At 41.3% G+C, this 122,742-nt stretch overlaps 2 protein-coding genes across 4 annotated transcripts; one reads left to right on the top strand and one right to left on the bottom strand.

Annotated features, from left to right (window-relative positions):
• The first annotated feature begins 12,400 nt into the window (after window positions 1-12,400).
• plppr1 (phospholipid phosphatase related 1) lies at window positions 12,401-62,460 on the top strand. Of its 2 annotated transcripts, none has more exons than XM_056403949.1 (8): window positions 12,401-12,728; window positions 27,368-27,476; window positions 39,023-39,211; window positions 46,788-46,920; window positions 51,992-52,242; window positions 55,091-55,267; window positions 60,167-60,298; window positions 60,995-62,460. In XM_056403949.1, exons 2-8 carry the CDS (start codon window positions 27,417-27,419, stop codon window positions 61,025-61,027), a joined length of 975 nt encoding a protein of 324 aa, XP_056259924.1. In that variant the 5' UTR covers window positions 12,401-12,728; window positions 27,368-27,416; the 3' UTR covers window positions 61,028-62,460. The 2 variants fall into 2 exon arrangements, with proteins under 2 accessions (XP_056259924.1, XP_056259925.1); XM_056403950.1 differs by having other exon boundaries at window positions 60,754-62,460.
• Window positions 62,461-64,715: 2,255 nt separating this feature from the next.
• On the bottom strand, window positions 64,716-108,448 carry grin3a (glutamate receptor, ionotropic, N-methyl-D-aspartate 3A). Of its 2 annotated transcripts, none has more exons than XM_056404369.1 (10): window positions 106,941-108,447; window positions 98,696-99,429; window positions 85,538-86,207; window positions 84,110-84,493; window positions 83,014-83,159; window positions 80,826-80,941; window positions 79,901-80,052; window positions 76,359-76,520; window positions 75,945-76,015; window positions 64,716-66,711 (listed from the first exon to the last, which is right to left on the bottom strand). In XM_056404369.1, the coding sequence occupies exons 1-10, from the start codon at window positions 107,700-107,702 to the stop codon at window positions 66,135-66,137; spliced, it is 3,774 nt and encodes a 1,257-aa protein (XP_056260344.1). In that variant the 5' UTR covers window positions 107,703-108,447; the 3' UTR covers window positions 64,716-66,134. The 2 variants fall into 2 exon arrangements, with proteins under 2 accessions (XP_056260344.1, XP_056260345.1); XM_056404370.1 differs by lacking the exon at window positions 64,716-66,711 and adding an exon at window positions 71,143-71,275 and having other exon boundaries at window positions 106,941-108,448.
• Between the last annotated feature and the right edge of the window lie 14,294 nt (window positions 108,449-122,742).

The following is a 122,742-nucleotide window of genomic DNA, read 5'->3' as shown; positions in this document are numbered from 1 at the left end:
ATTGTTTATTGGTCCAAACCATACTTTACAGATGATGTTCCTTCTCGGAACTTTGGGATCTTTATGAATTTATCATCTGCAATGGTTTCCTTTGTTACCTTGGTCACACGACAAGCTACAGTGGCAAGTTGAAAAGCTCAACCATTGTGAACTTGGTGGCATCAGCCGTCTCTCTTCCTGCTACTGTCACTGTCATTCTGTTGTACTCTTACTGTTACTGTCTCCTGCTTTGGCTGCACCACTCATGGCATAGGTGGCGAAAAACTCACGGTATGAAAGCATGAAAAGTTGTCATTTCATTGCGAAGGTGCAGTGAGTGTTAGACATAATGATACTACAATCAAATGCCAGAATTACCAACTACATCTACTGGAATAAGTTTCAGAATAAGTTTGAATACTGTTGGCCATGCAAATGTTGAGTCATGTTTCATTTTTACATCTGAAAGACTTTGTTTAAATAGTTGCTCAAGCTGTTCACTGGGTTTTGAAAGACTCTGAGTCACAACACCATCTATAGTTTGTTGATTGCTCTTGTTTAACTTTTTATTATTTTTTTGGTCAATTCTTGGGGGGGGGGGGGGGGGGGGGGGGGGGGTTGGGAGTTCTCCAGATTTAATTTAGAGAAAAATGAGCTTACAAGATGTAATCTTTCTTATCAAGGCTAAAACGTCTCCCAGTAGATATGTTTTTCAGAGTCACTGCAGAGGTAGGAGTCATTTCAGTGGCATCAACAGAGCAGTGATGTCAAGCCATGCATATTATGTTACACCCCTCTCGTGTTCTGGTAATGTAATTACTTCAGCGTTGACATTTATGTCAGCAGCATCCTCTCAATGAGTGTCTGATCTTAAACAAATCATTTAGTATTGCAATCAAACATTATGTTCATATCAGTCCACGGCGTTTACGACGACAAAGTCATTTTGATGAGACAACACTGACCTTTTGCGGGGTGGATCAGCATCCCAGCTAATAAAAGTCTAAGCTCAAGAGACATTGTATTATGTTATATTATATTGTATTGCAATGCATTGTATGTTATTCTGCTCTATTCTGTGGCACATGGATCTTGCAACATGGAGGAATATATTTATGCACAGACGGGTGGCTGTGAGATTTGCATCACATTTGTACTTGTGCTGTGTTCACTGACCTGTGAGACACTGTGAGGGGAGGAGAGGTGACAAAACACAAGAGGAGAGGAGGGGAAGTAAAGGTTGTAGATGCTTGAAGAGGGACGAGAGGAGGAAACAAAAGCTTGTATATTGTATTATTTATCTCCTGCAGATGTAAGTCTACATTATTTATCCTCAAGGGCAGCGCATTTCTGCTCTGGCCGGCAATAAATTACATCTTTGGTGTGGAGGATAGTTTGTATCACACTTCAGGTCCTCTGTGTGGGATGCCAAATGTGCAAATTTACAAAGCAGAATTGACTCAAACAAACATATAAACATATAAAGTATTTGGATAGTTTCACATTTTCATATTTCTGTGTTGGACACTTCAGTGCCCTGAGCAAACTCCATTACTAATGTGTTTGTTTCTTTGTGTCCCCAGTGTGTGAGTGTGTGTGTGTGTGTTGAGTCACAGTGCGTCCATGAGCTTTCAGCCCTCTGAGTCTCTTAATGGAGATGAATGCCGCCTCCTCCACCTTACAACACTGATTTAATCACACAAATAGGCAGCACAACTCACCTTTGTGTGTTTGTACCATGTATATGTGTGTGTGCAGCTTGTGTACATGTGTGTGTGTGTTTAATCCTCTGACATTGTTTAGGTCAGACCACACGGTACAGAGTTTGTGAGAGAGCACCCTAAGGCGTATGTGTGAAAATGCACCAAAGTGTGTGATAGTGTGTGTTTTGCATGTTTGTGTATGACAGAATGTGCGAGTACATTTCAATACTTATTAGGACAATGTCCTCACAAGACCAGAAAACCTGAGAGGAATCTGTGTTTTGAGGACATCCTGCTGCTGCTCCTCGCATTTTTAGAGAGTTATTTTTGGGCCAGACTCTGGGTTTACGGATTACAGATTAGAATAATGATTAATTTGCCTGAGGTTTGGTTAATCATAGGATGAGCGTTTTATTAAGAGGAGAAGGTAACTGCAGATTTAGGATTTGGCTTTTAAATTAAGACATAAATAATGGAGGCTAAGATGAAATTTCAGCCTCGAGTGAAGTACAGAATTAATTCAGTCAGAGAAAGTCCTCAAACAGTTTTCGTTTGTGCGTGTCAATTAGTGTCTTAAAGTGTATAGCTTAATCGACATTGCCATAGCAACCATTTAAATCCATCCTCCGGTGACATCACAGCCCCCCATTCATGCTTCTCTGAGAAACATCTGTTCCCATTCAGTTGAAAGTGTTCACCTCAAGAGGTGTCATCTGATCATCATCACCGCTCACAGACCCAGCACACAGCTGAGTGGAACATTTCTATTGCGATCAGCTTTTACCTTTACTTTCGAACTGTAGTAACTTTCTCGTGAAAAAAAGTGTATTATTGGCTTTTAATTTGCAGCAAACTTCATTTTGATAAACATGAAAACTGGGCCGCTGTGTTTTGTCAAGCTTCACACTCCATTGTACTGAAATCGTGTAAGACCCGAGGATGAATAGGACTGGGCTCATGTTTCTGTTTCTTTTCAGTGTGAATTATTTATTTTTTCTAAATCTGTAATTGAATGTGTTTAGTAAATGTGGCATCAGCACTAAAAAGCTGGCATTCTCGGGCTGTTTTTCTTTCGTTCAGATGTATTGAGTATTGAAAGCACCGAACACCACAAGAGCTGTAATAAAAGAAGCTATAATCTAGACTGCTTGTTCTCCTGCAGCAAATCCTCCCATATTTTGTACATAGTTCAAGCACTGCAGCCAGAGGACAGTTTAAGGGAGACATTTGAAATGTCAGATTTAATAGCAGTCTGCCCCCATACTCCCATGCTTTGTTTGAAAAGTTGGATGTAGTGTATACCAACATGGCTCTGAAGCAAAACTTTTAGTTTGATTTTTTTTTCTTTTTTCTTTTTTGTGTCTTGTGTTGCAAGAAATGAGTAACACTCTGGAGGCCCTCAGTCTTGTGGGATTTCTCTGGGGAAATCCTCCGTCACTGCCTTCAAATGGATGTACACAGACGGGGAGAGATGAAGATGTAGAACGCGAGAGATACACGGGGCGAAGCTGAGAAATGGGAAGACACGGAAGGAGTCTGAGAAATGGAAAGAAACTGACAAATGAGGAGATGTGTAGGAACGGACGCAAACAACAACAGAGAGGATTTTCCACCAGCTGTGTTTGTGATCAAACAGATAAACACAGAATGAAGCAGGACAGAAAAAAAAGAAGATGCCACAGAATGGGTGTGATGATTTATGGTGGATGTAGATGAAAAGCTTCAGCTCCCATTGCAGCACTGGGCTTTTGTCTTGCCTCACTAATCCTCCCTGCACCCCCTTCTCTCGCTTCCTTAAGCCCACATTTTCCCTGATCGTCCCCAGTCTGTGCTTTCCCGTCATCCCTCTCACTCTCCTTGCACGTCTCCCGGCATCTTTTTTTTTTTCCCCTTCAAATACACTTCAGCTGCCCCACACTTCTGCCCTTCAACCCCCTTTTGACCCCATCCTCTCTGATTTTTACCACTTATTTAAACATCTCCTTCTTCTCTATCGCCCCCTCTCGCACATTAATCCTGCCCTCGGCACCCTTTCCTTTCCCAGCTGTGACCCCCACCCCCCCACTCCCCACTCCCTGTGATCCTGTTAAAGCTTCATGTCAGCATTAGTGTCTGTTCACACAGACGTACACCACATATTAGGCCAGACAGCTGTTGTATGAGTCTGGGAGTTGCAGGCAGTCTGAGTCTAGGTCAGCACCAGCATCTGTCCGGCATGGCCAATAAAGGGGAGGAGGTTGGGGGGCAATAATGTGGGATAGAGCCTGGCATTGCTATGCTGCCGTAACTGCCTCCACTCTTTTGGAAAAAGTCACAAAGGCATCAGTAAGGTCGACACTGATGTTGGCTTAGGGTTAGGGTTAGGTCAGGTTAGTCAAGTTCTTCCACACCAAGCTCAGAGAAACATTTCTTTTATAGTCCTCACTTTCCGGACAGGGGGCATTGTCATGCTGGAACAAGATAAGAGCCTTCCCCAAACCTGCCATACATTTAGAATACGATCCCAGTATTGTATGTGATTTAAGATTTCCCATGACAACCAGCATAGTCACTTTATTTTATTAATCAAACAAATTGGACAATATCATGTTAATAAGTGTGGTTTAGAGATGCTGGTAAGTGGGCTTTGTTACCTTTGGACACATTTTTAACGGCTATAGGTACGAGAGCGGTGTTGATCCTCTCAGCTAACTCTTGGCAGTTTAATTTTCCAAAAATGCCAAACTATTCCTTTAACTGGAACAGAGGCCTTGCCTAAACCAACAGCAGCATGAGACCATACAGTGTGTGTATGGTGAGGATATGCACAATATGACGATTGTGTCCAGCTTTTAGCTCTGAAGCTCCTGACTAAATTGGAGGCTGTCTATGAATTAATGTCTCTAATAACTTAACAGACTAACGTTTCCTTTCTTCCCCCACCCTCAATTCCCCTCTATTTTATCCCCTTCTCCCTTCTTATTTCTTCTACTTATTCACGGCCCATCCTCTCCTCTTTGGTCATCTCCTCATCCCATGGTCTTCTTCTCATTCCTCCTTGATCTTCTTCCAATCCTTCTTCCTCACCCTCTTCCCCTCTTGTCTTTTGTCTTTTTGCTGTCTCAATTCTTTGTACTTTCATTTCATCACCACTGTTTATGTTCTCTACGTCTTCCTTCTTCTCAGCCTTCTCTCCCCACTCTATCTTATCATTTACATCTTTCCCTCTCCTCTCATCCCTCTCCTCCTCTTCTGCATCACCTCTCTCCTCTCTCTCTACTGTATATTGCTCTTTTATATCTTCAGGAATCTTTCCCGACCTCCCTCTCTGTTCCCATGGCTCTCCTCTTCTTTACATCTTTCCTTTTTCTCTGCTTGTCCCTCCAGTGAATGTGCTTTCTCTTCAAGGGGCTGAGCGTTCCCGCCCTGGCATCAGTTTGTTGGTTGCCACGACAACCTCCTGAGCCAAGTTATTTATAGCAGCAGATCAGCATGACTCCTGCACAATACAGACTGTGTGTGGATGCATGCTTTTTTTTTGTTTTGTTTTTTTTACATATTTGTGTGTGAACTTTGATTCTGAACAAACATAATGACTAATACCTCAGCTGAGCTATATGCATGGAAATGCATATCAATTTGAATGATTGTGCATGCAACATGTTTGATGCATTTCCATTGAGACAAAGAAACATAACTGCTGTGCTGTTGGTGTTTTGGTTCAAATGTTCAGTGTTAGAAGTGCAGTAAAAATGCTACAGTCAATATTTGTACATTAACAGTGAATCATGTGACTGCATGTGTGCGAGACGGGTCACTCTGCGTTTCCCCCCCATCCAGCCCTTATGGGGAAATTTACTGTCTTTCAGCTAGTGTTGGATTTATGGCCCACAACTTTTTGGTTCGGTCAGAGGAAAAACAGCTCTGATGTCCAGCACCAGACAGCAGACAGATAAAGCATTTAGTAGCTAGAGAGACAGATATTTCCTTCGGGAGAACAAACCCAAACAGTGGCTTAAAGGAGAGTGAATATTGGCCAAGTTTGACACGAGCGTGACCTCAAATAAATGCTAATGCTGTTGCTGCTCTGAGTCTTCTGGATGTGTATATAAGCTGTTTGCGAACATGTGTCAACTTTTAAAGGTTTCCGCTGACCCTAAGTGGCCGAAACACTCAGTAAATATTAGTTTCTGAATGTTTTGGTGAAGTTTAACATTTGCCATTTTAGTCTGAGTTTTATTTAGGTTGGTGTCACATTCCACTGGTCAGGAGTAGATTCTGTTTCCCCATCTTAACCTTAACCTGAACCTAACCAACCCCAACCTGTGCTGCCTAATGATACTTACCCTGACCTCCACCTTACCCCAACCATAACCAGTTATCTGTGCCTACTCCTGAGACCTGGAATCAAAGGTTTGAACTCTTTTGTTTACTTCTATGTAAAGATGTGTCATGTTTGAGGCGGCTTACTCCCCAATTATAACTATGTCAAACACTGCATTATAATAATAATGAATAATACATCATGTCATCATGTTGTATTCATCAAGAAAATGTTCTCTAACAAGGTTAATATCACAGTTGAACTTGCAGAGTAGATTTGCTCATTATAAAAATGTATAGTAGTGAAAAGGGTTTGGACACATCCTCTGTGGAATTATTGTTCCTGTTCCAGTCATTTAAGTCACATCTACTCTCACAACATCAGCAAGTTTAGGCTGCAGCTGATGCTGTGACAAAGGAAATGACATAGTGAAACCATTGTGCTCATTTCAGCTGTGTGGTAGCCTTCAGTTTACAAATCTGCATGGAAACTTTCACTTGTTTGGACAACAAATGGTCTCACAAGTGGGATCAAAATCAATCCAGTTGGTTTGTACTGGCTGCAAACTGGCAATCCTGCATGTGTGCACATGCCAGTATCAATTTCATGTATTTCCTGTTTCAACACAGAATGCTAACACGCTGTTGTTGTAAACGCTGCAAGCTCTCCCAGAGTTTTCTCATCTTCCCAGAGAGTTAAAAGATGGCAGCGATGCAGATGGACGTGAAAATGACAGAGGACTGGTGTCTTGGCAGACAAATAAAAAAAAAAAAAAAAAAAAAAAAAACATGAGCAGAAAGTTGTAGCATCCCTTTGAAACCCGTGACTGCTGGTAATTAACATAAAGTAACACTTCATCACGAGCAGCCTTCAGGGGATACATTTCCTCCAATGCAAGCTACAGTTTTTAATGTACAGTACTTTCTGTCAACTTACTGTAAAGTGATAATGCTTTTTCTACGTTATATATACATATTATTTTCCAACTGTGAAAATAAAAGAGAGAAACTCTGGGTAGCACTGGAAATACATGGTGGTACATTTAAAACCTCTCCATTGTCTGCTGTTTAGTGTGTACGTGTGTGTGTGTGTGTGTGTGTGTTTGTGTGTGTGTGTGTGTGTGTGTGTTTATGTGTGTGTGAGAGAGAGAGAGTGACTGGCTGTTTGCAAGTCTCTCCAGCAACACTAATCACAGCCAAGGCCGGTGCTTCGCGGCCAGCCTGTCACGTTACCATGGAAACGAGCCCACCGCTTTAGGAGCCGCCGAGAAACCAAACACCCTCCGATCAATAAGCTTCTTGAATAAAGGGTCTCACACACACACACACACACACACACACACACACACACACACACACACACACTGAAAACACAGACACATACAGGCTCAAACAGCAGTCTCAGTGCAGCTCTGAAGCTCCATCAATAAGTAGATAGTTGCACAAATTCAGCCACTCATTCAAATAGAGTAGAGTGAGAGGAGAAAGAGTGAGAAAGAGTCTTTTGAAACCCACTGAGACACTTAACTGAGTGCCAGAGAGAGGAGTCATGGCAGCTGGCAAACTGCTGAAGAGGGAGATCTGGAGTGTGACTATTATTCATCTCCCAAAATGTAGAGCAATGAGCAGAGGCTCTGAAAGACCGAATACACACTGTGGGCAATTATGATACAAAGATTAATTTCTTCCTCCATGGATATAGGTTATGTGGCAATAATATGAAAATGACATAACCCTTTCACCTCTTTTTGGGACAATTACAACCAGAAAACTGAGCACAGTGTCATTGAATTTGAAGGTACTACTGTAGGTGGTACATTTAAGGCTGGGTATACTGTAACCCCATCATAATAAATATTTCAGTTTAGCTTTAATTGATTTTGGTATATCATTATGCATCAGTTGCGGTTATTAATAAAACACTGTCTTGTTATTGTGTGCCCCTCCAACGTGCTTTTCCCCGTTATCGTATTGGTGAAACCCGACACGATGATATCCAGTAAGTGTGGAGCTTCTCTGGGAGATGGAGAGAATAATGCCGGGCATACTGTATATGAGACGACAAGTGTATACCCTCGGTGATGTAGTGAAAGCTGATATTCCTTTGCTCTTTGTGTGTGTGTGCATGTGTGTAGTCCCTGGAGCAAGCATATGGATGTAGAACACAGGCCTGATAATGAAATGACTCCTTTTGTTTATACATGTATTAGATATAAAAATGCTGATACAGGTGTTGAAAATTCGGCGAAGTTTTAAATGGTTCCAACGGCAATGATAGATCCACAGATTCATTCCATTATCATGGATCATGGATGGATTAAGGAACGGGCCCACTGGGCACAGAGAATCTGTTTGAAGTGACTGTTTACATTTCATGTTGCAAAGTCAATCAAATCACCACAAAGAGACTCAAAGCAGCTACAGAGAGATTCAAAATGACCACAAGAAGATGCTGAGTGACCACAAAGAGGCAGAAAACTACCACAGACACATAAAATGACCCCAAGAGACTCAAAACAACTACAAAGAGATACAAAACGACCACAAACTGACCAAAAAGAGACAAAAAATATATGCACCAAAACCAAAAAGACATGCACAATCACTACAAAGAGACGAAATGAGCAAAACACTTCTCTCTGGATCTACGGCTCTTGAGTTGGGTGGACACCTGCATGGGCCCATTGTCTCATAATCTGTCCATGTCTGCTGCTATCATGTAACAACAGGGAGGGACAAAAATGTATTGGTGCAGGAAACAGTTTTTACCTGTCCATCCGTGTACTCCAAGGTCTGATGAGTGAAGATGCGCAGGAATGGCCCTCTGCGTGCCGCCATTATACTGAGAAGTCTGTGTACTTATGGCTGAACTGTTTGTTTGAGTAACTCTCATCTGACCTCTCTTTTGTCAACAAGACTTTTTCAACCCTCCCAGGACTGTAGCTGACTGGATGAGTTCTTGCCTCGTCCTTTTATATTCAAAGCTCTTTTAGTGCACTAGACGCTGGAACACCTGGCACAAGAAATTATACTTGGTCCCAGGATTTCTTACTTCTTCACATTTTTCTATCGCATTGAATTCTCTGGTGGAAGAACCGACTGTATATCACATTTATAAACAGGATGCATTCCATAAATCAACCTACAGGAGCAACACATTCATTTCAGGGTGTAAACAGTTTTTTCCGAGAGTGCCATCAAAATATTAGTAAACACAAACAACTCTGTGAATCTTTCCCACAGCAGACATTCCAGTGGGAGAACCTTGGGAACCAGAGTTTTCCAAAATCCTTTTTTTTTTTTTTCCTTAATGAGACGGAGACATTAATAGACTGAATTTGGCTTCTTGCACTATAGTTGTTCCGACACTGCTCCTTCTCTCGGAGCAGCTAAAGAGTGCTGAGAAGATGAAAAAGATTACATAAAGAGTTACCTTACATTATGAAATTCAGATGAAAAGAAGTAGAAGAAGCAAAAGGCAGATTTGGAGCGAGGTTGTCACGACTAAGGAAATGTAACATCTCCATTTCCTCCCTGATTACTTCCATCAGATCAAATTCTACAAATGTTGCTGTGCTATATATTTCTTCACAGGTCCACCAGCCTGGCCCCAAATTACGATCATTCTCTGCATCAGTATGTCCAACCCTGTCTCCTCGAAGTTACATATAAATATTTGGAAGAAACCAAGTTACAAAATGTTATATACATTCCTAAAAGATCAACTCGCAGTAACTAAAGCACACACTGCTCTTTGTTAAAGTTAGGGAAAGGTAATGTTTCGTTTTGTTTTGTTAGTTTTTAGTCAAAGGGATGAGGGCACGGTGTTTTAATAGAAGCGTGATCCAAAGTGCTTCTATCGGATGTGACACCTGGTCTCTGGTGCTCAAGTCCTGCATTTTGTATACCAACAATTCACCACCTCCTTACAACTTGTGTACAGTACATAAATGATAGACTACAGTAGAAAACAATGTTGCCAAAGATTATACTCCATGATTAGGGTTTCCCGACAACAAGTTCAGAATATGTGAATGTAATTTATAGAACACCTGGTTGATGCATCTAATACCTGAGTGGACTGGAGCAGACTCTGCTGTGCATCAGCTCTGATTACATAATCATCACATGCGAAAAAATGAGGCAGATGGAGAGTGTGAACTGTGAGCTTCAGAGAAAAATTACACAGTGCTACTCATTAATTGTTGGAGCATCAGGCTGCTGTCAGTGTCTGTTGGGTCTGTTTGGGCCGACCACAGTTTGGATAGGGTCTAATTATCCTTGGGTTTGTATGGATCAGAGCCAGCTGTGCTTTAAAAACAATGCATGCTCATCGCGTTTGGGTCGGTTTTTCACAGGTCAGGTCAGGATCAAGTTCAAAATCCTTTACCTGTGGATCTACTTCACATTATCCACATCCCTACGTGCATCAAACGCACCTCAGAACCGACCAACGCCTCCACAGTCTTTCACCTGAAGCATATTTTTACACGTCAAGTTTATTTTTCTGTGTTTTCGTGTGCGTGATTGTGTGTGAGGCTCTGAATGCTTCCGAAACACAGATGACCTACAACTCATTACTATGCCTGAATGCATCTTGTGCAGACACGCATGCAGTGCAACTAAGATGTAAAGAGCCTTGCTCAAAAACACTTTGGCAGCTATTTATAAGAGTTTTGCTACTCCATCACTTATCCTCATAATATTAATTTATACCCAGCGACCCCCCCCCCCCCCCCCCCCGTCCTGAGCCTGATTACCAATTTTAACCATCACATCTTCAGACCACTTCAACTCTATTGTTAATCATAACTTGTGCTGACAGCACATTTTATGATTTTACAGTAATATCCATTTTTCTGCTCAGTTTGGTTAATGTGACTGAAGGCCACAGATGAGGAATGAGGGGAGGAGTGAAAGAAGTGGGCTGAAAAAGCAGAGGATTGGAAGAGGGGGGAGCCTGAGCGCAGGGTGTAATGTACCGTGCTCTCTGAATCTAGATCACTGAACACACCAGTGTTTCTTCAGTAATTTCTTGTTGCAGAGATGGGCACCCTGGTTTCACTCGTCTGTCCCAGTTTTGGCAGCCGTGCGCTCGCAGTGCTAATGCTACAACTAACTAGAGTCACAGAGTTTGGACTGTAGATTTAGACACTCCTTTGAGACGGGATATATTATGCGATAAGGTAGTACCAACAACTGGAGGAAGAAAAGAGGGGAGACAGAGATGACAGTTGGCTTGTTCCAATGGGAATATGCCTTAAAGCCCTGTGTGGGTGTATTTAAAACCATTTGTATTGTGGCTTGATATGACAGCTGAAGAACACTCCTGTGATAATGGTATTGTTCACGTCTTGTTTAGTCTCATTCATTCTCTGTGGCTTTGGATCACAACAGTCCCATTTTACCAGCAGATGAGACCAAAGTAAGAAATTTTTCAAATCCTACACAGACAGTGGTGGCTTTAAAAAATAAAAACAGACTGGTGAGGTAAACACTCATACAGCATGGGTGATACTGACGATGGTCTTTTGAGCCTAGATTTGTCCAGATTTTTCCAATTCAATTTCGGTTACTGGGACAAGTGATAACCAGTAAAATCCTAATTAAAATAATTTCCAATGAATACACAAGCGAAGGTGACATTAGCAATTTTTGGAAAATTGCTGAGTTGAAAAGGAGATTTCTTTTGTGGTCTTTGTTTCTTGTTGACTAATTTCTATGCAGTCTTGAGTTGTCTTGTAGCTACAATCTAGTGGCTGTGAGAGGAACTGCATTTTCAGGCTCTTCCACATTAAAAACTTCCTGAACTTTGTGATGTCACAACAAAACCATCACTGCCCTCAGCCATGACCCAAGCTGACCTCACTGACCTGTTGTTACTGGAGCTCCAGAGAGAAGCCTTAGAGAGGAGAAACCACAAATATATCTTCTTATGGATATTAAAACTTAAAACACAGGGAAAGTGGAAAAAATAGGATCTTTAAACCAAAGATTGGGAGACAAAAAGTGAAACTACAATTTGTTATATTACTTTGCTCCATTGGGTTATTGTATGTCTCTTTTATTACTGCCATCTATTTATTTATTCTTTTATGGGTCCATAATTGTCTAACTGATGGAAGTTATCATGGATAACATGAGGAAATACATTTCTTGCAGATAAATTTTAAAACACCTTTAATTTTTATACATCTCATATAATTTATTCTTAATTAATGGTAGCCTACTATTAAGAATCGTCTATGCCACATAAACATTAGCATATACCACAACAGCCACAGCTCAGCAAACCATTCACCCTGTCTTCTCCTTGCACGTGACTAGCCCCATGAATATGAAGCAGCACTGAAAACACCTCACGCTGCCTCCCTGGTATAAGGAAAGGTAAAATAAAGGGCTATTCAAGCAGGACCTGGAGGTCTATAGGGCAGGCTGGCTGGGAATATGCGGACTAGACAGCCGACTTGCTTGTAACACAAGGTCCCTACACAGAATTAAGTACGCTCCACTGGACCCGAGTACGCGTCTTGTCCCCGCCCCCCGACAAGGCACAGCATCCATCCTCATGCGCTCACACGCTGCGTGATCCCCATCACAAACCGAGAGCGGTGGCTTCACTGAACCGATGGAGTAGTAGTACAAGTAGTAGTGGGAGTGCTCACGGCTTCCTTTCGCCCTTATCTCCTCATTTTTCTTCAATGGATTCGCCTTTCCTCCGGAATACTGCTTCATCCCATCGCGGTAAGTGTGTGTGATGCTCGCAGATGCCGTTGGGGGAGAACTAGAAGAAACGGGAGTGTGTAGCTATTGTCTGTTGCTGAAGCAAGTTCGGATCTTAATCAAGTCACAACGCTGGTTTCTCATTTGATAAAACGCAGCCTATCCAAGGAGCGTAAAACGTGATTTGTGAATGGGACAGATTTCATGGCGGATTGAGTGAGAATGTGTGGAGAATAGTGTCTTAATGATTTTAAAGAATCGATATCGGTATTTAGACAGACACCTGTCTCTAGCAGCAACAGTGACCGCCCTCCAGCGCTTATTTGCGCTCTCGCAAATGTGATTTTTGGGGAGAATATCCGCCACAGGGCTGCGCACCCCTCACTAGGAACAGAAAACGAACATTTGTGTAAATGTGTCGCCTCCGTTGCCGAGCAAAATGTGCCGTCAGTCCAGCAAAAAAAAAAAAAATCTGGCCCATCTCCCCGCCCCCCAACCTCAGAGGCTGGCTATTCCTCCCCAACCAGCCCCCCAGACATGCACCGCGCAGTTGATGCCTTTCAGATCACTCAAAAGACTGAAATCCCATGCTGATTATGATTCCTTGATGAGCGCAATAGGGTAACCTTGAAATATATTCAGTGCAGCGTCTCTCATCATCCTCCTCTGATTGCTTCTCCTATCATCATGTTCAGAAAACGCTGCTGTGCATGTGCAGCCTTGGCCTTGAATTGAATACAATACAGAGAGGAACCTCATCTAGTGCTCCTGAAGGAAGCACGATGAGAATAAATTGAGACAGGCAGGGTTTCTTTGCCATAAGTGTCTGTTTTGAACCTCTTTAACTTCATCATGCAGCAGCTTCCTGGCATCACATGAGGTTAAAATGCAGGGGAAATATATTTTACTGTAGAGCTTCAGCTTGTGTATAAGGCTGTGAAAGGGACCGGATGATGATGATGATGATGATAATAATAAGTTAAAAAACAGTGGTGAATAACGAAATACAGTGCTGCTCATGCTGAATTACCTGCTCTCTAATTAGTGAACAGTATTTCCTGTCTGTTTACACATAGAGAGGCAAATATTGTGTCTTCTTCAATTCTTCCTACCTGCTTCTGTGCATGTTGCCAGTTGTATTGAATCCTCTGTGTAGCCTTTGGCCCGAGCAGTGGAAATAAGATAGTATCGCCCACCCAGAGGCACATATTTCTACCAGCTGTGTGTAGCTGGAACCTGTGAATTTATGCATTTTGCTGTGTGTGTTTTATATTTGACAGGTGTATTCATGTTTGTCCCCGTAGTATAGCAGGCAAATGGTATTATTCAGCAGACAGATGGCAGGTGGCTGGGCATCAGGTGAGCCTTTCCCTGGCTGTCAGCAGTAAGACACCTCCTGGCATACACCCACCATGCTGTTCTACATAATGGCACAAGTGTGCATTTATACAGTGTGTGTGTGCGTTTGTGCAGATTTGAATATGCACATGCAAACAACTTGCAGTGGACACAGTGCCTTTTATACTGAGAAGCTTATTTTGCCATAGTGCGTTTGTGTGTGTGTGTGTGTGTGTATGTATTTGCCTTTTCTTGAACATTGATGTCACCAATCATATAACAAAACAGGCTGAGGTCACAATGACATCATCATGTTTGGCAAAGATATACCACCGTGACGTTCACCTGTGACATCAGCAGCAGCATTAGGTGACGTTATTTAACTAGTCATGATTGTTATTGTTGTCACCATCATTTATTTTCAATCACAGTTATACCCAACATCACATTTTCCTCAGAATCATCAATCATTGTTGTTGTGACACCTCATTTTGATTCAGTTTTTTTTCCTTCGTTCTTTGGCAGAAACTTGTGAGTTTTAATCCCATTGTAGTCATTTGATTATTGTTAGTTTTGATTTTGTTTAACAATGATAAAATATGGTTTGTTTCAGTCATAATTGAATCAATAGTTACATTGGATCATTGGATCCATGGGATCTTTAGTTGTTTAAAATTGCAGTAAAACCCTTTGTAGAGCTACCACAGTCACCACCACAGTTTGGCATGAACCAGCTCCATTTATCTGTTCTGTTTGATGAAGATATTGTTTCATTTTGATCCTGGAAAAGCATAAATTAGTATGTTTTGTCTCAGGTTTTGTTTTTGTAATTGACTATTTACAATATTTGTGCCTTCAGTGAGATTTAGTCCCTGCTAGATCTGGGTCATTATGAGCTGCAGGGATCTACAAGCACAGAGTTTGGAATAAAATTGCACTATGGGAGATTTAATAGCCAAAATATGCTTGTCTTATCATCCTAAATCTCCAAGCGAAGGACCACGAGAGGGTTGTTTGCAAGAGAGCAGAGCGTGAGATTTGTCAAAATGAATTTCAGCTCTAGTGTGTGATTACTTCTTCACATAGCAACTGATAAATCAAAACATCCATGTGAAATTCAACATGGCCATTTAGAATAAACTGCTGCCTTTTGAAGCCACAAACACATAAAGCTGTTATAATGCATTCAACATGTGGGAAAAACAATTATATTGGCGGCAAGGTGCTGTTCTGAAATGTGTAACAAATGACAATAATTAAAGGGGAAACACCAGCCGATGCATTAAAAAAAAAAAAAAAAACCCAGATGGATATAGAGCAGTGAAGATACAGGAAGCAATGACCCCTGAACTCTCGTCTGATATCGAATGCCTCTTCCACTCCCACACCAGAGACTGGCTATTGATCACATGCACACACACTCTCACATACACACACACACATCCATATCTGCTCAGACTGCCACATACACACACAAATCATTTCCATGGTCCATTGGTAGCAGGTATTTGATTACCACTAGATGTGGCGGCGGTGTTGTTAGTGCAGTGGGGGTGTCCTGATTGGGCAATAGATCTGTCACTGTGATGTCTCAGGGGGATGATTGGCCCTAAGGTGAGATAAGGCCTGCCTCTGGAGATGGAGTGGCCCTCCCTTTTATCTATAAGAAGGCTGATACACACAGGTGATAAGGTCTGAGAGGAACAGGAAGAACGATAACACTGGCAGCACTCCATGAATATTTTTGCCTGGTGTGCCAGAAGCCAGACAATAGAGTGGCATCTAATGTGGCTAAACATCCATATTTACAAGGACGCTTGATTAATTCGAGGCAGAAGTGGTATTTTGTTGGCTCAAATGGGTGTTTTTTATAGCGTGCCAGAATGCGGCGTGAGCTTCTCAGCCCAGACTTATGTATATAATTAGTCAGAATGTGAATGGGAGCGAATGGAGAAATACTTCAAGTGGCAGCCAAATATCCCTGCTGGCTGTACGCCCCAGTTTTTTTTTTTCTTTTTTTATGTAAGTGACCATATTTGAGACTGCTGAACTTATTTGGGTGTACTCTGAAGACAGATGAGGTGTGGAATTTAAAAATGTCAGCCACTACACCACCACACTTTTGTACAGAATTATTTTGATGCCGAATGAATGTGTTTCCTGTGTGTTTGAGTTGTCGGTTGAGGCGTGATTTTTCCATGTGGTCACATCCTTTTTAGCAAGCTATCTGTTCGGGGAAAGCTGCACTAACAAGAAGATTTTTTTGATTTCTTGGTGGCATAAAGTTATAAGAGCAGCTCTACCTTTCTACATATGATGCATGACCAGGAAAATCACAGACAGAGATTTTACTGCCCTTCCTCCTCCCATAAATCCTTTTGGAAGGTAATAAATGATTGCAAGGACAATGAGATGCAGCAGTAGCATGATATAGTAGCGCTCTTGAGAAATCTCATAAGGGAAAGATTTCTTTATCTCTGGCTGGGTAAAGAGGACGGTGCTGTGTTGGTTCTGATGGTTTGTTATCGGACTGAAAAATAGCTGAACACTCAGATCAAGAGTGTGTTTGATCTAAATATAGATGGAGATGTTACAAGGCAGCATAAGAAAAAAAAAAAAAAAAAAAACTTGCACAGCATCACTCAGCATTCAGCACACAAAGTGAAAACACACACACACACACACACACACACACACACACACACACACACATACATACAGAGCCTTGGAGCACTCATGGAAATACATTTTTCCCAACTTAAAAATTTACATTCATACATATGCAAATTTACCTGAGGCATTTGCAGTTGTTTACTAATGACTAATAATTAACTAAAATAACTAATCATTTGTTGGGATGAAAAGCAACAACTGCCACTCCTTGTTGGATTAGTTCCCTGCATATACTTAACCAGATCTGTTGATTTTGATTTTAGAGGAAATTCAATATTAGAAAATCGTATTTAGCCTTAAGCATCCCTAGGCACAACCAATAAGTCAATGAAAGTAGATTGTATTTAGAAGGAATCTCAAACCAAACGTAAAAAGAAAAGCAATGACTTCATGTAGATGTAGGTGTTTATTCAGTCTGAATTCAATAGGAAAATGTATAGTAGAAATAACGCTGGTAAAAAGATGTGTTTTTGTACGGTTGAGAAATGAGCAGACAGAGAAATGACATTGAGGATGAAACGATCAAGGCTCTGGCAACGAAATAAAATGAGGCTCAGACGCATATACCACTCTGCTTCATCAGGAAAAAAAGACATGAGGGTGAAAGTCAGGCCAGCAGCTGAGGCAAACCCTTGATATGTGGAAATACAGGAATGTGTTTGAAGACTTTGGAGACTGTACATGTTACTGGTTAGCAGCATCTGAAGAAGCAAACTTAATATTTCTTCAGCTCTTTCCTGCTGCTTTTTCATGTCTGGCTCTTCTTTCTCTCGTACTCTTAAGTCTTTCTCATGGGGAATGTTTTTTCTTTTTCTTTTTTGTGAAGTTCAGATTCTTTTCTGAAAGGATATTCCTAATCTTCTTTTACTTTCAACTTTGTTCTATTTCTGATTTCATCTTACTTGTCTCTGTGTTTGACATTCATACGTCCTCCGCTGTATTCCGTTGCCAGGGTGTTGTGCAGATTTTCCAGCTAAGCTGTCTGTCAGAGAGACAAAAACGTGACTCCCATTGTGATTCCTCACAATCAAGTGTTGATGCTAAATAGTTTTTTGTTTTTTTTAATCAAAGCTGGTACAGAGAATAATTTAGAAATGTACAGGGGTAGGGACTGAATTTGATACTAACCTTCATCATGTTTTGCATTGTTAACATTATTATCTGAGTAAATAACCACGACTTGACATCTATTACAGTAAGTTTTCATCATATATATATTCAAAAGGAAGGGTCTCTGGAAAGTTTAAAAGAGTATACCACAGATTTAGCAGTGCACTCCCATAACATTGTCAGACTCATGGTGGACATAATCAAAGAAGTATCAAAATCAATTCAGCCAAACCACAGATATCCTTTTATTCCATATTCTTTTTCTTCCTCGTCCAAACTTGTCACCCACGGTGCAACTCAATCGCTGATTACGCTAGTAGCGGCTAATGTAGCCTCAAGCCACTAGCCTCATGAGGAGCAGGCAGCAGAGGTCTGGTAAGCTCACATCTTTCTGACACACCCTCCAGATTTTATTCATTTTTTTACCCTCGTTTTCAGACCCAACGGACACTGACTCGAGTGACATCACTGGGGGCACTTTATCAGACTTAACACCGCGTCCCCTGGAGCCACAAAAGGCCTCAACGGGTCCTCCAACCAAACCGCCATGTGGGTCGCTTGTTCCTAACCTTGGCTGTGAGCCATGGGAGTTTACCGGCAGCAGGCATACTGAATCTTTGTTGTCATGGTAACAATAATATGACCTACAGGATTGTACAGGCAGCAGGTGTAGTTCACCTCAGTTTTCATGGTAACAATAATAAATACATGCTTGATGTTGTGGAATGGTCACAGTCTCTTAGGTTTAGGCACAAAAAGTACTTGGTTGTGTTTATGGAAAACCTGTGGTTTAAGTAAGGTTAGATGACTTTGTTGTGGTTACAATAAATGGCTATGGTTTCTTTTATCCATGACTGTTCCTCAACAATGTTGGCTATTGGTTTCAAATGGGAAATGAACAGTGTAGTTCTGTGTGAAAGACCTATGATATGTTGACTCCTTCATCCAACCCAACCTCCTCCTAATGCAGACTTTGTCTCTCTTCATACCACGTCACCTGAATACCTCCTTTCCTCCTGTCGTAAGTTCTACGGCCACTAAAGTTGCCTAACAATAAAATGTTAGGCAAATGGTCGGTTGGGTTAGTTTTTTTTACAGGAGGACAGTCTCAAAGGCTTTTTACACCTTTTGTCACAGAAAACCCTAACCCTTGTAAAACTGGTAGAGACAATGAAAGCTTGGACGTTTGTGACTATGCTTATCGCGTTGCTATAGAAACTTGATGTGACGATTTTATCAGTACCCATCATTTCAGGTCAAAAGACTTCAAGTCAGAAGAACTCATGTTCAATGTTCTGAAATGAACTCAAAATTAACAAACAAGTGAAAAGTCTTTTCAAATGTAAAAAGTAGTGCTTAAGGGGAAGTTTTGAGATGATCTTTGGGCAACTCCTGGTGAGATTTTGTTTTACTTTCACTAGTTACAATGGAGTGATCCCTCACCCAAACACAGGCAATTAATTGTGTTTTTTGGAACGCGTGACCAATCCAAGGGCCTGAACCTGATGGGGCTTTGTGGTGATGAAAGAATGTTTTGCTCCTGCACCATTTGTGTATCAATACAGTGAGTTTATGAGATTTGATTAAAAGCTCAGTATCACTCCTTAGAGGTGGGTTACAATGAGACTTTAGTACATATAGCATTTTCTCTACCGTAATGAATGTTTTTTGTCAACAATATGTCTCAGAACACTTTAATTATGCATCAGCTCTATTTTCTTTGCTCGCTGTTTATTCAAACTATTTTATGGCGAAGGGGAATTGCACTCGTTATTGATTCTTGTTTATTGTTTGCATTGTAGGTTTTGAAATTAAAATGCTGTGAGCATCTCCAGTTTGAAAATATAAGAAACAGCCTGGGTCTTAAAAATCCAAATGTTGTATGTTGAGCCCTAAATATAACTTTCCATATGTGCAGATGGTAGCTGTGATATGCGGAGGCACCAAGAACTGCGGCCGCCAGTAAAACTGAAACCATTTATAAAGACTTTGCTTGTAACATCTGCTTAAAATGACAGTAAAGCAGCGTCTCCCAGAAGATGTAGCAAAAGTTATTCTCCCACAAATGAACCATGACTTTTTCTCCTCTGCGTTCGTCCTTCACAAGTTGTTTCTGTCTCTTCCTGTTTCTCACTCTCCCGTCCCTTTCTGTCCGCTGTGAGTCCTTGTCCTGTCTGATGTTTTTTGCAGGGGAATAGGAGAGGAAAGATGACAATGTTATTTTATGTTAACACACAGTTGCATCTGTACGGAACTGTCAGCATATACTTTGTGAGAAAACGTATAATTTCTACAGTCGAGAAAAATAGATTGATTTCCGAAGAAACATTTTTAAGGAAGCCACAAGGGAAGTATGGAAACAGACTATTTATAGCAACAAAGATGCTCTGTTGGCAAGAGTAAAAGCCATGGGACGGCTGTGTGTCTGTGTGAGAGAGTGTGTGCAGTGTTGTGCAGTGAGCAGATGAGGAATTCAAAATGAGATTTATATACTTTGTTGGCCATGAACCTTTTTCCTAACTGGTATGATTTCCGGAAGAGAACGGATTTATATAAGAGTTGTATAATAAATGTGAAAACTTTGATGACAGTGGGGGCATTTTTAGCATCCAAAAATGCAGAGGATTTCTCTGTAGTCAAAGAAAAAAGGCACAAAAGTGTACTGTAGGATAGATCTGGACACAAAGTGCTGAGTTGGCCAGTTTCCCAGCAAACATGTTCCTCAGATTTGGTGCAAAAAAAAAAAAAAAAAAAACTCAACATAACTTAATTTAGGGCTGTAAAAGAAACAAAAGCAATTATTATTAGCAGTTCTACATCTGTCAATATAAAGTTGCTCAGATGATATTAGTATTAAATAGGCCTGTAAGTATTATTGTAGAAGTAAAAGCTGAAAGATTCAGTGTGAAAGTTAAGGGGATGTTAAAGTTGAATCTGCCAAGATTTTCGATTTCTTCTTTCTTGCTCGTCTCTCTGGTTTCCTCTCATTCTGCCGTTAAAGTGGCCGTAATCATGCTGATAATAACAATTTATTAAATGATAATGTGAGAACAATGTGACAATCTGAGAGGTCGCAGAAAATGATCACCCAAATTGGCTGCTATGCTTGGCTTTATGGAGCTTTAAGCAGCTCGGTGTTTACCTGTCCTGCTCTGCAGCTTTAATGTTTTGGTTCACTCTCCCCGCTCTCATGCTGTTTTTAGTGAACAGCTATAAAAAAAAAAATAAAAAAAAACACAAACGCACTCTAATGTGAAGTCGTCTAGGTTGGAAACTAAACTATGTTTTAACCCAGTCTGGAAGTTCAAACTGTTCAAAAGTGTAGCTTTAAAATTCTGTCATTTGTAAGAGTTTAGTCACTTATGCTCTAACATTCAAGTACAGAAGAAGAGGAGAGCACAGGGCTACACCAGCAACATGCTGGCAGTGATAACGGGAGGTAATATTTCATTTTTCCATGCTCAGCTTTTGACTCTCAGCTCTATCAGCAGCTCTGTCATTGTGACAGCTCAGTCACATTCTGGCAGTCATCACAGTCAGGCAGAACAGCTCAGCTGGAGACCAGGAGATGGTCAATCAGATGATATTTCTGGGCTCAATATTTCACAGTCAGCTCTCACCGGTTCTCTGAGAGACAAAGTCATCACAGCCTGGCTGAGTGGAGAGGAGATCCTGATGAATCCCGACAAGGCCTGTAGGCTGCTCGTTTGATGAGCTCGCCGCTGGGGAGGCAATCTGATCACCTTTCATGCGGCCGTAATTAACTGGCTCCTGGAATTGGGAGAAAAATGCTCCATGGTTATGATCTTTGAAACATCTTTTGAAACAGTGATGTCCCGAGGCTAGAGAAAAAAGAGAAATCACGTTAAGACTTTCCTGTGACTAGATCCAATTGTTCAGCACTGTGACTCCTTCAGAGCTGTGAGGCTGTTCTGGTGAGAAATAAATGAATGTAGTGTAAACTCTTTGACACTGAGTGCGGCCCCCTTAAATTTTCTGATTTGAATCATCTGTCACAGAGCCCCGAGTCAAATCATCAAGCTCGCAGTCCAACTGTTAAATTGCCAGTTTCTTTTTTGTCTATTCCTTCTGCATGATTGCACACAGAGCAGGACAAAAATAAAAGCTTAGACTGCACAGTTTTTCAGTCTCTCACAAAGATGGGCTACACGTGTCAAAAGGTTGAAGGTTTGGACCCACCTTGAGCATCGCAAAGACGATTCTTGCCAATCGTTTTGAGGGAATTACAAGTTCTGAGGTGCTTGTGTAGGAATGTCATAAATGGCAATAAGAAAAAGTGAAAAAATACTTTTTCTGATTAGTTTTAGATTATCTACTCACCTGTAGTTTGGGTCAGTTGGTCCCTTTTTAAAAAGATATATTATTGCCTTTTCTTCTGGTTCATTTCCTGTTCACTTGTATTTACAGAATTACAAACAAACCCAAGGGGAGTAAAAATGACGTTACATGAACTGACAGGTCATTCATTTATTCAAAAGTCATGGACCGACATGGACAAAGTAAATTACAGTGACTGACATCAAGTCAAGCCGCACTTTAACTGCACCTTCCATTTTTATTTGTGTCCCAAAGAGCTTATGGAGAATTAACTGATTATGAGCATTAATGGCCAGGACTTGCCAACATACATGAAGCAGGATACAATCACAACACACCTCCGTTTTACATCCACAAGCCCTTGTCATTGATCAGGGAAAATTCCAGTGCTCACTTATTGACATGCATACACGTTGCTATGGTTACCAAACAATCTTGCATAATCGTATTGTTTGCTGGGACATCTGGTGGCCAGGTGGTTTTGTAAGGCATGTCAGCTTGTCTTATTGTTTTTTGTGTGGGGATTTTTTTCTTCCCCTTTCAAATTTTCCCATCTCAGATATTTGTCTTGTGGTAGATTATGCATCATAGCCTCGCCTTCACAGCAATATTAACATTTGTTGTGGGAGAAATATTGTGGTTGCTTACTTGATAGAAGGCCATCGACAAGGGACCTTGAGAGTTCTCTGTCATTAGCTATCTTTTCTATCTGATACCAGGTGTATGCCAGTCTCTTGATGTCTGCCTAGAGATTCAGTCGCCAGGTGTTCTTTGGCCGGCCTCTTTCCCTCTTTCCCTCTTCCCCTGAGGATTCCACGTCAAAGCTTGTCGGGTGGTGTTTGACACTGGTTTCTCTGGCGTGTGCCCGATCCTCTTCTTCTGAATCCGTCTGCTGCTGGTGGTTGTTGTGTCGTCGTCCGCACATCTTTATTGCTGATCTTGTCCGGCCAGTGGATTTTAAGAATTCTTCTTCGAGGGTTGTTGATAAAAAGTTTGCACTTTATTGATTGTGGTCTTTGTCGTTCTCCAGGTGTCTGTGCCATGAAGCAGCACTGATTTTACATTGGAGATGAAGATTCTTATTTTCGTTCGCTGCTGTATCACTGCAGAGCGCCAGATGTTCTTTAGCTGTAAAAAAAACACTTCACTGCCCTTCACTTTCCTATTCTTGCTTTGACATCTGCATCTGTAACTCCCTGTTTGTCAGTGATACTCCCCCCCAGTAGGTAAAGTAGGACTCTACTGTGTGATTGATTCAATCTCAAAGCAAGTGTACTTTCCTGCATCTGATGGTTGGCTGTGTGACAGTAGAGCCAAGTCATCTGCAAAATGTAGATCATCCAGCTGTGTCCACAAAGCCCGCTGGAGTCTGTATTTTCTTTGGTCAGTTGTTTTTTCCCATAACCCAGTCAATGACAAATAGAAACAAGAAAACAGGAGGTAATAGGAGACCCTGTCTGACCTCAGTCTTGACCCTGAACTGGTTGGTAACCTGTCCTTCATGTTCTACAGGTTATTCCAGCATAGCTATTCTTCATAAAATCTAAGAATGGCTCAATGCTGTCTTGCACTGTTTTGCGAAGTTCCAACTTTTAGGCTATCCATTAATTATGCACCAGTTATAATATTTTTAGTACCAGTTGTAATCTGTTGAATATGGAGCAAAACTATATATTAAAAAAAAAAAAAATCTCAGTTGACTACAAGAGCTGTTTCCATTTGACTTGCTTGATAAAATCATGGCTCAGTGAAGCAAAATGAAGAAATTATGAATAATTGATTTCCTGTTGGTGATTGTAGAGAAATTTGGAGAAAAAAAATGCAGCATATTGTGGAGTATCAGAATATAACAGTGTAAATGTGATTAGTATGGTCATTTAATTTTGGGGGCTTTTTACCACATTACAGGGATGACAACTCAATTTCCTCTCTGTGGCTGATGCTACCCCACCTGCCATAATGTGTAAAGTCACTGAGTCACTGGAGACCGATTACACTGTTAATGTGCACCGTGACGGATAGCAGGGATGTCTAGCAGTAGCTTTTTTTTATGGATTTACTGAAAGCAATTAAATCTACATGGCATATAAGACTTTTCAGGCAGGTGCTTGTAGTATTAGTGAACAGGGAGACCATCCATCAATCTCACCTGACAGCTATCCACCCTACTGAAGTGTACTCCAACAGGAGAGTGAGCTCTGTAGTTGACACCGAGTTTGCACTGATCTTCCTGTAAGAGGAGAGAAAGGTAAATTACAACATTGTCTGCTTAAATTCTGCTGCTCCTGTCACCTGCAGTCACGCACGCCAGTGTTAAGATGTTCAAGTGTCACACAGCAGGGTGGCAGGTCTCCGTGCTGATTTGGAACTGTTGGTGTTTTATATACAGACACCAACAGACATTTGTTTTGCTGAAGCGCGGGTGAAGCGCTGTGAGAGAGCTGTGAGAGCGGCGGTCAGGCTGTTGCCATCTAATGTCGCTTTGATTAGCCCGGATTGAGTGTTAAATGAGATGGGACAGGCACTCGGGGACTGATTAGGCCTGCCAGCCTCACTGTCTGCATGCGTCTGATGACTCAGTGAGACTGAAGCGTTTGGATTCAAATTGAGATGAGAGTTGGGATCAGTAGATCTTCATGTAAGGTGTGCAGAGGAAACTTTGCAATCTGTACTTGCAACTACAAGCAACTGTGGTGACCGTGTTGCTTGTGCTGCTGTCACTATATATTGTGCCTAAACAATCACCAACGACTAGTGTCATGCACAGAGTTAACTACAATGGTATTCAGTAGAGCGGATATATCCGCCAAGGCCAAGCAATCCCACACGTCTCAGCTGCACCAAATTGTATGAAACAACAGCATTATTATGGCAGGTTTTTTACATCATGATCAATGCATTTTTTCCTTTTGAAAATGACGAAAATATCGAAAATTGCAGAGACTGTCTCCAGGTTCAGGTTGCAGGACTTGTTGAGAAAGCCCTATATCGCAGTGTTTAGGAAAGTGATAAAAAATTCCTACCAAAATTTCTTAACCCTATCGACACCAAAATTAAATGGGTTCTTCCATGGTCCATCCCTCCACCAAGTTTGGTGCAAATTGGTTCAGAACTGTTTGCGTGATTCTGCTGACAAACAGACAGACATGGGTGAAAACATAACCTCCTTGGTTGAGGCACTAAATGCTACAGTAAGTAGAGACACGTATGCAGTGAAAATGACACACCCACATGTTTCTAAAAGGGTAAGTGTGGACATTAGAGTACTAAATAGATTTTCCATGTGTACACAGGTATTGCCCCTCAGCCCTGTGAGATCCTGCTGTGATCCTTGTTATCACCCTGACTGTTCAGCCCTGGGTTCCTGTTGAATTTTTGTGCTGCTTTGTTCAGATAAGAGCCTTTTTATCACAAAAACTCCTCATGCACAAACCAATCTTTAGGTTGTTTCGCTGCTATTTCGTGCCATGTAGTTATGTAAGATACAACAATATACAGCAATATTCAATTATAACGTCTCTCCAGTGGTGATCAGTGAAAGATAGAAAGATAGAAAGAAAGAAAAAAAACATTTTTATAAATAGAGAATTTGAAACACTCCACTGGTCCTTTTTTTCTCCAACTTGGCTCTACAACAAACCACCTCCTCTCCACACTCGCTGCCTTTACTCAGAATTGCAGAGTGGGAAGAAAGAGATAGCTCAAATTGGGAACAATGTTCCTCTTAAATGGGGAATTAAGTACAATTACAGCCCCATAACACATTTATGAACATTACGTATCTGCAGGGGGTCCTAGCTTTGTTGATTAATACCAATAAATCAACAATTACTACAACAGATACTGACATTTCTGGCTCTCTAGGACATTTTTAAAACCCACCTAATCTACACCCACGGAAACAAGACACCTCTCGTACTATCCTGTGCTCAGCAATTAAAAACAATGTAACGAGTGACTGACAAGCTGTTTCAGCCTTGGCTGGAGCCAGAAAAGCAAATAAGGTTTTATTTTTCCAGTATTCATCTTTTCACTACACAAATCGACTTGACCCACACTCTTACTAATCAGCTCGCTATTCTTCATGGGGAAATGCTATTGTTTTATACTGCTGTTGTTTGTGACAATTCGACACCATTATAAAACGCAATAAAACAAGATGACAGGAGGAGAATGGAAGCAGTGCCAGTTTGAGTGCAGGAGATCATTTCTACCAATGTGGTTGTCGTCTCTGACCTGAACCCCTGAGCCTTCCCTTACAACCAGAGGGAGCATAAGTCACGTTAATAAAGCCGATATGGGTAGAAAAATATTATCTCTTTAGGGGAAATTTAGTCTTGGAGTCAGTGCCAATAAAAGTGCAACAAAAAAGGCTTTAACTGACAGAGAAATGTGATCGAATACAAACAGGACCAGAATATAATACCAACGTCAGAGTAACGCTAACAGAAATCACAGTATGGTGCTCTTTAGATTTAGATGAAGTGTTACCCAGGGTGTTTCAAAGTCTTGATAGATACTTGTATGATTTATATTTTGTAGAAAGCAGAGGTTTAGAAAACTTTCCAGTTTTCACCACTCTGGCTCAACCCTGCCTTTATCCACCCAGTCCCTGCTCTTTGCCTTGCAGGTGGTGAACCCACCAGGCCTTTAGTTGATAAAAGTGTAACCCCCAGACTCTGTAGCAACTGCTAAGGAATCCTCCGGTCCACCTTCCTTTGGAGGTTTTATGGGCACAGCTGACTGGGAGAAGACCCAAGGGTAGACTGAGGACATGGCAGGGGGCTTGAGTCTTATAGCTGCTCTGGGTGCTCTTGGGATCCACCAGAGGGAATTAGTGAAGGGAAAAGGTCATTTGAGCTGTTTCCACTGGGAGCCAGGATAAACAGCTCAAATACAGAGATGGGGTAGAGGTTAGAGCTGTTTTCCACAATGTGCTGTTTTTGTTGTTTTCCCTTTATTTTGTTGCAGATGTAAAGGCAGATGTTATAAAGTCCAATTAACTGTCATCAAGTCTTTGAAATGTAATAACAAAATTATACTCTCTAGCTGCAGGTGATCGGTTCCTCATCAAGAGTCCATATCAGCGAGGACCATCGATAACATACTGTACATCTACTGTAACAGTTAGAAATGGTATTGGTGCATTTGTGTCAGTATCAGATCATAAGCGCTGACACTCGATGTTCCCGTCTTTGCAGACTGAGCTGCCCTGAATCCTGAAGGAGAAGTCTCCCGACAGGAGGCAAGATGGCGTCCAACAACACCCTGCGCAGCTACTCCATCATCCCATGTTTCATCTTTGTAGAGGTGAGAGACTCTGCGTGTGTGTGTGTGTGTGTGTGTGTGTGTGTGTGGTGTGTGTGTGTGTGTGTGTGTGTGTGTGTGTGTGTGTGTGTGTGTGTGTGTGTGTGTGATAATCTGCCTTCTTCTGTACAAACTGTAAAATTCATGCATATGTGCATTTTAATCCTGGTTTAGGGATTGTATGTGTGAGTGTGTCTGTGTCTGTCTGTCTGTCTGTCTGTCTCTCTCTCTCTCTCTCTCTCTCTCTCTCTCTCTCTCTCTCTCTCTCTCTCTCTCTCTCTCTCTCTCTCTCTCTCTGTGTGTTTGAGTAACAATTTAATCATTAGCAAATGACCTCTTCTGCTAAATTATACACAGTTAACCAGAGCGTAAAGTGTTGGAATGAGTAGAAAGCCGTGTGTGTGTGTGTGTGTGTAAAAGAGTTGTACTGCTCCTCCATACTCCTCCATATTTAATTACCATGTCAGCTGAAAGTCCTTAATCAGAGAGATGTCTCAGGACGCCTTGCATTACTGTCCTCCGTCCCTCTATCTCTTTCACACTCTCCCACTCTCCCTCTCTCTCTTTGTCTCTCTCTCTTCCTCTTCCTCTCTCCCTCACATACGCACTTCTCCAAGGAAACATCCTGCATAGTGGTCTCAGATGAGTTTACTGTCACATTCCTCTCTTCCTGCCTCTGCCTTTATCTCATGCCACCCGTGTTGAGTATTACATGTTACCATGATGGTGTGACCTCCAGGATAAGTGAATCGGTAAATGAGATAAGTGAAATGTGACGTATGTGATCACTTCCCCTTTGATTGATGACGTTCCTCCTCGCTGCTTTTGGTGCAAGGCCCCATGGGATATTGTCTTATTTATTTGCCTCAATTCTTCTGCGGTAACAATAACATTATTGTTCTTTTCCCTTGTGAGACAACCTCCACACACACACACACACTTATTGATTAGTCAGATATCAGTCATTTCAATGGAGCTTTGTGTCGTTGAACAAGGAGAGATGGCAAAAATAATCTGCCACCCAGTTGATGTGATTATTTCTGTTTTAATTTTTCTGAAAAGTTTCTGTTTGCCATTGCTAGTCTTCACAGAGTTTAATGCTAGATATTAGCTATACTCTGTGACTAAAAGGTATTAACCTCCCGTATACCTTGATTCAGTTAAAAAATACCGGAGTTAAGAATGGTACATGGGAAAGGTGCAGAACAGACTAATCAGAGGTATATGGTTTATATATTACTGTGCACTGCCACCACATTAAATCACCTATAGTCAATTAAAACTCCAACGTAACTCCCACACAGCCAGACTTTAAGTTAGACCTTGCCCTGCACAGCAGTTATTACCATAAAAAAAACACATTGGATACACACACACACACACACACACGCACACACATACACACACACACACACACACACTGCAAGCACTGTCCTCTCAGTAAAATGCTCTTCTGAATTGTGACACATAATTAATCATCACAAAGACTGTAGAAAGTCCTTCTGTTAGACAGCCTGTCATCATTGTATAGCAATTTGCTCATTTACAGCTTTCAAGTCTTTTGGCTGGTACTCGGTGTGAAATGCTCAGCTGGACATTGCTGATCAGTAATGAGAGCTTCATGCTCAAACAACATGGTGTCAGGGGAAATTGAGGTTGGTTTGAATGTGACCTTGGACCTAAAACTTTAGCTTTCCTAACCATTCTTCTCATTTTTGGATTTATATTTTCTATAATTAGAAACAGTGTGACAGTCACAAACACTCCGACCGAAGAAATGTGAAATGTCTTTATCCGTCTATTTTAATGATCAGAAGTAAACTCAGTTTTACTCAAGAGATACAGTTGGAAGCTACATCATGTAGTTTAGCTTATTCCCATTAGTTGGAGACGCCACTGTTACCATAGAAACATTAATCTCTTCAATGTTTCTCATTGCTGGTAGCCCAACCACAATCAAGCAGACTAGCAAGCAACTGTTATTGGTTATTGATGAAGCTCCACCAGGATTTGTCTGTCTGATGTTTCGGGCATGAGGAAATTAAAACCATTACAGTTCCCAGTAATGGCTGTTATATTGCTTTATTACATCAGTTAGTATCACTGCTCAAGATAAAGAAAGAGAGGAAGTTGTTGACAGAGTTGTTCACAATGCTTTATTAGATTTGAAAATGGTCCCCTCTTAAAAACCATTATGTGCTCTGCCCTTGTCGCCCCTCTCATCTACTTGAATCTGTTGTCAGCTCCAACACTTTTATACATCAAATTCACTTAACTTGTGAGAGTAATACTCAGCCTGTGAAGACAGTTGTGTGATATGATGTCCTCAGAGTCTCTATAGGGAATGGATGATGTCATCAGGGTTATCACAGCTCAGGCTTGAAGACTACACATTTTTGTTTTGCAGAGAGTATGTGTTACAACCTGGCGGCATATTGTTTGAAAGACGTGAGCATTTACCTGGCAGGGAGGGACTAACTAAAGATGGGTTGCATTATGGGAAAGGTAGGACCCAGTGTTTTTGAGGGCCTGATTTAAACTTGAGATTAAAAGTCAGGATATACTGGCCTCTGTTGCTTCGGTTGTCCCAATTATTTTTTAAATCTGTCTCTCAACAACATTATGGAAGCACAATCCTAAATTGCTGGAGTGCAGCGTAAATAAGGTTAAAATAAAGACTGTCATGATGGTATTTTTATGAAATGACACTTTATATCCCAATATGTAGACCTGACCCATGTTTTTATCGGTCACATTTAGCTTGGGATCACTCATTTGCACACCAACTTTGTAAAATGATAACATATCATCATAACATCACAATATGATACCAATGAAAGTTGATGAATTAGAATATTGAATTGTCGCCCATCCCTATTATTTGGTGTAATCTTGCTGACGACCGTATGTATAGTACATTTTCTCCATATTGCAGCAGAGCACAGGAGGAAAGCTCCTAAGAGACACTGTAATAGGCCACTGAGTGTCAAGCTTTCTTTGATTTTCATTAGTCTTTTTTCACGTGCTCCCCTTCTTCCTCACTCAGGTCTCAGAGGCATCCTGTCCATCTCCCTGTCTCACTCTGCTCGTCCCTATTTTCTCCTTTTCTCACTCTTTGATGTCTCTGTGACATCCTCACTGCCTCATTCCTCTCTTGCCCCTCCTCTCTCTGTGGAACCTGCTTCCTCCCTCTGTCTCTCCCCTCATCTCCTCCTATGTCTCCCCTCCCACCTAGTTTATCCTCCTCTGTATCACTCCATCTCAGTGCCCCTCGCTCTTTTCCTGCTCCTTTTGTTTCTTCTTCTTCTTTCTCTCTCTCTCTTTTTTTTTCTTTCTCTTACTCACCCCGCCTGTCACGAACAGAACACGGCAGAGGGACAGTGCCGTCACATGACTGAAACCCAGCGTCCTGATTGGAGCAGCTGGGCTCTGTAGTTCAGTGCCAGAGGCAGTGTGACAGGGAGGATGTTTATTTATGATGATTTGTTTATTTAGTCATGTAACTTGTTGCGTTTCTTTCATCCGTTACTTAACCTCAAGAGCATCATTTGTTGTGGCTGTTTGCCATTACTGTGGGAGTAACTAAGAGATGGAAAACAGGGCTGTGAGATGAAAGGGGATAAAAATAAGAATAGGATGAGAGGGCTGGGAGAAAGTGCAACAGGAAGGTGGGACACATGGGAGGAGAGAAACAAAAAAGAGGAGAGAAGAGGAGGATGAGGAAGGTACAATAAAGCAGGAGGGGGAAAGGAGTGAAAGGTTTGCGAAAAGGGTGAGAGATTAATTAAAGGCAGAGCTGTAAAGGTGAGCAGTGAAGAATGAGGAGAGAACAGATATATCCTGTACCTCCCCTCCAGATGAGATTATGTAATGCACAGAGCCCCAGGCTTTTATTAATCTAACTAGGATCACCAAGTCTTTTCAGGTGTTTTGTACGAAAATGAAAACTTCCCTGTGTTCACATCACCTGCACCAGGCTGTAAAAGAAGCAATCTCCTGACTAACCTCTGTCAGCCTCAGAGATAATTTCTTTCTTTCATCTCGCTCAATCTCCTCCACCAGTATGGTGTAATAATGTTCCAGGCTGTCATTATTTCCCCTCAGGGACCGTTTGTTTTTGATGTGGCTCCGTCTCTCTCATGGTTGCACTGACGCAATACCGTCTTTTACATGGGGGATTCTAAAAAAAAAAGGGGGGGGGGGGCTTTTATCTGGGGAATCGCATGTTAAATTTAGTTTTGCAGCAGCACACGGCCCAATTAAACCTGCTAGTTTAGTTTATACAGATTAGACATGAAACATGTCATTTAAATCATCTGAACCGTTTCATCATCATTTCATTTTTTTTTGAAGTGGAAAAAATATCCAGCTGGTATGAAAATGTGAGTGGTGTTATGTCCCAAGGGGTGAAGAATATTAGCTAACTAATGATAAACAGCTGTCTGCCTGAAAATACTATTAGACCCACCCATTAGTTATTGTTGCTTTCTTTTTTTAAGATGCTGATTCAAATTATACCAAAAGAAGAATAAATGCTATGTAGCCTAACCTCCGCTGACCCAGGAGGTGGGCACATTAAATCCTGTTGTTCTCCGAGTCCCAGCAGTGAAGAGTCCTCGAACAGGCAGGAAAGGAAATGGAAAATACAGTCTGGTGGCAGCTAGTATGTAGATTAGCTCTGTTGAATAAGTGCTAAGTTGCAAATTTTGGCTGCTGTCTGGTAGTAATGTATGTAGCTTAGCTCTGTTAATGACCATCTAAGTTACAGTCAGGGCTGGTATAGTCTGGAACTTGATTACAAGCCAGGTTACATATTAGGAGGAGAGATAAAGAGCGACTAGGGCTGATTAATGAAAAAAAGCAATTAGGATACATCTGGCAATAAATGCAGTTACTGTTAGTGGGAACATTATGACAAAAATAAACCCAGTCATGCAGGACTATGAGGTAGTTTATGTTAGTGTTACGTATGCTTCCGCATACCGAGGACATGGCAGGGGGCTTGAGTCGGGATGAGTTGGGATCCACCAGAGGGAATTAGTGAAGGGAAAAGGTCATTCTAACTGTTTCCACTGGGACTCAGGATAAACAGCTCGAATACAGAGATGGTGCAGAAGTTAGAGCTGTTTTCCACAATGTACTGTTTTTGACAAATACAATCCTCATCATCTTTGTCTAGAGTAAATGACAGCAGATTGTCTTTTTGCACATACTTCTCTAATGTTAGTTTACTTTGTAGCACTCACCCTCCTGACATTCGGATTTTGAGTCATGGCCGATGCCAGAAAAATGTAATTCCCACATCAAAGTGCCATTTCAGTGCTGTTTCCAGCATGGAGTAGAAGCCAGTGTAAGAAGTTGTGTTACCGATCACTTTAAGGGCCAAAAATAATCTAAATAAAATCTGCTCTGTGGTTTTTATTGAATCTGTCGCACAATCTGTGTGTGTTTTAGTTCCTGATTTACTAAGGCAGCAGAAGGAGAGCTCTGACTGTAGGCACAGTTCAGCAGTGGGATTTCTATGAGTTTGCGAAGTTTAGAAAAAAGATAACGTGGTGATCTCAACTCCACCACTCTGACTCCCATCGCAGCTGAATTCTACATGAGATAGACTCTTGATTGTAACAATACAGCTGGGACTAGTTATATTATTTGTCTAATAGGAGAGAGGATTTATTTTTTGAGAAGTGAAAAAGACATAGAAAATACACAAAGGGTGGTGGTGGTGGTGGAGCAGCGCCTTTCAGCAGCTCATACTGCAGCAGGTGGAGGTGTTGATACAGCTGATGCTTCACTAGAATACTGAGGCAAATGCAGTCACATCCATAAGGAAAGAAAGACACGAGGCTATTACTACTGCAGCCTGGTGTGCCTGCTTGATTAATACACCTCATGTATTTGGGGCAGAATGCGTCACACATCCTTAGAAAATCTGGCCCTCAATTCTTAGACAGACCCCACAGAGATTGGATGACCCTTCATGAAACCATGAATGGCACAAGATGCTGTACTTAACATATTAATGAGCCTGGAGGAAGAGAGGAGCCGTCTATGCAGTGGTTTCTCATTTCTCTTTCAGGAAAGACTGTAAAAGACAAATTTTCTCTCTCGTTTTGGGGTCCATACTCACATCTAACAGCTGACTATTCATCATTGTCACATGTATTATCATAGTATTTTGAATACATGCTAGAAAAAACAGAAATCAGCTGTCTCTGAGGTCACTTCAGGACAAGTTTGATAGTGTAATATATGGTGTAAAACCAGGGGCGAGTCAGGCTAAGATGCCCATCTCTGTCGGTCTGTTTTTCTACTAACACAACATGACGGTGAAATGAAAATCTAGGACCCGGTGTTGGATTTATATAACATTTTCCTGGTTGTTTCCGTGGTGAGAGGGAGGAGATGTGCTGTGGGACTGACAGTAAAAAGATTTCGGAGTGAAGGAGACAAAGAGGAGAAGAGATTGGAAAGGTTGCAGAAGGGGAGTGATTGGGTAAAAAAAAAAAGTTAATTAGGTTTGGATTTTTATTATGATGAAACTGGCTGTGTAGAAGTCAATTACAAATACACAACAAAGTCATATTTCATCTGCCATAACAGCAAATATATACTGTATCTACCAGAGCTATCAGTCTTATGACTTAAACTATAGACGTTGTTTATAATGTGTAATGTTTATAACAGCACATACAGTGCAGTGTCAGGTGAAAATGTTCAGTGGGTTCATCACTACAAGCAGCCTCAGTCACATTATAATTACTTATGTGATCCAATGTTCATTTGAAAATATTGATTAGAAGGGAGTTTTGAGGTTGACGAAGAGGATTAGAAGAATATTACTTTGTTGGGGACCCATAAGTCATTGAATTCTAAACGGTAGCGGTGGGAAATTCTTGTCCTCCCCCTCTGAAATGATATTCTCCAGTGAAATGTAGCCTGTTAAAACCTAACAGAGGTAGGTGGCTGCACCAAAATGCCCCGCCACACTCTTGGGTAAAAGAGGTGAATTGTCCCCTCCAAGGGAGAAGGATAATGGCATGCTGCAGTAACTTTGTATTGCCCATTTTACGACAGCCACTCTTGTCAGTCTGCCCTTCACACAGCTAATGCAGCATGACGCTTGGCTGTGGAGTGAATATAATGGAGCCACAAGTTATGCCACACAGAGAAAGGGGACACTTGTCCAGGTGTGGAACTGTCACAGAAAAGCCAGCTCATGAAGAATTCACGGAAATGGCGAACGGCCTCCAGGGATGTGACTGCACCGCTATTTTCTTTTCAACGGAGTAGGCACACTTCGACATCTTTATCAGAAAGTAATTATAGGGCTGACTCACGACCAAGTCGGTGTCTGCTGCGGACTATACAGAACAGACCGGAGAGAGGAGTCAGATCATGCCCGACAAGCTGAAATTGCTTGTCTCTCACGGCCTGTTTTGGTCATTTGCCACAGCCCGATGACTCTCATGATGTCCCGACGGCTCGCTGGTTGTTTATGGCTCTCTATGATTTATGGTGTGGAGAAGGAGAAGGAGGTGGGGTGAGTGATAGAAGGGATGTTTGAGCTTTATAGATTTCTAGAAGAGAGGATGTGATTGCGAGGAATAAAGTCAGGAAGCAATGGTCCAGAACTCGCTCAAGGGCATCTTGATCCTCCAAACTATCGCTCAGTGCTTTCTACTGGCAGCCTAGACTTTTTAGGGCTACTGCTGAACCCGGGCTGGTGAATTACCAGAAACTGTGGCTGCTGCTGTAAATGAGCTTGAGGCAAGCTTTGGTCTTTTTTTTTTTTTTCCAAATGCAAATAAGGTGCAAGTCAAAGTAAATGAACCCACAGTAGTAATAGTAAAGTTCAACATGTGTACTCTGGTGTACACCCCCCTAGATAATATGCCCAATCCCTTTCCAGGTGTTTCCTTGTAAACCTGACATCCTTAGGTATGCGATCACACAAGGTATTACATGGCATTTCTACAAGCGAAGGAATTTACATATTTTCAGAGGAGACCTATGAATAATTTTGTAGCCGATTACACTGCTGGAACTTGTCTGTGGAACAACATAAAAACATGAAATTAACCCGTCTCCGTCTGTCTCCGTCATTTGGATGCTGTGTGTGGACAAGCTGCTTAAAGATAGAGGAGCAAGAAGATTTCTCTTTATTTGAGTGGCTTTACTTTGCTAGTTGCTGTTCGGTATGAATACAACCGTAATGTGGTGTGCAGACAATTATGATGGTTCCTCATAGCAGTAGCTGTTAATGCATGTGAACTGTGTTAAAAAAAATAAAATAAAAAATGCCAGGCCACTTTTGTAACAACAGGAGAAAGCAAAAGATATTGCTAACTAGTGTTATTCAGAGAGTTGGCCCAGAAACAAATATAGCACACACACTCAAACACAAACACGGGCACGCACACCTGGACATCTCAGCGTCGCCATCTGTCACTGCAACACATTCTGCCAGCATTTCTCTCCCGTTCTCTGTTGCTTTCGTGCCTTCGCTGTCTGAATCCCGCCGGCCATATTGTCCAGTCTGCTTCACACACACCCTCCATATTTATATATTTATTTATTTGTTTGGTTTTTTTTTGTTGTTGCACAAAACAACACATAGTTCAGGTCAGCTGACTTGATTGGACAGGATACATTGTTGATAATCAGTAATAGCACTCGCATGTTTTACTTTTGTTCTAGTGACTGATTCGGAAAATCCACAAGGAATCATATACAGCTCACTGTGAGCGGTAGCCCATGGCAACATAAAAAGCGCTATGCTGGTAGAACGAGGCCAACAACTGTGAGCTGTTGCTTTCAAAAGTGTGTCTTCTCTGACTGACAGCTGACTGACAGTTCTGTTTTGACAGTTCAGTACATGTAGACTGATATCTCTAAACCCACATAATGGCATCAGCTGAACTGAGGTACCTGACATTTCTGAGCCCAATAATACTCACTGCAGGCACACATGATATTTGTGGTGTTCCTAAGATCACACCACTGTATGATGGATGCTGATTTAACCATTTAACATATAAATAATGTGTTTCTCAACATTTCCCCCCAAAATAATTTGATTTACTTGATAAACAGACATCTGAAGAATGCCTGAGAGAAAAGAAAAAATTAGTCTGAGAGTTTGATGAGGATGATTTCTTGCAAATTTGCAATTTTTCTTTTTTTTTGATGGGGGAGATCACTTGTCGATTCCTCATCTGTCTCGCTTTCCCTTTAATTCTCCCTGGTGTTAACCAGCTATCCATTTTGATACTCCAGTTTTTGCCATGAATGTAATCTTTTAGCACGCAATCAGACTGAGATGGCAAACAAATATACCATGTGGTCTGGCGGCAAAGTGGTCTGGCTGGTGACAACATAAAAGTTCCTATCATTGGTTTACATTGGCCACAGTGATATGCCTTAAAATGAAAAAAAACAATGAAAAGTGTTTCTAAATATTTGAATGTTTTTGAAGATCATTTTGTTTTAAAACATTTTTTTTATAATTTCTTTCTATAATTACATTCTTTCACTAAAATTGTTCTGTTTTGCAAATGATTTGTTGACCCACTTACAATACGTTTGCGGCCCACAGGTTGAGAACCGCTGCCCTTCAGTGTAGGCCTATACCAAAACAGCCTGAGCTGTAGCTTGTGTTCTCTCAGTTAGTAGTCAGAGCGCTCATAAGAGATGTATGTGATGCTAATGTTAGCATGTAGCTTCTCATGTTGCTTCTTTTCTTTCCCTGAAGCTTAATATGACAAAGTATCAACAGAGGTTTTTGAAGTTCAGTGAATGAGTCAGATAAGAGAAGAGGTGATGGTTTTGTGGATCTAGAGTTTGAGAAGCCACACAACAAATCAGGTGAGGGTATGTTATTGGAAATGCAGTCCAGAAGCTCCGTTCTATTATGGGAAACCTGAATTTTTAGTCACTAGAAAACACATGAGGCTGTAATGGTTTACTTTGAAGTTGTTCTTACTTCACTTGCACTTAGTCAAACTAAAAACTTGGTTTGGTGGTCAGACTTGCAGACTGGAGATGTGGGCGTAACCACGGGTATGGGATTTGCTCGCATTAATGATAGCCACCTAGCGTGACGCGATGTGATCTTGTGGCTAATGTATTATCAGTGAAATGTGTACATTTATATAAACTATCTTACCTTATACATTACCCTTAAAACATAGTTTAGAGTGCTTTCTTGTTGATATTTTTTAAGTTTGCAGAAAGTGTTTAGATTGACATTGTTTATATCTGTTATTTTGACAGAAAATACAGTCATGTTGATATTAAAGAAAGTTTTTCTTAATAAAAGATGCACAGTCTTAATAGTCTGTGGAGCACAGTTCTTGTATGAACATCCATAGATTTGTGTTGTTTTCCTTTATATACTGATCCTTCTGCAGTGGCGTAGTGACACCTGGTGCTGGAATGAAGTATTACACAGAGCTGGGTTAACCCTGTTTCAGGAATCACAGGAGCCATTCATAATATTAAACATTAAGCAGGTTGCAGTTTTTCAGCAAACAAAGGTGAAAGACGATCACACATGACTGCTTGTGTCCTGTTTTTTCTAGTTAAAAAAATCTGATACTTTATTTATTCCTTTATTATGATAAATAGAGCTTCTTATTATTCCGTTCTCTATTCCTTTTTCTAAAGGGAAATTGTGACTAATATTTAAATTAATTGGCAACACGTTTGCCTGACTAAGATATCCTACGTCTTCCAGTCCCGGTGACGTCATGGGGCTTTTCTTTTCTTTGGCAGTGTCTCCCAAACATTAAAATATGAAAACATCTCATTACTTTTCTTTGATATAAAACCCTTGGATAGTGCCAGCAGGTTGGCTAGATTGGCAGCATTACAGGCACATCAGTGGCTGAGTGGCACAAATGCAGATGATTTTCAGAGAAACCACATTAAAAGCCCTTGCTATTTTTTTTACATTTTCTATTCCAGTGTTGCTTCGTTATCAGTGACTAAAGATACCATATATATATATAAAAAAAAAAAAAGAGAGAGAGAAGAATTGCCTGCAGCTGATTCTAGAAAGAGAGTGAAAGGAGGCCAGAGACAAAGGATGATGTTGGAGGGATAAAAGGATGAGGGGCTGAGGGTGGAGAGGAGGTGGTAAGTGATGGTGGTGCTGCTGCTGGTGGTGCCGGTGGTGGTGGGGGATGCTTGTACACGACAAGAGTTAGCTTGATAGAGAGAGAGAGAGAGAGAGAGAGTGGGGGGGAGGAAAAGAAGAGATGTGGTTTTAGAGGATTTATGCAGTTGTTCTGTATTAAAACCTGTCACAGCACGTCACAGCTGATAGGGGAGCGGAGTGATGTTCAGAGACCGGCCACAAAACAGCTCGTTTAAGAAAATCGACTTTTTAAAACTACTGAAACTGAATCGGCGAAGACAGCCTGCAGTGCACTGGATATACAACTAACAACTCTCCCTTTTTTCCCCTCCTTCCTCTTCTTCTCTTCTCCAACTTTCCCCTCGCTCTCTCTCGCTCTCGCTCTCGCTCCAACATGTTTTTCTTCCAGCTCGTCATCATGTCCGGCACGGTGTTGTTGGCCTACTACATGGAGTGCACGGACCTGTTCAGCGTGCATGTGCAGGGTTTCTTCTGTAATGACGCTGAGCTCATGAAGCCATACCCTGGCACGGAGGAGTCCGGCTTCATCCCCCCCCTCATCCTGTATTGCGTGGTGGCTGCTGCTCCCACCGCCATAGTGAGTAAAACCCATTATGTGTGGATTTCACAAGTGTGTAAAAAACCGGCGACTCCTCGGATTGTTACGCCCCATTCTGGAGTATGGATGGAAATAATGGTGTGTTTATTCAGGCTCTTTTCCATCTCAGCCTCGCTGCTTCTCTCTGGAACAGCAACCATTTGTTACAGTTTTTCACATCTGGAAACTATTCTTCTTCCTCTTTGATTCCTTTATAAACTAATATCACCAAAAATGTAGCTATGAAATAATCATCACTCCACTCAGTATCCTAACAGCCTTCATTTACAACTAACATATGCTCCTAACCAGAGTGAACATGACCTGCCTTTGTAACAGTAGAATAATAATAATGGTTGTCCCTCTATCCCTTTCAGTTTCTCTGCCAAAATATGGAAGAAAAAGTCATAACTAACTGTCTGATTGAAGACTGTTTCCATGTCCATTTATGGGTTAGCTGATATGTTTGGCACTGATTTCACAGACTCAACTATTGGCTCTGTATTTTGAACTTTATACAGTGTCTCTTTGACCTGTTATTTGCTGTCTGGCACCACAAAATGCAGTGCTGACTCTTCAGCATAAGTTGAAAGTCAAATTGTCTTTGATTCAGTTCCTGTAGATGAAAATGGAGCTAGAGCCTCTGTCCTTTCACAGCTGACAGAAGCTGTGTCCCTGATCCACACTACATACTAATTCTGAGCAGGTTTTGTTTATGTTGTATTCACCCTGGAAAAGGCACCAAACGCTCAAAACCAGACAGTGTGCATACAGTGGTTAATTTTGATTTCCAGAAAATAAAGACAAAAAAGTACAAAAAGTTCCTGTTAGTACAAAATAGTTAGGTGTGCTTATTTTTTTTCTCTTTTTGTTTTTGTTACTAAATGCTAAAACAGTATACTGTGACTATTACTATATAATAGCTACATACTAAATAGAATTGGTGTGTAGTACGGATTTGGGAAATGCTGAGAAACTTGGCGCTTTTTCATGGCAGACATGACATGACTTTCATTGATGACTTGTCATAGCAGGAAAAAGCACAGGTCTAATTAATACCGTTAACAATGGCTCTGTTCCATTTAAGTGTCAGCCAGCATACAGCACACACACACACAGTGGCAGGGCCTCCACACCAGTAAAGCTAAGTGGAGTGCAGCCCCCATTAATTGCACTTATGTTACCGGCAAAGACAAGTCAATATTTTCCACTGCGAAAAGGCTCTATTAGATATAATTTTTCTTGTCCAAGCTGTTCATTTGTAAAGCTGCGTGATGGTTTGAGATGAATACAAGCCAGTGGATACATAGTGTGTGCCTCATACAGAAGGAGCATCGTACAGCCACTAGGTGTCAGTTTTGCTCCATGCGTCTTGACTCCAGCTGCGCACACCAGACCAGGCGCCGTATGTCTCTGGGCCCCTGTGCCAGTTCATTTATTATTTTATTAAACCCACGTCAAATATTCTCTGAACACCTCCTGAAGAGTGTTGGCATGTGTCCGTTTAATATAATAATGCATTGTTTCACATTTGAAATCTATAGATCCACTGTAGTTCACCAAAATGCAAAGACTCTATAGTTGCCATCTAATTGTTGCCAAAGAGTGGAGTGTGAGTCCATGAGTCTATTATGTATTTTAACTAAAACATAAAGAATTGGGGATTTGGCTGGTGGTGTAGTGTTACAGTACCAGTATGCAGTGTAGCCTCCTCTTTTCTTTTATGTGGGGAAGTAAACACTGTATGCATGAATCATTTTCACTGACGTATATACCTGCTGCAACACCGAGTCACAAAGAGAGGAACCGTGCACAAAGGAGAGCCTTATTTTATGTGATCTGTGTCTTCTGAAGAAAGAGCCAACCAGAACCAATCAGCTGAATCTGTCCGATCCAATCAGCAGCAACCCCTTCCCAGTCTCTCCTCAGTGTGAATGCAGTGTATTGTTGCATTCAGCATATGAAATTTTGTTTCACAACAGTCTGTTTTTTTTTTCTTTATAACTAATTTGTTTTCATATACTGAGTCCCACTGCAAATAGATAAAACACATGTAAATGGATAAAACATAATCAAATGAAAAAACATCTTCACCAGTTGCTCTACAAATGTAAAAAACACAAGCAAATACAGAAACACATTGAGTTATTAAATGATATAGGCTATGTTATCCTGTACGCTATACTTATAGGTGTAGACACTAGCAGACGTCTGCAATAATATCTCAGCAATATCTCATGCTTAAGTCGTCAGCTCATTTTTCAGAATTTCATTTTTCATTTGTCAGCTGCAGTGCCTTTGTATTGGCTGTATTTGTGTGCGTTGTCTGAATGTGTTTGTGCAATGTGTGTGTGTGTTTGCAGTAGGTTTAGTTGTTCTGCGTGTTGCCCAATTGGTGAATGTGTTTATGGATTTTCCCATCTTTTATTTTCTGTGCAGCTTCTGTTTTCAGAGTGCTGCACATGCGTCTTTGAATTGGTGAAGATATTCTTCATTTGCTTGTGTCTTGTATTCACATGTGTTTTTCTTACTGCAGTGTGTAGAGCTCTGTAACTCGCTCAATACCCCCAGCATTTATTCATGACTTCAGCATGTCACAGTTACATGATGATGATCCTGACTTAGTCATCTAAAACAAACAGTTGAGAATGTTCGAGAAAAAAAAGAGTCAAAAAACACGTCTTTATGTTTTATGGAAAAGTGGTATTCCCATTATTTTCACAGTAGCTATACTCCTCACATCTTCAGTGGCCACTACACCAGTGGAGTTACTTATACTGTAATGTATGTATCTATCTGGACATGGTGATGTTTCAAACTTACTTCAGGGGGCTACTCGTCATCTTCTATTGAATGCTCTGCAGCAAATCCAAAATTTAGTCAGAATTTATAGACTGCAAAAGTGCCGTGAGAAGGCTTTTAGCAGTGTACTGTATGTGTTCCATTTCCATATCGCAGCTTTCACTTCCTTTCCAAACAGACAGCTTCCTTTTCTATTACGATTTCAAGAGGCACTTAATCACGGAGGTGATTGCTAAAGATGTGTCATTCCTGGACAGGCGCCACCCATTTATTTGTAATGAGATATCACTGTTCTGCTTCCTCCTGTTTCACTTGTTTATTATCTGGGACATTTTGTTCCTTTGCTCCCAGGCTCTAAACACTGAGTGCTGTTTCCGGTCTGTTATGGAGAAGTAAGACCTGAATTATTACCACTTTTATTGAACAAATAAAACACATCCTGTTGCTCGCATTTCCTCCCCGTTACTAATTGGTGTGGAGATGCATCAGCGGTCCACCTGTACACGCACACACACACTCACTCTGACACACACTCAGTGAAATAAAATAAATTGGTTTAAAATCTGGAAGAGCGCTCCGATTGGCTGGGAAATGTGACAGACGATATTATTTACAGCTGATTTGGCGAGAGTGCATCTGTGTGCGGTTGTGACAGAGTCTTCTGCACTGATTACTCCACAAAATACATGAAGAGAGAAATACAAAACAAAAGTAAAGATAAACTTAATAAAGTAACTTAAGATTAAGTCCTGATTCACAAAAATATGTAAATAAAACAAGTTTACTATCAGAAAATATTGGCTTTTTTCAAATTAAAGTTTAAATCTTGTTCCTGCCATTCTGCTTCTTCTTCTTCATCAATGTAGTCACATTCTTTTGTTTCTTATAGTTAAACTTTTTATGTGTAGTTTTACATAAAGTGCATTAAATCCTGATAAGATTAATATTTTCTTCCTTTATCTTGCTTTTCCCTGATCACACGCTCCTCCGTGGAGTGTGCTGTGTCAGCTGTTAAAGTTTGCTTCAACACTGCTGGTCACTTCCCATACCTCTCTGTCATTGGTATATATGTGGCCTTTGTATTTCATAGTCGCTTTATCCATCTGTATGCCATCCCTAACTTTTTAATTGTGCCCTTTGATAGTGCTGTGTCAGGTGCTTAGGTTGTGCTCGACACTGTATATCGCTCCATCTCCGCATGCGTCATAAACCAGAGAGGTGGCCAGTCAGAATTAATGACGACAAGGCTGGGATGTTGGCCAATTAGCAGGGAGGCAGTAATTTATGCAGATTGTTCCACATGGCCGGACCATTGGGAGGCTGTGGAGGTTAGATGGGTCGTACTCACGCGTCGGTCCATAAACCTGTTCAGCCACAGACAAGGCATCAGTCATCCTTCACTCTCAGAGCCAAGAGGATGAAAGCATGATGCTGTTCTCGTCAAGTGTGTGTCCAACAGAAACAACTGGCTGCCTAATGTTGGCGACTAAAGTTGCTGAAAAGATAAACTTCCTTTAAAAGCTGAGCAGGATTGTAGCTTAAATAGGAAATCTGCAACGCCAATGCTTTTTTTCTTTACCAATTTGGCTCCTTGATAGATAATTCCACTGCTTTTTATGGGTCTTGGTAGCGATACTGAAAATTATCGGCTCATTAAGAAGAAATTAAAGCAGCATTAATAGTTTTTTATTTGCCACACTTAGGGGCAGCACAATGAGCTGTAAACACAACAACTTTACATATGCCATTAGAAAGTTGATGAGTTAGCAAACAGCCAGTTTACACATCCAGCTGACACAAAGCAGAATTTGCGTCATTTGGTGATGAATGTAGGTCCAGTATTCACTGTTACACCTCTGTTTTTGGTCTCTGCACACACTTTTGGGAAGTACGTGTCTCATTACCTAATTGCTCCACCATGTTCTTGCTGGTAACTAAGTTTTTTCTTTTAGCTGTTTTATGCTATCAGAACTTTGCCTCCTGCAGCTGGAGACCTTAATGATTAAAGCAGAGAGAGTCAACGAGTAGAGAAACCAAAACAATGAGCTGAAAGATGCTAAAATGCTTCATGGGGGCCTGCAGAGTGTGGGGACATCTTTCACATTACACATGTTCATATCTATTGTTTATATAAAAACATTTTAGTAGTGCAACTTTAATACTGTTTAATTTATTGAATTATTAATCAAAACATTTTGATGATTGATTAATTGATATTAATCAAGAAAAAAAAAGTTGCTTTTTTTGTTTGGGTTTTGGACAAAGCAAGTGTTTTGAAGATGTCACATCAAGCTCTGGGAATATGTGATGAGCATTTATTACCACCACCGAGAGATAAATCAATAATGAAAATAATCATTAGTTGTGGTTCCTGTTGCCCAGCTTTGGATTTCCTGCTTCTACAGAGATGTGTGGCAGCAGTTCACCTGAATATAAGAAACAAAATGTTCGTTGGGAAACCTTTGGTGGACAGTTGTTATTCTTAACAATCTATGGGTGTGATTTGTATTACAACAGCTCCAATTGTGAATGGATTAATTATTAATTAATAATAATAATGAAATATGGGGAGCAGGGAAAGAAAGAAATTATTGCTTCCCAAGGGAAATGTTCTGATCTGAGTTATTTGGGATGTTTGGGTCCTTCTGAGGGCTGCTTTAGCTGGTTAATACACTTTTAGTTCATATTTCCCAATAAATACTCAACTCAAACCACAAAGATTTTTTTTATTAGAATTTGAGAAGCTCATCAAACAATATAAACAGTTTCTAAAGTACAAGAATCAACACAAGTTTCTTGCTGCCTCAGGCTGGGCACTTGATTGTTTTCTGATTGAAAATTCTCTACTTTTGGCCGTCAGTATGATGGAACGAACCGCACCATGAATCATTTATGGTCCTCCACAGTGTTCAACAGTCACATTTAATGTGCGAGTGTAAAAAAAAAAAAAAAAAGGGTGAAATGCATAAAGAATGCTTCTCCTAAATACTGTGGGCAGTTATGGTCAGAGGTAAAGTATTTTATGGACTTTCAAGGGTAATGCGGACCTGAGCTCCCGTAAATGTGTTACACTGGTGGATAGGTCAATGTTATTGAGATAGTACATGAACCATAAATCTGTTCTTTTTTCTACATGTCCAAAGTACTCCTACGAATTAGGCGCCCTGTGAGAGATATGCATGTTCTTTTTTGTGTCTGTTGTTTAACCTTTTCAATTTCTGCCCGGACATCTCCGTGTAAGTTGAATGCCAAGTTGTTTCTCACTTTTCCAGCATGGTACATTTGTTTCAAGTCACTTCTCATGACATTTGTAGGATAAGGAGGGTGGGTGTTAACATGAGTTGAAATGAGGCGATCAGTCAGCAGTAACTAACCTTTTCACCGTTGAAGCAGACTCTAGTGAGACAAATACCTCAAGGCGATCGTTATAGATGCTTGAAAATGTTCATAGAAAAAAAAAAAGTGTCAGGAAATGACTCACTGATTAGCAGCATTTCAAGGAGCTGGATTGAAAGGAACTGATTGCTAACAGCTTTGAATGTTGTTTATTCAAGTTTATTTACCAGATATGAAGTTAAACTTGAGCAAAACTGACCCACATTTCAGATGTATTACAGCATATGTGACTTGCAAATGTGTGCAATAAGAAAAAAATCTACCTAAATAATTTGTTGAGTGTGATTAAAATGAGACCTGAAGGAGACTAATGAATGATTTTGTTTACATTTAGGCTATGGATTTTCCTTTAAACAACCCAGGATTCACAGCCTGTAGTGCCGTTACATTTACACCGGCCCTTCTTTTTGGCCTTTATGAAATGCATTTTGGTTTGCCACCACCACTGCTCAGCCATAACAAACTACATGCTACAAGTTGCCTGCTTTTTAAAGCTAGTCTATCTGAAGATAAAGGCCTTTGCATTGGAAGACAGATGTTTCTGGGTCATTATACATCAAAAGGATGGATTTTCTGTCATAATGCATTTGATGATAGTTTGATTCAGTATTTGCATGCTTTATGTCACTCATCATCCAGAGGAAGAAAAAAAAAGTGTTTGAAAATATTAATTCAACTTCCTTCATGCTGACAAATCCAGACAGGACTGAATCCAGAGCAAAGCTTTTAAACATTCATACCCATTTTATGTGAGTGCTGTCAGTCCCACTCGCTTCTTAATTTTTTTCTGAGTCTCCTAACATCACAACATCGGTTGCTCTCGCTGCTCGTATCCACAAAGTAATAAATAGGGTAGAATTACATTCATGAGAACCACAAAAACAAACAAAAACACATTCAGAAGGGATGGAGGAATCACAGGAGTTTTGTTATCTGTCCTGGGGCTCAAAACAAATTCTTTTGTGACCACAAACAAACACACATACCAAAGGCCAGAACCAGATGTGTGCACACATATGCACACACTCGCTCTGTCATAAACACACACATGTTTTTGTGGCAGCCTGCATCACCCAAGGCGGCTTGCAACGAGTTTCATTTTGTGTGTCCAGCAGCAGTTTTTCCATTAGACCTGATGTAATGTCCACACTATAATGGAGCTGAAGAAAAGGCTGCATTAAGACACAGTGGTTTATGTACACAGGCCAGACGGGGGCAAAATGTTTCCTCTGCCCTATAATGGGGTGCCAGACTTTTTTTTCCTTCCTTGTCTGTATGTGTTTCTTTTGCTTTTTCTGTTTGGGTTTTTATTTTTATTTTTATTTTTTTGTGGCTGTTTCTCAATCTCTTTCTGTTTCTGTCTCTCTCTCGTGTGCAGATTTTCATCGGAGAGGTGTCCATGTATGTGATGAAATCGACGAGGGAAGCTCTCCTGGCCCAGGAGAAAACCATTGTGACAGGAGACTGTTGTTACCTCAACCCCCTTATACGCCGCATCATACGCTTCATAGGTAAGAAAGTTGTCATGTCAAATACTATAAACTGCCCAAAGACTGTTCATCTTGATCGTGTCCAGTAAAAACACACATCGAAGATGGAGCCTGCCATCCCCATAGGTCGTTAGTGCAGCAGGTTATTATGACCCATAGTTACGCTTTTTTGTTAGTAAGTGTGACAGTAGCAAAGGGAAAAGTGCGGGGACATTGTATAAAAATGTCAGGAGGAGGTTGAGTTGGATGTATGGGTCAACACAACACAGGGATATGACACAGGAGGGCGGTGTTCAATTCCCATGTGAGAGTAGCAGTCTATGTTCTATTATCCATGACTGTTTGACAAAGTTTACCATGTTGTTATTATTGTAACCATGACAACAAAGACCGTCTAATGTTGAGGAAGTACTTATTTTAAACCAAATCACTATCATTTCATGAACCTAACCAAGCCATTACCGTTATTATAGTAGCCGTGGCGACGGAGGAGGAGACCATCCTACGGGTCGTATCAGAGGGTTAGAAAAAAAGACCTATATGTTTGTTCAGGTTGGAGGACTTGTAATGATGTGTGTGTCCCATCACATATAACATGGGCGCAAAATTAGGACCTTTGTTTTCATTTTTGTGAAACGGGCAAGAAGAGAAAAACACAAAAATCATTTCTATCTCTTTCCAAAAACAACTGGAGTAAACAATTTAATAACCCTTCTAAAACTGAATGTTCAGTTTTACAGTCTGAATCTCATGGGATACACTGGCCATTTAAAGTGAAATATAACAATGACTGAATAAAGTTTGGAAGTGCTGCATGGGACAGCAGTTTTTAGGAGTTTTGTTGTAAACTTTCATTTCATAGACATAGTATTAAAACCTGCTCATAGAATATAGAAACAGTGAAACTAAACGGGCAAGAGTTTGATCTCCTCATACCTCACGTCATCCACAGGCTTTGCTCAATGAAACCTGCCTGTTAGTGTGTCCCATACATGAAGATTGTGACGACAATCTCACAGGAAGGGGCGAATCAATCCGATGCGATGAGTGCCTCGTTCTGCATTCCTGTAAAGTCTCACCAGCGTTTGCCTGGTGCGTCACCTCAGTGCAGCTGCACTGGACCAAAACACAGTAAATTGATGGATCATTTCACTCATTCAGATCATTTCACTCAGCTCAGTACAAAGACTCATACTCACCAACTGTGTAGTTTGTTTTGTTTTGTAGCTAAGAGATCACATCATTATTCAAATACACATCAGTATGCACCTCAGCGGTCACATCACCGCCACGTCAAGGTGCTGCTTTTGACTTTTCTCAGTTCAGCTTTGGATAATATTGAGTTTAGGTTCAATCTTCTGCTGTTTCTTTTAGTGGAAACCTCTTTAAGCAGTAGGTTAAGAGCGCAGGAACCCATGCATCTGTAGCATCAGAATTGTTTGTGTGACTTTCACAGTCTTTCAGTAAGCTCTTAATCAGGAAGCGGCATGCTGTATATCATGGCTGAGCTGACAGTTGAATGTGGGTGCTGTCAGTCACCTGTGAGGGGAGCTCCAATGCAAAAAGCTACTGATTCCAGCACTTACCCTGATGATTCAGAGCTTCAGGATTTGGTGTTTAAGATTAGTTTGTTCACATTCTCAACACTTCTAGCATAATGCGAAAAAGGAGAAGAGAGGGTGCGAGCGACATGGTCATCAAGCGAGCAAGGTTCCGGTGACCTCTGAGTGACATGCTATACAATGGGATCAGCCGTGTTTCTGTTGTGTCAGAGACAGGTGGATGCAGGTCAGTGAAGGATGAGATGACAGGGATGAAAGTGGGTCACTGTGAGGTTTTTAAAGACCATCACAGACATGTTTTCATTTTTATTCTTTTCTGTGTCAGAACAGCTGCGGCCTACCTACCCCCAACAAATACCCATGCATGTAAAACAGAGTGTCCAATATTTAAAGCTGTGTCTTTACTACTTACTACTACTACTACTACTATTTACTACTTACTTACTACTACTATTAGTTCAGAACAAGGTTCAGCACATACTGACTGTGTCACATCATTTGATGCATGTAGCACACACCTCACCTGACGAGCAGACAGAAAAAGTGAATGTAAGGGATCTGGGATCTGATCTGTAGAGCAAATGGGATGAATTTGCTGCTTTTCTGAGGCACTGATGCTCATTTAGACTGGGAAATGGGACGGTGGTGTATCCTGACGTGATGATGGGCTGCAGATCCTGCTGCTGTGTGAAAATCTATTTGCTCAGTCAGGTTCTTAGGATGATAGATTTGGTTTTAGAGAACAAGAACACAAAATGTTCTGCCAAAGGCAGTAAGAACTAAGCATCATTTGAATCACTATGTCATGACAGTTGTGCAGTTGTTTGCTTGTTCTTATATGGCAGGCTACGTTCAATCAAATCTGATGAAACCACACAGCCCTGACGAAGCAAATTTTCTTCAGTTTTTGACTGTTAAACCCCCAAACTTTAACTTTGATCATTCTTATATAATCATGAATAAAAAATTGAATCAAATAAATTTGAATCAAGCTTACCAGGGGCTTAATGTGTATTCACTAGGCATTATGATCCTAGGGCTGCTTTTAGTGACGTTTACTATATTGTGTATACGGTTGGGTAACAGGTGCAAACACCTTGCTGCGCAAGTGTGAATAAAATAACTTTATGGTATCAATCACACACATGAGTATTTATAATTTGTTCTGTATTCCTCTTGGGTTCACACATTGCCATGTGTGGCTTAATTGGCATCGGTTATATAGACTGTAAATAAAGATGGATGTAGGTTCCATGACATCATTCATAGGTTTTCTGAAGGCCGGTTTTGAAGCTCTGAGTGAGTTGCTCTGCCAACCCCATCTTGGCACTCCACCTAACTCCCGGCTAATCCAAAAATGGGCAAAGACGTTTGTGGCAAACATACGCTAACCCGCCTGTCACTCAAAGCAACACACCCTCAATTATGCAGAACTTTAAACCTTAATAAAATTCAGGCAGGTGAGTTATAATAAAACTCATCCCCTGTATATTTGCCACAAAAGGGGGAAATTAGCTATACAGACCAAAACCTTTTTTTGTACCAGGCTGTTAACGTGTTGATTTCTGCTGTTAAACTGGCCATTGGGGATTGGGGACTGGTCTATGGGGATTGAGTCGCTTTTGGAGCCAGCCTCAAGTGGACATTTCGAGAACTGCAGTTTTTGACAATTCCATGTTGTCTTCATTTTTTTTCACAGCTCCAGAGGTTGCCACTTGGTTATATCATTTAACTTTAATGAGGTAAACTTGCTGGTTTTGGCTTTCAGTTTAAACACTGAAACAAAATAGAATCTAAACATTTTCCTAAAACTTGTTGGATCATATACTGTATAGGTTATGTATATTCTCACAATAGGGCTGGTTTACAGCACGATTACAGGTTTTAACCGCACACACCTGTATCTCTTTTCTTGATGCACTAACCAGACCTCCAGGTACACTCTTTGAAGGGCAATTATTTTATAGCCACTTTTCCACAAAGCCTGAGTAGAACTGGGCAAACTGACAGACTCTTTAATGTTCCAGTAAAGGAGGTCGCCTTCTGGCATAATCAGAACTGTATTGTTCATTTTTAAATAATACCCCTGCAGTTTATAGAACACTCATCAGAAATTCATTAGGCAATTCAGATGATTTATATTTCCGTCTGTTCCCGAACAATCTCTCAAATTTGTAGGATCACTGAGGCTTTTCGTTTCCCGCTCTCTTGCTCCCCTCCAAGCTCCTCTCCTCTCACCCTAATTCCCCCTCTTCTCTATTTCCCTCAATGCCCTTCACACAATCATGTCCCTGTGCCCCTCACAGGCACCCGAACCCTCCCGCTCCCCACCTCCCCAGCCCTCTGCAGCCCCACCCCACCCCCCTTTTGGATGAGAGTACAAAGCAGAGTAATTTCATGGCTAAGAAGGCCAGATAATCAACAGTCATATTTCATAGCAAAAGGAATGCAGACGCAGACACTGGTCAGGGTTGGTGCACTCAAAGTGTCGGTGCAATCATTCACATTAGATGCTGCTGTTTTTCTGTGTTTATGTTTCTTTCTTTGCCTGTTGTCCACTCCTCTGTCCTTCCGGATTAACTTCATTTGATTCCAACATTACCAATGGTAGATTCGTACATACTGCAAATTGGACTAAAACCAAACAAGAAAAACCTATTTTGTGATGGAAAACATGCAGGTGCCGCTGTAACATTATTTGTGATTACAGAATCAATACAGTTTGCATCTAAAGTTCAGTTCCTTTGTTTGATCATACAAGAAATGTCTGCAGTGACTTTAAATAATACCCATTTCCTCAAAATAAATTTTTAAGGGAAGGAAATATTAGAGATTTAGATTTAGATTGTGGGTTTGGTTCAGGCTAATGACAGTTGGGAGCTTATGTGCCAACGTTGGGAGCCAGATAGTCACAGGCCAATTTAACCCCAGATAGAAGGCGATTGTATCAAAATGTAAGGTGGAAATGTGAGTGAAGCCTTTAAGTTCAATGTGTTTATGTGTCAGTTATGGGTGTTGCAATTTACCGGTATTGATGATACAGATCAACTGTGATATTTTAAAAATCAAATGTTGATATTGTGTTTATAATACACATATGGTAATATGGTGATGGTAAATGTGAGCCCTTGTGGATCTTTTGTTATCAGTCTATGTGGTTGCCTTTTCACTATCCATCAAGTGATATTGTTCTTTTTATATATTTTTGTACAGTCAGGGTTACAGACTCTCTCCACCTCCCTGCACTCGTATTTATGTCTAATTCATTTGCCAAAAAAAGAGACAAAACACACATTAAATAAAGTTAGAGATGAATTTGACCGATCGCATCATATTTCTTTTCAAATTTTGTAGATATCAAGATAACATCGTTATCATGAGTTCTTGTGGCCACAATAATCGTGTAGTGAAAATCTGATATCGTGACAGTGTCAGTGTGTCTTTACTGTCTTTCTTTCTTTCTTTCTACTTTACTGCTTTCGTGGTATAAGTTCTCACTGTGCTGTGTCTGTGTTTTCTGTGTGCCACAGGTGTGTTTGCTTTCGGTCTGTTTGCCACAGACATCTTCGTCAACGCGGGCCAGGTGGTGACGGGAGGTCTCTCGCCCTACTTCCTGTCTGTCTGCAAGCCCAACTACACTGGCACAGAGTGTCGCTTTAATCATCAGTTTATCGTCAATGGCAACATCTGCACCGGGAACCCTGTTGTGGTGGAGAACGCCCGCCGGTCGTTCCCATCCAAGGACGCTTCGCTGAGTGTTTATTCAGCTGTTTACCTGACGGTAAGAACAATGAACATGCACTATATGGGAGTTCAATGTGTTTTTATTTTTGTTGTTTTTTTTTTGTTAGTTTTTTTTTGCTACATAGCCAATGTTAGCATCAACAGCTGTTTACTCACCAGTCTTGTCAAGAGCTTTAGTCAGTTATAATACGCCCTCTGAACAGCGCTACTTCTTCAGGGCTGACTGGATGCTACAGTGACTCGGTATCGGAAAGTGACAAGACGAGCTGGGGCAAGCTGGTTAGTATGCTAACTTCAGTAGAAGAAAATACGTGATAGAAATAGATGCAAAACAAGAGTTAACATTGCCATTGCTTCTGGAGACAGCATTTCATCTAGGTTGGCAAGTAAACAGCTGTTAATGCTAACGTTGGCCGTGTAGCAATAGCAAAACTCTTTCTTCCTCTCTTTCTCTCTTTGCTAATTCATTTGTTTTTCCTTTAAGACTTTCAAACAACTCAGTGTTTTCTCACCTGTATATTGTTTTGTAATACAGTATACCGTCCATGTTCAGTACAGGCACTCCACTGATTTTACACTTCAAAGTCAGTTTACAGGTGTTGGGGAGCACTACTGCATATGTGAATAAAGTTTTAGGGAAGCCTTTTGTGGCTTCAGAGAGAGCTGCACTACATCTGACAAACTGTGTGGAAAAAATTTGCCACTTGAGTTAGCGTTGGCTGGATGTGAAGACTACAAATTTGACAACAAACAAAATCTGGGGGCTGTGGAGTCAGCAAGAAGTGAGCTTACCGGACCTCTGTAGCCTCCTCCTCGTCTCTGTTTGAGGCTAGTAGCTCGGGGCTACATTAGCTGCTACTTGCATAACACAGCCAAACCTAAATGTCAATGATCAAGTTGCATTGTGAGTAATGTTGGTGCTGGGTTTTGACAAGGAAGAAAAAAGACGATATATCTGGCTCTGCTGCATCCATTTTAATATCCTTATTTTTGTCCTCTGTGAGTCCAACAGTGGTGAAGAATGCAATGCTAAATTGGTGGAGTACTCTTTTAAATTCAAGGACCTGCATGTTGTCCCTAAAGCAATTTAACACATGACTTTGTGATGGTTTTATATCGGCTGCACAGGAATCTTTGTGAGGATCTTTTCTCCGTGCTGCTGTCCACATGTATTATTATAAGAATATAAATGAATGTAACAGTGTAAGGGTAGATATCGAAGATATTTAACCTAACCTTGATTCACTCATCAGTTAAACTGTTGAGAATTAAGAGCTTTTTAGCTGCTGCACTAAAAAATACAACTTAAATCATGTTGTTTGTAGTCCACACTCTGCTTTGCTGCAAATCTCAGTTTGTGCAATTGGTGAATAACTTTAATTTAAGAATTGCTGCAGTACAATTTGAAAAAAAATAATCTCATATATATATATATATATATATATATATATATATCCACTGCTGTGTTTTATTTATTTTTATTCAATTTCCATTCAGCTTCCCTTCGTAACGTAGCTACTTACTGAACTTACTGAACCAAAAATATCTTTCCCTGTGTTTGCATTTGTTGCTGTTTAAATTTATTGTTTGCTTAAATCACTGCTTCATAAAAGAGAATGGACAAAAACAAATGTTGCCGTTCTGCACCAGATTTTTCAGATAGAATTTCTTCAATACAACTGAAACACAGTTAATTAAAAATCAATGTCAAATGTACTTGTAGCAGTAGAGTTACTCATTTGGGACTGAATGTAATTAGTTTACATTTTGGTGGTAAAAAATAATGGAATGTTTAGAAAAACAAAACATGCCCAAACAATCAGATGAATAGATCCTTTTAGCCTGGGCTGATTCAAATTATACACTAGATCTGCAGTTTAACAAAGAGACTGGATAAAAAGGATTATTTGCTGTAAAGAGGTGCAACGTAGCACCTTTCATTCTTTGATGGAAGGAATGAATATTTCCTGAAATTCTGTCGAGGAATATTTCACACAAGTATGCAGTGCATTCAGAAGGTGTTTTTTCACATTTTGTTATGATGCAGCTTTATGCTAAAATAAAATAAAATAAAAACTCTTTATTTCCCTCATCAATCTACATTCAATACAACATAATGACAAAGTAAAAACTGAATTTTAGAAATGTTTGTACATTTATGAAAAAGAAACAACTGAAATATCATATTGAAGTATTTAGGCCCTTTGCTATGACACTTCAAATGGGGCTCAGGCAGTTTTAGAAAATTGTCTGGAGGAACAAAGAATGGCTTTTTGAAGAACTATTTGAAGAGCTGCTATTTGACGTAGGCATGTCGGAGGGGCTCAGCTTCAGAAAAGAGAAAGAGAGCAGAGGTGCGGATTTTATTAGCAGGAGCAAGAGGGATACAAGGACAGATTGCGCATGAAAAGAGTAGTTGATATGTACAGCTCCTCACTTGGCATGAGAGGAGGTAAAAGTTCAAGAAGTGAGAACATATACTATGTAGGATGACTGATTTTAAATGCTGAATTCTTCTTCTTCTCCAAACTTTCACTCACAGTAAGAGATTCCCTTATTAGGTTCATCTTTTATTCTCTATGAAAAAACTCTTTGTTTTGGAAAGTTATTTCACTGTTATGATGTAAGTTTTTGACATCTTTCCTGAACTCTTTTGCTATGCAATGGAGGCTTTGTGCTGTCATGAAATTGCAAAATATTTGACTTGTGTGGGAACGCCTCCAGTTGCTCTGCATGAGACTTGCTTCTGTTCTTGTCTACCTAAAGAGAGGAACAGGGGCTATTGTTCATCCTTTGGGACACAGAAAAGAAAGAAAACAAAACATAATATTTTGTATCTTCACATCTTTGCATTGATCTTATCTCCCTACTGTCTTCCCTTACAGATGTACATAACCAGCACCATCAAGACCAAGTCCAGCCGCCTGGCCAAGCCTGTGCTCTGTCTGGGCACGCTCTGCTCGGCCTTCCTCACCGGCCTCAACCGAGTCTCGGAGTACCGAAACCACTGTTCGGATGTAGTGGCTGGATTTATATTGGGATCAGCTGTCGCTCTGTTTCTGGTGAGGACAATGAGCAAATGAAAATTTTGGGGATGTCCAGAAAAAGGGATTAAAGGAGAGGATAGAGAAGAGAAGATGATTGTTCTGAGGTGGATTCCGGTCATGAGTTATTTTCAAATTATAATAATAATTCAGCTTCATTTTGGAACTGACCCAAACTAGTAATTAAATGATTAATTCAGGCTGCAGCCTGTAATGTGGGTTTGGTGCCATTTTGAAGCCAGACTTGATGCTTATTTATGCCCTAAAGTTCCTATGCACAGCAGATTTTTTGTAATTACTATATACAGACGGATGAAAAATTAAAGGAACAACATAAAGTGTCTTAGTAAGGTGTTGGAACGCTGCATGCTGCCAGAACAGCTTCAGTGCTCCTTGGCAACTCTTCTGGAGGGATGAACACTGTTCATCCAAAAGATATTCCCTCATTTCCCTCATTTGATGTTTTGATGATGGCAGGTAGAGCGCTGTTGCACATTGGTCCAAAATCTCCCACATGTGTTCAGTTGGATTGAGATCTGGTGACTTCGAAGGCCATAGCGTATGAGTCACATCATTTTCATACTCAGTGACCCCTCATGCCCTACGGATGGGGTTGTTGTCATCCTGTTTCTCCACTAATTTTTCAGGGGTTTCCTTTAATCTGTCACCCGTATGTAGATTTTTAATGATAACTGGAGAGGCCATACGGTGTATTCGAAAGGGTACAGTCAGGATTTCAGGCAGGAATAATGAGTTCCTAAACACTGTTTTGATAAAGACGCTTTAAGGAGTAGTTCATGAAGAGGTGATGGGCGAGTGGATGTGAAACAGAGTTTATAATGGGCTCGGAGGAGGTTCAGATACAGGTGAATTTGGATAGAGGGATGAAGTTGAGGACGCACTAGCTGATTGGGGGACAGAGGAGAAGAAAAGAAAGGAGAGAAAAATACTGAGGTGGCACCTGGATTTCCACTGAGTTCAGCAGACCCTCTAGTTTCATAAGAGCACGGTGAGGAGGAGGCGGAAGGACCAAAATAAGACTGCGAGACACATTAGTTTTAATTAGTGGTTGTGTGTAATTCAGAGATGATGGAGGGAACCAGTGATCTGATCCATTCTGGTTCTGTACACCAGAGGTAAGGATTCTAGTTATTCATCTTATTGAAACAAAATGTCATAATAATGAATAAATTGTACAGACTGGACTTGTTTTTCCACATGTCCAAGTTCAAAATCAAGATCAGCCTCCTGTGATGTGTTATCAGACGGCCCGACTTCCACTAAAAATCAAAAAGGCTTCGTCAACATCACATTTTATGCTGAGTGTTTAAATGCAGGGTAGTGATTACAGCTGAACCCCTCAAGTTGTTTTGGGGTTGAGACGGAAAGCCCACTGAGGAGGAAGGAAGGTGAAGGGGACCCCCCTCCCCCTCCCCCAAAATCAAAAAAAGATTTATTTAACAGTCTCAGAGGCTTCATTGCTTGTTATTGCCAATGGGCCCCAAGTGTCAAAGCAGGAAGGAGTGTGACAGAGAGGAGAGGGGGGAGGAGACATGGAGGGAAGACTGAGGAAAGAGGAAATCAGGGGTTGGTATTTGTGCTAGTTGCTGGTGGCTGATTTACAGAAAGAGGTTTGTGACATGTATTCACAGGAAAGCTCTTCAGGTTTTGTCTTTGTGAAGTTTGTGAATGACGTATGGGAATGTACATCGTAGCAGTCATGTTTACAACTTGGGAACCCACAAGTTAAATGGTAAAACTAGTGTAAGTAAGTCATTTTAATGTTTTCAGCCCTTTAAAGCAGCTGGAATTACTACAGCTAGTCATTGGTACAAAGAGTAAAAAGTTAAAAATAATTATAATTATAATAAACACTATCACACACTTTACCATATACTCAGATTTGTATCTGATATTTAAAAAAGGGAATGAACAGGCCCTAGACGACCACAGAGGAAAAGGCCAGGGGATCACTAAAATCCTTTGACTATATCCTCTGGGGATAGTGAATGTCACAAAAATTTGTGCTAATCTATTGACTGTTTCATTGGATAAGTGAAAAGTGTGACTTGCTGGCGGTGGCAGGAAAAGTCGACGAATTACCCAAGTCAATAGGTTTCATCATCTGAGGACCATGAATGTCTTTACCAAATTCCATGGCGATTCATCCAGTAGTTGCTGAAAAAATGAATATTTCCTAGATGCTGAAGATAATTTTGTATTGAAAAACCTCCCTGTTCATCTCTTTATCCAGGTACTACATGTATGTGCGGATATAGTGGTTGTGCAGGATGCTTGGTTTCAACCCTGTTGGATGTTAAGAGTGTGAAGGGTGATAAATAAGTGGCAACAGTAAGATTTACAGACAGCTCTTCAGGATGGTGAGGTGGGCTTCAACATAATGTGTGTGGTTTGCTAAGGGTGAGCATTAGGAGGGCAAATTCCTGTAGCTCCATAGCAGATGCTCAGATGATGGTAGAGTTTGGTGATTAGATGCTTCTAGTTAACCTTGGATGGTGGTCATTCCTGCTCTTGTCTTTGCTGTTGTGTTGTGTTGAAGGAAGCTAAAAGCCAGTGATCTTCGGTGAGGTCAACATGGAGCAGCTTTGTCCTTGGTGCACGAGGAGGAGGAGCCACTGCACTCCGCTCTTTAATGAAGGATCTAAGCTTTCAATGATTGACCTATAAAAATTGACATACATTGAGTCAGTGATCTCCAGGGAAAGATGAACACAAGAAAGTCAATCATCACCTCAGCAGTTTTGAACCTGCTCATTTCCACCTTTTTATAATCTGCAAACCATGAACCGAGGAGGGCCGCCTCTCCCCTACACGTGGGCCTAATGGTCCTGAAGAAGCTTATCAAGGTCTTGTCATCTGGGAACTCAGGCTGTTTGATGGACTGCCATCTTGAGGGAAATTAATTGGCACAAAGAGAAGTAGAAAGCAGGTATATCTTAAAATCCTTGCGCTACCTGCACTGCTTACAGAGAGGAGATCTGAACGGGCTCATCAAACAGCAACTGCTGTTAGTCCTACCAGAGGTTTGTCCTCTGGCAGCAGACTGAGGGATCAGTGTTAATCACTTGGTCGTGGAACTCCAGAATGATATTGGTAAAATCCCAAGATAGTAGACAGGTTTTTCTGCTTGATCCAAGACAAACTACAGGTCCAACCTGACACCTGCTGAGTCTGAAAGAGTCCAAATCCTGTCTCGTGTTATGCAGGTCAGGTGTTGTCAGTCTGAAAATCAAAAGCATGACATAAATGTGGTCAGTTTGATCTGGACCCGATATTGTGGTGCAAAATTGGATCCTGTGGCCAGACAACATGTACAGGACCTTTTTGTATTTGAAAGCTTCAAAATATAATTTTTTTTCAAGTATTTTCATGGAAATAAGCAAATGTCACTTTCCTCACCTGAGACAACAGATTGCAGCTTGGCTGAGACTTTCTTAGCATGGATGACAAGACACAAAAATGGACAGAAAGCACTCATCCACGACCTTAGGGGATGCAATTGAGTGAAAAAAAGGGAAAAAAATGAAAAGAAAAGCGGATGCCATACTGAAACGTGTTTGAAACAAGCTTAAAAAAAGGTTGCAAGAGTAGATAAGAAGTCATGTGAAAACCATGGAAATCAAGCGTCCGTGTAGAGCTGAGCACAAACGCCTGCACTTTCTCACTTGCCCATGAGTCAACCTAATCAACTTGGAGTTTAGATTCACTGACAGACATTGTTGTAAAGAATTTATCTGTTTTTGTGAAACGGTGATGCCAAGCCACTGTAATTCATTCATTTCCTTGGTGTGGGAATAGTACTAGAGAAGCACCGTCCAAGAAGTACCACAAACAGGGAAACTTTGAGCATCCTCCAGCAGTGAATCGCCCTGCTTCATTTTCTCCTTTGCCACTGCCTGAGGGCATGATTGGCCTGGGGGGTTGGGATCTCCCCCCTAGGCTGCCTTCTTTGATTAACTAGTCTATGAAGTAGTTCAGAGATGCTGCAGTGTCGGTTGTGTCTCTAATGTTAAAAGAACTTGACTGATGGGCAAAAACAAGAATTTACAAGCAGACTAGATGTAATTTACAAGAATTTTAACAGACATATAAATGAAGAAACAAGATATCAGTGCCTGCTGGGCACGGTGCCATGCCACAAAGATAAACATCGCGGAGCATCTCCTGACTGCATTAAATGATGACTGACTTTTGTGGACTCATGCAATGTTTCATTGCGTATTTACACCCATATAAACTTTATATTACAGCACTAGCAACTGCAAAAGTTATGAAGCAGAAAATATGGCTGCATCTCTCCAAAGAAAATTCATGGGTGCTCTTAACTCCCTCTAATTGGAGCTTAAGATCTCATTGGCGCAGGGGTCAGGAGGCAGTTTGATTTAAGTTTTGAGAAATCACATTTTGATTTGATTGGCATTCTTTTTTAAACTATAGTTTGAGTCTTTTTGACTAAATGTCTGCAGAATGAGTGACATACCAATCAGCTAAGTATAACAAATATTAGCATGGTAATATGTAAAACTAACATTGCATTGCGATGTTAGCACTGTCATTGGGAGCATGTTAGCATGGCACCACTTTCCTAAATACATCCTCACAAAATTGCTAGCATGGCTGTAGACTCTTAGTCTTATTATAACATTTGGATGATTTGGCCTATTAATTGGGGGATTTAGGTTACAAGAAATTATTATTCTTATTATTATTATTATTTCCTAATGTTAAATGAAAAAATGTTGTCATGGATTCACTAAATCTAATCTGTAAAAACCTAAATGTGGATGTAACCTGGGAGGGTGCATGACACCGGTCACGGTGTTTCAGTTCCATGTCGACCTCTGTCATTGTCAACCTGTCTTGCTATTAATGCTGAACTGTCCTCATACTTCACAGGGTATATGTGTCGTGAACAACTTCAAAGGCGTCCACAGCGCAGCAGCTAAACAGAAGACTGAAGACTACCGTGGTCTGCCTCTAATGACTTTCCCCCGTGTAGAGAGTCCTCTGGAGACCCTCAGCGCTCAGGTAGCTAAAAACACTTAACCTGGAGTAATCCCAAAAACTTTAATCTCTAGGATGTGCATTATCTTTCCCCATTAATTGGTAGAGCTCCCTCAAGGCCTTCAGATTAAAACAAAAATCCCCACTCCACATACTTTTAATTTAGTCTCCTGGAATTTGGTTTATACAGTAAATGTTACTGTAATTTGTTGGAATTTCCCTTTTCATGTCCTGCTCAGAATTCCTCAACTAAAGAGAGAGTTTCAATATCAGTCACATATTTGGTTCACAATGTCTTCTTTCTTTCTTTTTTTCTTTCTTTCTGTCTTTCTTTCTTTCTTTCTTTCTTTCTGTCTTTCTGTCTTTCTGTCTTTCTTTCTTTCTTTCTGTCTTTCTTTCTTTCTGTCTTTCTTTCTTTCTTTCTTTCCGTCTTTCTTTCTTTATTTCTTTCTTTCCGTCTTTCTTTCTTTCACACAAAGCAATGACACATGTTCAGAGGAACATACCGGCATGACATTTTGCACTATGCCCGTGTCCTCACAGACAAACATACAGAACCTCACACCGAGCACTCCTGACACTGCCTGACAATGATTTCCTCTACCTTTCCTCTTCACACCTTTTCCCTCTCCTGTCTCCTTCCATTTGCTTTTGTTTTTCCTCATCTGTCTCAACCCTTACACCTCTTTCTCCATCCCCTCCTCCCACGTCCATTTGCAGAACCACTCGGCATCGATGACGGAGGTCACATGACTAAGGGGGCAGCACCGGGTCACGTTTGCGTCTCCACAGCACTTCCAGACACAATGACGAGGACGCATGCCACGTGGCTCCGAATGCTTAACAAAAAAAAAAACAAACACTCCTGATATATCTGTTTCATTCACCTGGGGGACAAAAGACGCCATGTTTGCAATGGTTCTCATCTAGTTGGGCTATGCTCAATTCATCCTGCCGAGGGCACACAGATCACATCAGCGGCAAAAATATCACGAAGCAAACGTAAGCACAGATTGTTTTTCCGGATATTTGAAACCATTTGAAACATGGGACATTTTTTTTCCTCCAAGGTGTGCTGTTTGTAGTTAGAGGACGGTGTTTTGTACATTTTTGTATGAGCGAGTGCTGTAGCCTATCCTGACGGTGTTAAACCTGCACACTTCCTGTCAGCTGACTCACTCTGTCTTACATCGCATCCTGCCAGGTGAAAAGCCTCATCGATCACCACATCTACCCCCCCCCCCCCCCCCCCCCCCCCCCCCTTCAGTCTGAAAAATCTGCTATGGAAAAAACATATTGATGTTGTTGTTCTGTGATGTTTGTCATTTGTACAGAAAAAAAGACAGAATCCTTGTTTTTATTATCTCTTTCTGTACATTAATTGACCATGTCAGGTCATATTTTGTAAAGATTTTTGTTAATCTGTATGACAGTTATGATCCATTTGGACCTGTTTGCCTGCTGTAAACCTGGATATGTTTTGGTATCAGTTTAAGTGTTTTGGGGAACGACCCCTCTTCCCTTTGGAGGAAATGACAAGGAAGAGTCAGTGACATCCTCCGAGTCAGAAAATGGGGTTTGGCACCTGCTGTGCCAACTTATCAGCCACAATGTATTCTCACTATGAGTGTGTTTCACCCCAATTTCCTGATTCACTGTGATGTTAATAGATATTTCTCAACAGAGAGGTCCAGTGGGGCTAGCCTGTGCCAGATCTACCTGAAGATTTCACTGGTGCGGCTTTACAATTAAATTTAAACTGAAATCCCGATGGAAGAAGACCTTATAAAATATGCTGAAAAAAAGAAAAAAAAGAGAGACAGAAATGCTCTTTGGAGTAAAACTGACTGACTGACTTAAGGCCCGGCTAGCCCTTCTAATGGAAACCAGGCTAATGACTCCTGCTTCACTTTTCCTCCTTGAGGTACCCCTCCCCTTCCCCGAGCCACCAGTGGATTGTGATGCAATGTTGTGATTCCATTTCCTATTGGAAGATACGCCCAGCATGAAGAGAGAAGTCAAGATGTTTTATAAATATTCATGATTTGAATTATACTCATTATCATTGTGATCATAATCGTCTTTTACTTTGGGAACAAAAGAAAAGCATTTCATTCGAAATGCTGCATATATTTCTTTTTTTTTTTTCTTGGTTTGTCCACGAATTAAATAGTCAGTAGCAACAATGAGTTCTCTCGTGTTTTTCATTGTGTCAGAATGCTCCAATTAAAAGTGGGAAACTTTTTTTAATCTCTTAGTGTAAACTAAAAACAAGCAGAATAATAGGTTAGGATCATACAAAACAAGTGTAGCCTCATTCCTCTCCTATTTCACTTTCAAACTGACATAACCAAGAGGAGGAAATGGAGGCAGAAAGCAGTCAGTCTTTGCACCGTACTTTGCTGGAGGAAGCGGGAAATGCGTCTGTCCTTGTGTTTGTTTGAATATTAAGAAACTTTCAACATGAGCCTTTGAGCCTTGCAGTCAGACATACAGTACAGTCTTCTCTGCTGTATACAAACGCCTCCGTCTTGGCAGTGATTGGCCCTAACCTCAACCATGGCTCATCTTCAGCTTGAAGGTATGGTTGTTGGTTACATTGGGCTTTTGTTCAGAAAAATAAAATAAATAAATTTCCCTGCACTCAGCCCTGTGGGTAATAAATGAATATTGAGCTGAGTGACCAGAAACAGAACATCTGTGAGGACTGAAGCTGTGGTTTGAAGCCTGCTGGAACACACGGTGTGTCAGTGTTTGTATTGTGCACATTCGCATAGTCAAAACTTGAAGAAAAGGTGAACTCTGAACTGCGAATCCATCAGAGTCAAAGCCGGGGGGCGAAACAAACGAACACGTGCTTGAATCTGTCACTGGTACAGGCTTCAGTCGAAGTGAACGGGAGATGGAGTGAATACTTGCAGGATGGAGGTGTAATGAGATCCCGTCTTGATAGAGGGTGCAGTGGGCAGCACGCAGCCTGGGGGGACGTGCTTCTATGAAAGCTCAGTTCGGTGGAAGAAGAAGGAAAAAAAACCTTCTTAGTATAAGTTCTTCAGATATGTATTCAAGCAGTTAAAAGTAAATCTTTGGAGAGGACCATCGCAGAACAATTTCACTAAATAGATTTTCAGTTTGAAATTACAGAAAGTTCAGAGTTGGGTGGGTGGGGTGGGGTGGGGTGGGGTGGGGGGTTCCTGAACAAAACAACAAAAAAAAACCTATAAATGTATTTACGTCTAACAAATTCTGTATGAGTAAGTTCAAAGGAGAAGCCTGATTGTTGCCTCGGAGAACAAGTCAGGAGAAAAAAAAACATGATGTTTCCGGGAGCTTTATTTTTTCAAAAACTATTCTGTGTCACATCCTGTGAGGCGGCCTTCTCCTCCTTCACACCACACCCCTGTCCAACCGGCACAAGCCCTCCGGCCAGGGATTAGAATGAGCATAGATATGCTAAAACGGGGCTCTTATTTAGTTTTTCTGTTGATTCATCCTGTTACGACCGCTTCGACTTTGGTGATGTTTATGCCACCGCTAAGCAGGGCATACACACACACACACACACACACACACACACACACACACACACACACACACACACACACAAAGAAAGCTGACGGCTCAGCCAGTGCACTTGCTCTTTTGCTCTGTCAGGTATTCATTTCAGCTGTGACAGCCTGCGCTTACCCTGCAGACACACTGGCTAAATAGATAGTGTCTCTCTATCTCTCGCTCTCTCTCTCTTTCTTTGTATGTCTTGGGCAGTATTTGACCATGCCATGTGTTTATAAAATGTCATCCTTGGCTGTTCTGCGTTCGACTCTCCGTCCAAATCGCTGTCCTCTAGCAATATGACTGACTGAAGAATAGAGCAACCACCGAATATCGTTTGAAGGTAGGCAGCAAAGCTCTGAGTGGGTTGGTTATGAATCGCTGCAGGCTGTTTTTTTTTTTTTTTCTTTTAAACCATAATGGAATCTTTTTAGATGGGAGGAAATGAGCAACTGCAGGTGAATCTCAATGGCCAACTTGGACAAAAAAAAAAAAAAAAATTCAGGAAAAATAAATTTTCAACGCACGGTGTGATTGGTTTGCCCTGGATGTCAGCCATTGTTCCTCTAGTTTCACAGACTCATCTTTGTCTTACAAGAGCTCATTACCTATCAGTGAAGGCAAATCCCTTAAATCTTGGGGGAGAAAAAAAAATGCATGATAGTCTGTTGAAATCATCAAGACTCTGGTCCTCACTTGACGAAACGAACGACATGAAGGTCTTTTGAAAACACAGAGAGGAGAGTCACTTCATACCTGACAGGTTTGAGGTTGGGCAGATGCAATAATTAAAAGTGAACACAGGTGCAACTATGCCCCGTTCTGCTTTGTAATATGCACTGGAAATCGTGAATAGAAGTGTCGTAAGAAGAGAGGTAATTAAATTGAGTGCAAAGAAGAGAGGTAATTTTTAATAACAGAACACATCCAAACCCAAACAGAAAAGATGCAAGAAAACAGGTCTCATCACAGAGGGACTGTTTCAGTGTGTCCATTTGTGAATTGTTCATCATAATTAAATAACATGTCAGAGTTCAGCGAGTGGTCTACAGTATGTTCATGTTGATGTTTTTATACATTTGCCTCTTTAAAAAAAACAAAAAAAAACAAACTGCTCTGGTAATCCTGTGTTTGTTGTGTCACAATATTACAAGAGCACCGCTATGATCTAAAGAGGCTGGGCAAAAAAAGGGTTTTGTTTTGAGTCCCTGACTACAAAATGTTTATCGTATTACCTCTTATAACCATGAAGCCATTATGAAAAAGAAAAAAAAAAAAAGCTTCTAGACCGTAACTCAAACTCTGACAAGTTAAATGATGACTTGTATGTGCAGCTTTCCTTAAGAAACTAGAAGTGCATCAGTGAAGTGCAGGACAACATTATACAGTGATCCATAAATAAGATTTTGTATAGTCCTAGAATCCATCCTTGATGAATGTAGAGGTGTCTTGCCATAACTTTATATCTTTATATAACAACAGCCCCAACAACCCTGAAAAGACTAACCAGAGAAAAATGCCCCATAGATCAATTGAACGTGCTGTGAAAGGCCAGAAACATTTGGCATCAATGGCAAAATCAACCAGTCACAGTTGTGTTTCTTCTCTTACCCCATCAAAGATACAAGGTTTCAGCAAGACACGGGGACATAAAGAATTAACTGGCTGGGTTCAACCTCAGGTCATTTTACACTCTCAATGAATCTCAACGCAAGACTCAGGTGAATTAGCCCATTAAGCTTAAATACCAAAGAGTCGTCATATCTATGATCAAGCTTATCGTCATGGCAAGCAAATCTGTACCCTTGAAGAGACAAGGCTTAGGGGGAAGGGAGGAGAGGGACAAAAGTAGAGAGGAGACGGAATGGAAATAATAGGAAAAAAAATGGAGGGATCAGAAAAAGGTTGAAAAGGAGGTGAAGAAAAATAGGGGGGTGGGGGGGCGTTAAGAAGAAGAGGGGATTGCACAGCTCTTCAGTGACAGCAACAAGCTAGTGAGAACAGATTTGGTTCAGGATCCCTGGTTCGCCTTTGTCCAGTGCCTCTCGTCTAATCAAATCACACGTTCCAGAAGTCAGGAAATGTCCCTCTGAAGTTACAGAACAGGATCTGACCAGTGGAGAAAGTTTCAGTCTGGTGTTTAGGGGAACTCCTGAGCCTAAGGGAGGATTCAGCTTCCAGAAATGTGAAGGTTCCTGCTCCAGAACTCAGGAGAGGACCCTTTTCCAGAACCTGCAGGAGGTTTTGGAAACTCGTCCCTCCCGGGTCTCACCAGGTTTTCCTCTGGGCAAAACAGAGACGAAAAGCTTCAGAACTCTGGGAGTGTGTTTGTGTGTTGGTTAGTCTGCTGGTGGGTTTGGGTATACTGAGCAAACTGGTTAGACTGGAGAGTAGAGGGCTGACTGGGTGCAGTCTGGTTTGCTTGCTGGTTTTCTGATTGGTACTGTTCTAGCTCTCTCTTCCTCCTCATGGCTGACTGCAGCTGCTGCTTGATTACGAGGATTTGGCCCTCCAGTTCTGACAGCTCCTGGACCAGGGGGTTCCGGCCCACGCCAAGGCCGGGGCCGCAGTCGCCCACACCCAAACCCCGGGACTGTGTTAGGCCCTGTAGGGAGCCCCCCTGCCCTGGCCCCAGTCCGTGGCTCAATGCTCGCCCTAACAGGTCGGAGCGACCATTGGAGGTGGTCACTATGGGCAGGTGTTTCTCCAGGAGGGGAAGAGAGTGGGGGTGGGGCAGGGGAGAAGGGGGAGGTGGAGGAGGAAGATCCTGGGAGGATGGGCGTTCCAGGTCATTCTGCATGTCTTGTGGAAGGACCCTACGCCTGTTGCAGTGGGAGGACTCTGCTGGATTCCAAGATGCTGACTGGTTGTTTCCCTCATTGCACCTGGAGATGAGACGGATACAGAGAGACATGAGAGTGAGGAAACTGTTTTTCTACCCTAAGAATACCAATGAGGGGGAGTTGTTTGTCATCTGACTGGATCTTTACAGGCTGAATCCTATGTAAGACCAGTTCCTCAGAGGAATCTCTCTCCCTGACTGTTATAGAGACATACAGATGATGTCAACCCTGCGCTTACACTATGAGTATACAGTGCATATGGTACCGTGGTCTTGTCCTGTAATTAGGCAGGACCTGACCGTGAACAAGAAAGTAAAGTGGAGAGAAATGTCCCTAAACTCCTGTATTGGAAAGTTCCAGACGTTATTGTGAAGAGGCTCAAGTCGAGATTCTTCAAGGAACACAACAACCAGCATGAATGCTTGCCAAGAAATTGTACAAGTCTTCTCCCTGAATGTCCCATTAAATGAAAAATGCCTTTTTTGTGTGTGTCCGTGGGTGTATTGTTCTGCTATTAATGTTTACTATTTATATATATATATTTTTTATTTAGCAATGCAAGGTCCACCAGTCTGTGAAATTTTGTACAGACATTAACATTCCCCTCAGGATGAATTGTAATAACTTTGGTGTTTCCTTAGAATTTCATTTAACACCATCATCAGTCACAGTTTGAAATTGTCCACTACTTGGATTTATGACAAAATACCTGCTAAAGTAATGACATTACCATCAGCCTTAGCCGTGCTATACTAAACATGATGATATGCTCAAAATTGCACAACGGCAACTGTGAGATTGTCAGCATGATGACGTTAGCATTTAAATCAAAGTGTTGCTTAAGTACAGCTTCACATACCTGCTAGCGTGGCTGCGGACTTTTGTTTTAAACAGAATCCAACCCCCATTCTTGTGAAAATAGTGTAAATAGTTTTGATGATTTCTTCTCCACCTGGAATGTATACGATCATTTTGTAAAGTTTGTACAGATTTTGTGTGGGGGCGAGGCTCCCATATCAAGCCATATCAAGATCATCTATGTAAAAAAAATCCTCTCAAAGAAGCTGTGTTGTGGCTAGTCTTGCAGATTGGATGGCACACAGTGTAAAGTGTCCTCTTAGTTGGCAGGGTAGTTGGGGTTGGAAGTCTGCGTCATACTTCTCATGGCCTGACTAGCTGGCCTCATGGTCACACAACCTATTTTGTTAGAACATGGCCATTAAAAGGTACATCCAGTAAACATTGTGAAACTGCTGTCTGTAATGCCACAGATGCAACAGCCATTCACAATAAATGAATGGGCTGATGCCTAGATTCCTTCTTAAATTATTTCTTGTTGAAATATATTTAACATTCATTCATTTAGCTTTTTTTTTTTTTGTAATGAATAGGCATTCAAGACAAAAAAGGAAGAAGAAAAAAACTTAACTGTCAACTGGTAGAAATTAAATTTGTGCCTAATTTATTTTCTCCAGTGCCTGAACTGATCCCACCAACCTTGAGGTCTACCTTCATCTTCAAGCTAATGAGCACTTGCAGCAGTAACGTGGGTTGGAGGGGTAATGCGTCAGTTTGACACAACATCACGAATGTCATGTTCTATCCAGGCTGAGACACACATCGGCTGACACCTGGGATCAAAACATACCCTTTCTCTTCATGCTACTCCGGGGAGTGATGGAGGAGCTGAGTCATCCACAGTGAGCACACATTTTGCAGCATTTATCCTGCCTCCTCTTCATCTCAGTTATCCCGCATAAGCATGTTTCGTGTATTGTGGAAGCGTCCCAAAGCATGGAAGAGAAATATAATCGCGAAGCTACTTCACTGGATTTTTACAGCCACACAAACTTAATAAAAATAGCCAGCAATGGTTCTCCATGGTGATATAACAGTGCCTTTGATGGCACTGACCATGAAAAAAACGCAACATGAATTCACCCTGGACCTTTGCCCAAAGCTTCTCCCCTTTTTTTTTTTTTTTTTCCATACAGCATCAGCACATGGTAGGAAGAAGGCAGAAAGAAAGTGGCAGCTGCAATATTATTACATGAGGCTGGTGTCATCTTAGGTTTAGACCAAATAACCAGTGAGTGTCCTTGCTTCACCGAGCCATGGAATTGTAATGAGTATTTAGAAGATATGTTTATCTTCCGGTTAATACATTTAGCAACTCAATAGTTTTTCATAGCTTTATTAAATATCAATATTATTGTTTTGGTGCATTAGTGGATTAAAAAGTGATGTGAGGGCAAGATTTATAGTTTATATCCTGAGAAACATACAAACAAAAAAATAAATAAATAAAAACTGCATTTTATGAATTTATATTTAGAAGAATGGCAAGAGTGTCAAACAGATTACTATTAGATTTTAATGATTGTGTAATGGCATGATAGCGAAAAAAATTAATTTGCCTATCACAGAGAATGAGAACATAACCCAGTATATAAAATGGCAATACGATATAATGCGTACTGTCAACTCTAGTGGTTCCTGCAGTCATTTATAGGATAGCTCTGACTTGCCGGAGACTTGGAAAAGAACAAAATTTGGTTTCCTCTCTCAAACAGAAACTTTTTCATATCAATTGGACCAGATTTGCAAGCTGAAAAATAACCATGGTTTAATTAAAGGGGCAGAGAAGAGAAGAGAAGAGAAGAGAGAGAGATCCCCGAACATTTGAATTGCAGCCTAACTTAAGAAATCTCTGAATCAAAGGTATTTCTGCTGATGATAAAAAAAAAAAAGTGACAAGACGAATCTAATGAGATACTCCTGACATCAAAAGAGACCTTAAACTGAAAGATGAGACATCAGACTATATAAGAACATAAAAAGAATTTCATCTTAAAAAATGATATATGCACCTTTTGACAAGAAGGCAGCTGTGCTGACTTCACGGCTGCAGTGAAAGGGAGCTTATTTTGCCATGTGGTTAGCGTTATCAGTTCTCTTAAGCCTTAAATCTTAGGATAATCACCCACTATTTTAGCATCTTTAGAAGAAGTGCTTATTAGTGGTAAGACTGCCTTTGTAGCAGAGATGTTCTGTCACTAACTAAGCCATATCCCAGCAGCCAGAGGCTCTCAGGTAGGCCCCTGGTTTAACAATTAGTTTGAAAACAAACGCTGGCTTGAATGTGGAAAAGTCAGGCTTTTAAATTAAAACTCACCTTTATAGACTTGCTTTATTATGCTTTTATCATCCTTTGCATGCATTGCTGTGGGTTTTATTGATGAATTGAACTTTTGGTTTTCATGTACTCATTTTGAAAGCACTTTGAGATGATTCTTATCATTGGTAATAATACTAGTCCTACGCTTTGCTTCTCTATTGCGTTTTCATCCAGTCTCTAACTTCATTTCCTCAGGCTTTAGGAGTCCAGGTGTCGCCTCCACATGAAAGAGCTTTTTTTCAACTTCATGATATGAATGGGGGAAAATGATGGAGACAATGTTTACATGATTCCACTGGAAAAAATGTAATCACTAACTTTTCTGCCTGGTAGATATGAGCGCAGTGCAGTGTCCCACAAGAAATAATTACATCAAGGTCAGACAGGGAAACGTGCACCATGCAGTGCGGACAATTTTGTTTAGCAGATAAAAAGTATGCTGAAATATGATATAAGTTCAACCCCCCCCACCCAATATTTGGATGTTATTCATGTCTTCATTGTTTTATAACATGGTGCTGTGTTCAGAAGAGTTACTCCAGTCATTCACTCTATACAAAAGTTTTTGTGTGAAGGATTATGTGCATCTGAAAGAGAAATGAAACATTTAAGGTTTTGACTGTGAGAGCTGTTAAGCTCATTGTGTTCCTCTCATTAACATCAGAGGGCCTTTTCTTTTCTCACTCAAAAACAAATGTAGCTCAGTGTTTAGCATTCTGTATATGAAGAGGCCAGAGGCTTAAACACACGACTGCAAGTCACCCTTGAGAGACAATCCATTTAGTTTTCACAACTGCTGAGGGTTAGATACCCCTAGTCCCCCCTACATCCCTCCACAATTTGCAGCTCTCACATTCCTCCACATACATCTGGTCTCTCATACTCTCAATTTGCAGGGTTGCCAGATTCCTCTTATTAGGATATGCCCAATCCTTCATTTACATTTTCATAAATATTGATTTCCTCCATATGCAGTGACTTTATGCATGTCCTTGCAACCTACTGTGGATCCAAAGTTGTTAGATGCATGAACCAAATACAGAATCCAAGGTTATTAACTACTCGGAACTTCCAATAATCGTAGATACTTTGAAATCACACGCCAACCACCGCAGCTTATGAAAAGAGGACAGCTCAGTGTTGATTCACATTTACCTGCTGCAGATCTTTATGCTACAATATTTCACCACAGACACACTATTTCCTAACACATATGTCAGCACAGATGTTGCCACCACCAGTGACAACAAGAAATATAAGCACAGCTTGTAGCATTGTGAATGGGGGGGGGGGGCTGTCCTTCAACAAGCAGGACGCAGGTGCAGCACACAGATATGAACCCAGCTGAAGTGTCCTTGAGCAGGATACTGAATCCCTACCAGCTCCAGGCTGCGGTTCTGTACAGCTTTGAATGACCTCTTGATCACACTGTGGAGGGGGAAAACATTACTGTCAAATTTGGTCTTCTTCTGTTAGACTGTTACACACAGTAACTCTCATCTGTTGTGATTACACCTATTTGAAATTGAAGTGCACGACAAAAGAATCACTCATCAGGACTGAGACAGAGAAGCACAGTCTCTGCCCAGCCATTTGGACTCTGTAGAGCTGCTGTGGTTGCTCCAGAGGTGAGGAATAGAAAAGCAAAATGCAAATTGTGTCCTAAACTACATGGAGGTAGCAGAGTTTGCAATAAAAACAAAACAGAGACCAGAGTTAAAGGTCCCATATCTTATGCTATTCTGGTGTTTTATTTGAAGTGTTGATCCATAAGAAGATATATTTGTGGCTTCAAGTACCAAAATGGTATGAGGCATGGGTGAGGGATGTAACTGTAAAGTTGTGACATCACAAAGTTATGGAAGTGCTGATGGCTTGTTTTAAGGCACAGCTGCTGTGAATACAGGCTGTGTGCATTTCTTTGTGGACTGAGTGCTTTAATACTTTCACAGTATTAATACAGAACCTGCTTTATAACAAAAAAAGACATGGAAATTACTCTTTATATAATATGGACCTTTAAAGTATTTGAAAATAGCTGGCAAATTAAATAGGACATGAAACAGAAGTGAAACAAGATAAGTGACTACAGCAAAAATCAAAACTGCATAAGAAATTAAATGTAACAGTGAAAAAAATCGACTTTGAATGTGTCACTATAATAAATGCCAGTGTAACAGGTTTTAGTTATTATAGCTATAGTATAATACGCATAAACAGAAGAAGCAATGGTCCAATCCCCATCTAATTTCTCTATTAAAAAGAGCATAGCAGTCAACTCGTAACTGATATTATTGATCTAGTAGAAGTGAAAGGCCTTTTCTCCAGCTACATGACCTTAACACTGCGTTTGATACTAAATCACAGGATCTTAATTGGCCATCAGAAAGTGTTTCAGGCTATTACAGACACTGCTCCTAATTCGCTCAGTCGGACAGTTCTCTCATGCCTTCGGGTTTTTCTACATCCTTGTTAGCACAGTTAGGAAATGAAATATATTATGGTTCCATCTTAAATAGTTGTTTTAAAATCTTTAATTTTAACTCATATGCTCCATTTTGTTATATAATACTATGTTTTATTACACTGATAAAAAAAAAGAGGTGGACACACAGAAGAATACTTCTTTAAAATGTACTGCAGTAACAACATTGATACTCAGAGGGGGTTCTTTATGTATTTTCTTGTAACTGGCCCCAAGCTGGAACCATTTCAGTACAGAGCTTGCAAAATTGACACGCAAGGTTTTCTGCAGGACACGGACAATATCACAGTAATAAGTTCTGACTCTTCGACAACGTGCAGCCACGATGCAGAAGAGCTTGATTGAATGAGCGTAATTATGCAGGAGTAGGTAATCTATCCTCATTACCACAGGCATCCGTCACATGGCCTTAGCTCCACAATTATTACGTGTACTTAATCCCCACTTTGAGCGCTCCACCTGAGTGTCCCCTCTGAGTGCGTCGCTAAGTAGGGATAGATGTGAAATAGAGAGCAGCAGGGTGTAATAAAATCTTTTGCTCTGCAATAGGTTGAGGATTGTTTTGATCTCTCCTTAGAGGCTTAAAAGAGAGTCAATTTCCCTCTACGTCAAGATATGCTTGTGCGATCGCAAAGAATGAGCTCCAAAGTGATGTTAAAATGACAACATGAGCAGAAATCGAAAATGAATAAAACAACACAATGGTACAGCGGTGTCAAAATGACTGTGCTACTCATCTGAACAAAGTGCACACATGCAACATTTGAAGAGACACTGAAGCTGCTCAAAAAGAAGCTTTCATGATTTAGGCTACTAAAGCTCCCTCTCTGACCCGCTGTACCAAACAATACTCTGTGACGTCAGCGTGAGATTATTTCCTCAATATCCCTTACTGATAATTAACTTCCAACAGACTGACCGTTCTATTTAGCTTCTGATTAAAAACGAGTCCCCTAACTGCCACTTGGATGTTAATTGATGTCACTTATTCTCAGCCTGATAATGTGGCCAGTGGCTCGCTGAAAACGCCTCTGTGTATGTGTAGTGTGAATTAAGGTTACATCATATGGGCTCATGCAATGACACCCACTAATTCAGCATAACATTTTCCTTTAATCGTATACATTTTACGGCATTTTTAAACGTATAAAATGTATTACAAAATAAAAGTTTCTGTCGAAGGAAGTCACCTGTGTTGGCCATTGACGGAACCGGAAGTTTGCAGTATGCTGTACTCTGACTGGCTCATTCACTGCTTATGTGATTAGCAGCATCCAATCATATTCCTTCAGGTGTACACCGCGAACAATCTGACCTGTCACCTAGCGATGCCGCAGCTCACCTGTCCGCGTCTGTGCCTCTCATTTCGGATGATCTGGATTAAAAAGCAAACGTTCGCACCCTCCTCCGCCTCCACCAAGCTGCTGTCAGTCAGCCTTCATCCAGTTCACGACACCGAGGCCGAGTTTTCCCTCTGTTTGCTGTCAGTCCGCATCCACTCTGCCAGGGGCCTTCACCGGACTTCAACCCGCCGTCATACCCGGGGGGTAAGTTAAATATCTGCCGCTGTGCTGCTCGCGCTTTCATTCAGTGCCAGTGACATGTCATGTGTTGGCTCCGTGCAGCCTGTTGTTCTCTGGGCCGTGCCAGCAAGATAACCATGGCTGCATTGTTGTTGGCTATTTCCCCGCTGAGCTTCCCTGCTGTTCTGATTCAGCGTCATGATAAAGCGTGATGTTGTGCTTGCTGGCTGCTTTGCTTGCTGTTGTGCTGATAAATCTCTGTGTGTTTGTTTTGCATTGTTTGTGTGTTCATATGCAACCTGTGTGTGTTTATTTGCATTTGGTTTTGTTCAAACGAGGTTCCTGTAGCTGCTATTTGTTGCAAACGACGATTGGGATACTAGAGTATGAGTTTGGGTCTTGCGCACATTTTCACCTTGTGGTTTTCTTTTGCGTGCATTCATTTAGCAGATCATTCAAGTAATTCTTTACTCCAGACTTGTTTATGGTTATTCATTTTAGTTGCACTTCCCTTTGAGAGTGATCAATAATATTGACTTATAACTCGATATGAGAAGTGCTTGGTAGCGTTTAGGGGAAATTGCAACATTCTTGTTGCTTCTCATGGTTAGTTACATTTAGTTGAATATTTCCCTTGGATGAGGATCCTGTTAGTATCCTGCCACATACAGTATTTATCTGAGGGCAGCCAGGATGTTGTCTGAGCTACTTCTCACATATAAAGGGCTTTGTTGGCATTCAAGGGAAATTTAAATGTGCTTGTTGCATAGTCAGGATGGCAGATCACAGTGGCTTTTTCTTTTTTTTATGTGCCCCTGCTTATACTTATTAAGCAGTGAGCAATAATTTTGTTTTGGGGGGGGATTAGCTCTCTCAGCAGAATCCATATTACTGCTTGGATTCATCAAGAGCTCCCTCAAACAGCAGAGCCTTTCCCACCAAATCTAACTATAATCACCATTTGCTTTAAACAGTCGCTTCCTAGACATGCCTCTAAATGAAGTAAAGCACTCTGAATGAGAAGAAACACTGGCGTTTAAAGACTTGAAGTGGTGGGAAAATGGAGGGTGCAGTGGTTTGACACCACTCTGAGGAGTAAAATACACCCTGATAGAAAATAAACATGAAAATATTGTCATAACGCTGACAATATTGCAATTATTGTCAGCATTACATCTCTTCTCTACACCATTTGGTTAAAATGAGTGGCAGTCCTATTTTTGACAAATCTTTGCATGTCAAGAGTCAAAACTAAATGTACTAATGGGTCTTAAATGATTACAACACAACTGGGCTCAGATGACATTCAGTTCAATGCTTAAAGGTTCCATATTGTAGAAAGTGAGATTTCCATATCTTTTTTTTGTTTGTTTATTCAGCAGTTCAAGGTGTTACATAAATACTGTCAAAGTATTCAGAAACTACCTTGAAACAAGCCGTCAATTCTGTCATTTTGTGATGTCACTGAGGTCGGCCATACCCCCAGCGCCGGCCCACTCAGACCCGCTGTCTGAACTTTTTTAATTAACAACACGACACCAAGCTTTCATTCTGAGCTAAGAAGCTACAAGACTGAAAAATGTCAGGGAAACATTGAATCGTTGGATGTCAGGAAGCCATTATCTCATTGCACAGCTTTGCCAAGGATATTAGAGACCAGTGGCTAAAATGTATTTTTTTCTGAATCACAAGAGCATTTTAAGTCATTGCCATTTGCATTTACCACCGAGTTTAATTTTTACCAAGCTACAATAGTACACTACGATCTGTTACCTGTGGTTGGCCTGGCTGTGCGTCACTCAGAAAACAGTCACAACAACACACACAAGAGCTCCAGAGAGAGACGTGAGAGATTAGATGTAAAACCACAACTATCTCCTCTGAGATGGTTTTTGATACTTAAAACCACAAAGATATCTTCATAACTTCAACTAAAACACCAGAAAAGTGTAAAATATGGGACCTTTTAAATCAAATTCATGAAAAAAACATTACATTTAGTGTCAGTGTATTGCAGTACTTGTCTACTGGATTCATTGGATTGAGCTGAAACTGAACTGAGACCAGCCTTCAGTGACAGGGACAGTACCTCTTCTCTGGCTTGGTAACAGTTGGTAGTTTGTCATCGGTGAAGACCGAGTTGAGGGCCCGGTGTAATCTCTGGAAAACAAGCAACACATTGGCTGTCAAATGCGTAGTGGAAATGATTTGCCTGTTTTTCTGTGATTATTCTGGTGGTTACTGGCAATGCTAAAGTGTGTGTGTGTGTATGTGTGAGAAAGAGAGGGAGAGAGAGGAAAGTGAAAGAGAGCAGTAATCAAAACTGTGTCACTGTCTAAATGCATATGGACCATACATATTGCTGCTATCCCTGTGTACTTTGAAATTGTCTATGTTTATTTTGTGCTATGATGACTTAAAGTAGTGAGTAGTCCTCTTCTGGCTGCAGTGTAGCTGTGTTCCAACTTGTTTTGAAAGTGTGTGTGTGTGTGTGTGTTCACACCTGGCTCGTGTGCAGCCAGTATTTGAAGCGTGGCTCCTTGACCCTCGGGATCACCAGCTTGTACACAATGTGTTCCGCTATGGTGGTCAGTAGAGATAAGGCCACGCCCACACACAGCATCACAAACAGACCGGAGAAGTGCTTTATGCCCATCTGCAGCGTCTGGAGAGAGACACGAGTTTTAATGAGCGGCGGTGGGAGGCAGGGAAAGAAAGTGGAGAGATGGGAAGATTCATATCTACTGTCTCTAATGGAGGAGTAGTTGTCTGAAAAATTCTTTCCAGGAAGTACAACAATAAAACGTCCCTCAGGTTGTGCTGCATGGTGATAAAACAGTCACATAACAAGATAACACAAGATTCCACTTTTACAAATTTAACATTTATATTTAATTATTAATCAAACCCTTTATCTTGAAATCCCCGTGGTCCGTGTATATTGCTTTATGCAAGCCACGTCATACAATATATATACATGTCTTTTTGCACAAAGTACAGCAGTTTAAGGTCAATGGATCCACTATGTCAAAGACTTTTTTAGTCTTTTTTAGTGTGCACTGCGTTTTGTGTTTTGTACTGTAACAAAAATAAATAAATAATTGAGAACAATATGGAAACTGCATGCACGAGCAGCCTTATCTTATTGAAACAGATGTTTTCAGTAGGAAGTGTGGCCGTAGGTTTTTGTTGGTGTATACAGCCAACACTTTAATGATAACACGAGTGTAATTTTCTTATTATTTTGCCATTATAACCCATGAAAGGTGGGAACCCGCTGATGTATTCACCGCAGTCGTAAGTTCCCACCGTCTCAATTACAGCAAGTTTTCGCCGACCTCCTGAGAGTCATCGGCTCCCTTTTTGTTTTCCAAACTCCATTTAAAAACAGCTTGCATAGACAGTACGCTGCAATGACAAATGTAATGCATGGTATATTTTTTGTCCCCATAACTTAACACTGCCATCACTACAGCTGTAAAAGCTATTTATGGCTATTTCAGAGAAATGAGAAATGTGAAATAAAGTATCAGTTACTTCTCCTGGACATTTACATTGTTTCGTTTAAATCACTGAGATTTAAGCTTCTAAGAAAAACCCTCAGACTGTCTCGCTCTGGGATATCACACCTATTACTGAGATTATGATTTTTTTTTTTTCTTCAGATCTTAATTTGCTCTTATTCTCTCCTGGATGTATCGGTGTGGAGAAACCTCTCAGAAATGCTTTAGCAGTCTGCACGTGCAGCCAGCTCCAAATGTAATATCACACTTTTCTTAATTGAGCACTTGTTGCTGTTACTGCAGATGCACATTCTTATAAGGATGTTTTTTTTTACCGCAGAGTATGGAGCGATACAGCAGCAGCTGCGATGATTGCATTATAAAGTCATGTTGGAAAGGAATACATGATGGATTAAATTCGTCATTGCAGTATTGTGACTTGGCGAGCCGGCTGTAATGAAATTTTGGAGGGTGGGAGCCGATGATTCCTGGGAAGTCGCGCAGTAGAGACAGTAAGTGGCATCTGACTGCAGGGGAACACATTTCAAACTGTACTGTCATAGGGAAATAAAATTACAGTGGTGTTATCCTTTTTAACAGTAAGACACGCTTACTGAACATACATGACACTAATCTGTTATACTCAACTGCATAAAAAGCAGTGCAAGTTGGTGTGTATTAACCCTCTCCCAACATTCCTCGCAGATATAGATTTTGCACATGCTCTTGGCTACACACGCACTTCCTGTCAGTTGTAACCGTATAAAACAATCATTTATCACAGTGATCTTATAATTCACAACACCGTTATGTTTTCCCCGGTCATTGGTTCACTACTCTCGTTGATTAATTGCAAAAAATTTGCTGCAAAAGTCGACGAACAACTTCAATAAAGCGCCATAACGCTCATAATCTGCATCCCTTTGGTCACAATTTATTCATGGTAATGTTAAGCTTGGCCCTCTTAATGTTAGCTAATTGAATAATATGTCATTTATTAGTATTGATTTTATTACTTCAAATGGGATCAACTTCTTTGGGGTGACAGGGAGCTGGCGGGATGCCAGAGGGTTTGGCTTGACTCACTGAAGCCAATCCATCAGATTTTTCATCTTTTCAGGATCCCCGGCTCGCTGCTGCTGCTGCTGCTGCTGCTGCTGCTGGTGTAGCACTCATTCATCGGAATAAAAGATTGCTAAAAAAAAAATGCTGAGCCATGACTAAAGTGAGCCAGCCTTGTCAGTAATTCATACACTACTTATATCACGTGAATTTCCCGCTGATGTTGTCCAGTGTTTGTTGTGACTGCACACTGTAACCGTGCCAAAACATTCTACTTTTGTTACACTTGACGACGCTGTATTTGCAAGTGGATTTAAAAACATCGGTTAGGGTGGATATATGTTGTGCTGCATATTTTACGTATCATAGTCTACAGCGTTCAGTATACATAACATGAGAAAATGGAGCGTGCACATGATCATCACACCGCGATTTCTGATAGTCAACTGTCTGCTGTAGTTGTATGTAAAATTAAATGACACACAGATGAAACAGAATACTGGGTGAGCAGCTTCCTCTGCCGTCACTATAGGCAGGCGGAGGAAGGCATGATGCTGAGAAATGAAATGTACCTGGAGCAATTTAAATGTCTGCAACTGTAGATAGCATCTATAACAAGTCTAGCTGTTGCACAGTGGAAAATGGTTCATTCAGCGACACTGAATCTGTGCCACTGCAGTGTAGCACTTCTGCTGCTCGTACAAGCCTCATTAGACGATTAATCTACATTCGCGTGTTTGGTATTTCGGTGATGCTGTCATTCAAAGGCACGCACCAATGAATGCTGCTTAATTATGAACAACCAGCTGATTATTATATCGCCTGTCACACACACTATGCAAGACAAAATAAATAATGAAGAGCATAGTACAAATACAGGGAGAAGATGAGGCAGAGGAGGTGTACAGGGGAGTTAGTTTTTAATCCAGGCTTGGAAAATGGGGTGTGTGCGGTCCGGACTGAGCTGGGAGAAGCTTTTAGGGATTCCAGAGTCGCAGCTGGGAGGAGGGATGGCCAGGCTGCTAAGAGAGCTAAGTGCTTTGTAATAGCAGAACAACAACATGGACCATGGGGGCCCGGACTGCTTAGGCCTGAAGTTATGGGGACGATACAGCTTGGTTAGCAGCTGGAGGGTCAGGGGCCAGGGTCTGAATTAGAGGGGAGCAATTACTGTTCATGAAGGTTGTGGAGGGAGTGCAGGGAAAGTGTTCTGATGGCAGAGTCAGAGTCCTTGGTCAGGATTTGTTTGAGGGGCTTTGTAAAATAATCCCCCATGATAGAAGTAGACAGCAGATAGACAAAAGACTACTTCTATATAATTATGAAATATTTGAAATGACCTGAGGTGTAATTTATTAGCTTTTATATTTGGACCATATCCACTGGTTGTGATGAGGAGATGCTGCAAGTCACAACTCAGCATGTCTTCATCAACAGGAACAATAGTGTGCTGCTGTTGTATGTAGCAGGTGGTTTTTACCTCAGTCACAGCGAAGCTCCGCTTCCCGCAGGGCACAACCTTGTACCATTTGTCATGCAGCATGTCCATGAAGCCGTCTGACTTGTACTGACTAACAAGCTCAGAGAAGTTGGAGGTGAGAGGAGAGTTCTGAGGGAGGCCGATGCCGTAGCCTGCCAGTGGACACATAACAAACACACAGACACACGCACACACACACACACACACACAAACAAAAACACTCAGTACTGACTCTTGACTTCTCCGTCACAAGAAAATAATTGTCACTTCAAAACCATGTGCTGCCATTATATTATTTCACTGGTTTATAGCCGTTCGCAGGAATAGCAGCTGAGCAGAAAGAAGGCAGTGTTGGCAATTTTGCAGGTACTTGAAAATGTCAGTATATCTCTGAATTTCTCAGCATGCCAGGAAAGTGTGACAAATTCAGTGATAGCCAATTACAGAAGTAGCTCGTCTTGGTAGGAAGCACGCTGATTGATCTGTATTATATCCTGAAGGCTTAAGGGTGCATTAAGTAATTAACAACAACACTGGAATGTGGGACCGTGGTGTCCTGTAATGGAAGCAACCACCATGGGAACATTTTCACAGTGGGAGGAAGAGGCTTGCTAAATGGACCACAGATTAACAGTAGACAGTGAAGAATGTAAAGCTTTTGAAAGCCAGAAGATTAGCTGCTGTTCAAGCGTTGAGTGGCTGATATTGTTAAATTCAGGAGTGTCCTAAAAACGCTCATGGTCAGTTGGTCTGCAGTCACGCAGAAAGACCTCTTAAAATCAAGTGACAATTAAAAAAACCAACGCATGTTTGAGTGATTCTTAATCAACCAATAACCTTACTGCTTAGACAACAAACCCACTAAGGTGGAAAACATAATTTTATGAGCAAATGAATCGTCACATAAGAAGCTTCCATGTGTTACCTTCTATAGCGAAGGGTTTTCCAACTGTTAGTGTTTTACAGTCTGCATCTATGGAGACCTCGTAGTCCAGCAGAGCTTTGTCCATGATGAATGCGTCCAGTTTCTGAGGGTCAGCCCTGTAAACACACAACAAGAAGAAAATCCTCCGAGTGCAACGCAAATGCAGATGTAGCAGAAAGAGGTCGGACTCCGTCTGCTTCTGGAACTCTAGATAACAACAAACTGTTGCTCCAGACACAGAAACTGTCGGGATTTTCTGTTGAGCTATTTGCAAACTAACAAACTGTGTGTGTGTGTGTGTGTGTGTGTGTGTGTTTCTATGATCAGACAGTTACACACTGTAATGCTGGAACAGAAGCATTAGCCCGAATGACTGAGTTTTATGAGAATCTGATCATTTGAGATGTTATTGATGAGTGCCGGATGTTTCATTGTGGTAACAAATATGACAGTAGCACTAACTAAAATCTCATGGCTCTGAACCACAGAAGCTTCCAGAAAACCCTCTGAAATTCACATGAAAAATTAAACCCCCCCCCCCCGCCCCCGAGACGTGAACTGGAATGAACCTTTACTTAGTGTCATCTTCCCCCTCGTCTGCTTCTCCAAGACTAGACTAATTTTCTCTGCTTTTGTACCCACGTCACTCTTCTGTCTGTTTTTATAGGTTTTTTTTTTTTTTTTTTTAATGCTTTCACTTCATAAACACGTAACGCTACTTGACAGAAAAAAATAAGAAGTGAAGTAATGAATAATGATAGACAGATTTCTCTCAACCTTTTGCTTTGTCCGGGATTTCCCAATACTTCCTCTGATCATATGGCATTACAATTACTGCCTTTATTTGTCTTCCTCACTCCAAGCCTGTTATACAGGTGAAATATTGTGACAACACAGCAACGAGGCTTTTACAAATCAACTGTAAAACATCTTCACGGACAGCTAAAGCCTGCTGGGATACAAGTGATAAAGCTTCTTTTTTTTTTTTCCAAGACTTACTCTGTTTTTTGTTTGTTATCAAGGACAGTGTTTGAAATCCTCCGCTATCTTCCACCCACGAGCTGGCTGTTCATTATGACAGGCTGAGTTAGCTTGAAGCTTATGTCCTTGGTATTTCCACCAAAGTATGAAACTGATGTTGCGTATTTTATGACCCTAGCACGACCCCGGCATCAACCAATTAACTAACCAATATGATGCTACTGCTTCTTCTGCGTCATCGTCTTCGGTTAATGCCTCTAAAAGGAGTTGAATCGTGCAAAAGCATCTCAGTGCCATAAATGGAAAACAGCACTGGTGACAGGAAGCCATTTCTGTAATGTGGCTTTATTTTACGAGGCGACGTAAGACACAGCGGTTCTGTTAGTGTTGAATCTCTGAGGTTGATCAGGGAAAAGTCTTCATCATGAAGTAACACTTTAATAAGAAAGTAATTTAACAGAGTTTTAATAGCTGTTGAAACTAGATACAGCTATAACACGATTCACATAATACTCACAGTATGATAATGTCACTGATAAATAATGCCTGGCTCCTCGCGGAGTAAACCCTGAGCAGCGAGTATGCTTGTATGGCTGTCTTGTTCCCCTGGTTGTAATTTTCTAAAGATGACATTTTTCCTTGAACCCTCTAATCAGCATATTACAAGCTCAGTAAAAAAAAAAAAAAAAAAAAAAATTGTGTTTCATCCATTCAAATTCTGTCCTAACCAGCCTAGGCCTGCATTCCAGCTGCCTTCTCTCACTATATTCTTGCTTGGCTCCACGGGGATGCCAGTTGAATGTCGAAGCAGCTTAGGATGACAGCAATGGCAGGGTAAGGAGGAGGGTGAGACTTGAATGCGGGCAGGCAGGCTTGCAGTGGGAACAGCAGCAGCAGGGATGCAATTTTTTTCACCCCCACAGTCTTGGCTTTCCTTGGACATGCGACTAAGAGATTTCTTTTCTTCTTTTTTTTCTTTTCTTTTCTTTTTTTTTTTTTCAGAGATGATACAGTTTCTTTGTTTCCATTTGTGCAACCAGAGAGGAATTAGGTTTGAAAGGAATGATGACAGTAGATGACAGAGATATGGGAATAACCTGGTTCACTGGAGAGCACCATCTGTACACCTGAATATTTATGTGTATATGCGTGCGTGTGCGCGTGTGTGCTGTACTGTATGTGGGCTGTATGTATAACCTCGCCTTACTTGAGATTGTGTATTCCATCTGGTGTTGCCGGGACGTTGTATCTTCTCATATACTCGTGCATCTCAGGGAAACTCTTCTTGACGTAGTCCTCTGCGCTGCTTTCTCTCACTGTGGCGAAGCGGAATCCCTGAGAGGGATGGTGCAACTGCAGGAAAGCAAGAAGAAACTGAGGTGTTTCTTCTAAAAATTGACGTCAAAAAGTATTAATATTAACATTGGTATTTTCTATTTCGGTTTGTTGTTTCTCTCTCTCTTTTTTTTTTTTTTTGGTTGGAATTTTTCAATACCCAGATGTAAAAGAAATACTCTTACAAGAACTTTTCTTTTGTCCTGCACTCTTGTGATTCAAGGAGTTGGTGAGTCGGCTAAAAAGAATGAATTATCTTACCTCAATAGCCTTTTTTTTTCTAAAAGTGGTTTCATTTAAAGAATATATTTGCCAACTAAGGACCGTCAAGTGGCTCTTCTAAAATGTAGAATAGATAATTGATCTTCTGGTCTGCACTTTTATCGAGTGCACATCAAGGACATTTTCAAAGAGAAGTTCCACAACAGCTTGTTAATTATCATAAAGTCAGCCATGTTTGCAATGACAGACGGTGTACCAGAAAGACATGAAGAAAAAAACAAATTAAACCCAGTCAGTTTCATAACCACATTTTCTTTTTCAAATGGAAATGTTTTGCCCCATTTTAATCTGAACGGAAGTAAAGAAAAATAGAAAATAAAGAAATAAAATAAATATTCTGATGAAATGAATGCCCTGAAACTGTATGTCTCTATGACATCAAAAATTCTTCATCTCTATCAGGTGTTTGACCCAGATTTGACCCAGTGCCCTAACCAGCCACCGACTGTCATCAGATTCTGATTCAAATGGGGATAAATCGTGATTTGTGCATTTCATAGTTGCGTCCCACCCACTTCAAACCAGTGAGAAGAGCACAGAGAAATAATTAGTGCAGAAATCTCTGATGTAAAATAACTAAAACCGTTGGGCAGAGAATAGTATAATCAACTTTTTTTTTTTTTTTTTTTTTTTTTTTTAGGGAAAATGCAGTTATTAGTAGTGCTGCACCTTTCTGACTTTGGTACCTTTGGGTCATGTATCCCTGACAGTTGTTCGTAGGTCTTCTCCCCGACCATGACAGCAGCCAGGTTCGCTGTGTAGGTGGACAGACAGAACAGACAGAAGATGGCCCAGAGATTCATCAGCAGGCGTCCCGTCCAGCACTTTGGCGGCTTGATGGCCACCGTCCTCCCAAAGAGAATAGCGTAGCACACGTTGAGCGCAGAGGAGAAGGAGAACACCCGGTCTCGGTTGCGTCCACGCGGCGTCATACCAAACGGGCTGTGCCACTCGTACAGGGTGAGGAAGACGGCGGTGACATGGAGGGAGACGAAGATGCCGAGCCACATGGACCAGTGGAGAGGCCACATGAAGGCCCCGATGGGTGCAGCTGTGTCGCGAGTACGAACCTGCGCAGGGGGGGGGGGGGCAGGGTAGAAAACTAATAACTAAAATTTTTAAAGGCAATATGTCATCATCATTACTGTATTTTATTGCTGCTCTTAATTTTCACAGGTTGTTCACAATAACCTCAAAAAATAGGCGCACTGTGTTCTCTTATTCTGATCATCATTTTTGTCCGCTATTAACAGTGCTATCTTTTTTTTATTTATTTATTTTTTTTTACGACACAGTGTTGGGTTAAAGTGTGCGGTTATTTGTTCATCATAAATCCATTAAATAATTAGACATGGTCCTTTTTCACCAACTGAAACAGGAACAGGAGACTCAACAAGAGCAGGATGGGATGGGAAGAAATAAACTGTGAACAGGCAATATGGGAGGAAGGTTTCAACCCCCCCCAACCACGTACTATATATAAACACTATGTTTAATGAAATCAAATCACACATGGAATCTACACATTCATTAGCCATGTCTTCATTGGACATAAATTATCTTCACTGCACTGTTGTCAGGTGCAAAACTGATGGGGTATAAAGGTGCTGTGTGTGACATTGTTGTTCATTGAGAGGATTCCTGAGGTGAAATGGGGGGAAGAAAATAGAAATATTATGGACAATGGAAGAGACATCCACTGTAAATAAAGCAGAATGTCTCCCTCTGTAGTGGCGTGTTAGGAGGAGGAGAAGATAGAGTGATTACCACTGTCGCTATGCCTGTCAACTGGTGAGACTAGCTGTAGTAATTGCAGTAATAGGGTCACCTCACAAAGCTGTTCGCTCCTCACCGGTCTAGCCCCATATGGGGAATTGCATTAGATTCCAATAATGTAGGTCTTGCAGTAATAAAACTCTGCCATATTGATACTGACCACCAGCATACCAAGCGGAAAGAGTTGAGGTGAGTTCAATGACAGAGAGCAGAGAAGGGTGGGCCAAAGAGTAGCAGAAGAGAGTAATAGGAGGTGGAGCGAGGAGAAAAAAAAGAAAAAATCTATATATAATGAGGAGAAAAAGAAGTGAGGCAGCAAGAGAAAGAGCAGCACTGACCAGAATTCCAAGGCTGGTGGAGAAGAAGGGTGAGGTGAAGTCAATGACTTGGCTTCTGGCTGAATTAATGCTAAATGAAGTCACTGCCAGGTGGGCAGCGCCACTGAGCAGATCACCCACCAATCCCGTCCAGCGACCGTTCTTAAACCCGCCATACTTCCCATCGCCGACAATGTAGAGGTCGTAAGTGAAGCCCATGTCCTCGCCCAGCTTCTCCAGCAGGTCAATGCAGTATCCATAACAGCACTTCTTCAGGTCAGTGGAAACAGATCCGTTGGGTCCCGCGAGGTTTTGGAAAAGTCCTTCCAAAACCGAAGATTCGTTGGTGAGCGGGTCGAGGCACAGTTGGCCTGCGGGACACAGTCCGTCCCCGTCCACCTCGCGGGTAAACACAAACGGGTGCTCCACCAGCGTCACCACCCGCATGTGCAGCCTCGTGGGTCGGCGCCAATCACCTCCACCTCCCGAACCCGCATGGCTTGGCCAGGCCCTCTGGTCCATCAGAACTCTCCCCCTGCGCCAGCGTCCCAGGCGGGTCCAGGTTGGCTGGCCGAGGGGGTCCAGCTGGAGGGACCAGATGTAGTGATGGGCCTCTGAGATGACATTCTGGCTGTGACTGTCTCTGGATATAAAGCCGCTCTGGCCCTCGAATGACGTGTTGGATAGGAATCTGAGGGGAATGAAAGGAAAGAAATAACAGGAGAAAGGAGAGGAAGGGGGGGAGAAGAGTGGTGGAAGGAGAATGGGAGTGAAAGGATAGCAGAGGAGTTAGAGGAGGAAAGATCATTTTCAGGCTGGCCGTAATTTCAGTTATCTCTGGTGTTTCATTCCTTGCAGGTATGTCGCTATAAATTACTGAAAGAAAACTGTGGACAACATACAGATTAGTGGGTAAATAAATCTCCTTTGCTTTCTATATGTTAAGTTTCCAAAGTTGAAACTGGGGTCAAGATCTGAAAGCAACATTGCAGACTTGATGTGTGACAGTACGTATGACGGAAGTCTGTAAATCTTGACGGTGGGAATTTAGATTCGGTTTGGTTTGAATGCTTCAGTAACATGGAGCAAGGTGTTTGTCTCCATTTCCCACTAGCAGCCAAATATAGTAATTCATCGGGTTTATGATTATTAACCAATAATTAGTGTCATCCTTCTTGCCAAAAACATTCACTGTTAAGTGGTCAATTACCAGAGACTACGGTCAAAATTTTTTACAAATGTTGCTCTTCCATTTCCAATTGGATGCTTTTATTTTCTAAGTGTAAAAGACATCAGAAACTGAGTCAAATGTTTAAACGTTCAAATAAATATGTGGTGTGGTCTGTAGATACTGCAGTAGTTCAGTTTCAAACTTGTGTGAGAAATTAATCTGCCTATGCTTATAGTATAAAAAAAGTTTGTGACCTGGAACATTGTTTCAAACCCTCTGGCCACAATCGTCTATGGAAAGGAACTACGTTTGTATCGGTGCCATTAATACGAGCCACACATTTTTTACTGTGCTGCAGGTGTACGATAGTAGCAAACACTAGTACGAAGGTTGGTCATATTAGGCTGAATGCCACTTGATCTGCTGATGCCATCAAAACAGGGGCCGACACCAGATGCCGTGCTTAAAGTGATGGTTGAGATTATTTGATGTTTGTAAGGGTTGTAGTACTTATCTATAATCAGTGGATTACCTGCAGTAGATTGGGATCGGCGCCCTGCCAGTTTAGAGAAGCAGTTGGGAGAACCGGCGCAGAAGCTGAGTGATGTACTGTGGTGTCGACAGGGCCAGCCACAAAAGACGTGTTAGTCACCAAAAAAAAGCCAGTATCGGTTGAAATATATGCTTTATTTTTTTTGATACTTTCACCACTTTATTTTGTTGTCAAACAGCCTTTTCCTTTGGAACTACATTTTCTCAACCACTGAACTACCATATTGCACTTGAACTGAAATGAACTTTTTCAATGAACATTTTGCAAGTGGCAAAACACTATTTGCGACTGGCTCCATCCACAGCGGCACATCGCTCAGGTTCTGTGCTGGTACTTCTGCCTACTTCTCCAAACTGAGAATACTGCAGGTAATACGCTGACTATGTACGAGTACCTCACACAACCCCATGTCAAGTAACTCAAAGTATCACTTCAAGGAACTGTAGATGTTCACATAATTCGCTATTCTGACTGAGCATCTCGGTTTCTGGTGAGGGAACAATCATGGTCATGGTGGTTAAAACGAGAAGTTACAGAAAGATTGTGTTTATGATTTAAATAAAGGAGAAAAAAAAAGAAGATTGATCCGCCCCAGACTGCTTCTTAAAATGTTTGTGGAGCTGTAACAGAATCGTGCTACACATCTGACTTTTGTTGAGGAAAACATTGTTTTCAGCATTTCAACAACAAATGACCAATGACTCTGTTTTTCTGGTGAAGACAGAAACAGAAACTAATCACAATTCAAAACCACCCAACACATATCTGCCTGAATTCAAGGTATTTTAAACAGACGCTGCAACCCAATGATCCACCTTACTTCAGAGTCCTTTTTTAATAAAGTTTCTTATTCAGTCTTCTTTCCACTCATCCATCTTGTTTATGCTCAGAGAAAGCTGAAACTCTAACTTTGTCTCTCTAATGAGACACGCAGAGTGAGAGTGCACGAAGCACAGTTCAACTCAAACAATCACGTTAACTGCAAGATGCACAGCAGCGGAAGAAGTTTTCTGCTTGCTTTGGGTTTTTTTGTTTGTTTGTTCATTTGCCAGTGAGGATATCACCTTTTCCAGACACCTTGTTGGTTTTTCTTTTTTCTTTTTTTTTTTTGTTGCTGGGATTTACAGGCTTAAAAGTACGATTTATGCTTTACCCTTGGTTAGTTTATACAAAAATTCCAATTTATTGGTGTAACACCAGCACCGGAGAGGTGTATTATCTTGGTGGCCCCAGTGGCTGTCTGGAGCCTGTGTGTGTGTGTGTGTGTGTGTGTGTGTGTGTGTGTGTGTGTGTGTGTGTATGTGTATGTGTATGTGTGTGACAGGATAAGACAGACTACGGTCCAGTGATCACGCCATCTCTCTCACTGAGCCATGCTACTGGCTGTCTGAGAGTGTCAGATACCAGAGCAGACGCACAAAAATCACATCCACACCCACACACACATACACACTTGTCTATTGGAATGGATATGTTTGGATGTAAGAATGAACGGAGGCATCCATTCTGTGCAGGGAGATGAACACTTCTTCAATACGCCTTCAGGAGGTAATGATGTAAATGATGTGACCTTTTCCAAAATGTTCCTTTTGTGTCACCTTGCTCACTGGAAAATGTCCCTTTCCACCACCTTGTCTACTTTCCTCCATCTTTTAACAGGCGTTAAACCAAGCTGACAGCTCAACTAGTCTGTCTGAAGGTCACTGTCTTCACTGCTGCTTGTAAATATGAAGCTACCTGGGGAGTGCGTCTCTCTCCTCGGTGTGCGCACTGGAAGTGACACGCTCGTGCACACTTCTGACAGCGCAGAGGGCGTTGCGTGTTAAAAGCGAAATGTCACATTTTAAGGAAAGGGCCACATATTACAACAGTTTCTACTTTATGTTTTAGTCAAGACCTTGATAACGTCTTTGGAGTGTTTTCATCTCTGGAATCTGAAGTTGCAGCCAGTTTCAGACGAACGCTGGCAGGGGATGTCAGGAGAGCCGAGTTGTATAAGTGGAGCTGAGTGTTTCACAGTTTTGCCTGCAGCGGGAAGTCGCTCCTTAGAAAGTCAGAGATGCTCTCTTTCACTCAAAGGCTGTGCCATCACTGCTCTTTCCCACTAGCATAACAAACATTACACGCTGCGACGAACATGGATACGAATGTCCAAGTCGAACACATAAGTGCTTAGGAGTGCACATGTGGATTTTTTGGCATGTAAGGGACCATTTCGACCGTTTTCCTCTCATGCATGAGCAAGGAGCAGCCAGGGAGCAATAAGCTGAAAACCCAGAGTGAAGTTAAAGTGCTGCTACTCCACTCACATATAATCAGATTTCAAGGTTTCTCATTACATTTGGGCTTGATCCTGATCGGATCCCCTCATTAATGAACTATTGAATTCCTCTAATCAGACCAGTTTGCAGTAGTTTAAGTAGTTGAACTGATGCACTTATAGGACTCCTCTTTTTGTGATGACCTAGGATGTTGGTCAGCTCAGTCATGGTCTAAAGTGGGTTTTCGTTACATTCAGTCTGGAAGAAGCAGCGATAGGTGATGTCATTTCTTGTTCTGTGTTTATTTATTTCTGTGGATAGAATTTGAGGTACTTGTACTTGACACGAGTACTTCCAGTTTACGCTTCACTACAGGGAAATGTTGTACTTCTTTCTCCACTACATCAATTTGATTGTTATAGTTACTAATTGTTTAACAAATTAAGATTGTCATACAGATTGACATACAGTATGATGAGCTTAGTAACTGTTGTGCATTTACAGATTCAACGCAAAGGTTTGTAAAATAGTTCAAATAAGCTCGGTCTCCACCAACTAAAAAGTAAAATGTTACTTGCACATCAATGCATCAGAAATAATCACCTAATAATATAATTGCATAACACTCAGGAAGATTTCCTGCATTGGTTACTTGTACTTTACATACTGTGTTATGAGTATTTTTGCAGTGCGGTGATGCTACTTGTACTGAAGTAAAAAACTTGTTGTGTCTGTTCCTCTGGCTCTCTGTATTATGGCAGTTCAGCTTTCACATATAATGAATCAATACTTTTGCTTGAGCTCATTTTCATTTGTTATAAATATTTTCCATGCGTGTGAAAGCAAAACTTCAAACATGAAAATATTCCCCCAAATAATTTCAGGTGTGGAGCAGTTAAAAGCCTAAAGGTTTGTTTTTTGTTTTTTCCAGTTGAATTGGTTAAATTTTTAAATTTTAATGTCTGATACTACCAGATGCGTCTTCTTTAGAATAAACTTTTAACCAATTAAGACTCTTTTTGAGAAACTAATCGCATAAAGCGTAACTCTCACAGAAGTTTGCTTTGCTTTCAGTGAATAATCAAAGGTTTGTTTGGAGAAGCTTGAATGACAAAAACCCACTGACGCACGCTAATGACTAGAGCCAGGACACGCTTGGTGCTTGGCGGAGACACAAAGTCTTTTTATGGTCTCTCAGTGTCAAACAAAGGCCAAGACATCCTCTTCGTCTGGAGTTGCTCCACTCCAAATACAAACTATGGTTCAACTCTTTATACAATGTGACATGATTCAGTTCCTCCTTATGAAATGGAGACATGGCATTTAAAGCAGAGGGGGTCTTGGTGGTATTTTAGGCTGAGGACTGACGTTGTGTGTGTGAATCACATCTAATACACAGCAGCACTCAGTCAATGTCTGCCTCATGTTCTTGCCTCGTACATCACCTAACAGAGACTTTGAGGATAATGTGGCGTATAACCGCAGTCTGCGTTTGTGTGCGCGTCAATGGCCATAAATGCAAAAATACTCATTAACATCATCGCATGCTGGTTTTTAAGTACGTGTCAAAACATTTTGTTCTTCTCACCGAAAGAGAGAGGAAAAATGTGCAAATGCAGCTGCCTTTTTAGCAACGCAAGTGTCTGCCAAGGGCATTCCTCCTTGTTACACCGATCCCTCCCTGAAGCAAACAGAGGGTGTTTTACTTACAGCGGTTCAGGGGATGCGAGCCTCAGAGGGGACATTTATTATAGAGCGTTTTCTATCTTCATAGCTCAGCTGGCTGGCACATTCAGGGTACTACACTTGGCATTGGTGGGCATGCATCACTTTAAAATGATTTTTATCAAGAAGGACTGGGGGAAAATGAAAAAGAGAACCTGCTGAAATTTGTCCTGGCTCTATCTTATCTGTTAATACAGGACTTTTGCCCCCTGTAGTTTATCTGTTTGTATGCATCTCCAGGGGTTATATACAGAATTTATGGGTGTATCTCTTTCTCTCTTTATTTCCCACACTTCCTTTCTCTGCTCCCTACTCTTTCTCTTCCCCTGTTTTTGTTATCACATGTTTTGCCCCTGACTCGGGGCCTCCTCCCTCAGCTTCTCAGTCTGGTGGCCAAACCTTATCAGTCCCTCTCACTGGCTTATATGCACTTACAAATAAAGATACTTTGGTAAATCATATCCCATGTTGTTTTTTACACTTTTAATGAAAGGACAATAATCATAAGGTACACGCATGACATCTAGGTGCAATGTACTTAAATGAGCAACGTTTTGATCCCAGTCTGATCTTCATCGCATTTAATGTTTAAAAAAGTACATTCTCATGTACACCAAATGGCTGATAGGAGCTATGACAAAAGGTGTGCCTAACAAGGGGTTCAGTTGTTAACCACCAGATGATTGCAAATTTGAATTTGTTTGAGATTTAATATGTGGAAATGTTTAGTGTCAGCAGCTCATCTACTTAGTTAGAATAAATCCAATTAAACACTATTTAAAAAAAAAAAAAAAAAAAAAAGCCAGTTTAGCAACTGAAAAGAAGAATACTATTCATTGTTTACATTAGTATTTCCCAGCTGTGTCGGAGCCAGTCCTGGACGCTATATAGGAGTGTATGGTTAGCCCTCATCTTAAACCTGTTCTATTGCAACAGTAGGATTGAAACATGTTGGTTAAAAATACGAAGGATAAACAGTGTTTCCTGCAGGATTTAGTTTTTTTCCGGCAGCGGGGGCAGGGCAAGGCATTTGTTTAATCATACTTATACTTACATAATACTATGACTAATTAGATGTATGCTGAAAAGTAAACATTTTTCCATGTCTTCCACTGATCAACTGGTGAGGATGCTGACCTGGGATAATATTTATTAGCACAATATCATACATACAACCATCAGGTGCATATGAAGATGCCTTTACATGGTTTCTTTGTTTTGGAATGAACCAGCTGGAAACATAAAACGTTAGCCAGAGGTAGCATTTTCACTCAACTCATGAAGCAAACGTTAGCTTGATTAGCTTTCTAGTCAACGCGGATAAACTCTGTTAGCGACAATCTGCTTTCGTCTCCCACTCTCTGAAATCAAGGACCAGTTCAGGGAACTGTTTCGCAAGTTACTGACACACATCCAAAGTCGTGCATGTGTTGTGCATGTGTCAGTAATATGGCTGAAATGTTGGCTGATGAGATGAGATGCGATGAGTTTAAAAGTTTAGAGTCTAGCAGCCTGTTAAAAATATGTATCTTGTGTGCAAGTGGAAACTCTGGTGACCTAATGATGCTACAGGATAGAACACTTGAGCAGTAATTGGGTTCATCCTATTAAGTCCATGGATATCCACTCATCCATTCAAATTTTATATTCCTTGTATGAACCGATTTTGACATTTCGTCTGAAAAGCGGGAGGATTTCGGCCTGATGATTGCAAAATAGTAATAAGTAATCATAAGAAAAGAGTCTTAGGAGACAGATTCCTGTGCAAATGTGTCTTTGCTGCCCTGCACTGTGCTCCGGAGTCCCTTTTGGGCTATTTCCGCTACATAATGCTAAGTGATGTGCATTGAAAGATTTTTCCCACAGGACTAAATGAATGGATGAATAACAAAAAAAAGAAAAAGAAAAAATAGCTCTTAGAGTGCTTAGCAAATGGGAGTCGGTGGCAAATGAAAAGAAAAGGTCTGGGATCCGGATGCAGGGTGTACCCATGGTACAGCCTGACCCTTCCTGATCTGTCTTGGGTCAAAGCTCTGTGAAAGCAAATGCAGAGAGAGAGAGACTGACGGTAATATTGAAAGTATAAAGCCAAGTATAGAATAGCCAGCAGTAACTGATTAACTCTATTTGAAATAAAGAATAATGAATCATGAGGTTTTTTTTTTATAATGGAATCTTTCTACATTATTGGATTATTTTTTTTGTTTCATTTTTCAGCCATGCATTATTTATGTCATTATGTTTTGTCTATGAATTTTCTGAACACGCAGAACAAATGTGATCTCGAGACGCTGGAAATCTTCCTCAGTAGTAAGAATTGGCAGGATTTCTTAAGAGCCATTTTCAATGGACAATTGAAACTTCCATACGCTCAGGCTTCTTTTACACAGCAGCAAAACATTACGCCACAACTGCCTGATTAGCTCTGCTTCCCTGGAGCAATTTCAATTGAGAGATATGCCTGCTTGCATTAATACGTACATACACACACACACACATATAGTACATACATCTCATTACCAAATGGCCTGGAGCATCTCAATTTAATGAGGATCACACACTCAGGTGTTCGGTAACATCATTTTGTGTTTGTATTTAAAATTCCTCTCTATCAACATCAGTGTGAAAGTCCTGTACCTGGCACCTACCTTTCAGTTTGATTACATATCCTGCAGGAAAACATCTGGAAAACATCTGGGCAAATGTGAGTTTATTCATGTTTCTGTACTTTGTCTCATCACGCATCTTTGACAAGATATGTCCCTTGTCTGCATGAATCTGGACTTTGCAATCTTCCTGTTCATGTAAGATTTTTACTCTGCTAACGTGTCTCACTTATATGATTCATTGCCATTCAAATAAAGCTTTTATTTTGAAGCAGCACTTAATAGCTACAGAAGTCTGGGTTTTGGCTCCTCTTCTGCTCGGTAACACTGGAACTGGTTTATCATCTAACGCTGGTGGTTTCTACAATGACTCATGTGCCACAATCCCCGACAACGCTACAGTTGTCTGATGACAAACACCTGTATATGTCATCAGCTATCGCTCTTCGTGACCGCTTGACTGCTCGACCCGCGACACCGCTGAAACCATAACTCCATGACAATCATGCAATATATTCCCCCCCGGAGGGCTTCAATGACCAGCCTGAGACCTGCTACCGCCTCTCTGCTGCTCATCTGTCACATGGTTTCAACACTGGTGGTGGTGACGACCGTTCCCTCCAGGTCGGCTCATCCACCAAGCACCTGATGCCGTGACTCTCGGTTCTAATGCTAAACCAGAGGCAGTGCTCTCTCAAAGGAAATCTGAAATGACTGGAAATGACACCATGTTTAGCTCTAAGACAGCCATAGGGTTTGAGTGGTGTAGTACAGATGTTCAACCCCAGGTTTTCTAAAAAGTATTTAAAGAAGTCATTTTGAGGAGGAAAGGGTAGCTGGTTACAAAGGGAGTCTGTTTATGGACATCGCTTCATTTCATTTCATATTTCAACCAGTCTAGAAAAAAGTAAGGAGGGGAACTTTTCTTTAAAGGCAGTGGGCTATATTTCATTTCTAAATTTAAAAGTAAGCCCATAATGGTACCGTCAAGCAGTGCTAGCTTTGTTTGTCAGTCTTTAAATCTTGTCATTTGATGAAAATTCTACTAATAATGGGGAGACTGGTTTCGTTTCATTTCTTGCACAAAAGACTTTTATCACTTCACCACAGGTTGATTACCACTGAGGAGGGCGGAGGTATAAACATGATACCTTTCATCATCAGTGTTTAAGAAACATTTACGCTGCGTGACAGTATGTGATTGTCTTCAATCACTGAGCTTGAGGTTGGTTGATTGATGATTTTTTAATTGCAGTGTCTAATTAGTTCACTGATTTTCTTTGTTGCCGCAGCGCCATGCTGCCACGGTAATTTGCTGCCAACAGGTGGGGAATTTGGAGTCAATGTAGCTTAGAAAGGGCATCAGGACGTGAACGTGGCGGTGACATAAACTGCACTGAACAACTGCTGCCTGCTCTGTTTTATGTAGCTTCACTGCTTTGTTTGTAGGCAGACAAATCTCTTTATGTGTCAGCTCCTCCTTTCAACACCTGCTTCTCTTTTCACACAACCAAAATGTGTGAAAAGACAACTTGTTGTCATGTTTACTTTTGGTTTTCAGAGTAAAATCCTCCTCGGCTTCAACATAAACTCTAACTCATATGTTCCTTAACGACTATATGTGTTTGTTAACATACTTTTTTTTCCCGGTATAACATTGGATGTCGGACAAAACTGTGTCATGCCAAATGAGTTGTAATTTTGCACATGGAAGGATTCCTAAACGGGGCAACCGGGCACAGGCCCAGAGCCCTCTGTTTGAAGTGGCTGTAAATTTTTTTTTTTGGTGGAAAGTCAAACGAGTACAAGGAGATGATGAACTACAAAATGGCCGCAGACACAGAATGACCATGAAGAGATGCAAAAGAAGAAAAAACGACAAAGAAGTCCAAACACATGACAACGAGACGGCAAACAACCACAAAAAGATACAAAGCAACTACAAATGCCATTTGTCATTTGCAGTAAAAAAAAAAAAAAAATCTCCTCATCTCATTATTGTCCAGGCTTGCATCCACCTCACCCTCAGATCCTCAGCTCAACTCAGGCTTGATAAAAATAACATCATTATCGAATAAAATCAAACTTTTATATGTCTAAACACGCCTCCTGAGTCTTAACTGTCCAACAGCCCTGAAGCAAAATAAAGTCAAAATTGCTTGAAGAATATATAGAGTCTGACTTCCAGGAACTTTCATGTGCAAATATCAGCTTCTTCCTCTGCAGAACTTCAAGACATTCAACTCGTTTTGTTCATATAGCTCACTCTCCCTCAGGCCCTTCACAGCCCTCTGTCATCGTGTGGAATATTATGACAGAATAAAACGATGTGAATGTTTAGCACTCGCTCTACACTGCTTGTTGACGCGTGCTGGCATGTGCTAAGTGGAAAACAGCGTATAGAGTAATGAGGAACACAAAGGTGCAAAGGAAATACAGTCATTGAAGAATTGGCTTCAAAATTCGACAAAAATATAGTTTAGTCCTTGTTTATCACAAGAAACGCATTGAAAATCCTCAGGAATCATAACGTGGCGATAAAGACGAGAAATGATCTGGGTGGCTCAGTGTATCTGACCACTAAAGACCCCGTCTCCACTATCGGATTCAAGATTATCTCCAAAAAGAAAAGGAAAATGAACCCAATACAATTGTTAGCCAGCACACACAAATATATTTCATACTATATGGAAGACAATTTAATGGTAATAGATGATGATCAGGACTCTGATTCAATTCATCGCCAATCTTTATAATCTAGCATGAATATGATCAGAAAGTCCAAACATCCCACGGCTTGACAAAAACTGAATTACCGGGAAAAAAAAGAAAAAAAAAAAGGGAATGACATTTTTTGGAGAAAACAGCCTTTCTTTCTATTTGTAGGTTATGTACAAACATACTTTATTTTCCTTATCCACAACCTCCACAGCTGGTTACAGTCTATCAGATATTGCAATCTAATACCTGCAGATTTTCCTGAGCCAGGTATATGGCAGACTTTTCCAAATCCCCAACTGGGATTAGAGCCAGCATGGAAAACTAAACCTCTTCAGGTAAATCCCCTGCCCTCACAGGGTCAACAACATTTTCTTATAAAAGTGGTAAAAGATCCTGTGACATCAGTTTTTTCTTGTCGTTCCTTGATATGTAAAACACTGGAGGACTAATCACCATTTCATAAGCAGCTTAAAACGAAGCAAAGAAATGTAAGCACAATCAGAAATCTCCTCTAGCTCCTCCGAGCTCACCTTGTTCAAATAATTCTCTTCCTGGGACGATCGTTCTGCTGATTCAGGTGTTTTGAGGAGAATCTTAGTAGGAAAGGTCAAACTCTAATTATAATGCAGTGGTGTGTGATCACACACTCTTCACTGCTCATATCTCAGCAATATAAAGTACAGTGGCCCAGCTGCACACGCAGCTGCACGTTGCTCCTGCTAACTGCAATTCATCATGTGTTATCATTTCACCACGCCGCTGCAGTGATTGAGTGTATATAGAGTGCATTCTTATGTGTGTGGTTGTGTGTGCAGGCGCCTATGCAGATGTGTATGAAGTATGTGTTTCAGTGGCATATTCCAGACTGATATTGTAGCTGGACTGTGACCAAACATCTGCCAGATGTGAGAGAAGCAGGTTCTCCCCCAACTATAAGGATTACAGAGGAGTAGTATAGTGAGGGCTGTTGGATGGAAATGACCTACGTTCACTACCCAGCTTATTACAATGACAGTTTTTTTTTTATTTAATAATGGCCGCTCTCAAAGTAAAATAGTAAAAGAGTCATTTGTTTATCATTATTCTTTGTTCACTTTGTTATAATTGTGTCCTTTCAGAACAAACTCTGCCGTTGTATTTGAATGTGGGAAGCTGAAGAAGGTGAAAACATCAGGCTGATGCACTCCAGATGTTCAGTGTTTTGAGGCATCTTTTCCCTGGCATCTGTAACCAGACCTGATGGGTTATGCGAGTGACCATCAGTTTATGGCTTCTCTCCAGTTGGTAAATAAAAGGTTGTTTATGGGGAAGAAGCCAATCTTGATCTTCGATCTTTGTTTTAAAGAAAAGTATAAATGACACCTCGGCCTTTTGTTCGAGGACGTTCTCCCCTTGGTTTCAAGGCTGTCAGGTACCTGTGAACAATGCGCTTGTATTTCCTTAACCACCAGTGTTTTTTGGGTTTATTTCTGTCCAGAGTGTTTGTCTCTAAATGGAGCAATTTTTTCTGCAACACTGCAAAGCAAAAACAAATGTGTTGGTGTTAAAAGGACTATGACGATGTGGCTATACATTTTTGCTACATGCAGTTTTAGATCTTTACGTTTTGTTTATGTTAAACTGGCTATAATCAATATTTACATCTGTTCACATTCATTCAGCTGCAAAAGAGCCACATATTTTCCACAGTAGTTGTGAGGAGGGTGAGGAACATTGAACTTGCATTCACCAGGCGGCCAGAAACACAACTCCAAATGAATGCTAATGTTCCTGCGTATCTACTGGGTGTGTAAATAGAAAAATGTTTGCAAACAAGTTTGTCACATCAACTTAAAAGAGGATGTCAGTGTTGTGCTCAGAGCTTATTTTGGCTGCCTCCAAGATGCCAAAAAACATTGCAGGTTTAAACTAATGTGTTGTAATGGAGTAGTTTATTTATTTATTTATTTATTTATTTATTTTTGATCATTCTGTGTTTAAGCTGAGCCAATAGATTTTAGATGCCTGGAACTTTAATGTTTGTTGTCTTAGTAGACATGTGCAAGGGGATGTCATGTCACAGAAACAATCTTTTAATAGAGTGGAGACATAATTATCACAGTATCCATGGCCACAACATGCATTACCCACACGATTCCCTACCTTGCCAAGTATTGCCCTGAGCTGCCGTTGCTCTGTTGTACATCCATACAGTTAGTAGTCCCAGGTATGAGCGCCAGGGCGGGATTCTCCTGGGCTGCACTGCCCACCGCCCTCGCCACCAGCGCCAGTGAGTCGTGGACGTAGTGATCCAGGGAAGGGGACCCCATGACCCCGTGGGCCAGAAGCCCCAGCGGCAGCCCCTCTGTTCTCAGCTCTGCCACATTCTGGCTGTCCCCCAAGATCCAGTGAAAGTCTGGGAGCGTCATCCGAGTGGCGAGCGTCCACAGACGCCGCACCTCCCGGATATCGCACCCAAATGTCACCACCCCCGTTGTGGATGAAGGTTCTCTCAGGGCCTCCAGCTGCCGCATGAGAGCTTGCTGCTGGTCCGATTTTGAGGAGGAAGCGGATGAGGAAGCGGGGGCCGAGGCAGCGGAGGAAAAATAGGGTAAAGACGGCAATGACGATGAAGCGTCCGCTCCCGTTGCCAGTCCTGAGGATGATGGCGAAGATGAAGACGATGATAAGGTTGAGGCGTTAGTTGTCAGGTTGACAAGAGTGCCCAGGTGGAAGCGGGTGTTGTTTTTGATGAGTGAGAGGAAATCGCTAATGTCCCATTCCTGGCAGAGGAGAACGCTGATGTCCCACCAGCCGTTCATCATCAGCAGGGAGTAGAGCAGACGGGACGGTGGGGCCTCCACGCTCCGCATCGCCACTTGGAAATGGAGAGGATTCTATGAGGAGATAGAAAGAGGGGAAGGGGTGAAATGGGAGATGAATGGGCAGATAGGTGAGAAAGGTTTACACACAGGAAGAGGAAAAAAATGGGGAAGGTGAAAGGAGAGAGAAAGAGGAATGTGAGTTAATTTCGGAAAGGTGAATTAAAATGTAAATTTAACAAGAAAAGAAGGGAAAGTGTGTACAAGGGGATAGGGTGAGGAAGATTTAAGAGATTAAAAAAATGGATGAGATATGAGGAGAGAGCACAGGGAACAGGAATGGAGAAGATGGGATAGAGATGGGGGACAGTTAAACAAATAAACAAGAGGAGATGGAGAATATGAAAAGGTGAGGTTGATGGGAGCGATAAACAAAAGGAGGACAAAGATTTGGTCAGGGTGAGTTGGATTTCATTGAGGGCAGAGAGATAGGAGAAATAAAACATTAGTGGATGGGTTTGGAATGAAGGGGTAGATTGCGAGAAAAGAGAAAGATGTGATGGAAAAAAGGGTGAACGATAAAATAAGGGTAACAGGAAGATGGTGGAGGAGGGAGCGGGGTGCAATGTTAAAGGAGAGGAGAGAAGGTTAGATGGGAATAAGATTAGGAGGATGGGGCACCAGGGAGGAGGAACAGATAGAGTAGAGAGGAAGAGGAAAGCAGGAAAGACAGAAAGGAAGAAGTGGAATTACTTTCTCTCTTAGAATTCAACTTGTTCGTTATTCCAAACACAGCCTGCTGGATATAATGGATTTCAGCCTCCACTCACCTGCTTCCATGAATATCATTATTCACATCATAAGGAATACTGTATATCTATTTTTGCGTGTACAGTCTTTGTACTTTTAGCTATACCTAAAACCTAAAGAAACACAACTGGGCGCTGTTTAGAAAGGGTCTTTCACGTAATTGACACATTTTCGGAAATTCATCAGCTGATTCATGAGGGCTGGACAGATCAATGAGTAACGGCACGGCACTGGCCTGTGATTTCCACCTGGACCTTGGATGATGAGTGTGTGGTCTCATGGTGCTGCTGTGATGAAAACCATTCATGAACTGGACAAATGTCCGAGACAAACTAGCGTGAGACGTCTGATTAATATGCTTTGTTTGGAAATATCCAAAATGCATTTTGGCAACAGCCTCATCAAAGGCGTAGACATTTCAGATATGATTTACATTGTTATTCGTTATGTTCTAAGGAGCATACAGCTCATATTAGCGTACATGTGTTGGCCCATGAGGGGAGAGCGGTGCATTCTTTATTTTGCCATTGACCATTTTCCAAACTATGTAGTGAATTTTTATATTGATTTCCTGCCGTCCAGACAGTGGTTGGTTTATTTTCAGTATTAAATCCCCTCCTGGAGCCTGGACATTTGCTTGAGCTAGCTAATCCAAAGTGAAGGTCCATCATCTTTTATCTATTTCTTTTAGTCACAGTTAAGGTAATCTTCAAGCTGCAAGCAGGGATCAGGTTCAGAGGTCTCCTTGGTTGGTGCATAGATGACTTTGTTATCAGAAAATCTACCCGGGAGACAGTTGATGAGTGAAGTTATTGTTCAGCAAGCGACTTTCGAACCTGAAATGTTGGGGTGTTTTCAAACACACCATCAGTGAGAGTTTTCCAACTCAAAATACGACATAGAAATACAGAGGGTTTTCTTATTCTTGCTCGGATGTTTTGGACATGCAGGCCTGAAAAATACATATGTATCATGTTTTATTTATTGCATTGGTCAGGGTAAATAAATCCTAGATCCACAGTTGTCTTATAATGTGCACTTTACACAGTTTTATATACAAGGAAACAACACTGTTGCTCACTTGTAGAATGTAGAAGAAATTTAAGTTAAGTTGCTTTACACAACATTTGTATTTATCTGATGCAGCCGAGTCATTAAGAATCAAATGAATTGCATCGTATCTGGAAATCAGAACTGATATCCAGCCCCTAGTGTCAAGCGCTGATTTTCAAACCGTACTGAAATAAAGCTGGACACAACCTTATTGAGTGCTTTAGAAAACAGTTGTCAGAAATGTAAATTACAGCTAATTTGTTGGTGTTTGGTAAACGGACAAAACCACCAAATTGGGTCCACTGCCTCCCTCAGTGCCATTATGATCAGACCAGTGCAAACCCTCTATATCTTACGCATACAGTGCACTACACCACCAGAATTAAAGTAAGCCAGAAGATCAGAGCGGATACGCTTCAAAGCTGACACAGTCATCCCTGTAATGCTTCAGATAAAATTAATTCAGGCTGCATGAGCTGCCAGTTCTGCTTCAGTGTTCCTTGGCATACTGTTCCCAGCCCACAACATGCCAGTCACCCAGGTAATCAATCAGTCATGCACTCGCACATGCATACACACACACACACACACACACACACACACACACACACACACACATACACACACACACACACACACACACACACGGAAGTGCACACACTTACAAGTCAACCGACAACTCTGTTTAATTGACTTACAACTTTTACACAAGCTTTGCATTAACGGTCCATCAGATTTATCTATTGGTTGATTTCATTTATCCCATTAATCACTCTAGCCAATAGACGTGCAAATAAGACAATCATTATTCACCTTCTTGTTGCATGTACACTGATGGATTTTTGTTGCAAACAAAATCAATATAATACATGTTGTTTTATTTTGAATGCAGAAGTCCTGTTTCAGAGAAAGAAACAGTCACACAGTCCGCGGGGCATCAGACTCCCACCTCCTCTCAGGAGAATTGGAGGATTTATTCTCAGCTGCAGCACTTCTGCACTGTGATCACCATAAATCTGTAACCCTCTCTTTGTTCCTCATGTAAATGAAAAGAAAAAAAGAAAAATAGCTGGGAAGTGCGGATGACTGCTCCCTTACATAAATACAGAGATCTGTTGCTTTCGATGCACCAGGAAATCCCAGGTCTGCTGTCACTGCTCTCTTTCATCCTTCGTGTCTTCAAAACTCTTTTTTTTTTTTTTTTCTTTCTGTGATTTCCACACAAAATACATTTACTGCGAGTTTTTGAGGCAAAGAAACTTGCAACCCTTGCTGTATGGTAAAACTGCAGCGCCTGGCAGAATCATGAGCCAGTGGACAAATCAAATAAACTAGTAATGACTTGAATATCGATCGTTTCTTGATTAGATGATTCGTTGTGGGCAAAGGGTGAAAACAGAATAAAATGGTTCATATAGAATTTTACTTAAGTAAACATATAAAAATCTGCTCCGTACTCGCAGTAATTTACAGAAAAAAAAAAGAGGAAATCTTGCAGATGTTGCAAAACTTTAACGTCTCGAGGGCTCTCACTATTGTTCTTTCTCAGAGCAAAAAATCCCTACGGCCCCCAGCCCTTAACTCCATGAAGACCTTCCCATGATTCTTAGCCTTTCATCCAACTGGCCTCTTTATGTCAATGCTAACATTATTTATGAAGGGACAAAGAGAAACTCCGCTAACTCCCCCTACAGTCAGCAAAACCCTATCATTCATCTATTATCCCTGGATAGAAGCTCTGGACATAATTACTCCAATCTCTTAATCTACAAATTAATTCACCAGGATGTAATGGAAAAGTAAATTCCAGCCTTATTATACTGTATGTACCTATGTTTTTTTTTTTTAATCTTCACAGTACAAATATTCCTGACAAAAAACAATCTGCGTTATCACTATCATCCTTCATTCCCAGAGCCCCCTGCCATGAACCTCAACTTATTGTGAGATGTGCTGTACTTGTAAGACAAATGGCTTTCTTCTGTTCTGCTGAAAAACATATTCCGACTTCCACGTTGTATACACCCTGAGTTACACTACTGCAGCTATTACTTCCACCTGTAAAACTGATGCAGTCCAGTACACCACTACTACACCATTACAAATTAGCATCAAATTAAATCCACACCTGTGTGACACCGTTTTATAATCTTTACAGCGGTAGAGGATTTACTGTCTGTCATTCCACATATAGTTCTGCACATATGACACATATGACCTTCGACATAATGGGAATATCTGCAACACATTTTTAATGCAAATAGCATACATTTGTAAATAACTGGATTAAGTGGCAACAGATATTTGCATATACGCTTCAAGCTGTCAGTGAAGATGCCATATCTTAACGTTCCACTTGCTACAGCTACAGTGTTGCAGGCCAGCATGGGATGTATTTCCACTTTAAAACTAGGTCCTTTATATCAGCGACTACTGGTCTTTCCCCAGGAGTTTCTCAGGCCCTGTCAACCACGTGCTGCTTCCAAGAAGGCCTCGCCACCTATTCTCAGCCTCCCTAGTCCCTTCACTCTGAGTTTACTTTATCTTTTGGTCCGTAAGCTTCATATTCTCATGCAGCCTCATCATTGTGAGACTTACATAACAAACTGTGGGCAGATTACATTATCACAAGTCACTCGCTGAATTATTATATTGTGTAATTTTCAACAGTGAACTTTGTTTTACCTCAACTGGAAACTTTGCTGGAATAAAAATAAGGCCAAGGTTACCAAATGACACCGAAATAAACACTAATGAGATCCGCTCAAGACATACAGTTTTCATATTTTGGAAACTGTGTTTTGGAGAGGTTGCTGTCAGCCTTCAGTTGGGATTTGCTAGTGAAACTAGATTGAGTCAGAGGGGAGTTAAGCCATTTCTCCAAAAAGTCACACACGAAACACTGCACAATCTGTTTGTATGACTTGTTTATTCCCTAGTCATTTTCATCCTGTTCATCCTTCCATCCATCCAACCCTCTATCCATCCACCCATCCACCCATTCATGCACCCATCAGTTAATCTGTTATTTAGTCTTTGTTGGCAGGTTTCTCTGCTGTATTTATACCTGTTATTCCACTTCTCAGAACCAGTTTGGACAGTGGACACCTGCTGACTCCTCGCAGCGAAATGCTTCCTTGTGCACAAAGCAGGAAATTGGATATTACATACACACACCCACACACACACGTTAGCTCACTAGGTGGCAAGTGTCCCAGAACCCTTCAGTCTAACTAATGGTTCGGATGTGTGTGTGCGCGGGTGTGTGTGTTGGTCCGAGTGTTGAAAAAAACAAAAAAACAATGATGCTCTATGCCCCTCCCAGGACGGTTGTGCGTGGAAAGCCAAAAACCACACACACTCTAACTGTTGGTCTGCACTCATTGATATGCAATAAGCGCCCTGTTAGTGCCACCTAATTAAAGAGGTTTACAGTGTTACACTACATCATTTTGTGTCTATGTGTGTGTGTGTCTACTTGTATTAGAGAGAGATTTTTACCTGTTTACACAAATAAGTGTACACACACACACACACACACACACACACACACACACACACACACACACACACAGTGGGTGTCTTCTCCACAGAATGATTATTGATGAACCATCCCAGTGATGCATTTAGGTTGTTTACACTTTTAACTAATTTTCTCTCTCTCTCTCTCTCTCTCTCTCTCTCTCTCTCTCTCTCTCTCTCTCTCTCTCTCTCTCTCTCTCTCTCTCTCTCTCTCTCTCTCTCTCTCTCTCTCTCCAGCTGCAAATACTGATAATCTTCAGTGGGTGTATTTTGCGGGGGGGTGGGGGGCTTCTCAGCTCATGAAACTGACCAGGCTCATCCCGTCTCTTACTGACAGTCGCGGCTGATTTTCATTAAACATGAAGGGGATCTCTCCTGAATTTTAACCAAACGGTTGCAGTTGACCAGATTTAACCGTTAATCTGTGAAGGAGATGGGTCAGAAAATGTTCCATCATTTTTGTTACAGTTAGAAAGGCTGTTTATGGAAGGTGCTGACAACTTATTTCGATGTGTTGTGCTGTGGATAGATTCTTGATGCATAAACACGCCTCATACCTCAGAGCCTTCACATACTTGAACCATTCTGAAGATCAATTTTCTGGTTTTGAGGCTGTCAGTCGAGCGCTTGTGTTTTTCAGTTTGACTTGTATATTTTGGAAAGATGAGTTTTCTGCTCTAGTTTAAAGAAATCGCGACAGTAGCTAGATATTGGCATTGGTTTAAAAATGATAATGCCGCTCCTGACTTTAATGTATTTAGTGATGAAGTTCTTATAATTACGTTCTCCTGCCAAGTGGGTATATTGTTTGGAGGAAGAACTGCACACATAGTCTGGCCAAAGCTGTACTGAAGTAATTAAGAGAACAGGTGGTGAAGAACAATTTTGACCTTGTTGTATAACCAGGGAAATGTCTTCAAAATGTTCTGTGTGGTTGAATTCCTGTGTTATAGCAAGTGTGCAGTCACCTCTGGAACAAGCTGAATGACTAACGTGTTGCCCAGGTTGCTCTGTAACATGGGTGGCTCTGTATACATGGGTTTTTTCTTGCACAGACATGAGAGCAGGCCAGAGGCTGTAGTCAAAGATTTGACTACAGATCAATGGTGGTGCTCATTGAAGGTTGGAGTCTCCTGTTTTACATCTCAATAAGCAGTGTGATTATCAGACGTGTCTGATCATTATTAGTGGATGGATAGATAAAAGAGCAGCTCGTCATTTCTTTGTTGAAGATTAATACTCTACATGTCGGCACAGCCAGAGGTTACCTTAAGTGTGTGTGTGTGTGTGTGTGTGTGTGTGTGTGTGTGTGTGTGTGTGTGTGAGTGTGAGTCTCAGTTGTTCAAGTAGTAATGTGTAGTGACAAATTGTATTAAATACATATTTAGACAACACTAGCCTACATTGTGGTGCTCTCCTCCCATGATGCTCCATGAACTTTATACTTTAGCTTTATGTGTACACAGTGGGGTACTGAATAGCAATGAGGCATGTGTTTATGCATATATACTATATCCCTCGGGGCATATGCTGCTAGGTGCACACAGCCTTCAATCAAACTTTCACTTGAAACCTTGAAAGAAGATAAGAATCCGATCTCCTCTTCCTCCCCTGCATAGAAACAGTGTTTAGATTTCAGCACCATGGACAGAGCCTGCTCGTGCTCTCTCCATGCGCACTAATTTGATGCTTTATGTGAACATCAGCTTGTGTCAAATTGTGTCGCCATTTTAGCAGATTTTTGGGCCATTTAACCGAGATCAATACTGAGGAAGGAAGGAGAAGAAAAAAAGAAAATGTCCTGCCCTTCCTCTGACAAGATGCCTAACGCACAGAGGGAGGGAGACAAGAGGAAAAAGACCAATAATAGGAGGAAGTGTCTCCCCCTCCAGCTGCTGTTTGAAATGTGGGCCACTGATGGCACTTGGTGAATTAGGCCCCATAAATCCACTTGAACTCATTTCACTCAGGTCTTTGAAGTGAGATAAATCTATTAAGTGTAAATTGATCTGTCTTGTGCTCGTATAGGTTGTTTGATGTTCACTTGTCACAGGTAATCCGTGTTTTTCTTTATCACAACAACAACAACATCTGTTTCACTTGTACACACACGGCCCACTGCAGCTGTGTGCAGGAGTGCAGTGATCAACAGTTCAGATGTAGCTCAGAAATAACTTTTTTTTATTTTATTTTGTTTTTACCTCACTTTGGCGCGTGAACTCCCTCTGCACAACGCTGACGACTGGCACCTGAAGCGCCAGCGAGACGAACTCCAACTTGACGAACTGGTCCCGGTTCCGTGGGAAGGCGATCATGGCGGATACCCCCTGTACAACCACAGTGTGACACACGCTCTCCACGAAGGACAGCGGGTCCTCATTCTCGGGGCTACCCGCCGAGGAGAAGGAGAACGCGGGCAGCTCTCCGAGTCCGGACCCCACGGCCATGACCAGCTCCAGGGACAAATTATAGGGCAGTAATCCGGCCCGGTTCAGAGACTCGACGGCGAGCAGGACCGAGTCTCGGGGTGCGAACACCCGGTTCTCCCTGGAGATGTTCTCCTCCCGCTGCCGTGCCTGGCTCTTACTCCTGTTCGCTCCCCTTTGGCTGTTAACGGTGCCTCTAGTCCTGAGGCTGCCGTATCCAGGCGCACTGGCACTTGTTTTAACCTGCTTTTCCAACTTCAGCCGCCGCTCTGCGCTCCCCGTCAAGCCTCCCTCGGCTTCCCAGTCCTCAGAACCGCTGCCAGCAGTGGCGGAAAACAAGCGAGGCTGAACGTGCAGAGCCCCGACCCGAACCGTGTGGCCGATCCGTTTCAGCACCTGGCACGGCTGCGGGTGCGAGTGAGCGCACGGCGGGAGAAAGACGAGAGCGCACAGTAGTAAACATAATGGTGGCGAAACCCCGGTGCCCGCTCGAGACGCAGGGCCATTCATCATCATCATCACCACCGTCTTCATCATCCCCGCTCCACAGCTGCACCGAATGCCCCGTCCAACCACAGACCGGCCGAACACCGGGGCCGCTCCGTCGGTCCCCCTCCTGGCACCCCACGTGTGGCCCTGGTGCGCCGCTCAGACCAGCTGTAGCTCCAGCTACAGCTCCAGCGCCAGCTCCAGCTCCAGCCCCAGCTCGTGGTAAAGTTGTGCGTTTCTCCACGGGCACAGACAACAGGCTGCTGAGGCGCGAGATCAGGCACGAGCCGCGCACAAGCAAAAAATGATCCCCAAAAGTGCTGTTTTTCATCTCAAAAGATTTTCATCATTCTAGCCTTTTGATTACTAAACAGGTCGCGGAATCAAACGGTCAAATGTGCACATATTCCAGTGGCAGGAAAAAAAAGCATGAAGCAGAGTGTGTAGGCAAGCCCAGAGGAGGAAATGTCGAAAAAAAAAAGGTTAATGCGCATCAAACACATTCCAAAACAGGGGGAATCCACCACTGGAAACATCTGATGGCTTCGAAGGAAAATGATCCCATTATCATCCAGAGCTCAGGAGCCAAGACCACATCACTTCGACCCGATACTGGAGATAAAAAGAAAATAATCTTTTTCTTTTTTATTCCTTTTTCTTTCTTTTTTTTTAAACCCCCCCTCTCTTGTTAAACACCCAAGTAGAAGCTTTCCAGAGCTCAAGTCACCCTCTGTACTGACACTTGTACAGGCGAGACCTCCGGCACGAGAGCGCGGTCTTCTGCGCACGTTCCAATATGACTTAACCCCGTCCTCCCTTTGCCCCCACCCACCCCCTTCAACCATGCCAGGGGGAGAGGTCGTGAATGAGGAGGCTAAGTTGCATAACGCAGAATACACAAAGACAAAAGCAAGCAACCATAGATGGATAGATGGATAGATGGATAGATGGATAGATGGATGGATAGATAGATAGATAGATAGATAGAAAGATAGATAGATTCTCACTGCTCCGATCAGAATTGAGGATGAGTCTGGATGCAGACCTTATGCATCTGATCAGCTGATTTCCACTTGAGCTTTAGCTTCATGCACAGAGCCACAAATCTCATCTTGTTCACATGGAGCAACTTTATATAGCTGAGTGAATTTACTGTTATTGTTTTATGGAAGTAAAACCTCTGCAAGTCGAGCAAACCTTGACAACTCATGGACCAAGAACACAGTAATGCATTCATTTATAGAGCAACCATGCAATATGTGCTCATATTCCACTGTCCCTGTTGCTCCCTGGTGCGTGCGCTCAGCTAATTTCAACAGCCCCCTGCTCTTAATGAGATTGTTTTATTTAATCATATCTAAGGACACCCAATTAGATCATTAACAGTGCTGAAGGAACCAATGTTTAACTGATGTGCTCTCCGTTGTTGTGGTAACCCAACAGGTCAGGGGTCACCATTGACCCAATCAGCGGTCTCAGTTTAAATAGCGACCTAGATTAATGATTGGTTAATGGTCTGATCAAGATTAATGATTGGCTATAATGGTCTGGCTTGAAATGAGAGGCACGCCTACCGGGCTATTGGAAGATCAATGACCCTGATCGATCTGATACAGCCTGACCTCAAAGTATGGGACAGGAAGGGAAGGCGAGAGAGACAGAGAGGAGAGATTTTGACAGGAGGGCAGGAAGAGGGGGAGGAGGAGGAGGTGGTGACCAGGGGGGGGATCAGAGATGATGGAGAGCTCAGAGGGGCATAGGAGGGTATGGTAATGTGTGGGATTGTAGCGAGGAGACGGGGTGAGGAGAGGAGGGAGATGAAGAGCAGATGATGTGGAGGTGAAGGGAAGGAGTGTGGAGAAGTGAAGAGTGTAAGGACAGGAAGGGGAAGAAAGAGGAGAAAAGGCGAAGGAAGACGGAATGAGTGGAGAGAGAGGCTGCAGCCTCTTTAAAGAATCAAGGCTATTGCAAAAACAGAGAGAGAGAGATTCTTGAAGAAGATGAAGCAAAAACAGAAGGAGGAGGGGGAGAGAAAATTGCATTGAGAGCAAGATTCAAGGTGAGATTTAAGAGGGAATCTTTGAAAGAGCCATCATAGTTATTGTTGCGCCAAAAAAAGGCAATTCTGTTTTTTTTTTGTTTTTTTTCCATAACATTTTGCACTGTGTTGGAGCGGGATATCAGACAGCCATATGCTGCACAGGGCTTTCAAGAAAGGCTTCAGAGTCAGAATGTTAATTCTAGTTCCAGCTCTTGATGAAAAGACAGTTTAATCAGACAAATGTTGAAGATTACCTCTGCCATTTGAATTGAGCTCAGTGGAGGAAGTTCCCACTTTCAAATTTATTTTCAGCACAGTCATATTCTCGCCTGGTGTCCTCATGGGCCCCTCAGGAGGAGAGTTGTACATTTAGGGACTGTATGATAATTCATCTGGGAAGGTATTGTCATTTTTATTTTAGCTGAAAGGAAGATAACCTTGAATTTTTGGGGATATATTCTTTTTTATTTCTTATTTATGTCTCTCCTTGTGAAACTTGCTGTAGGCTGTAAAAAAAAAAAAGAAAAGAGATCACATAGTTATTTAAATATGTTTTTGACATATGCAGACTCCAAACCATCTGTGAGTGGACATTACTTTTTTCCTGACCGTTTATATTTATGGGGTGTGATGTCTGGCTCAGCTGTCTGGAGGAAACAATGTATTTTCATACAGTCCCTTTTAAAGGAAGTAAATGCCAGTTTCTCATCAGGGCTTGTTTTTAATGTTTTAATTATGATTTCTTCACATTAAATGCAATGAAACCTTGACCAAAACTTCACCTGAGAAGATGATGTTCAAGTGTTTGTCAGTGTTCTCCCAGCACTGCAGGGTCTTTCTAACTAACTTTTCGAACTTTTTTTGTTTTTCCTCTTGGCTGCTGCTCTGTCTTTGCGTCCACTTTCGATTTCTTTATCTCCAGTAACTTCCTGTTTTTCTCTCTTTTGTCCCGCCAGGCGTCTTCCTGTCTTCGTGCTTGGGAGCTGATCTGATTTCACATGCATGCCCGCCTGCCTCGTTGACACACCTATAAGTCTGCCCCCTTTTGTCCCCCGTCTGAATATCTGTCTGACCCCTTGTCTGATTGAATTTTCATCCATGTTCCCGTGTGTCTGCTTTGGCTGTCTGATGTGCTGGCCATTTCCCTCACCTGTCTGCGTTTCCCGCTGAACTGCCCACCTGTCTGTCTTCTTCCTCCTCTGCCGGCGTCATTGCGTAACTGTCTGCATGTCTGTCGCTCTGCCGACCTACCCCGCTTGTCTCTCTCTCTTAGTCTGCTTGCTGTAAAGTGACTCTGCAGTCTCTTCTGACCCTTACACCTGCCAACCACATTCTTCCATGGTTCAATTCTCCCTCCAGCAGCAGAGTGTATGAATAGATGAAACCTGAAGGCACACACCCCCCCCCCAAAAAAAAGAAAAAAGAAAACAAAACAAAAAAAACCAAGGTTAAAGCACCTGTTAGACACACACCTGATAACACTGGTCTACATGCACCAACACGCACAGAGATCATAGACGGATATCCCTCCATACATACAGGTACACTGATTTACATGATCGCATACTCTAGAGGCCACTGTATTCTGTCTTTCGTTCCTCTGGAGAGAGGAAGAGCTTTCAACCAAACAATTATTTCAATTATTTATACATTTAAAAATCAGAATGTGATTTTTTTTTGTTTTTTTTTTTTAGTTACAAATGCAAAAATGAAGTGACTTGATATTGTCTGACACTTTTTATACTTTTTGAGAGAGACGCAAGAAGTTCAGATTAGGACTGAGATCCAAATGGAACATGATTAGTGTTCAGTCTGCCCTTGCACTCTGACTAACGCAACACAGCACAACTATTTGTCTTACTCGGGTTTGCGTGGAAGCCTTGATTCAGTCGAGCCAGCATGAGCAAACGTCTGATTTTAATGATTTAATCCCCCTCATCTGTCTGTTGTCACAGCATCGAGCTGCTGCCATAAGTTTTCATCAAATACTCGTATTGTCTGAAGGAATGGATGGATATGGTGCATGACTGTCGGAAAGAAAGGAAAAAAAAAACAAAAAGAGAAGAAAAGGATGGTCTTTAAAGGGACTGAGGCATAGAGCAGGTGCAGTGGATTTTGTGGAGGGGTGGGGGGGTGGGGGGCAGTGGCTGACCTGCCAAAGCAAACAATTAAAGTGATCAAAAATAAGACAAAAAAAATCAATTGTATGAGTGTTTGGATGAGTTTCTTTTCTCCTATCTACTATAATATTAGTCAATACTGATGATCAAAATAACAACTGACAAATGGAAAACAAGCAAATTAAAAATAAAACATTATATATAAGTAATGTAAACTTAAAAAAAAAATACAGTGAAAATACTGCATGGGTGATGTTACCATGGCTGGGACCTCATGTGTTCATGTGTGTGGCTCTGGTCTTAAGAACATACTCCAGGTTTCTTTTAAGGCTGATATATTCTTTCAGTATTCTCTCTATTGAAATGTGGTCTGTAAGTAGGTTAATCCAGGGAGTGATAAGATTTCCCACATCTTCAGTTTTGAAAGATTATTTTCTAAGCGATGGTTAAAGAAATGAGTAATGGGTTTTTCTGTATTTAGTTGGGAGGGCAAGTCGTGTAATATCTCCCAGCAGGCACAGTGATGGGGACGATGGGATTCTGCAAGCTCGAGATAGTGGAGCGTTTAGTGGAGCCTCAGTTACTGTTAAGAGGGTGAACTGGTTGGCTGGCCCAAGTGGCATGAAAATAATTATCTGTGCTGCCCAAAGTGCAGTGTGAACAGGTGTCTGTGTGTTGTGTGTTGTGTGCTGTGTTTAGTGGTCATAGAGAAAATGATTTTTTTCTTTTACAGATTTGTATCCAGAACTTTGGGGTTGGGAGAAAGAGCCAAGTCATTTTCTCATTTTGTGGGTGTAATGGAGGAGCTGAGATTCATACAAGTTTCTAAAGTTTTGAGAGGATTTTTATTTATTTATTTTTTTGAGTTTGTGATTTAACTTAGAAGGATGTAGTTGTGTTGTTCGTTATGGTAATTTTGGATTTAATTCTGGAAGTGGTGGAGCTGCTCTCTCCCAATATATGATGGAGATGAGTGAGTCCCTTTTGTGCCATTGGACAGGGGTGATGTGCAGTCGGAAGTCTGGATCGTGCCAGATTAGGGTGTTTCTACATGGTGTTAGTGATGATCTAGTCATTTTATTGGTTTCCCACCAGAGTTGAGTTATTCTTACACTAATTCAGGGTCTTGATTGATTGTGGGAGGAAGGGAAGGTCTTTCAGTTGAGGTGGTTTTACATTGATTTTGTTCTAATTCAAATGGGTTATTGTTGTTATGCTTTTGGGGCCATTTGAATGAATATTATAGTTGATTTTTTTCAAGGAGTAGTGGAGAAAGTTTGCTGCTTGTAGGCCACCTTGTGCTTCTCCATTTTGTAATGTTGAAAGTGTGATCCTGGGCTTTTTGTTTTGAGTAGTTACTGAGCCGAGTACTTTGAACCATTTGTCGTGGGGGTGGTGGGAAGCATTCAAACCTAATTAATCTGACGTAAGGTTTTCATTTTAGCTGTAGCCACCCAATGAGAGTGAGAGGGAGCTTGGTCCAGCGTTTGAAGTCATCTTCTCTTTTTTTTTTTTTTTTCCAAGCAAAGGGGTGTAATTGAGGTTGAAGAGACCTGACAGCCTGGGAGAAATATTAATGCCTAAATATTTCATGTTGCCGATGTGAAGTGGGAGAGGGGAATCTTAGGCTGCAGAGTCGCAGGCATCTTCAGACAGTGGTAGTATAGTTGATTCATCTGTGCAAAGTGTAAACGTCTTGTAATACATCATGTACGCTAACACACACTTTCCTCTTTGCTGTTTTTGTCAAGAGAAGGATTTGGTTGTTAGAAGGCAAAACAAGATTTCTGTCGTTTGTTCAGAAATCCATAATTAGGCATGGAGTGAGTATATTCAGTAGAAATCAAACAAAAAAAAAAAAAACAACTCAATATTTAGATTTTTTTTTTTTTTTTTTTTTTACCCCTTCACTCACACCGACTGTTTCCAGAAAAGAAGCAGAAAACTGAAAAGAATGAAAAACATAAAAGACTGATATGCTTGCAATCAGTCCGCCCACCATCGTGTGACTTTAGATAGATTTTACTGCATCGCTCTGCCAAGGTCAAAGCTGCATTTTCATTCAACCATGTTTTTCTTTTTTCTTACTCATTCTGCTGCTACAGTATGCAGCAGTTACTGATAAAGAGATGACAGTTTTTTTTTTTTTACGCATCAATTCACTAAGGAGTTCGTTCGGCGTGTTAGAATTCATATACAGGGTGTATTACATATGCAGCACCTTTCATGAATGAGGACTTGAGTGACAGCTATTCTCTAAGTGGAGAACAATCTGAATTCACATCTTAGACACTAATATCTTTTTATGCATGCTATCGCTCATGATTAAAGTGGAAGGAAAGGGAGGAAAAAAAAAATGATAAGGATATTTGCATCCTAACCACAATTATCTCGGCTGTGCTTTTGCGGGAAAACGGGACATTTTCGATTCTCTGAACATGACAAGGTCTTAATGGCCCAGTCTGGGTCAGAGAATACAAAAAGGCAATAACACCGCCACATAAGACAGCAGTGAGTTCTCTGCAGACGTGGTGATTTCAGCGGAATCCAAAAAAGATGGGGGGGACAAGATGACGTACGAACATATAAAATGGCAGATTGGGATGATTTCAGTCTTTGGGAGTTTTATAAATAACCTTGAGAGTTTGGAGTGAGTCATCTGTGGGTCCTGTGCTTTTATTTGTGTTGAGTCTGAAAGAGAATACAACATGACAAGATGGGCAGAGAAAAACATTGAGGAAAAAAGAGTTCAGGACAGCAGCAGAGAGTCGTAGAAAACACACGAGAAATCCTCCGAAAGAGCCAGAGTATGTTTTTTAACTATTTCTGACACTTTTCTAATCGGCATTAAACTACAGCAGTCCTTCATTCCAAAGCTCTGCTTTATCTCACAGACAGGCAGTTTCTGTCAATCCCCCTTTGGACCATCGCCCCAGATTACAAAACCCAGATTCGGCAAAGGAGAACAATAACGTTGTTTTCAGGCAGCCACCCAAAGGACGGCATGGTGCTGCGCAGACCAGGAGTCAGGGAGGGCTTCGTCCTGTTGTGCTATCTCCTCTGCCTGGACTTGTTTTGTTTCTTTCCCAGAAACGTTCTCTTGCCCCCGCCCTTCCCTCTGTTCCCCATTGTCATCTGTGTGTTTCAGAACCTGCCATTTAATCAAATGAGCAAAAGACGACAGTGCTACTAGAGCAAAGAAGCACACAACATAACAAATACTACAGTGAAATTATTATCGGAAACTGGACCATTGCCTTAACTGCAAAAACTTGTAAATACTCACATACAAACATAAATGCACCTGCTTGTTCCTCTTTGGACATGATCCCTAAAACGAGGGACCGCCGATCTTCCCAGGGGTGATAATGATGTCGTATCGCATTGTGACACAACAGTAAGCAGATATAAATTGTGGTGTTTTCTACAGAGACATTAGTGTCACTTCTCAGCAGGCGGGCGTTTAAGGGAAGTTAAAGGATTGCAGGAGGTGGTTTAAAGCCCTTTGATTTGATGATGATAAGAGACACTTCATATATCTCTTGACTGGTGCACGGGCAAAGTGGTGGATTCGGGTGAGAGAGAAATGAGCCCAGTGATTCATTTCCTCGCGCCCATTTTACACTGTAAGGGTGTTGGAGAGCCAGAGTGGATGTAAAGATTGCCTGTGGGAATTTTTGCTGTTTGCTGCTGAACCATTTCTTGTCCTTGCCCTCAGTTCTGCCCTTTCTTGTTTTACAGCACCTTGCAAATACTGCAGCTGTAACAGCTTCAGTGCTGCATCCAGCATTCGTATGCAACTGATCTGTAATAGCAGCATCTGGTTACTGGCAACAGCGTAGGAAACTGTTCGATGTTCATACAGTGCAGAGGTTTATGGTTTATCAGCTTGATACGTCTTGACTTCTCAATTGATATGATTTTGAACAGATGTCATGTTACAGAGGTCTGCTGCAGCAATTCACACGTAGCTTCGTGTCTATACTGTATATCTGTGATTAGTGTTGACACTGTTTTGTTTTTGTTTTTTTTTTACACATGCTGTAAAGTAAAGAGTGTTTGGTTAATCGCTGGTTAATCTGCCGTTTTAACAAGTTGAAAATCATTTTTACTTGATTCAAGTAAAGCGTTCGAAATCTGCAGTCTCATCCGAAATGCCACGTCGCGATCCATACTGTGTTAGGTAATTGCTTCTGCAAACATCAGCGATACGTAATCAATACCTCTCACTCATCTCAGTGAGATGCTTATTACACCAGCTCATGTGCATTTTCATTTATCTGGCAGATGACACCGGCAGGGACCAGAGAATGCTAATATTGACACAGACCAGAAGCCATCATCCCTTTGATGCTAATCCCACGCTGACGTTAGCTTCATGCTAATCGCTAACATGCCACTATCTATTACAAAAAGGGCAAAGCTCTTTGTATGAACAGAATGCTAATATCGACACTGGAAGTCCCATAATAATCTGATGACTCAAGGTAATCTAATGCTGTATGGTAAGAGAACTTTTAGGCCAGTGGTTGTCAAACTTTCTCACGTCAAGGACCCCTGAAGTGACTCAAATCACACCACAGAAGCCCATCTGATAAGATTTTGTCCTAGGGTTGCCCGTCTGAAAAGATTTTTGCTTTTAGATGTTTTATTTCAGAAAGTGTTTGAAAACCATAACCGAAATAGTCATTGTGATACTTATGAATGGAATCATAGTGAAAAATAGATTGTTCCCCTTTTTCCTGGGGTCCCCCAGGAACCCCCTCAAGGACCCCTGGGGGGGGACCCCAATTTGATAACCACTGGTTTAGGCTATGCCTGTCTGAGAAGTAGTGTAACCTTACCTCATCTTTGCATCTTGTGTTATATGTTAATATGAAGGCTGCCATAGTACAGTGAAACCATTGAAAGTATCTAGTAATTTGAAGTGCAATATTCTTTAACATGGAATAATCTTTTTTGTCCTTTGTCTTCACTTGTTTTCTGTTTGCACTGATCAAACTGAGTAGAACTCATAATTTCATTGTATGTTTTGCTCAGTTGCAATACATTTCTTTTTCTTTTTCTACTTGTATTTTGAAAAAGTAGAAAGTTTAGAAATATTCTTGCACACCACGGAGCTTCAGTGAGGGGTTCATTAAACCAACACTCTGGACTGCAAAGAAGAAAAGAATCCAACGCACTGTTGATCACCTGAACTCACTATATTCACTAATGGCATTTTGGTAGACCTTCATGTGCTTAAAAAAAAGAAAAACTGAAGGAAGAAAGATTACACTACCCTCTTAAACCAGGTCTTCAAAGGGAAGTCATTGCTGAAATTCACATTTCCACATCCGTGCTTTGGGGTGCAGGAGAACTGCCAAGAGTTCGAAATATCCACTTTCTATTTCACATTTGCCTCAGCTGAGGTGTACACATTTGGAGACTCTGCACCTGAATAAAATAATATAAATATATATATAAATGTTGCTCTAAATGAGCTGTAGAACTGTCATTTATATAGGGATGCATGTATACAACTTATTTTGTAAAGTAGGTGCATGGCAGAGGGAAATGGGGAAGGGGCCAATCAGCCATGGTGAACCCCAGATGTGATGCTGCTTGTGTAGGATGATGGATTGCTTGTCATGACACAGGGCTGTAGTGGAGGGATGGGAAGCTCAGCAGAGTGCCGTGCCTGAAATGTCCAAGCATACTGTATATGATTAAGAAAAAGTGTTTTAATTTAGCTTTCATGTTGTTCACTTCCATGACCTCATGGTTTATTTACTACTGAGCATGCTCTGCAAATAAGGACTGACATATTCAGCGGGTTGAAGGCAGTGGACTCAAATATTGAAATGTTTTGGGGCCCTTATGCAATATTAGTGTGACCACAAAGCATTCCTGTATGATGAGAGAGAAGTCAAGGTAGCTGCAAAAAAAGTAAACACAGACAGAGGATGTTTGTGAGGAGTATTGGCGAGGATGTACTGTAAGATAATGCTTTAGATTTTTCTGTCTTAAAAAGTATCCTTGAGAGTCAGAGCTGTTGTTATGGAAGCGGGAAGGTCAGTACACCCTTGGTCGGTCAGTACGGACAGTGGTCGAGCCTGTCTGAGGAGGAGAAGTGTCAGAATGTAGAGAACAGGCTGATGGGTTTTGGACACATGATGGCTGGGAGGCACGGAGCTGGATCATGGCCCGGTGATGCGCAGGTGTCAATCCCCTTGCAGTGCTGCCAAAGGAGGGGACCTATGAAGGGGATGACACAGGAGATTTTAGGGAGGTTGAAGCCGACACCGGCTGCAGTGTCGAGTATTTTAGGAGGAATACAGACAATAGGTCACTGTTGCTCAAACATGGAGCTGGGCTAAGACACTGGTACTCCTCCTCTGTATCTGATAAAGATAACAGTCCCACTATGAACTCCTGTTTTGTTTTTGCTTTTGTTTTTTTAATTATTAATGAAATACTCATATTAAAGAAGCACAAACTTTATATTTTCACCCTAATAACAACCCAATGTGTTTCCCTCAGGAAAGCTTTTATGGAATAAAGAAAGGCTTAGACTTTTGTCTGTTCAAACGATGTTGTATTTTTACAAATATGAAACAAAAATATCGACTTAATAGTCGGTACATAAATGGAGCCTCCAGGTTGGCTGAAATAAGCTCTGGGCCCTTATTGAGACCTAATTTATCCCACTCTCTCTGAAGTGTGTATATATTAATTAGTTTATGGCTACTTGATTAAGCAAAAACATTTGCACAGGAATATACATGTAAGCTCAAAAAATAACATAACAAAAATGGATTACGCTGAAGTAATAAAGGCTTTGAACCTACATTTTAATTCTTGATGACTTTATATTGGTGCTTTAAGTGGTGCATCAGAGTCCCACAGACAGCACTCAGTGAACATGGAGCTTTTGGGGTCTCCTCAGGGTCTCCTCAGGGTCTGGGGTCCCTGGACTGGCCACTTTGCCCAGTTCATGATCTAGATGTTATGCCTTTCACCATAGCTTCAATAAAATCAGATTTTTCCTAGAAAGCAAAACAAAGAGTAAGTTACACACTAACTGTTTTCTTTTAGTTTAAAAAGAACAATATGGTTTTATTCCCAGTTGGTTTTATTATTCTCTCCACTGGTGAGAGAGGGTCTGGTTTGACAGATGCTATAGACCACGCTAAAGTGTCTGTATTATTGACACTCCCGTATGCTCTATCAGCGTTATCGGTCATGTGCACTTTATGTACAGGAGCGGTTTCTACTATGATAATCAGCAAATGTTTATCCAGACAGATTGTCATTGACAATAAGCACTATCCTATCAGCTAAAACCAACACAGCTGTCTGCGACTGTGGACCCATACCCACGAATATTTTAATTGGTGGTTAAAATCAGACTGAGTAAAAGAAAACCACCAACTTAGACTTACTGAAAGGCTTGAGACATATGCAGTAAGAGGGATAACGTAGTGCTTGTGCATTAATACAAGAAGTAAAAACAAAATCACAGTGACTAAAAAAACAGCTGCAAAGAGGAAGTATCGGTGGGAAATGTGTAGCAAAACACTCCTGGCCCAAGGCCAAATAATCTGTGCATTTTTCAACCCCCAAACCTCACCACATCTCCATCACATGCTTTTTTTAGCAGCCAAAAACGTGCATTGCCAAAAATGTCTCAGCATGTTAAGCACCGGAGAACAACCTCACCTCTGCCTTTGATTCAAGGGAGGCAAACTCGATTTTCTACCCCAATTTCTCATCATTACGTAAAGTCATTTTCACTAAAAATAGATGCAAACCTGAATGAGCACAGAATTACACACACAAACACCTGCACTGACAGACAGTTATTAGACACGTTTCCTAATCAACAGACCTGAGTGGTTGGATCCCGCCTCACTCCCACTGTGCTGTTGTGTTTTCTCAGCTATCTAAGGCGCCTGTGTGAATGACTCCAGGCTTGAAATCCAGTCAGTCAGTCAGTCAGTCAGATACAGGTTCGGCAGAAAATAAATAGATTTTTTTTTTATGCGTGTGTGCCCCACAGAGGTGCTCTGGAAACACCCAAAACGATGAGGTAAACAACAGGAAGGAGCTTTTGGACGATAAGCTGCTTGTAAGCCGTAAGAGCTGTCTGGGATGCAGCTAAATTACTTTGTTCCAATCGGGGCGAATGTGAGTGTAGCATGATGTCAGACAAACCTGACAACACATTGTAATTTATATATCTAGAAGCTGTGTTTGCAGCAATTTAAACTCAATCTGCTGTTTTAGATACTGTGGATGCTGCAAGAAAAACATAATATTTAAGCAATTAACTTAAAAGTTTGGGCCAAAAACAACTGATATAATAGGTAATAGCAATGGGAAGACTTGTTTGCTTACTATTTAGGATGAAAAATGTACCAAAATTAACCTTGTTAGAAAGGTAAATTAATGATTAAATTAATAATACCCGGCATAAACCCTCAACTAGCTGTGACTGAGCTCGTGTGCGTGAGCATCCGTGACAAATTCAGCTTGAATTAAGATCGTTTCACCAGGAACAGTTGCTGAGCTCATGATCTCCAGTAGTCTGAGTGGAAGAACCCAATCGGATCATTAATTGCGCTGCTTAACTATGCAGCATTCGGTGCAACATGAGCAGAAAGACAAGGGGGCATTTACAGACAACTGAGCTGCTCAAAGTGTCAGTCAGCAGGTGAGACGGAGAGGGATGCCGCCGCCGCGCACGAACCCCTCATTACAATTAAATGTGCACTTAAGTAAATTAAGTTTTGCGAAGAACATGGAGAGGGTAGCAATCTAATGAGCAGCGAACACGAGTGAGTCATCCCTCGGCGTTCCCAGCACGGTGAAGAACCCGATGACGAAGCAGGTCGTGGCGTCTGTTTACCGTCAGTGGCTGAATAAACTCACAAATCAGGCTGGAAACCTTTTTTATTAAAGTAACCTGGTTTTTCAGTCAAAGCAAACTGCTATCAAAAACATTTTGAGAGTAAATAACAGAAGCCTCTTTCACAGACAAAACAACCACTTTCACATTATCCTTTTTCATAAAGTCCACATGTGCTGTTGTTATTGTTTGTCCCCCAGGACAGAGTTTCTGATAAAATACCTCTCAAATGCTTGTTTATTCGCCATGTGAGCATTATATTGTCCTTGAACGCACCAAAGAGAGTTTTCAAGCAGATCTCGGCACATAAAAAAACAACAATGATGAACTACCTTTTTGGAGTCTAAGTTGATTTTCATACTCTACTGAAACCTAAATAAAAAAAAATAGCTGGTAACAAACCAGACTGCTCAGTGCGTAAGACGTAAACATTGCCAACAAAGACTTTTCTGTTTTAATGAGGAGTGCAGAGTCTGGCAAAGTATATACCAAATGAACCCCTTAGGGGCAAACTTAATGCTAACAAATACAAAATAAATCTGAATAATCAACATGTATTCTGCAATATGGTGAAGCAGCTCTGCTGTGATTGGGAAAGTTCTGAATAATTGCATGAAAGGTCATTCAGTGGTTTAAATAGCGTGAAAATAATTTGAAAATTACTTACATCAAGTGACTGGATTGTAAATATTACTACTTGTGAAATCTTCAGTAAATAAACGTTAGATCCTGTGGCTCTTTGTTCATCTGACATCATATCAAGTCAACTATCACCTTATAAATAAAAATCTAAGGAACTGATGAGAAAAAAAGAAAAACAATTTGAGACTGAACAATAAAGGAAATGGTGGAAAAGACTGTGAAGCAAAGCCATTCTACTCTAGAGTGCATATTATCACTGTGGCACTCCAAGCAGTTAATTAATCTCTATTCATTTATGCACTTTACTTGGGGATTTTGCCAATGAATGAAGTAAAAGCGTAAAATAAAATGGTATTTTGCTTAGACTCTAAATTGCAATTCACGAATTTAAGAGAGGAGTTCATGCAATTTAATTCCACAACCTCTGTCACCAAATCAGCTCCTTAACAAGCTAACACAGCTTGTCATAGTGACACTTTCCCTGTCTCTCTCTTCAGCCTAAGACTGTCCTTCAAACTCCCACGACTCTCCTTCTCCTTGTTGCTCTTTCCAGACCTTGTCGTTTCCCATCTGTCCACCAGTTGCCCTTTAGTGCGTTTCCGGCCATTGCCACCAGACAACTGACCCCTCTACCTCTTATCCCACTAGTCAAACTGTATATGTATGCCTGTTAACTTTGTTTATCTTCAGTGCCAGATGCTTCACTGTCAGTAGGTTCAAACCTGCCTGTTCCCTGGTCCTGTAACCCAGACTGTTTACTGCCACCACTTTTAGACCAGCTGCCCCAAACCCTGACTGCCTTCAAATTGCCCAAATCTAAGCCCGTTATTTCACCACTGATTCCTGTAGATTAATCTTAATCTTAAATCGAGCCTGATCTCCATGTATCTGCAGTTTGAGCTGTGGCAACACCCAGTCCGTCCAGGCCATTTAGAGTTGCACATATCCTGTTCAAGTCACCATGTATTTATTGACCTTCTCTGTGGTCTGTGTGTTTAAAGGCCAGAAGGTAAAAACAAACCTCACACATCTGGAGGGACGGTGCACGGGATTATAGTGTGTAATAAGGTGCAGCAGTGTTTTAACAAACACGTATCTGGATCTTGATGACATGTTTGAGCTTCAAATGGGTTAACAGGATTCCCTCACCCAGAAATCTCAAAAGTCGGTAAGGGCTCTGGCGTCCTGTGCCCAGTCAGTTTAGTATAGCCATCGATCGCTTGGCATGTAACAAACATCACATTGTGAAGACAGATCACGGTCTCCAGTGATCGCCTATAGGCGCCTGAGCCTGTGCAGCCAAACCACAGACAACCTCACCTTCACCTAATTCTCTAGGTGAAGGGAAGCAGACACTTTACAAATGGCAGTACATGTCCGAGGAACGCATAAAAG

This window comes from Seriola aureovittata, chromosome 18 (assembly GCF_021018895.1).
Source record: "Seriola aureovittata isolate HTS-2021-v1 ecotype China chromosome 18, ASM2101889v1, whole genome shotgun sequence".
In the NCBI taxonomy this organism is placed as follows: Eukaryota; Metazoa; Chordata; class Actinopteri; order Carangiformes; family Carangidae; genus Seriola; species Seriola aureovittata.
The sequence above is the reverse complement of the archived record's forward strand: the minus strand, read 5'-3'. Positions and strand labels throughout refer to the sequence as shown.

Excerpts from the sequence above, each read along its gene's own strand:
- grin3a (XM_056404369.1), bottom strand. The coding sequence starts at position 107,702 with ATGATGAAGACGGTGGTGATGATGATGATGAATGGCCCTGCGTCTCGA. Across the intron at positions 99,430-106,940 it reads AGTTCACGCGCCAAAGTGAG|AATCCTCTCCATTTCCAAGT; the intron begins GTAAAAACAAAA and ends ATCTCCTCATAG. Across the intron at positions 83,160-84,109 it reads CAGGGATACATGACCCAAAG|TTGCACCATCCCTCTCAGGG; the intron begins GTACCAAAGTCA and ends GCTTTCCTGCAG.
- plppr1 (XM_056403949.1), top strand. The coding sequence starts at position 27,417 with ATGGCGTCCAACAACACCCTGCGCAGCTACTCCATCATCCCATGTTTC. Across the intron at positions 52,243-55,090 it reads ATTCAGCTGTTTACCTGACG|ATGTACATAACCAGCACCAT; the intron begins GTAAGAACAATG and ends CTTCCCTTACAG. Across the intron at positions 60,299-60,994 it reads TGGAGACCCTCAGCGCTCAG|AACCACTCGGCATCGATGAC; the intron begins GTAGCTAAAAAC and ends GTCCATTTGCAG.